The 102209-nt window shown below is 43.0% G+C and overlaps 3 protein-coding genes across 4 annotated transcripts in view; 2 read left to right on the top strand and 1 right to left on the bottom strand.

The window, feature by feature from the left end:
- The window catches only part of PECR (peroxisomal trans-2-enoyl-CoA reductase), a 35755-nt gene extending 33000 nt beyond the window's left edge, over positions 1–2755 (bottom strand). Inside the window, exon 1 of the mRNA XM_029910502.1 lies at positions 2644–2755. Within this exon, the coding sequence (XP_029766362.1) occupies positions 2644–2755 (112 nt within the window). The remainder of the gene's footprint in view (positions 1–2643) is intronic.
- Positions 2756–8114: 5359 nt separating this feature from the next.
- Positions 8115–16735, top strand: TMEM169 (transmembrane protein 169). Its single transcript, XM_024217945.2, has 2 exons — positions 8115–8546; positions 11930–16735. The coding sequence occupies exons 1-2, from the start codon at positions 8243–8245 to the stop codon at positions 12550–12552; spliced, it is 927 nt and encodes a 308-aa protein (XP_024073713.1). The 5' UTR covers positions 8115–8242; the 3' UTR covers positions 12553–16735.
- Positions 16736–26970: 10235 nt separating this feature from the next.
- XRCC5 (X-ray repair cross complementing 5) lies at positions 26971–93686 on the top strand. 2 transcript variants are annotated; one of them, XM_024217943.3, is made up of 21 exons: positions 26971–27033; positions 31872–31985; positions 33609–33792; positions 36207–36255; positions 37716–37838; positions 38815–39003; positions 42545–42659; positions 43918–44056; positions 47531–47643; positions 51976–52038; positions 53071–53208; positions 56119–56209; positions 57437–57570; positions 63394–63590; positions 70007–70100; positions 72062–72131; positions 83465–83574; positions 84095–84191; positions 86344–86411; positions 92475–92546; positions 93427–93686. In XM_024217943.3, exons 1-21 carry the CDS (start codon positions 27013–27015, stop codon positions 93439–93441), a joined length of 2196 nt encoding a protein of 731 aa, XP_024073711.2. In that variant the 5' UTR covers positions 26971–27012; the 3' UTR covers positions 93442–93686. The 2 variants fall into 2 exon arrangements, with proteins under 2 accessions (XP_024073711.2, XP_029766392.1); XM_029910532.1 differs by lacking the exons at positions 26971–27033; positions 31872–31985; positions 33609–33792; positions 92475–92546; positions 93427–93686 and adding an exon at positions 33820–34556 and having other exon boundaries at positions 86344–86596.
- Positions 93687–102209: the final 8523 nt, after the last annotated feature.

The following is a 102209-nucleotide window of genomic DNA, read 5'->3' as shown; positions in this document are numbered from 1 at the left end:
TATTCTTAGCTCCATTTCTCCCCCTTTGAAGCTGGTGGATTCCTGCCCACTCCCTTTGAAGAGGAAATCGTTTTTTAAGAAAGCAAAAGGAGATTATTTTCATATGCATGAATATTCCCTCTTAAACCAAGGGAAGGTTTTTCAGAGGAGAAATCCTGGCAAAACTCTGGGTGGTTTTGGTTTTTTTTGAAATCTTATTAACCAGAAAATCAAATGCATTGCTCTGAAATTGTATTTCTCAGAGCTTTATCCTTAAATGACCTTGTGCTTTTTAACTATTCTTAAGAGTTTTGCAAAGCCTTCATCATAAGATATAAATTGCTCACCAGAAAAATCAGTGCTTGCATTTATGTTAAGTGTGCTTAAGATAATATTTTATCTCAATTTATCTCATAACTCCTCACTTACAGGATCATTCATACACATCCCAACTGAGTTATGCACCTATCAATCTATAGCTTTCTCCAAGCAAATAGCAGCTCCTTAAGTTACATGTTTCTCGAGAGGGAATGATTTTTTAAATTATATTTATCTTTCTATATCTTCTCAGTTATTTTGCATAGAACTAGAGAAAGGCAGCTTCCAGTTTTCTATTATTTTGAATTGATTCTCCATTATTCTTGAATGATTCCCTAATTTTGTGTGTTTTAATACATGTCAAGGATGGTATCAGTTTGTAATACCTGAGCCCCATACTCTGAATGGAAAATTCTCTCTTCAGAAACAGTCATTGGTGTGATGAAATCTAACTATTATTGAAAGTGGTATCATCTGATCCTTTTAAAATGTCTCGAACACAGCCCCTTTTGTGCTAAAGAAAAGGCAGAGCTCTGGCATTTTAAAATAGTTCCCTCAACAAGCCCAATATCAGTCATTCAGTTGCTGCAGGGAACATTCAGCGTTATTTTGAGTTTTGCCCAACAAAAAATAAACGGACAGATCTTTCCCAATCCAGCATAGATCATTTTCATTTTTAACCAGCGTTGGTGTGCCTGGTAGATCCTGTGTGTTGAATAAAGTGCACAGATTGGTTTCTCTAGTCATTCCATTAGATGAGAGCACAAAGATTGAAAACATCATTAACAATTATCTCTGCATATTTTTTCCCAGTAAGAGGTTACTTGGTAGAAGAGGTAGTACTAGCCAGTAATAATAATAATTCTCAGTCATATGTACTAATTAAAGAAGTAAGTCAGCTAACAGCTCAGTGCCTCAGTTTCCCCATCTGTAAAATAAGGATAACAATTATTTTCCTGGTAGGTGTGGTAAAAATTAACCCTTTAATAATAAAAGCACTTATAGTATAGCACCTTTCATCTGAAGATCATAAACTATAATATGAAGGAGTGTATATATTCCCACTTTACATCTAGGGAAACTGAGGTACAGTGTTTGCAACTATGCCATTGTCATTCAGCAGGTCAGAGACAAACAGGCTTGGAATAGAACTCCAGACTTCTGATTCCTAGTCTATGCTGTACCCATCAGACCATGCTGCCTTCCAGATTCATTAATGTTTCTATAGCATTTTGAAGTTCTAAAACGCTGTATTAAAGAGCTGAGTTCAGGCTAAGTATGGATTGTTATGGATGGCACTCTAAGACATTCTTTAATTATCTGCCACATTGCCATGATGTCGAGGCCACACAGAGCCCCATTAATTGCCGGTGGCTGCCGTACATATCCCAAATAGACTATAGCGGACAGATCTTTAATTAATCCCAGGGAGGAACACTCATCTATGTTTGCAAACTCGGTCTTCAGCTTCCAAAGTGCCTGCTTGACTACCAAGCCACAAGCCATTGAGTAAAATCTACACACCGCTTACATGTTAGTTTTATCAGAGTGAAGAATATCAAATGCCTTCACTCTCCCATCAAGAAAAGTTACTTACTTTTTACTGAGATTTGCAATAGTTCTTAATCTAATGTTAGAAATACCATAGTTTAAATGTTTTAAAACATTACAGCAGTGTTTTGTGAGCATTTGCCTTAACTGTGCCCTGCAGGGACCAGTTCTGTGGGGTAGTGGAGAGCTCCACTCCTTATTCTCCCTTAGGAGACTGCCATTTCTGAAATAGAAATCTACCCACTAAGACCTGGACCAAACCCACCAATGTCTGTTCATGTTGCCACCACAGGTAATGACTCGGGTCACTACCAGTCTGCGTTGTGTTTGAACCAGTGCATTAAAGTATGTCTTCACAGCAGAGATAACTCAGGCTCTTACCCAGGTGTTGCCTCTAACCTGACTACCGTCCACACACAAAAACCTCTCATCTGGGTTTAGAGGTGCTTTAAACCCAGCTAGCTGGTACAGTTAGGCGATATGGGTTTGAGCCTCGGTTCTGCTTTAACCCAGGCTGGTAACACATCCACTTTGCAGTGCTGCTAATCTTCCGGTGCCTTCCCACAGTTCCCACTGGGCCATAGTTTCTTCCCCTCTACAAACACCTTCCTTCTGTACCAGAAGTCACCTTCTAGTTTATGTACACCAGTTTGGCATTTAAACCCCACATTGTATTTAGGCTGCTGTATTTCTACAGCACTTCCACAGTATTTGAACAGTCTTTGGGAAGGAGATAGGGGAATGGACCAGGGAGGATGCAGTGGAGGAACCAGCGTGATCTCCTTTGCAACGTACCATGCTGCCAAGATGCCTTCCACCAGGTCTCGTGCCTTGCATCTGCCTCCTGTTGCCAAAATGAAGGTTGCATTAAAGCCAACAGCTGGTCATCATTCACCGTAAACTCCATACCTCATCATGCGTTGCAACAGAGGCGGAGGACCGGAAGTTGTTTACATTAGTGAGCTGGCAGGCTAAGAACACTTCCACATAGGTCCATCCTTCCTGGGCCAAAGTTCTCTCACAATACACTGTGAAAGAATTCAGAGAACTGAGTGCAGTGCTAAGAGCCAGGGGATAGCCCCCCAGAAGTCCTAGCCTACCTCCTCAGGTGGATGAGTGCTGCACCAGCATGGATGCAGTCACACAGGTGTGGGACATTTTAAGCTTTTGCAGTAGGGCCTCTCTACCCAGGCTAATATAACCCAGGTACGCCGACCTGGTGACAGTCACCCAAGCTGACTGCAGTGAAGATGTACTCATATGCTCTGTGTCCTACTGCAGATCCCCTGAGCCATCCAGTTCCTACCTTTAGAGGTTCTCTCTAAATATCCTAGATTATATTTATTGTGTGACGTGTAAGCAGTCCTGGATCACTCCCTGTGAACGCTTGCAGTTCTGTCAGTTTACCCCGTGTGGCTGTTCAGTAACTCTTTGTGGGCCAAATCCTGATGTTCCTACTCAGTGTTTACTCAGGCAGAACTCTGAATTGAAGTCCGTGAGCATATTGGCCTTTTTCAAATAATCCACCTCTACATTTGGTTTTAGACACCGGTCTCCAATGGACCACACAGCAGTGACCTTTTGCTTTATAATTAAACAAGGAACGTCTTCTTCCTCCATGTACCTTTCCCCCACATGGGTTCTCCCACACCTTGCCTTGTTAAGATAAGGACTTGTAAGTCTCCCTTCATTCCAATAACCACATTCCAGTCCTTCCCCCTTTCCAAAGTTTTCTAAGTGGCTACAAATTGTGACTCATCCTCTGGTTGGGTTAGCAGAAGCCATCATCAAAGTCCATGTTGCATTATGGGTCAGCGAACCCTGGGTACAACAACTGGCCATCAGCAGTTCTTTCTCTTACGTATATGTGCGTGCACATGTACACCATTTAGAGGTGGTTTAGCCTTAAAGGTGCGGTGGCTGGGGGAAAAAACAGCTGTTTCCAAATTCTGCTTCCATGTAATCCAGCAAATAGCATTGCCATTGGGTTGGCAAATGAAATCCTTTCAAATGAGCCCTCAGTATCTGCTGGGTAAAACATGCAGGACTCTGAGCCCACTGACTGAAGAAGGAAAATGGGGAAATGTGTGGGTGTAGGGGAATGGGTGGAATTGGGGCGAGGCGAGGAAAACGTGTCTTCACTTCGTTTCCAGAAGAAATGTAAGCCCAGGTATTAGGTTGAGATTTTCAAAGCAGTCTAGCACATCTTCTATTAAAATTATTTGTATTACCATAGCATCTAGGAGCGCTAGTCATAGACCAGAAACCTATTGTGCTAAACATTGTACGGTGAGATGTGAGTCTAAATCTCTTAGATTGCTTTGAAAATCTCAAACTATTTCCCCCCCCAGAAGTTATTCTAATATCAAAACCTCAGGTCTCTTCAAAAGCTCATGTACATGTGTCACTCATTGAAACTTCTGGCACAAGATACTACATGGTAGAAAACCAGTCTCATTCCTGAGGATAAACTTGGAAGCTTTGCATTCTTTGTCTGAAAATGTTTCTTTCTCCTCTCCTACCAAATCTGGACAAAACAATCTTGAGGCTGGGGTTGGTACATACTATCGATGTCCTAAACAGAGGTAGATAAGCGGTGTTCTGGGGATTCTCCATAAGGGAAAGTTTTATGCAAGGGAATTTAACCAGGCATTTTGTTCGGCTTTTTTAAAAAACAGCTTTTCTTGTACAGTGTCTGCCAGAGTTCAATAAGGCTGCTGTGCATTTGGGAAAGTTATGGAATAATGGAGAAAAGAAGAACTAATTCATAAAACAGATATTCTGTAAAGCACCCTCAGTGGAATGACTTAGACAAATCCTTTGAAAATGTCATCCAGAAACAACTGAGTGATACTTTGGAAAACTCCTTTTTAAAACGTTTTGGCTGGAATGTATCCTATAGAATGTTACTAGCAAAGAGTTAAGTCTGTCACAAAAAGGAAGCACAAAAGAGGCCCAGTTTAGTGGCCTGAGTATAGGGCTGAGAGCCGGGAGTCCTGAGCTCTAATCCTAGCACCGTTACTGATTCACTCTGTGGCCTTGAACAAGTCACCTGAGTGTCGTCATCTGCAAAGTGGGGCTAATAACAAGTATCTCTCAGCGGTGTTGGGTGTCTCAATTAAAGAATACCTGTAAAGTGTTCTGTGATTGTCAGCTATCTTACTGCGTTTTCCCCTCTGTTCTGCTCCTTGAACTGATATGTTAAACCACTATGCTCTGCTCTTTGAAATTCTGCTACAAGATCAACCCCTCCTGTGATGCCTGCTGGGCGTGGCCAATTAGCAATGGCCCAACAGAGGGTCGGTGGGATTGCTTGTCACTTTGTTTTGAAAAAAATATTAAGTTTAAGTGATTTGGAACCATCAAGGTATACACAGAGAGGAAGGATGGTCCAGTGGTTAGAACACTAGCCTGTGACTTCAAAGAAATGTGTTCAATTCCCTGCTCCACTACAGAATTCCCATGTGACCTTTGGCAAGTCACTTAGGGCTTGTGTAAATGAATGTGTAATTCACCATAAGCTTGGCTGTAAGTCCATGTTGCACTTGCCTGTTGGGCAGTCAGCAGGGGTGCTGGAACAATTTTTATAGTGGGGGTGCTGAGAGCCATTGAACCAAATTGTAAATCCTGAAACTACTTCAAGCAAGGGGGTGCAGAAGCACCCCTAGTTAGGGTTGCAGGCGTCCAGTTTTCAACCAGAACACCCAATCGAAAATGGACCCTGGTGGCTCCAGCCATTAAAAGTCCGGTCGGCGGCGCAGCAAGGCTAAGGCAGGCTCCCTGCCTGCCCTGGCTCTGCGCAGCTCCCGGGAAGCAGCCAGCATGTCCAGCCCCGAGGCGCAGGGGCGATCAGGGAAGTGCTGTGTGCTGCTCCAACCCTGGCTCCGCAGCTCCCATTGGCCGGAAACCCCTGCTTTACCTGTAAAGGGTTAAAAAAAGCCCATAGGTAAAAAGAAGGGAGTGGGCACCTGACCAAAAGAGCCAATGGGAGGGCTAGAACTTTTTAAAATTGGGGCAGGGGGGAACTTCCCCTTTGTCTGTTGTTGTTGCTCTCCGGAGAGAGGAGACGCAGAGCAGGAACGGGGCTAAACTATGCTGTAGGAAGCTTTAAGCCAGGTATGAAAAACCATCAGATCATACCTAGAGACTACTTATTTGAAGTCCCCAAATATGTAAGTAGATCAGGGAATGTCTAGGAAGACGCAATTAGGTTTCTCTCTTTTTTCTTATTGGCTTGTGGACCCCTCTGTGCTAACCCCCAAATGCTTTTGTTTTGCTTGTAACCTTTAAGCTGAACCTCAAAAGAGCTATCTTGATGCTTAATTTTTGTAATTGTTTTTTTTTCAGACCTAGCAAAAAGCCTAAGTTCCAGATGTATTTTCTTTCTTTTTGTTTTTAATAAAATTTACGTTTTTAAAGAACAGGATTGGGGTTTTTTGTGTGTCCTAAGAGGTTTGTGCATATGTTGTTTAATTAGCTGGTGGCAACAGCTGATTTTCTTTGAGTTTTTTTTTCCACAGCTCTTCCCTGGAAGGGGAGAGAGGGGGAAGAAAGGGCTTGAGGGTACCCCACAGGAAGGAATTCCCAAGTGTTCCTTCCTGGGTTCTCAAAAGGGGTGGTGGTGTTGTTTTTTTGCAGTTGTGTGGTGGTAGGATCTACCCATCCAAGGTCAGAGAGAAGCTGTAGCCTTGGAAGTTTAATACCAGCCTGGAGTGGTCAGTATTAATTTTTTAAATCCTTGTGGGCCCCCACCTTCTGCACTCAAAGTGCCAGAGTGTGGAATCAGCCTTGACATTAGGGGTGGGGTAGGGGGTGGGGCAAGGGTGTTCAGTTTTGTGCAATTAGAAAGTTGGCAACCCTTCCCCTAGCTCCAGCACCTGTGGCACCGCACTACGTGTCTGTGTGGACCCTGCTGCTGTGCACTAAATGATCCTAGCCTGCTTTGAAAGGGGAGTAGGTCAAGGCACGCTAGGGGACATTTTAGTGTGCAGCAGCCAGTGTTGCCATAAGTACTGATGAAAAGGACTTAAGTATAAGTGCCAAGTACACATTGCAGAAGTCCTTATAAGTACAGGTGTGCTGTGAAAATCGTGCTTATGTATTTAGAAGTAAAAGTACAAGCAGAAGCACAAGTACTGTCCACTTCCATGAATTTAAGTCCATTAATGGCTATTAGCCAGGATGGGTAAGGAATGGTGTCCCTAGCCTCTGTTTGTCGGAGGGTGGAGATGGACGGCAGGAGAGAGATCACTTGATCATTACCTGTTAGGTTCACTCCCTCTGGGGCACCTGGCATTGGTCACTGTCGGTAGACAGTATACTAGGCTGGATGGACCTTTGGTCTGACCCAGTCTGGCCGTTCTTATGTTCTTATCCACCAGGATGCAGTTTACACTGCTTGCATGTTGAGGGCCTATTCCTGTGTCCTTTACTCAGGCAAAACTCCCATCAAAGTCAATGGCATTTTTTAATATTAATAGTACAGTAACTTGATTAATAGGCCCTGAGTTTTTGATGTGGATTGGTACTAAAAAAATTTCTACACAACCAAAATACTTCATTGTAATTTTTTATTTTTCATGGCGTCGTCTTGATTCCCCCTCCCCCCACACACACACATAAAAAACTCCCATTTAAAAAAAAATCCTTGCGGCTTATTACTAATAGAAATGCAGATTATTAAATTGCAGGGTTTTTTAAAATCAGGTTGACTTTTCACCGTGTATCACATCATTCAATTACTATTTGCATTAACCTCATCTTGCATAATAAATCTACGGTTTGTCTAGATTAAGGAAATTTGCACTATAGTTTCACTGCTGCAATTGTCCAGTCAAGATCCTACATTAGTCAGTTTCGTGTATGTTCATTGCCAGTTTCACCTTTTTGTTCTACTGCCAATGCTGTTGTTTGGTTTTGCTGGCATTGCAGAGGAATGTTAAAATCTCCCAACAAATCATGCTTATTTAGTCCATTCCTATTAAACACCCACTCCCATCCTGGTGGCTTTTGTTTAAATGTGGAACATACATTTAAGCCTGGTCCATATTAGAAAACTTGTGTCGGTGTAACTAAATCCATTTTAAAATCAATACATGTAGATGCACGTAAGTCAGTTTAAATCGCGCTTAAACCAATTTTGCTTAATGTGGTAAGTTAGCTGGAAGTGCCTCTTTAAAAATCCGCAGGAACTTGCTCTTCTACATGGAGTTAAATGTGATGCTCTATTATTTATTTGTCCTCCTTCTCGCTCTCATTTTAGGTTGGAAATGGAGGATGTCTGTTGGATGCTCTGACCAGGATGCTTTCGCAAGCCAGAGCATCCCTGCTACTCATTGCCTGATCGATGGCTCAGAAGTGCAGGAGCTGATAGATTTTAAACACCTCCTCAGAGATGCCCGATGAGACGCTTCAGAACAGCAGCGGGATGGAGGAAGCGGTGCAGAGGGAGAACAAGGCTGGAGCACGCAGCCCGCACCGAGGCTCCCTGCGGAGAGCGGTGGCTACGGCAGTGACCTTTGATGGAGAAGCCACTATGGACAGAAGGAAAAAGAAAAAGAAAGAGTCCCGTCCAGAGTCTATTATAGTTTATCGGTCGGAGAATGAAAATAAGGTGGAGGAGGAGCAGGCGGATGAGGAAGGAAGGGAGAGAAGTTCAGAAGAAGGCTCCAAGTTCTTGGGAAATTCCGTGGCAGATGGTACGTATCCCCAGATTTGCAACTGGCATCCAGATTCCACTAGCCATTGAGCCACTGACCAGTAAAATATATTGATCCATGTGTAAATAGGGGCACTAACTCTTGCCTGTCTCTCTCTTTTTTTTTTTTTTAAAGATATGGGGAAGGATAAAACTTCTGGAAGTGTATCCTCCTCTCTTGTGGATGAGTACTCTGAACCCCCCAGGGCATCCGTGGGACTTGAGGGCGCAAGCCCTTTTTCAGATGTAGCGTTTATTAGGGTAGATGCTGCGAGTTATTTTTTGGGCTTCCGTACCTTTGCTTTTTTTTTGAAAATTCAGCATTTTCAATTTACAAAGCGAGGGTTGTTTTTTTTTTATGGAGGCAGGATGGTGGGGGAGCACAGGAGGAGAATCCTGGACCTTCTTTCCAGCTCCGCTACTGACTTTTGATGTGACCTTGGGCAAGACACTTCAACTTCTATTCCTCAGTTTTCCCTGTCTCGTAATAGCGGAGAGGGGGTTTGTGAAGCTTCAGACGTGAATGTTTGAAAGTGCTTTGAAATCCCAGATAAAAGGCACCAGGGGTTATTTTTTGGTCTGTTTTCTTAGCCACTTATTTGTTTGAATATGCTCCCCATTGGTCCACCTCTTTTTGAATCTTTTTTTTTTAATGTAGCTGCTAATTTAGGGCCTGATCCAGAGAGATGTTGAGCACCCTCTGCTCCCATTGACTTTGGGATCAGGCTCTCTTCCCTACTTAGAAAGAACTGCATGTAAAGCAAATGGATGGGAAATTGGGCTCCAGGTTGATCAATTCTAGAGGCTCTTTCTGGGATAGTGCCATAGGGGGAGGGTACTGGCTGCAGCCTCCTGTTGGTACAGTCTCAGCATAGCTTCCTCTTTGGAAAGGGACTCCTTGTGACGGTCACCAGTGAGCACTTTCAGAGCTGCTTTCACCCAGAAGGGTGGCTGGAGATCTCTGCACGAGGGCGAGTAGTCCTTGACAGGTCTTCTAGCCCTACTCATCTATTCGGACTCATAGCTGATATGGGAGAAGAGTTGTGTGTGTGTGTGTGTTGGGGGCCAGGGGTTAGTAAATAAGGAAAATTGCTGTTCATGTATATTCCATCCCTTTCCCTGTGTGGAATGCACTACTTGTATTCCCAGCCCAGTTAGATCGCTGCATCTCCAACCTACTGTCCTGCTGTGTTTTCAAGCCTCAAAAGGGTTGCAGACAGTGGACGCTTCTGTTTTTAAAGTATGTCCCATCGTCCCTTCATTGATGTCATAACTGAATTGCTACTTTCCCCAGGGAATATCCATATCCTGTTTTAGGCTTGCAAACTCGTCTATTCCCACCTCTGCCCATGCCTTCCTCTGACTTGAGCCAACCACTCCTCCTCCGCCCAGTGTCCCACTCAGGCAGCAGCTCTGCTTGGGCTGGTCAAGCCAGCTCATGATCCCTGTATTCTTCCAGGACTGGGCTGGAGATGGGACTTTTTCTGTCCCTCACTGTGGAACTCCATCTCAGAGACGGTCTGCCAGACACCCATGTGGGCTGCCTTTAGATTATGCTGCAGGTCCCAGGGACTTCTGTTGTCTCTTTCTTGCCCATATTTGACCCCTTCCTTTGTTTTTTGTTATTTCTGTACAACTTCCTGCCCCTTTCTTCCCCTGCCTTGCACCAGTGTGGACTGGATCCTTTGTGGTGGTGACTGGTTTGCCTGGGTCTGTCCGTGTGCCACGTTGTTTGATATTGGGCCATATTTGGGCTGATTGAGTTTCCCTTTAGTTCTTTTAAAATGTCTCTTGTATGTTTATGGCCCTTGGAAGGAAGCATTTGCAATAGGTGCCTTACAGAGCAATGAAATAAATATCTTTAACCGGGACTCCCTGCTCTGTGGCCTCTACAATCCCAACTCTCCAGCAAGGACAGATTGCTCCCACCTGCCTTTTCATAGGTCCAGAGAATGTAACCATCACCCCTATTCTTCGCCACTGGTTTCCCGTTCGCTTCATGGGCTATGTCGGATTAGCCAGACTTGTTTTAAAAACTCTCTGTGGACTTGCTGCAGCCTAAGTAACAGACGTAGGGCCAAATTCAGAGTTGATGTGTAAGGGCGTATAACTGGGACCCCTGTAGCCACTGTGTAAGGCAGGGGTGGGCAAACTACGGCCCGCAGGACAGATCTGGCCTGCGAGCTCCCGCTGGGCAGCACGATCTGGGGATTGCTCTGCTCCGGCGCTCCAGCTGGGCTGCAGGGTCGGGGGCCGCACCACGTGGCTCCCAGAAGCCGCGGCATTGTCCTGCTCCGGCTCCTATGTGCTCCAATGGCCCCCTCCGGTGCTCCAATGGGAACTGCAGGGGCGGTGCCTGTGGATGGAGCAGCGTACAGAGCCACCTGACCGTGCCTCCATGTAGGAGCCGGAGAAGGGACCATGCTGCTTCCGGGAGCCGCTTGAGGTAAGCACCGCTTGGAGCCTGCACCCCAACCACCTGCCCCAGCCCTGATTCCCCTCCCGCCTTCCAAACCCCTCAATCCCAGCCCGGAGCACCCTCCTGCACCCCAAACATCTCATCCCCAGCCCCACCCCAGATCCCGCACCCCCAGCTGGAACCTTCACCCCTTCCTGCACCCCTGCCCCAGCCCGGAGCCCCCTCCCATACCCTGAACTACTCATTTCTGGCCCCACCCCGGAGCCCTCACCCTCTCCCGCACCCCAACTCCAATTTTGTGAGCATTCATGGCCTGCCATACAATTTCAATTCCAAGATGTGGCCCTCAGGCCAAAATGTTTGCCCACCGCTGCTGTAAGGGGCTCTGAGTTGGTGTAACTTAGAAGGCGTAAGAATGGGGGCTGCTTTAACTTCGTCTTATACCCTTTAGTTAGTTCCTTTTCTTGCTACACTGTATCCCTTGTCATGCAAATTATACCAACTTAGACTTTCCCTCCCCCCACCTCTGAATTTGGCCCACTGTGTATATGGTAGTTGGTGTAGCACACATGTTGAGGGGACCAGAAGAGAGAGTACGTTGCACCATTTTAGAGTCCCCTCTGAATCTGGCCCATTGTCTCTTTCCTCTACCATCTCCCCTCTCTTCCTATAGCAGCTGCCTCCAGTTTTTCCTTTTACACAGCCTCGCCAGTACAGAGCCTTCTCCACTCCTGCCATCTCAACCAGCGTCCCTGGATAGCTCCACATTTTCTTCCATTTTCCTGTGTGATCTCCTGCCTGCATCTCTTAGCTTCCCTTGCCCTGCCTTTTTATTATTATTATTATTATTATTTACCATTATTTGAACTCTAACTGTATTGTCTAATGTCTTTGGGGATTTTCATGAAACGTGCTTCAAAAAAATAGTTCTGTTAATGTTGATGAAATTTATCTCTCATTTGAAGGTGGCTGGAGCATGCCCTTAGACAGCCGATATGTTACTTTAACTGGAACTATCACAAGGGGGAAGAAGAAGGGCCAGATGGTGGACATCCATGTTACGCTAACAGACAAAGAGCTACAGGAGCTGGCTAAGTCAAAGGAGCCTCCAAAAGATGAGACACCGGAAGGGAAGAAGACTTGCGACGTTGGATTGGACAGGGGCCCCCATATCCTGCTCTGGAGCATCATCTGCCTTCCTATCATCTTTGTAGTGTCCTTTGTGGTTTCCTTTTACTACGGAACCATCACTTGGTACAACATCTTCTTGGTGTACAATGAAGAGAGGACCTTCTGGCACAAGATCACCTTCTGCCCCTTACTCATTATCTTCTATCCTGTCATAATCATGGTCATGTCTTTCTTCCTAGGCTTATATACGGCGGTTACCCAGATTGCGTGGTCCTTCGGTGGCTGGTGGCATGCTGTGAGAGATATGGAGAAGGGATTCTGTGGCTGGTTGTGTAGTAAGCTGGGCCTAGAAGACTGTTCCCCATACAGCATTGTTGAGCTGCTAGATTCTGACAATATCTCAGGTAGTCTGTCTGGCAAAAGCTCTGCACAGGGCGTTGAGACTTCAACAGTCTGAGGCTTTGTCCTGCCTGACTCTGACTTTCTTGATCACGTGTATTATGAATGGTGCACCAGACAAAGAACTACACTGACTTTTTTATCTTTGAGCACACACGTAGAGAATTAAAACTTGGGAGTTGGGGGGGAGGAGGGGAGATTAAATGTGCACAGAGCACCAAAATGCCGGATGGGAGTCTGGCATTTGTTGTCAGGTGAACATGCATGGTTATTTCATAGGGCTGCTTAGCTGATCTGTTTAATATTTGGTTTTAGCAAATCACAACTGTGTGTAATTGTGAGAAGATCCAGGTGTGTGGGGTTAAGAATGGAAGCTGTATAGGTATGTTGGGATGAGCGGCAAAAGCCCCACACTTCTGCAAAAGGAAGTTCTAGTTTTAGCATGGAAAGGATGGACCATATAGTGAATATAGACCTAGCTAAAGACGTCTGTTCTCTGGACAGTCCCTGTACCCAACACCTGCTGAAATCAGGAGATCTGTGCTCATGTGGTGCTAGAGGCTAGATTGCAAAGTGCATGGTGTTACTAAAGTTGTCTTAGAAATGAGTATGTTGGGAAAGGTGTTTCACTAGTTCACACCAGTGCCACAAACCTTGCAGGTAGTCTGGCTGCTGCAGTGAAGAATGTATAGTGGCTTGAAAGGCAACCTCGATACTGAATACCTGGTTTGGTGTGCAAGCAAAAGCTCAGGTTGTGCCAAAAGGTTCCTCCTTTCTTAATCCTAATTATATAGCAGCATAAGAAAGAAGCATCTCCACTGAACAAGAACCAGGAGTTTGTACTTGTGAATGCAGTTTGTGTTTGTGTGGAGCAGTAGCACATGTATTTAGAGCTGCACAGATGATGTGTGCAGAGGGAAAGTCTTTCTACATGGATATGAGGCAACAGAATGGCCTATCTTGCTGTCCTGATAGGGCAGTGAATCTGCGCCTTGGGAATGGGAGATCCTGAGCCTGCATCATTTAGCGTTAATGCAAAATGCATTAGTGTCTCCGGCTGGAAATCCCACCCCCATTTCTTGACTCCATGTCTCCATACAGTTAATTATACTGAGCGGTGATGGACTTCAACCTTCATTTTAAGTTTGTCCCCTTCCCCCCCTTTCTTCCTCTGCATCTCCTCCTGGAGGAACATTTTTAAGACATTTAAAGACAGGAATCAGAAGGGACCTTCTGTGCCAAACTTGACTGTCCAGTTTTGGACTGGGAAGGTGGGTGGTAGTTGAGTTACAGGTGTCCAAAAGATAGTTGTAGTTTATAAGTAGCCTGTGCACATATACCTCTACAGCCGTGGTTTTCAACCTTTTTTCATTTCCAGACCTCCTAAAAAATGTTGAATGGAGGTGCAGACCCCTTTGGAAATCTTAGGCATAGTCTGCGGACACCCAGGGGTCCGTGGGCCACAGGTTGAAAACCACTGCTCAACAGCAAAGTTGGTGCCAGTGAAAGATCTGGAGCCTGAACCCTCTACTTCCGCATCCCCAGGGTACAGACGTTAAAGGGAGTAACCGATCAATCTTTTCCTTCACTGCATCACTCCCAGCCTGGAAGGGCCCACCAGTCACATGCCTGGAGATAAGTGATTCATAGTCCGTGTGCAATCTATTCAAACAATGTGGCCTTCATGGGTGTATCTGTATGCACTTTTCTCCCCTACCAGAGGGCTTATCTGCTTTAGTCTTGGGGTTGCTGAAAGCTTGTTTCTCACACAGTGGGTTTAGCTGGGACACTGACCTTCCCAGCATGGGGACTTGGCTTGTTTAAAACTGTGTGTGTATGCTTGACCTCTTTCTTCTGCAGCTCCCTGCTAGGCACTGGCGACAGGCCGGATAGGATGCAAAGCAGCCTGCTTTAGGTACAGCTGTATTTCCACATCTGTGCTTGCTCCAGCTTCACTCTTCCGAATCTGGTGCCCGGAGAAGTAAACAAACGACAGCACATTGGCTGGCGAAACCGCAAAACCAAATGTGTGCCAAAGAGAGAGTGAACAAAATCCCTGGAGCAAAGAGATTAAAGCCAGCCACAAGCAGAGCCTCTTGGCTTCCGTGAATAGCATCATATGTTAAAGAGAATCTTCTTGTCTCTTTTCACATCAGACTAATCTCCGTAGAATGTTACTCCTCCTGACACTGATCCCTTTTTCCAGTTAGAGGGGAACTGGGCATTGGTCAAGCCCCTGCTTACGTCTATAGTTGTTGGGACAAGGAGTGGGATTCCGACTTGGAATTGTCTTGCAGGGTCATGGGAAATGAAGAGAATGCAGTTGGCTCCTTGGACTTTCTGTACAAAAATCTAAATTGCTGGGCACACTTTTGTGCCCAACACCTGGGAAGTCCCTAAACATTTGAGAGATTTCTAAATTTGTAGTGCCAGTGTCTTTTAAACCACGGTGGAATGTTCAGCTCTGAAACGAATGCTCCTTAACTTGGAGAGAGTAGGGGTAATTATGGTAGGGAAGGCAGAAACTCTGGACCAAAGACATTTGAACCAACTCTGGACTGAAGCACAAATTGTCCCAATCTGTTATTCTTTGGCTTTATCCCTTCAGCCAAGGATCTCAAAGCACCGTGAGAACATCTGTGAATCCTTGCATTGCCACTGCCAGGTGGGGGTGCTATGCCTATTTTATAGGTAGGGAACTGTGGTACGTAGGAGGTGAGCGACTTGCTAGAGATCACCCAGCACCTCACTGGTCTAGCCATGAATGGAACACGTGAGTTCTGACTCCTAGTCTCCTCTAACAGATATGGTCCATTTGCAATTGTCTGATTACCCCAGTCTCACTTTTATTAGCAGTTTCTTAAAGACAGAGGGTCCTCTCTGGTAGGAAACAAACCTTTGAGACAATAGGCAATACCTTGCGCTCAGAAAAATCACAAATCTATGCAGCATTGGGGCCAATTCAAGCAAAGGTGATGCCTCCCACAAAGCTATTCTCCTGGAGTCGTTCTCCTAGGGGCCTGACCTGATGCTTTTTCCTGTCTTCTGACGTCAGTAATAAGAAGTGCAAGAGGTAAGTGGCTGAGCCTTGGCAGTCTGTTTCAATTGGCCCAGGGCCACTGATCCATTCTGAAATACCCCACTCAGGAACAGCAGGTGCGCAGAAGTCCGGAAGAGCTTAAGTTGTACAAAGCTGGGAGAGGGTTAGTCATGTGAACTCTCCCTTATGGGACACTGCCAGCCTCCTATCCTCACAAGATGCACCAGGCGGATTCAGAAGACTGTTTTGTTTACTTTGGGTCTGCTGCATATAGTTCGCAGTCGGTGCTGGGGGTAGGAAGGCAGGCAGGCATCATTGCAGGCGGAGAGGGAAGAGCTGAGCCGTTCAGCTACTATTCAAGCCAAACAGTGAATGCTCAGAGCTGAGTCAACAGCATAAAGGGCCCTTTAGCTCCCAGAAGGCTTGGATGGTAAATACTAGACACAACACAGCTTTGTACAGTGTCAGTTCTCTGCTCTTGGATTCACCGCAAAGATTGCAAGCAGCCTGCTGGAGAGGAACGGCCGAAATCAAATGTGTGCCTCCTACTGCCACGTAAACCCAAAAGAGGGTCAGATGAACTGTCCTCCCCATACATACATTACAGCTAGGCTGCTGGACATGCTGAAATTGCCCTTTAATGGATTATATATGAAATCTGTTTTCTACTTGGATACAAATACCAGGTCTGTGCCTAGTCCTGTTGTCCTCAGTGGGCTGGTTCACCACTGACTTCATTGGGAGCAGGTTTGGACCCTGGGAGACTTCTGGTGCTATTTGTAGTAGCTTTAGGACCTTTCTAAAACCAAAACACTCGACTGTTTTTTTTCCTCCCACCTACTTGCCTAATGCTGCAAAGTATCTATAAGCTTAAGAACCTGCTGTGATTGAAAAAAAGCACAACCGCTGGCTTCATTTCTCCCCTCGCTGTTTAAAAGCTCATGAATATTGTTGCTTATGTGCCATTGCCAAACTGCAGGGATCCCCAGGAATCCGTCCCAGTGGCTGAATGCGTCTCCGGCTGCCCCCGTTTGGATGTAGGCTTTAAGGTAATGGAACAGTCTCTGTTGATTTTTGACGGTGCTTTCCCCGTCCCATCCTGGCTGGCCTGGTGGAGAGTAAAGATGCATCTGGCTGTGGGAGAGTGACACGCTCACCTTCTTGCTTGACTTTGTATTTAAAAAAAAAAAATCACACAATGCTGTTGTTTTCTGTGCGGATGAACGATTATAAATTGTCTCTGTCTAGAGTCCAAAATGAATGTTGTGTCTGAAATTATTAACCTGTCTTTGCGTTGATCCATTCCTGTATGGAACCAAGACAGTCTTCGGGCCCTGACTTCCCCTCAGCGTTTACGTTTTATTACACAAAAATGATCACTCTTTGATTTGATTTTCCTTGCTGGTTATCCACTGGGCTCAGAGCCAGCGGAGTGCACCTCTCTCCAATGCTGAGGCTTTCACATTCATGCTGTCGCCTGCAGCTCCTGCAGGGAGGTGGTGTAAAGCGATTTGTTTCAATGACTCAAAGATGAAGGGCAAAGCACAAAGAAAGCGTGTGCCCTTTACCGCTCCTTTGTGGTGTCTAAAGACTGTGTGGGAGTGGGTGATTCCTCCATTTTGGAGATACCAACTCGTGACTTAGTTCTCTTTGCTGGAGGACGTGGCAGGAGCCATCAGGTTAAACCTGAGTGGTTTTACTTGAGGAGAGAGGCAATAAGAAGGCACCGATCCTGGGCTACATCTAAGCTGCAAGGGCAAAGGTGGCTTTATGCTCCCTCATCTTGTGTCCAGTTACTGACCAACATTGGAGTAGCCTCATGGTTGCTCCAACTTACGCCCTTCTGTCCATGGCCATGCCAGGGAGTGTCTGGGCATAGAAATGCCCCAACCAGGCCTCCTTTCCCACAGACACGCCCCTAAGCCTGGGCTGGGTTTGTAGGAGCCTTACACCCGCTGCAGATTTTCCCACTATGGGAGAGTCCTCCATTGGCCTATAAAACCAGCATTATCATTGCTTTGTGTGCCAGGGTGGTGCCTGTGGTCTTCGTCAGGGAGAGCTGTCAGTTGGATTTCAAACCCCATTTCCCATCTCTCTTTCCAGGGACTCAGAGAATGGGTAGATAATACCACCCTCTGTTTGCAGCAGGCCTCGGATTAACCTGTGACCGTGCTGAGGACCATGCCGTTACTGCACAGACACGGGACAGTATTATGCATTTCCTAGAATTCATTAATTGCTGAAATCATTCAGGGGCTCATTTGAGAGTCCCCCTTCCTTCCATGCTAGAGATAGTAGAGGAGAACCCACATCTACCCATAGGATTCAGAGGGAAGACAGGGCTGCATACTGGAAGCCCAATTACCCACAGACTAGGGTGATCAGATGTCCCAATTTTATAGGGACAGTCCCGGTTTTGGGGTCTTTTTCTTATATAGGCTCCTATTACCCCCCACCCCGTCCCGATTTTTCACACTTGCTGTCTGGTCACCCTACCACAGACACAACCGAAGGGTATGTCTACCCCCCCCCCCCACACACACAGAAAACCTCATGGCAGCGACTGTGAGCCTCGGTCCACTGACTCAGGCTTGCAGGGCTCGTGCTCCGGGGCTAAAAATAGCTGTGTAGACGCTAGGGGTCAGGCTGGAGCGAGGGGGGGGGGAGATCTCAGAGCCTTGGCTCCAGCCTAAGTCTGAACATCTGCACTGCTGTTTTTAGCCCCTGTAGCGTTAGGCCTAGTTGGTTGACCTGTGCTCTGAGACTCCCTGCCGTGGGTTGGGGTTGTTGGGTTGTTGGTTTTTTTTGCAGACGTACCCAAAGACTCCTTGTTGCTGTTTACAGCTGTACCAGGGAGATTCCCCAGGAATCCGACATTCTCGACAGTTGTGCCTGCCTGAATCATTTGAAAGTGGAGTTGCCGAGTCTGGTTTCCCCTTGCATCAGCAGAAACGTGAAAGGACGTGCATCCCATGCTGACTTACTCAAGAGGCTCCTCCTGGTAGGGGAGGGCAAACAATTAGATCTTTTGTGTTATCTTCTCTTGGGCAACAGCAGCTACTCCTTGAAAAAACTCATCCCGCCCAGTAAGTTCTCAGTGGAGGACAGAGCAGCAGTATAAAAGCTCATAGATCCACCAGAATGGACGCTGAGAGGAGACCTAGCTTCCTTAAAACCAAGTTCAGGCATCCTTAGCAGTTTGGTGGCACCTTGTTATGTTGTCCTGAAAATGATAATGGGGTGTTCCTGGTGTGACACTTTTTGCCAGGAGGGAATTCCCTTGCTGGAGGAGCAGATATGAAATTCCTCCCTCCAGCCCAGTGTGAAGGTTGAGGCGGCGCAGGATCCTGATGTGATGGGACAGGACCAAGGTGATGGACCTAGGGAACAAGGTCGTCAGCCTATTTGACCCATCACTTCCAGAGTTGTTGGGACGCCATTTTGCAGAGGAGTATAAGAGATAAATAAACAGTTTCTAATAGTTGCACTAGCGCATAGGGCAATGAGTAGACACAGGTATAGGGCCTATGCACCAAGTAAAATGAGTCAGTCTGCCTGTATGCATAATGTTTTCTACCCAGAGAGGGATGAAGGGTACTGGTAGTGCATGCTAGCTAAAATCCTCTCTTTTTGGGGGGCAGCGGGTGGGCGGGGGGGAGTGTCATTGCTACAGGGTTAGCTGCACCTTTGACCGTTTTTAGGCCTCTCCTGACTGCACCCTGTCAAGTAACAGGCCCCAGCCCTTCACTTCTCTCCAGGTGGAATCCCTTGATTCACCCCGCTGGTAGATCAGGCCTCCAGGCTGCAGCACCCCCGTGTAATAACCTTGATTCTTCCTCAGGTCTGACCATGTTTGGCCACCTGCATGGCTTCCCTTTGGGAGCGATGACTAGGAGATGATACAGAGACTCGGAACGGCTTCTTCAAACCAAAATATTTATCTGTACCAGTAGGGATCCCTGGGGTACAATCTGGGACTGCCGTGCCCCTTTAGCTCTCCAGCCTAGACTGGCTCTCATGATGCTTTGCTAGTGACAAGCAGCAAACCCCTCAAGGTGCTGTTATCACTCAGTCACGAGCATACAGAGACGCACCCAGCTAAATTGCATGAATGCTCTGCAAGCCACTCATGAACTATACAGAAGGAGACACCAGCATATGCTCCCAGCCAAGTGTATTAATTGCAGAAAGATAGATTTTAAGTGATTATAAATAAGGCTGCGATTTAGTCATGGAAGTCACAGATTCCATGACTTCCAAAGACTTCCGTAACTTCAGGCAGCACTGGCTGGAAGCTGCAGGGTCCTCTGCTGCCTGTGGAAGCAGAGAGCTGTGGGGCGCCCCAGGCGACGGGAGCACCCGCAGGTCCCGGTCACCGCCCGTGGCAGGTGGACCCCCTGCAACTCCCAGCCATTCAGGTGGCGGGGAGAGCCCCGCAGCTCCCCGCTGGTGGCAGGGGGATTCCTGGAGCTCCCAGACGCTATGGGTAGCAGAGGGACCCCCGCCACTCCCTGCCACCGTGGGCAGCAGGGGAGACCCCCAGAGTTCTCCACAGGAAGCAGGGGGGACCCCTGCAGCTCGGAGCTGCCAGCAGAGGGGGACCCTGGAGCTCCCAGCCCTCCTGCAGTTGCCCAGGCTCCCCATTTTGTCACGGATATTTTTAGTAAAAGTCAGGAACGAGTCATGGGCTTCCGTGAATTTTTCATTATTGCCCATGACCTGTCCCTGCCTTTAAGATTTTGTCACGGATATTTTTAGTAAAAGTCAGGGGCACGTCATGGGCAATAATGAAAAATTCACGGAAGCCCATGACTTGTCCCTGACTTTTACTAAAAATATCCGTGACAAAAGCTTAGACTTAATTATAAGTGGTTAGAGAGGTTTACTTTTTATTTTCTTAGGTCACTATGCATTCTAAATCCTAAATGCATAAGAACGGCCAGACTGGGTCAGACCAGTGGTCCATCTAGCCCAGTATCCTGCCTTCCTGCAGTGGCCAGTGCCAGGTGCCCCAAAGGGAATGAACAGAACAGGTAATCATCAAGTGATCCATCCCCTATCGCCCATTCCCAGCTTCTGGCAAACAGAGGCTAGGGACATCCAGAGCATGGGGTTGCATCCTAGACCATCTTGGCTAATAGCCATTGATGGAGCTATCCTCCATGGGTCATGGAAGTGATCAGTTAGAAAATACAGCTAAGAGGGGATATAGATTAAAAAGGAATAAAGTAAATGTGGTTTGTTTTACTCTAGTCGGGCTGCTTCAGGCACTTGCAGCTGTGGTCTAGCAATTCAAAATATGAAAGGCAAACTGCAGTGCTTCTACCATGCCAGTGCTGGGCATTAAACCAGCAAATCCTGGTTTAGCTGGCACAAGGAGAGCATGCTATTAATGCCTTTCTTCCTTCCACCTGCTGATTCAGTGAATCTCATCAGACGATCAAGGTGGCGGCTTACAATCGGATTAACTGTGGCATTTCTATGGCATATTTATGATGATAAAAAACTATTTGCAGTGAGTTGCCTTTCTTTGTAATTAGATACAATTAGTGAAACCCTGGAGATTTTCCTTAATATTTCATGGTAGAAGAAGTGTGTGCAGTGTCAATAAGTGCCATTCATTTTGATAGCCCCCATAGAGTTTTATTCAGATGAGTACTCCTGTAATTTAAAAATGATCATAATCAGGAACCAGGGTACTAGTGTCTGCATAGAACAAAGAGCAGAGAGAGAGAGAGGGTTGTGCTGTTCCCAAAGAACATCTGTAATAATAAGATACGCTAGTCTGTCTCTCCAACAATGTGTGTAGCATCACTGCCCTCTACCAAATGACGTGTTAGACCTGATCAAATGTCTGTGACTAAGGTTACCTTGTGGTGACCAAATGCAAACTACAGTAATGCTCTCTCTGAAGTGTGGCTGATTATGTTGCCCTCTACTGGTTGCAGTCCACAAAGACTATAAATACTGTTTAGGACTGTGAAATATATTGCATCAAAATGAGACATACAAAGTCTCACCATTCCACTGTGATTTCATAAAAAGCTTGCAAAATATTACTACTTATGCACTAAGGCAGGACCATTTTTGAAAGTCCATTTTCACTCAGAAAATTAACCCCATTTTCAATGATAACCTCAAAGATTTGAAATTTATTTTGAGAATCCAATTTAAAAAATCCCACACGTTTGGCAAAAGTCACAAAAAAAAAAATCCAAATTTTTGCACTTTCCAGCCAGAAGACTTCTTTTCTGCAAACTTATTCACATTTCCCTCCACCATTTTGCACAGCCACAGCTGTGACAGTCTTGTGGGTTAGCACCGGGTTATATACACAAAGAACAGAATCAGGACACACTTTGCTTTTGAATCTGAAGCAATTCTGGCAGCAATTCAAACAATTCTGCATATAGCTCCCCTCAGTTGCATTGCCTAACTCTCTGACTATATAAGGCTTCTTCCAATGCCCAAAACAGAAATAGAAACATATTAGGGTTTATATTGATGAAAGGCTATTTATAATAATTAAAGGCTAAAAAAAAGGCTACTCTGGAAGCTGGCCATCATGTCAAGCTGGATCAGATCCTAAAATATCCTACTTACAGGGTGCACAAACTAGATAGTTGCTCCTATAAAAAGTGCTTCCCCAACCTTCATCCTTCCAGCATAATTCCAATCAACTTCTAGTAGCTGGAAGACAAGTGGGACTTCCAGAGTGGGGTCATCCATTCAGCTAGGAAAGAGATTCACACATGGCCTTTACAATGCAGACGTTCGCTCTCTGCCTGCCTTACAGGCAGATGAAGAATCTCTCTCCCCCCTCCCTCAGCCGTCTCTCTCTCTCCCTCTCTGATTTGATGAATGTGGGACAAATTCTTCCTCTATGAGGATTAATCTGTGGCCCTAGTGAGTGTGTGTGTGCCTGCAGGCGCACTGTTGGTGGGGGTGGGGATGGTGGGACTGAGAGGATTTCATTTATGCTGAACCAAATGCAGAAGCTTGATGGCATTAATTATTTTATCCAGGTTGCACAGAAAACCACAGTGCGTGAAAGCATTTCCTAGGAAAGCAGCAAGTGCATCTGGATTGCTAAAGGGAACAAACAAACAATAACCTACTGCATAAACACAGGAATGCAAGAGAGCTACAACTTACCTGATTGTGAAACTGAGAGCACATGGAGAATAAGAGGTGTAGGATGGTGCTTCTGAGATAATCTAGTTCTGGGTAACATATAGCACACTGGCCAATGCCTCGCCTCTAGGCAGAATGTAGCCCTGCTGTCCAAATTGCAGTGTACATTGGCCCCATATTTATTATCTCTTTCTCACCTATTTACCTTGTCTGTTCTCCTTTATTCCAGATTCCCCCAATCTATTTGCTATTCTTTTGGAAGGTTTCCACTCCTCCGACCAACCTGGAGCCATGACCTTTGATAGACGAGCCCTCTTGACTTATTGTTAAGGCCCCAGTCCTGCATCCCTTATATAAGCAACCCTCTTGAAGCCACAGGGGCTACTCATGAATAAATAAAATCAGGCGCCAAATTGGTGGTAGCAATATAAATCATAGTAATGCAACCATATGTTGGAGCAGATTTAAACATCTAACCCAGCAAAATCTACCTCAGGATGATTTTAATACCAGGGACTGTCAGGCTGCCAGTAGCTTTACAATGAGTAATATTTTGCCTGTTGCAATACTAGAGTGAATGTGTCTTTCATCGTCTCCATTAGAAACATTTTGTTCATCCAAGGATTTAGAACTTCGTCACAACAACAGTACTCTGAGCAGAAACCCTGTGTATCAGGGCTCTGCCGCGGGGAATCTTTTAAGACCAAATTTTTAAGAAGTGGGAAATCAGGGAAGGGCTGTTGGTTTTTTTTTTGTTTTTTTTTAAGTCTTGGGTACTTTTCTGCAGTTGTTGAATTTATAAATCTCTTTGCTAAACTTGGGATTCTACTACAAAAAATGTACTGGCTGGTATGTTACTAATCCACTGCACAGGAGAAAATGCTTGATCTGCTTAAATGTGATCATGTTGCCCTCCACGGGCTGGTCTACAAAGAGGAAAAACAACCTAACATAAGCTACAGTGACATCCAAAAAAATATGTTAAAAGATCTTTAAAAGGTTGCAAATCAAGAATAAAAAATTTAGGAAATGCCAGATTTAAGGTTAGGCTCACATCATTATAACTTAGAGAAGGGTGGGTCAAGATTTTCTCCCCCATGCATCATAGTGCCCTGGGCCTGCCATTAGCTGCGTGATTTACCATGTGAAACCTGGGACAGACTCCCAGTCACGTCTTGTTCTGCAGCCCTTGTTGTTAAAGCTCTGCCCTGTAAGAGGACCCATGCAGGTCTCCTAATATGATCTGATGTAACCTTTCTGTGGAAGGTTATTTATTTCAATAAAATTATTGGGCTCTGTCCCCCCAGACTTTAACACTCCCCACCCCATTCCCCCCGCCTCCCCCTCCCCTGTGGAGTTTTGGCTGCAGGAGTCCTTAGCCAGGATCTACATTATGTTGTATTGCTCCAGCAAGGAGAAAGGCAAAAGAGCTCTCGCTCATCTCACACTGAACCCATTCACACTTGAGGAGGGCTGCCAGGCCCAGCTGGGTCACAGTTGCAGCTCACTGGAGAATGCATTCCTTCTTATAACAAAACAGGGAGGCGATTTTCCTTGCTCCCTTGGAAAGGGGCTGAATGAAGTCAAGCACTGGGCAGCCGCCTCATAACTACTGCCTTAAGCTGTGTTTGTTCAAGCCAGGCCTTGTTTTCCTGGGGTACCAAGAAAGGACCAAAGGCAAAAATGAATGAGAGCAGCTTCTGTTGAGGAAGGTGACAAGAGATTAGGATTCCCAGTCCCTTTGTTGCAGGGAGGATTATCTGGATTGCCCTGGCTTCTTCTTCTGTGTAGATTTCACATGTTTATTATTTATATCTAGAGCCTGGCATTCTGTAAAATGAAAATAACCAATTAATCAAGTCTCTTTGGCAGGCATTATAAGCAAAGACATTCCAGTTTCAATCCAGGCCAGAAATGCTCTGGCATCCCCAGATGGAGCCCATTAATCAGTCCTGATGACTGTCTACAAGGAGGCTCTGTGTAGACTTCGGGGAGATGAGATCAAGAATTGAAGCTTGATTCAGAAGTAGTTAGAGAGGGTTTCTTTCGATGGTGTAAATAGACCCCAGGAAGCGGGCAGTGAGGTGGTTTGGGTTAATTCTCTATGTATTTCATTGAGATATTTATAAAATCACATGTATGCAAGGATGAAGAAACAGTAACAAATGCCTACTGCAGAAGAAAGAAGATTACAAATGGGGGCAAGATGACATGGTTTCAACTTTTAAAATTGAGTCAGTTTCACCAGCCTTTCAGCACATCTGAGCCAGAGCTCTGAGCCAATGCCTAGGACCAGGATTCAATCGGTAATGGATGGAGATGGGTTCTGAGCCAATGTCTGGAAGAAGGGTTTTGGCCCAATGCCTGCAGCTAGATTCCTAGGTCAACTCTAGGGTTCCGGGGAACACCTAGGCCCTGGTTCAGAAAAAACACCAGGATATTGAGCAAATGCTGGAATTTCATCCTTTACTCTGGAATAGACTAACTGAAAATCAGGACCTCATTATCCTCTTTCAGATCCCTCCTTCAAACTCTCCTTTGCTGTGAGGTCTACAAAAAGCTTGACAATGGTTAAGAGGGTGGTGCACTCAGACCCCTGTGGATCATAGGGACCAATATTGTCCCATTGTTTCCTTGTATTTCCCCATCTGTCTGTCTGCCTCCATCCGTTGTCTCTTCTCTTACATTCTCAGGGTGATGAATCTGAGCAGTGAATGAATAAACAAGGCAGTGTGTTGTCCCCCCCCCATGTAGTTGTTCCCTGGGTTTTCTCTGCACCTGCTTTGCTGTAACATTTTCACTACACTGCCTAGCTACCCTGTATCTTTGGACAATGGGAGTGTGCTGGGGTGAGGAAATCCCTTAAGCATCAGCATCCTCAGAGCAGGCTGACATGGGATTGGGGCATTGGTGGGTTTTGGCAGGAACTGTGTGTTCAGAGATCATTGGACAGTAAGACAAGGATGCCATATGTGATGGACATGGAATTGCTATGTATTAATCTATGAATTAGTAACCATTTTATGAAGACTGTGTATGACCAGGCTAGTAAGGGAAGTGATTGTATATTGGGTTATTAGAATTTCCTTTATGGCTTTTTTTTTTTAAATGGAGATATCCTATCTCTTAGAACTGGAAGGGACCTTGAAAGGTCATCAAGTCCAGCCCCGCCGATCAGCGCCTTCCCGCACCTCCCGATCAGCTGTTTTGTGGCATGGAGGAGGCTCTGGGAGCGAGGGCATGGCAGGGGCGGGAAGGAGTGGAGTGGGGGCAGGGCCTGTGGCAGAGCCAGGGGTTAAGCAGTGAGCACCCCCCGGCACATTGGAAAGTTGGCACCTGAAGCTCCAGCCCTGGAGTCGGTGCCTATACAAGGAGCCGCATATTAACTTCTGAAGAGCCGCATGTGGCTGTGGAGCCACAGGTTGGCCACCCCTGATCTACACCTTCCCCCCTCCATCCTCCCCGTCTCCTCTCCTCCTTTCCTTCTACACCTTCCCCCCTCCATCCATCCCCCTTTCCCTCTACTCCTTCCTCCCTCCATCCGCTCCTTCTCCGCTCCTCCTTTCCCTCTACTCCAGGGGTGGGCAAACTACAGCCAGGGGGCTGCATCTGGCCCTTCAGACATTTTAATCTGGCCCTTGAGCTCCTGCTGGGGAGTGGGGTCCGGGGCTCTGCGTGGCTCCCGGAAGCACCAGCATGTCCCCCCTCCGGCTCCTATGCGTAGAGGCAGCCAGGGGGCTGCAGATGCTGCCACCGCCCCAAGCGCTGCCCCTGTAGCTCCTATTGGCCGGCAACCGTGGCCAATGGGAGCTGCAGGGGTGGTGCCTGCGGACAGGGCAGTGCACAGAGTCGCCTGGCCGCACCTCCGTTTAGGAGCCGGAGAGGGGACATTCTGCTTCTTCCGGGAGCTGCTTGAGGTAAGTGCCGCCTGCAGCCTGCACCCCTAGCCCCCTCCCATGCCCCAACCCCGCTCCCCCTCCCACCCTCCGAACCCCTCGATCCCAGCCCGGAGCATCCTCCTGCACCCCAAACCCCTCAACCCCAGCCCCACCCCAGAGCCCACACACGGAGCCAGAGCTCTCACCCCAACCCCCTGCCCCACCCCTGATCTACACCTTCCCCCCCATCCATCCCCTTCTCTCAACTTCTCGCCTCCCCTCCCCCCTCTCTCCGCCGCCCAGCCCGGCTGCAGCCCGCGCGCGGCGCGGCGCGCTCGCTAGGGGGCGCTGTCGCGCGGCGGCCGTGGCTTCCCCTCACGCTCGGGCCGGAACGCGAGCGCGGCGGGGCCGGTTGCCGGCCGGACGCGGAGAGCGCGGGACCCGCCGGTCCGGTCAGTGGCGCGAGATGGCGCGGGGAGGCGGCAAGGTAAGGGCGGCAGCGGGGGGGGTAGGGTCCTCCCCGATCCCACAAGGCTTCGGGCCCCGCTCGGGTGAGGGGGTCTCAGGCGCCGCTGGCCTTGCCGCCCGCAGCGCTTCCTCCTCGCTCCGACGGAGGCGGCCGGTTGGTCCCGCTGCGCTGCCCGTGAGCTGGGCCCGACTCCCTCTCCTGCCCGGCCGGTGACCCCCCGGCCCCGGGTTGTCAGTCTCCGTCCGGCCGGTGACCCCCGGCCCCGGGTTGTCAGCCTCCGCCCGGCCGGTGCCCGCGCCCCCGGCCCCCGCCAGGGGGGTCAGCCTCCGCCCGGCCGGTGACCCCGCCCCCCCGGGGGGGTCAGCCTCCGCCCGGCCGGTGCCCGCGCCCCCGGCCCCCGCCGGGGCGGTCAGCCTGCGCCCGGCCGGTGCCCCGGCCCTCTGGGATGTCAGTCTCTGCCATTGTAAGCACTTTTCAAATGTGGACCGGGTGAGTGATCCATCCAATATAGGAGCCTGTCTCTGGCAGTGGCAGCACTAGATACTGCGGAGGAAGAGTGCCCAAAGCTTAGTAATGGACAATAAAAAGAGACAAGGTGGGTGAGGGCATATCTTTTATTGGACCAATTTCTGTTGATGAAAGAGAACTCTGTGCAAGCTCAAAAGCTGGTATCTTTCACCAGCCGAAGTTGGTCCAATAAAAGATATGACCTTACCCACCTTGTCTCTCTAATATCCTGGGACCAACAAGGTTAGAACAACACTGCAAATGACACACACAAAAAGAGCATTAAAAGAATTGTCCTTATGCATCTCTGGCAGATTAAATTCCTTAAAGACATGCTATCAGCTTGACTTTTTTTAAATAAATTGTTTGAAAACATAGTTGTCACAGACAGCGCCTTTTAAATAGAATGACCTGAATTTAAAAAAAAAATGTCTTTGGACAAGTAATAAAAAGGGGGATGTTTCTTGCTAATACTTAGAGGGGTATTTGGTGTTGCTCTCAGGTCCACCCAAAAGATGTTTAACTCTCCCCCCTCCTCTTTCCCCTTTTTCTTTGTGCATGTGTCTCCTTTTCAGTTTTCTTTCTTGTTACTTGTACTGGCAAACACCCTCATGCAAGTGAGGTTCCCCTGCAGAGCACTGCACAAGAATAATCTCATCATGCTGGTGCATGAGGGAGGAAGTGTAGTTGACTACACACAAAGTGCTGTTAAGTGCACAAATAAACTGAACAAAAAGGGTTTTTCTTTAATCTTTCACTTTCAGTAAAGTTAAATACAACTTATTACAATAGTAGGTACAAAATGTGGTTTTTCAAGTGTCATTTTATACCTTTTCCTTAAAAAAGACAGCAACAGAACATTTTGAAACATTTCTGCTGCTTCTTTCTGCTCCACTGTCTCAGAAGCCCCAAAAAGATGAGGATAAAAACTTATTTTTGGCAAACTTAAAGTGAGATCATTTCTCAGCGATTTTTGGCAGTGTTAGATTTGTTACAATCTTCTCTCATGGAGAAAGTAGATCTAGCTAGTGACAGCTACCAGAGACAGGTGTATAAACCCAGGTACCACTGTTTACCTGGGTATCTTTGTACTCAAGTTGTAACATAGTTTTATATGAAGTAGACATTACCAAACACGATCCATACGTTTCCTCACCCCACCACTTAACAACTGCTGCTACAAACTCTAGAAAGTGAAGTGCTGTTTTGTTCCACAGTCAAGGCTGTCTCTCAATTTAATAAATCTCTCTAAATGTATAGCGTTTGATTATTTTCTTCATTCTTATTGGCTATAACATTTCAGTGTTTCTTAAAATAGTTTTGCAGTATTACCTGGAAATAGAAGCAAAATATGAGTCTAATAAAACTTTTCACTTCCAGTGGTGGATCTCAAAGTGCTCTGAAAATGTTAATGAAGTTTTACAGTATCCCTAAGAGAACCAGGAGTTAAAGTTGATGCAAAGGGATTGACTTATCCAGGTTAACACAGCAAATCATCAGCATGTCAGGGACTACGACCCATATCTGTTGACTCTCATCCTATGCTTTAATACCCAGATCATCCTTCCAATTCTGTTACTTGGCCATTCATTATTATTAATCATGTTTATTACTGTAGTGCCTACGGGTCAACCACGAATAGGGCCCCATTCTGCTAAGCATTGTAAAAACACATAGTCCCTTGCCTGAAGACCTTGCTGTTATGGGTTGGGTTAAGGCTTGTTACGGCCAGGCATGCCGCTGCCTGACATTTGGAATAAATATAAAGAAGCCATTGTAATCAGATGTCTGAAACAATAGCAGTAACACCCCAGGCACGTGGAAAAGCTGAGTAGAAGCTGAATCCAAGAGGGTTCAAATGCCAGGACTAGCGCTTTAACTGGTGGAACTAGTTTGGTCAGCATGTGAGTATCTGTTTGAGAGAGACAGCACAGGGAGAGATACAGAGAGAAGCAGAACGAAAGCCAAGCAGATACAGCCTGGAAGCATGGTGGGTGGCCCTGGGATAACATTAGAGAAAAGTTTTTTGCATCAGAGTGCTGGCTGAAAGAGTTTGATGCTGTGAGCAGGGAAGCTGTTTGCTGATTTTTGGATCCTTCTGTGTTTGGAGAAACAGGACTTACATTATTTGTTAATAAACAAGATTGAATCAAAGGTATCTGAATCCATCTATTTCTCCTCCCAAGTAGAACAGCATGAAGGGCCCCAAACTTAGATTAGCCACTTGGGTCAGAAGGGGTAACATTACTATCTAAATAGAGCAGATGGACACAGGGTGGGGGGAAGCGGTATAACAGAAAAGCAGGGTAAACAATGTGGTGGCAGCAAATGTCAGGTTAGGTGTACATTCAGATGAACATTCTTTTCAGAAAAAAGATGACTGACGCCAAGCTAGAAAAAGTTCTATTTACCAGCAGCCCAGCAAAACCAAACATTTTTGTTCTAGGCTTGTGTAATTTTAATTGTGTGCTGCCCACCAGACAAGCTGTGGATGAACACTTAAAAATCCTTGGTTCAGCCTGTGGCTGACAATGAAAACTGGCCTTTTGTCACTTTCTTTGCAAATGCCACCGAAGGGCATAACAAATGGATGATTTGCCCATCTAGCTCCTTTGCTGAATTAATCTTCTGGCTTTGTTCATCCAGATGACACAATTATTTAGGGTAATCAAGACAAGTGGAGACTGAGGAACTTCAGAGGGACCTAACAAAGCTAGTTGAATGGGCAACACAATGGCAGATTAAATATTAATAGGTCCAAAGTAATATTCCTTCCCAAACTGGGAAGAATAATTTGATTTGTTCATACACATTGTTGGATTCTACATTAACCGTGTTACCACTCAAGAAATGGACCTGGCATCACTCTGAATAGCTCAATTAAAACCGTTGTACATTGTGCAAAGATAATCAGAAGCGCTAACAAGACGAGAAAACCCGTGTGCTTTTGAAAATGGGACCTAGTCCTCCCAAGTCACATAGGTGCTTTTGAAAATGTTACCAAGTATTTTTTAAAAATGTACCCAACATTATTAAAAACCGCTTTCATAAGGGATAATAAACTCATGCTTCATGGTAAGCCAGTTGCTAATTGACCGGGTTAGGAAGAAACTTCTCCTATTGGCAGATTATTCTATTACAGTCTGCTTCGGGATTCCTTATACCTTCCGCTGAAGTATCTGTACTGACCACTCCTTGAGAGTTTGTCTACAGGAACATTTAGTTTGTGGCAAACCTGGGTATGAATCTACCCCACCTCAACATGAGTCAACAATGCGATGCTGTTGCAAAAAAAGTAAATTCAATGTTGGGTTGCATTGACCAGAGGTATAGCATGAAAGTCACGGGAGGTGATAGTACCACTCTACTCAGCACTAGTTAGGCCTCAGCTGGAGTACTGTGTCCGATTTTGGTAACCGCTGTATGGAAAGGATGTAGAGAAACTGGAAAGGATCCAGAGGCGAGCGACAAAGATGATCACAGGGATGGAATGCAAGCCATAGTGGCAAAGGTGGAAGGAACTGGGTATGTTTAGTTTGGGAAAGAGGAGTTTAAGGGGGGACATGATAGCGGTCTTCAAATACTTGAAATGCTGCCATAAGAAAAATGGGAAAGAATTGTTCTCTCTTGCCACAGAGACCAGGACAAGAGGCAATGGGTTCAAACTACAGCACAGCAGATTTAGATTAAATCTCAGGAAAAACTTCCTAACTTTAAGAACAGTAGGACAGTAGAACAAACTGCCTAGGGAAGTCATGAAATCTTCACGAGGTTTTCAAAAAGAGGCTGGATAGCCATCTGTCTTGGATGATTTAGACGCAACAAATCCTAGGTCTTGGCAGGGAGTTAGACTAAATGACCCTTGTGGTCCCTTCTAACCCTGTGGTTCTATGATTTACACTAGCCTGCTGAGGACGAACTGTCTGTGTGGACCCTGCTGACACGTGTTAACAATTTGTTAATGTACTTTGATCTAGTCCCATTTCAAAGAGGATAGATCACAGCGCATTACCCAAGTGTTAATGCATGTCAACAGGGTCCACACACAGTTAGTCGGTGCAAACTAGATTCAGACCCCAACTTGTTGCAAACTAAAGGTTCATGTAGATAAGCCCTGAGACATAATACTGGACTAAATGGACCACTAGTCTGATCCAGTATGGGAAGTCCGATATTCTCATCCTCTGTACATACATGTCAAATTAGGAGTTAAAACAACAATAGGGATTAGTAATGCAGTAAAATGAAATGTAAGTTCTATGTAGATCAAGGCGTGAGGTAACTCCTTTAAATGATTTCACTTAAGCGTGCCCCATCACATTCTAATTCAGTTTGGTTCTTTCTTCCAGGCCGCCATAGTGCTGTGTATGGATGTAGGCTTTGCAATGAGCAATTCTGCTCCTGGAGAAGAGTCTCCGTTTGAACAAGCCAAGAGGATGATGACGATGTTCGTGCAGCGACAGGTACGTGTGATTTCCATTTGAGTATGATACACTTAAAAGGTTAGAAATGAAAGAAGGAAAACAGTGAGGCTTGCTAGACTCTTTTCTTCATCCTTTTTATTTGATTATATTGTGTTTAGCTGGGAAAGTAGTTAGAATTATTCTAATTGACTGTTATATGTGACAGGTTTCAGGGGGGTAGCCGTGTTACTCTGTATCAGTAAAAACAACGAGGAGTCCTTGTGGCATCTTAGAGACTAACAAATTTATTTGGGCATAAGTTTTCGTGGGATAACCCACTTCATCAGATGCATGGAGTAGAAAATACAGTAAGCAGGAATAAATATACAGCACATGAAAAGATGGGAGTTGCCTTACTAAGTGGGGGGGTCAGTGCTAATGAGGCCAATTCAATCAAAGTGGATGTGCCCATTCTCAGCAGTTGACAAGAAAGTGTGAGTATCAACGGAGGGAAAATTATTTTTTGTAGTGACCCATCCACTCCCAGTCTTTATTCAGGCCTAATTTGATGGTGTCAAGTTTGCAAATTAATTCCAGTTCTGCAGTTTCTCTTTGAAGTCTGTTTTTGAAGTTTTTTTGTTGAAGAATGGCGACTTTTAATTCTGTTATTGAGTGTCCAGGGAGATTGAAGTGCTCTCCTACTGGCTTTTGAATGTTACAATTCTTGATGTCTGATCTGGGTCCATTTATTCTTTTGCACAGAGACTGTCCTGTTTGGCCAATGTACATGGCAGAGGGGCATTGCAGGCACATGATGGCATATATCACATTGGTTGATGTGCAGGTGAATGAGCCCTTGATGGTGTGGCTGATGTGGTTGGGTCCTATAATGGTGTCCCTTGAATAGATATGCAGACAGAGTTGGCAACGGGGCTTATTGCAGGGGTTGGTTCCTGGGTTAGTGTTTCTGTTGTGTGGTGTGTAGTTGCTGGTGAGTATTTGCTTCAGATTGGGGGGCTGTCTGTAAGCGAGGACTGGCCTGTCTCCCAAGGTCTGTGAGAGTGAGGGATCATCCTTCAGGATAGGTTTTAGATCCTTGATGATGTGCTGGAGAGGTTTTAGTTGGGGGCTGTAGGTGATGGCTAGTGGCGCTCTATTACTTTCTTTGTTGGGCCTGTCCTGTAGTAGGTGACTTCTGGGTGACCCAAGTGCTAACCCTATTCAATAACAGAATCGTTGTTTTTACTGTTATATGTGAGAGCAACACTGGCCTTTCTCCCAGCAGATTTTTGTGGACGACAAGTGCACCTAGCTTGATCGCTCCCCTTTTTTAAGCTAGAAGAGACTTTCATGGGAAAAAGTGCTGGCGTCTTATAAAATGTTTCAGCATTGTTAAAATTTAGCATCATGCAGAATTACTCTAGGAACTGAGTGATCTGATTTTACTCATTTCCCGCATATGTTGATCAGTAGTACTCATAGCAGCCTGCTAGCTGAATTTAATTCTACGTTAATGAGCTCTGCGTATGCATACATTTTGGAAGGGCTGTGTATGTGGTAGCATGGAGTCTGCTGTAATTGATACCTAGTTGCAAAATTTGTATAATATGCTTTCTATTTAACATATGTATGTACAACACAGTGTATATTTTTGAATTTTTTTTGTACCTTCTCCATCTCCAGGTGTTTGCTGAGAGCAAAGATGAAGTCTCTGTAGTTTTGTTTGGCACAGATGGCACGGAGAATACCCTTGCCAGTGGTGATCAGTATCAGAACATTACTGTACAAAGACACCTGATGCTACCGGATTTTGATTTGCTGGAGGACATACAAAACGCAGTTCAACCAGGCTCTGAACAAGCAGACTGTATCCTCTCTGGCTGTACAAAATCTCTGAACTAGATAAAGTAGCATGGAGGACTGGGAGCTAATGTTGTGAAATTGTCCCAGAAGTGTTGTTGAAGTCATAATTACTATTAAACATGTATTGTTCTTTTGAATTTAGGAGTTGACAGTTTGCACAAGAGCCAGTTTTCCAGATTAACCAATTTTCAAAGTTCTGATGTTAGGTGGAGTCCTGGCCCCAGTGAATTGTTTCTAGTATAAAGTACTGAGTTAATTAAGCTTTGAGCATTTCTGGTATCTTCTTCTGCATGAGACAGAGAGAGAAAAAAATATAGCAAAGAGATAATGTCAGATTAGGCTCAAAATATGTTTGTTTGTTTGTTTTTAAAGGGACTTACAAAGCCTAATGCAAAATAGGTTTTCATCAAATTAAACCTATGAAAACTTAAAAAAAAAAAAAAAAAAAATTAACCCTCCCACCAAAGGGAAGCCCAACACAGCTGCATGTGCTTAGGCATTTCAGATTGATCAGTCCTCATTTTGCTGTGAAATGCATACATTAAGAAAAGTCACTTTTGTTAGTAACGTAGGTGAGAGTTTTTGAAAGTGTTCCTCTGAACATTTCATTTGAAATTTTTCGCCATTTCTCTCTGTTCTCCTTCTCCACCCAAAAAATAATTATTTCATTTGTAGTCAGGTTGGCAGAGCAGCGTCAGAGGAGCCTGCAGCCAGTCAACTGTATGTTGCCACAAACTGAATCATATTCTCGGTTTGATGGGTAAGGAGGTATGTACATGGATGCGATCTATCAAGGGACTTAGGTGCGTAAGTCCTGTTTTTAGGCACCATTGCGATTCACAAAACTCTAGTTCAGCTGCTACCTAACCTGGAGATGCCTTAACTCACTTGGCACCTAATTTTTTTCCTCTGGGTGTGTACACTGCAGCCTCATTCTAGTCGCCTGGTCACCTATCTCCCACCTGAGCATGCACACTACTGCCTTGCAATAGGTCATCTGGACACCTATCTCCCATGTAAGCCCCAGAGTAATTCACAGACTGGGAAATAAAGGCATCTGGCTGCCTAAGTTGCATGTGGGGGCATGATCCGGTAGGTGGCCTCTAAGCATGGCTGCTGGATCCGGGTCCCTCAGGCGAGTTCACACACAACAGCTGGGGATGGAAGGAGAGGGCTCTCTTGTGACCTTTAGCCCAGTGGATAGGGTACTCACCCAGGATGTTAGAGACTCCCATTTAAGTCCCCTGTCCTGCTGAGAGAGAAAACGGATTTGAACAGGGATCTGCCCCTGTCAGGCTAACGCTAGGCTATAGAATATTCTGATATGGGTCTCCATTAGTCTCTCCAGTTGAAGTTGTTCCACTTTTATTAAACAATTGAATAATTAAATATTAATTGAACCAGTGAAAAAGTTAGAGTAACTCTATAGCCTAGTGGTTAGGGCCCTCTCCTGAGAGGTAGCTGATCCCTCAGGAGGAGGTGGAACTTGAACCGGGGGTCTCCCACATCCTGAGTGAATCTCCTATCTCTTAGGCTAAAAGTTATAAAGGAGGTCTGCCACCTCAACCCACCAGGCTGTTTTGTTTCAGGCCCCCACACAAACCTAGGTGGCCTATGCCTGTCTTCCTCGGGTCATGGATTACTAGCAGTGCTAGGCGACTTCTTGCAGCCTGGACTTAGGAGCCTATCTCTGAGAGAGGGGTGGGACTTAATACCCCCCCTCTGGTTGGCATCTCTCACTGGCTAGCTCAGGCGGCTCCCTGCCCAGTGTGCTGGCTTTGTTGTTCGCAGCCTAAGGTGCCTGTCTCTCCCCATTTGTTGTCTGGGTAGCCGAGGTGCCTAACTCGGGCTTTGTGGATGGCAGTGTTGTGCCTGTGATTTTCTAGGTGCCTAAAAGTTAGGTGCCATGATGCAGTGCCTAGGTCCCTCTGTGGATCTGGGCCACAGATCCCTGAGCACAGAGATAAGAGCACATCCTTAATGAAATTACTTGAGAAAAGAAATGTATCAGGAGATGTAAGAAATAGATGTTTATTAAGAAAAGGGGAATTATAGTGAAAAATGATGTCATATTTTGAAACGACATGTAGTTTTCAGTCATGGATACCAAATAAAGAGATGATGATAATACAAAAAGTCTAGGTGATAAATGTTTTCATTGGGCTCGATTCTGCTCCTATCATAGCTTTGCTCTTGATTTCAATAGCAGGATTGGTCCCTGGTAATAGTCTTCCCTTTAAAAGTGCAGGGAAAAGACAGGGTTGTAGGAAAGGCAATAGGTAGTTTTAATAGGTGCTAGTTTGGTTGTCATACACTAAAATGGTTTAACTGTCTCTGCGACCGCTAAAATAAAGAGAAAAACGGGTATGTTTGTGACGCAGTCTTGTTCTAAATGTCTTTTGTCTTTAACTCGCTTAGTCCTGGATGCACTTGTCGTGTGCATGGACTTGCTTCAAAAGGAAACAATGTAAGTACTGCAACCCGGGGACTTGCACAAGAATTCTGAAATGGAGTTTTGAGAGCTGAGCTGACTCCACTTTAATGCTGCAAGGTTGTGTGACTAGGGAAGATGCTGCTTTTTTAAAAACCACCACAATGAAAAGCTGTTCCTAAAAAACCCACTAGAGACACCCAACCTCCCCAAGCAATTTAAGACACTTGAATAAGAGCTTGCCCACTTAGGGAAGTTATACTGGTATAAACTAAGGTGTGAATCTAAACTAATATAATTATACCAATCTAGCTCTTTGAGTTGACGCTCATATTCTGGTTATAAGAAAGCCTTTTGTTGCTTGGGCAGGGTTTAAGATAACTGAATAAAGCCACTCTTATTCTGGCATAAGAGTGTCTACATGGGTGTTTATACCAGCATTACTATACTGGTTAACTATTCCAGTATAACTGGTAAAACTTTCTTGTGTAGACAAACCTTAAATAGGTTTTACAATGTGCTCTTCAGGTCAATAAATTTGGACTTGTTTGGACTAATGAGGGAAGTAAACCCTTGAGAATACCTTGTACAGTATCCAGCTGCCTAGGGATGAAATCCATATACTTAATTGGAGCATCCGAGCTAATCTTCACTGTCAGGAAGGAGCTTAAGTATACAGAAGTAGCCTCTAAGGGTATGTCTAAACTGCTGCTCGGAGCATGCTTCCCAGCACAGGTGGACAGACATGGGCTAGCTCTGATCGAGCTAGTGTGCTAAAAACAGAAATGTGGCTGTGATAGCACGGGCAGCAGCTTGGACTAGCCGCCTGAGTATATACCCAGGAGGTTGGGTAAAATGCATTCTGGTGGCTAGCTTGAGCCACCTCCCCTGCTGCCAGGGCCCCAGTACTATTTTTAGTGCACTAGCTGGAGGAGTATGTCTACGCGTGCTGGGAATTACACCTCCCAGCTGCAGTGTAGACAAACCCTAGAGACCTGCCTAGATAAAGAGAAATGCTTTTTTCAATTGCGTGAGCTTAACAGGATTGGAAAAAAACCCTTAACATCCATGTAGACACAGTTTAACACCTTTATAATCATGGTCTTGTAGCCTGGGAGGAAGTAGCCAGCACCTTAGTAAACACCAAGGACCAGATCTTCATTGGTATAGACTGGCATAGCTCCATTGACTTCAGTGTAGTTAAACTAATTTATGTCAGCTGAGGAGCAGGCTTTCCATTCACTTGGTGGGGAAAAAAAAAATCAGAAAAAAGACACAGACTTCCCCTGAATAATAATAAGAAAGAACAAACCATGCTGATTGGATTTGTTCTTGTTGTACTTAAGGGCAGCATATCTTGATGTTTACAGACTTCTGTTACAAGAAGTTCTAAACTTTATTAGAGATACAGTTTTACATTTTTTAAAATAAGTGTTCAGCAAATGATGCAACAGGATTTTTTTATTTCAACAAATCTTCTGTTTTTATTGTTTAAGAGGAAAGAAATATGAGAAACGACACATTGAGGTGTTTACAGACCTTAGCAGTCCCTTCAGTGAGGATCAGCTGGAAATTATCATCGCTAACTTGAAGAAAACAGGAATCTCACTGCAATTTTTGTAAGTGTGGAAATAGCTCTAAAGCATCTTCACAGCTCTGTGCCATTTTCATTACATAATTACAGCCATCTTAAATTGTCTGCTGTTGTGGTAAGTGCTGTGGTTTGGTGTAAAGGGGCCACTCCCTGTAATATTATTATTATTTGAATTACTGTAGTGCCTAGGAATCACGGAACAGGACCTTGTTGTGCTAGGCGCTGTGCAAATTCAAAAATAAAAAGATGGCCCCTTCCCCAAAGAGCTGGCAATCTCAATATAAAACAAGAGACAATAGAGACAGACAGACAGACAGACGGGGGGAATACAAGGAAACAATAAGACAGTATTGGTCAGTATGATAGGCAGTGGTCTCAGCACGCCAGCAGCCTATTCTCAGGTTTTTTTTGTAGACATCACAGAAAAGGAGGCTAATGAGGTAACTTTGTGGATTTTTATGGGGAGCTCCTCCCAGGCATGGGGGGCAGCATGGAAGAAAGCACAAAGGTGCCTGTTTGAAAATTAAACAAGTAGGAAAATTAACAGTAAAAAATATACAGGTATTGTCAGGGAGATGGAATAGATCACCTCACAGGTCTTTTTCTAGTCGGGCTTCTGTTATTCTTAGATAACTTAATGACATTGTTTGGGGTACAGGAAAATATCATTTCATCTAGAGATGCTAGTTAAACTCTAACCCAGACTTGTAACATATGGGAGAATGGCAATTTTATTCATGAATTCACCAGCTATTACAGGCTATTAAAATCTCAGACAGAATAACAGTTATTACAGGAATGACTAATAGCACAGCTATAATTAAGGGATTGGGAGGGTACTCTTTGCTGGGGTTTAGAACTGACATTTGAAAGGGCATCAGGCTGAAGAAAGAATCAATCCAGATGCAATTTTTGTCTCTCTTTTTTTTAATCATCCAAAATGATTTAGTTGTTTTAGTTAAGTAGCAAAATAAATTAACTGTTTTTAATTGTATTCTTAGCTTGCCGTTTCCAGTGGATGATAATGAGGGAAGTGGGGATACAGGTGATGGTCGACATTCTGATATGTACAGAAAGTCTTTTCCAAGGAAGGGCTTAACCGAGCAGCAGAAAGAAGGCATCTGTATGGTGAGAAAATTGATGTTTGCTTTAGAGGAAGGAGGAGGCCTGGATGAAATTTACACTTTCAGGTAAACTTGAATACTCCCCTTTCAGATGCTGGAAGTTTAGTTTCTTATTTCGTCCACAAAAAGCTTTAATGAATGAGGTGGCACTTTGTAGTTGTGTAACTTATCACACATTTGGGTCCCTTAAATCAACTTCAGTGGCTTTGATTCAAAGAACAGATAAGAGAATTATAAGATACAATAGAAAGTGAATTTTCCTTCATATGGTACTCTGGCTTTATAGAAAGTATCCCTTATTCCTCCTGTGTCTTGTGTTCCTCAGAATGTTTTAAGGAGGGTGAGCCTCTAAATGAGACTTCAAAACCATATTGAATATAAGGTATTTAGAAGATAAATGCTATTTTAGAATGCGTGTGCAGTGCATGTAAAGCATTTGCGCAGAATGGTAGCCCTTTTTTCCTGGTCTCAGATTGGTTGCAGATCAACTAGTTTATCAAACTCCCCCAGACAGATTGTGACGGATGGTTGCTTCTTGAAGCTCATGGCTTATTAGCGAACTGCTGTGCCATTGTGTCTAACAATAGACTGGTTCAGTAGAATTGCTAATGCAAGGATAGAAAGATGATTTTACATTTTGGTGTCTCCACAGTGAAACAATAAAAATGTGTGTGTATCTTAGAAACACTGCAATGGCTGCTATGCCTGAGACTTCTCCCCGACAGGTGGTTTAGACTGGTAACTTCCTCCCCTCATTCTGCCCAAAAATAATAATAATAAATGGAGATATACCTATCTCATAGAACTGGAAGGGACCCCGAAAGGTCATCGAGTCCAGCCCCCTGCCTTCACTAGCAGGACCAAGTACTGATTTTTGCCCCAGATCCCTAAGTGGGCCCCCTCAAGGATTGAACTCACAATCCTGGGTTTAGCAGGCCAATGCCCAAACCCTGAGCTATCCCTTCCCCCCGACTTATCATTTGGTCCCTCTCTCCTTTTGTAGCCATTATATATTTTTCCTCATCTTGGCCTCCATGGCTGGTTAGAGTATGTTATATGAGAAGGGAAATTTAGACCTTTTATTTCTGAGGAAATATATCATCACTGCTACATATTTATTTTCTATTTGCCTACAAAGCAGCCTGAGATTTTTCCATGGCAATAAAAACAGGCTTTGTTGCTGCACCCCAAAGCCAAACAAAACAATATATTTTTGATCATGATTATCCTTTCGGATAATCCACGTGCATGAAACTATCAGATGTTCTAAGTTTCCCCCTCCCCCAGCCTCCTTTCTCAGTCACTGTGGACAATACCACTATCCTGCCTGTCACTCATGCCTGTAACCTGGGCATCAGCTTTGACTTGGACCTTTCTTTAGGTCCTCACCTCAGGCTATATCTAAATCTTGCAGATTCTTTTTGCATAACACCTCTTAGCATGTAGCTTTTCTTAGTCACACAGCTAAAACTTTGATGCAGGCCCTCATCGTCCTGCTTCTTAATTACTGCAGCATCCTTTTTTCTGGCCCTGACAAATGCAGTCTTGCCCCACTCATATCCATTCTGTCTATAGCCATCTGTTGTGTTGTCTCTTGTCTTATATATAGATTATACAGGCTCTTTGGGGCAGGGACCATCTTTCTGGTCTGTGTTTGTACAGCATCTAGCCCAATGGGGTCCTGTTCCTTCACTAGGGCTCCTAGGAGCTATTGTAATACAAATAATAAATGTCTCTTTTATCTTTACCTTTCCTATCCTGGACTATAAATGCAGTACAGCCCTGCTTACTCCGTGGTTTCAGGGGAGGTCTGAAACCTTTGGATAAATGGGGGTTTGGCTAACAGATTAAAGCTTTAGTGCAGTTTAAGTTGTTTAAGAATATATGAGGCTTTAGATCAGTTTATTCAGCTTTTATAAAGCAGCCTTGCAAAACTGTCATGAAAATTTTAGCAACCTCGACACAATATCTCCTTTCCTCTTTTTACTATGCTGCTGATCAAAAATAATTTTACCCCCTATGAAAATAAATAATTTATCCAAGCAGATGAGCAAGTAGAATTTTGTAATATTGTTTTAAGGTCTGATATTGATTTGAACTGCGGGGGGAGGGAAGTCCAGAAACACAATGTGGGACCAAGAATGCTGGCTACAGGGCGAGAGGCATTTATGCTGTCCTTAGGCTTTTTTTAAAATACAAGTTTATCAAAGTCCACATGTGTGTAGATATGGAGATGTGTATTATTCAGTAATCAGTTAACTATTGGCCTATGCTGTCTGCAAGTCTACAAGGGCAAAATTTGCTAATGGACTTGGTCTTCACTGATCGGGGAGAACTGTGAATCTGTTTCTTCTAAAAAACATAGGAAATTAAACCTAAAGAACTCTGTTAATACAGAATTAAGGTAGCACAATTAAGCATTAAAAAGTTAAGAATGTAAAAGTTAAAGTTGAGTGTTTTACTTTAACTTTGCCCCTTGAGTGTATGAATTATAATAGTTTTAATTACATAGACACAGGTTTTTAAATACACATGTAACTTAGGTTGTACAAAATACTGTTGAATTATCTTGCATTATTTGATATGACTGTGGCTATGTCTTTATTGCCAAAAGGATGTATTTTTTACAGTGGGATAACTAACATGTGTTAAGTAGTTAAAACCTAATGGGGACAAGATGCAAGTAGTTTTTACTGCATTGTGGCTAGGTGAGGTCAACATTATACTCCCCAGCTATGGTTGACCTCTCCTAGCTACATTGCTGTAAAAACTACATAGCCTTGTCTCCACTAGGATTTTACAGCAAGATAACTACTATCTCACGGTAAAAACATGCCTTTTTTGGTTGTGAAGACACGTCTTTGTGATCATATAGAAGATGTAATGTAATAAATATTCCCTGAGCTAAAACTGTATTTTCAATCTTAATTTTCACATTTTCTGACTTTGAGCTGTTGAACCTTATGCAATGTTGTGTTAACAGTTTTGTACTTTTAATGTACAGTCATTTAAAAGAATCTTTTTTTGCCTTATAAGGTTTTTTATTTGCTGTTTGGCTTAGAGATATTCGAAGTAGCTGGCTTTATCCTAATTGAGCTGCGAAAAGAATGTGTATTCATTAACAACTTATTAAAAATGTGGGAGTGCTAATTACCAAACAAACAAAATAATGTTAATTGAAACAGGATTCTTTATTTTTTCATCTCCGGCCCAGGCAACATCTTACCAGTGAGAGGTGTCTTTTATAATTTGGGCTGTTCAGCTAGCTAAATTACTTAATTGGGTTAATGTTAGCTAACTGCAAAATGCTTCCTAAACAACTGTGTAATCTCTTCCTCCCCATAAGAACTGACATACTGTCTTTAACCTTAACATCATAGAGCCATAGAGATTTTAGATGGAAAACACCTACTAGGTCACATTCTCTGCCCCTTCTTACTATGATCAGTAACAGGAATGTTCTGTATAGTTTATTTTCTAGTGCTTTGTGCAATCCAAGCCAAACCAGTTGGGCTTCCACCCTTTCCTGAGGAGTTTGCATTTTCTGGATTGTTTTATTTCAGCGTATCAAAGAATTCGTGTCTGTTTTTTTTATTCTTTAATTTAGAGAGAGCCTGGAGCGTCTTTCAATGTTTAAGAAAATCGAAAGAAGACCTATGGCTTGGCCCTGCCAGCTAACGATAGGTTCTAATCTGTCTATAAGGATTGTGGCATACAAATCAGTAAGTTACTAAAATCACATATTTAAGTATATGTTGGCAGGAGCATAGTTAGCTGCATCTTCATTTTTTCCTTAAAGACAAGAAAATGAAATACCTTAAGGTAGATGAAGGAAAACATTATGGCGAGATTTTACATGAGCAAAAACCAATAAATCTAAAGTTATAGTTCTCACAGCAACCCTAACTTTGCCATATTAGACATGCATGTTAAAACATTAAAGATAACAATATTCAGAAAGAGAAGGTAATTCCTATCCACAATGTGACATTTAATTGTATAAAGTTTACAAACCTGATTTAGGGTGCTGCATTCACGTGGAGCTTTCCAATGGCCTGTCTCTGAAATGCCCAGAAATGAGTGAGGCTTAATATTTTCCTTATTTCTTGGAAATTGCACTTTTTTTTTAGAAATAGTAATAAAGATACCCTCAATTTGAAATCACATTTGTGGACATAAATGTTTTACTTACTGTTGTTACAAATCACATGTAAGATTATAATAACTTTAAAAGATTTTCTCTCTTTTTTCAGTGTTTGCTTTGTGCAATTTGACAGGACCTTACATATAGTCAGTTTCACTGTTCAGTCAGTCTGTTTCCCCTATTGTTTGTGTGGGTCTTTCACACAGCAATAAGAGGAAAAACACTTTAAAAATAGGAAAACGTGTAACACCACAGCTGCTTATCATGTAAATAATAGCTAGGCAGCCATGTAGTTCAGTGATACTGACGTGATTTTGGTGAAATAGAGTTTAACTGGTTCATCAACTGAACCTAAAAATAGGATTCTCTTCAATATTCTGTTGCTTCAAGGTGAAATATTCTAATTTAGTAATATGCCTGATGTCTAGAAGGTGGATTTATTAGGCTTGGGTAAGGTCTAATCACTATAGGTTTCCCTTGACAGCTTCCTGTTTCTCCTCATTTATAATAATAATAATTATTATAATTATTTTATTATGGTATTGTGCTAGGCACTATACTAAGGCAGAGTAAGAGACAGTCCCTACCCCAAACAGTTTACAATTTAAATAGGCAAGACAAGCAAGGGTTGGAGGGAAATGAGAGCCATTTGTTTAATCTGAAATGAGAATTGTCAATATGAGTAGAGCACTAGTGGTGATCGGAGTAGCAAATGCTTTTTATGACCCAGCACTTGGTCAAGAGAAATGACTCTAGGAATTGATTCTCATGTTGTGGTTGGAACCCATCCCCAAATGAGATTTAAATATTCCTTTTCTTTCATTGTTGACACAAAGCTCGCCGAAGAGAAGCTGAAAAAGTCCTGGACTCTTGTGGATGCCAAGACCTTAAAAAAAGAAGATGTGCAAAAAGAGACTGTCTACTGCTTGAACGATGATGATGAAACAGAAGTTCCGAAAGATGATCTTGTTCAAGGTATGGGTTATTCTCTCTGTGCCCTCTTAAAACATTTAGGCTTAAATTTTAGGACTTGTTCTCCTAAGACACTTAAATGTATTTGAAAATTCCACCCTTAGGTGCCTAAAGATGGATTTAGAAGTCGAACTGTGGCCTTAGACTGTAAACTCTTGGGGGTAGGGAGCTTGTCATCTTGTATATCTGTAACATTCGTATTGTTGCCACGGTAGCTAGAGCTGCATGTTTTTTACAAAGACAAAATTACACAAAATAAAACAACAACAAAAATGGATAAAGCAAAATAAAACAAAAAAACTCATCCTGCAGTTGTGGCTCCTGGCGCACTAGGTCACAGTGCCACTTCATCATGACCAGCATATGATGGATGGAGGGGTGGCCGAGCCAAATCCGAGCAGTGCTATGACCCCGTGCGCCAGGTCCAAATACCCGGAGCAGGAAGCCAGGCCTATCCCTGCAGGACCAGAGCCACCACTGCAGGGTGAGTGAGAGGTGGGCTCACTCTCCAATCCCCACCTCCTCCAGAATTCCCAACACCCCCTACACTCCCCTTCCCCCACCATCTCCTGTGTGGATAAAATGTGTAACACGAAATAACCCAAAATAACCCTCCCACATCCCAAAATTATAAAAAATAAAAGAATTTCAAAGGACTCTAATTATTGCAATAATAATAATGCCAGATAGGAACTAGAAGGCAGTGTAGCAGTTCCCAAGCTGCGCTCTGTGGAGCACTTGTGCTCCATGGTGGATGGGCTGGTGGATGGTGCTGATTCTTCTTGTTTCCAGCTGTTAAATTGCATCAAAATATATCTAAAAATATATCAAATACTTTCCTACTGTTATAGCAATTGCTTGCATGGAAAAGTATGTGCCACAAGGATATTATACAATTGTGAATGGAAGGTGCTGTGGGAACTGTGATAATGAAAAGAAGGGGGTGTTTAGGGGATAATCTTTCTGTTAGATGTGGTTCTCACCATGAAAAAGTTTGAGAATTAGCTTTACCATTTAGACTAAAAGGAGGTTTGAGGTGCCATGGTGACGGAATGCAGGATAGTACTCACAGCATGTAAATTTCTGTTTTGCATAGTTTAGTTTCTCTTTGGATGCAAATAATTCAATTTCTTAGATGAATAAAGGCACATCATCAACTTGAAATACAGTCCATTTTCAAAAATGTGAGTTAAAAATTGTTTCAAGTGCTATATCTGCTTCTCAGTCTCCCTGGGTATGTCTACACAGCAAAGAAAAACCCGCATCTGGCCTGTGCCAGCTGGCTTGGGCTTGTGGGGCTGTTTCATTGCTGTGTAGACTTCCGAGCTTGGGCTGGACCATGGGCTCTAGGACCCTGTGAGGTGGGAGGGTCCCAGAGCTTGGGCTCCAGCCTGAACCCACACAGCAATGAAACAGAGCCACAAGCCCAAGTCGGCTGGCACTGGCCAGCCGCAGGTGTCTAGTTGCTATGTGGACATGCTATTATCAGTCACATTTTGCTATTTTAAATTTTTTTTTCTGTTTAAAAGTCCTACACAAATGGGGGAAATAGAATAATTATACAGGGGAGACAGTACAAATTACTACTGAAAGTCAAGTGCACAAAGTAAACTGAAAAAAATAGAAATATCATTTTTCTCTTTCAACTTTAACTCTAGTAATCTTAGGTGTTATTTGTAACAGTAGTAGGTTAAAAATGTTCGTACATCTGTGTGATTTTTGAGTTGACTGTGTCTCTTTAAGCAGAGATGAAGTAATTATGAAAAAAGCTAGTAAGTAATGTTAATTTAGTGTTCTATGCATGTTTCATAATTTCAAACTTAAAAAAAATCTGTTTACGTTATAGGGTAGATTTTAGGTAGGGTTCTCTTCGAATTCCACAGCATCTTTTCCTGCTAAATTATTGCCCTCACTCCAGTTAATTTGGGGACACTTTCTCTTTCCTTCAGTATGCTTAAATGTTTCATTTAATTGCCATGACTTCAGTGAGAGCAGGATTGGCCCTTAAATATGGATCTATCCATGTAGACTTAGTAGAGCGGGGGTACATTTATTTGCCTGTTAGTAGTAGTTCTCTAAGATGGCATTGTCCTTGGATCTAAACTAACTCACCTCTTGATAGTTTTTATATTTTGGGGTTTGATTAATAGACTTTAAGGCCAGAACTGACCATTATGATAATCTAATCTGACCTCCATCATAACAATGGGATTTTACCCCGCGATTCCTGCACCAAGCCCACATGTTGTGGTTGAGCTACAGCATATTTTTAAAAAGAGGCTAAAAGTTTAAAATGTTGGTAACAAGGCTATGATGTGTTATAATATATTAAAACTCTCTCGATCCTTCCTCACCCTAAAGCTGCTGCCTGCTTCCTCAAGCAGGGTCAGAACATTCTAGAAAACTTTGAGCATTCCTGACCTCCCTCTGCTGAAGTCCTGATCTGTGAATGCCTGTCAGATACTGTCTTCAGAGAAAAGCAGTAGTAAATAGTTACAATTTACCTTTGATTCCAATATCAAAGTAAACTACAGAGACCAAAGATGTCTTCACCCAGTGGCCTGACATTCAACTGCAGTTAAAGAGCTCCTGATGTTTCATCGAAATTTTTGAAGAACGTTCTGTTTACAGAGTATTCTGCACATTAAGTGTGTTTTTTGAGTTTTGCTTCAATTTGCTTTTTCATTTTCTTTTCAAATTCCTAAGGAAGAGTGCATGCAAAAAAGTTCTTCATTTTGGGATGTTCATCTGCTTCTGGTGTTTATTCCCCACCTGAAGACATCATCCTCAGGCTCTGACAGCATAATCAGCTAAACAGAAGCTAATTGTGGTATTGCAAGCAGAATATTGTAACTTCAGGTTGGGAACTAAGCAGCAGGAACAGGTGATACTCCTAAGAAACAAAGATCCTGATTTCATGCAAATATCCCTAGGAATAACAAACAAAGGAAGCAAAATACAGAAATAAACACTAGATCAACTAGTCTCTGTATAGAAAGGTTTTTCTTTTCCATGAGGCATCAGTAGGTCTTTAATATCCATTTTAATGACAGCTTTGTCTCTGAATTTTTTGTGGATTCCTTTCTTTGAGTCTCCTGCTGATTTGTGTTATGTTTTTTCTATTTTTATTTGCAAGGAGTGCTCATGCTCTTTTTCACTGAGTATTGTTTTGTGAGTATAAGGTGTTGGGCAGTGTGTTAAGTACATTTTTTTTTCTTTTCTGATATCCGCAAAAGTAGGTACATTATGTAAAATGATGCACAAGGAATGTAACTGTTTTTTGTGATTTGCAGATTGTGTCTATGGAGTGTGATTATTTTGTTAACAGGAGAAAGTAATTTGATATAAATTACAAAGTTAATCGTATGGGGTATAGCTGTGGGGCGTGCATGCGTTGTTAAAATATGCAGAGTGCTAATTTCAGTGTAAGAAATGTAGGCCCTCATGCTTACCAGATGCTCATCTCTTGTTCTCCAGGGTTCCGCTATGGGAGCGATATAGTTCCTTTCTCTAAAGTAGATGAGGAGCAAATGAAATACAAAACCGAAGCAAAGTGTTTTTCAGTATTAGGATTCAGCAGATCATCTCAGGTGCAGTATTGAACTTCTTCCCACTCAATTACTGGATAACTGTTGAATATAGGTCAGAGTCACCAGGGGACAATGATGCTGTGTATGCTCCAGTGAACAGGTGCATGTTGTGTGGGCGGATGCTATTAGATGTGCAGGGAGAGTTCACATTTGCCATGTCCAGTGGATCTGGACTCCACATAGGTCACTATAAAGGGGGCATTTGAGCGAGGTTCATCGTTGTGGCCTCTGTCTCACGATTATACAGAGCCAGTGGTCACAAATCCTAATGTAGGGGTGGCGGATGTAGTGCAATCCCTATTTTAGCCCAGGAGCTGAAGTAGTGGATGAAGAAGAAACTTCAGAATTTCCCCACCCTCTGCCAGTGGCAAGGAAGTGGATTCCTCCTTCCCCAGTCCCTGGTTAGTTCCCTGCACAAAATCCTCTGGCTTTGTCCAAGTCTGTGTGTTCATTTCACCGTACTAGCAATAGAAGCTCGCCAATGTTTGAGAACTCTTGGAAACTAAGTGTCTTAATTCTCGTAGGATTAAGTTATGAGCTGTGGTTTTCCTCTTGTTTTCATTAAAGTAACAATAATTAAACGTAGTGATTGGTTCACAAAATTAGGGCTCAGAAGCAGTAAGTATAGGAAGATGATTATATATCTTTTAAAAGTAGATACATACACTATAGAGAGACATTAAAGAGTGTTTGTGGATATATTCTAACTCTTTTTATTGGAAGCATTCATTTTGCCATTCATCGTCATGGCATCTGGGAGCCTTACAAGGCTTAAGATGAGACATTCCCTATCTCAGTAAGAAACCAAACACTTTGCCTTCCTGCTATCTACAACTTCGGCAATCAGCTAGGAAAGCAGGATTTAATCATTTGGGAAGTCCTGGACAACGAGATATCTTGCTCCATAAAAGTGTAATATACACATATGCATACACATGAGAGCAGGAAATTTTAAGCTGGCACTACTCTTCCCTTTCCAGGAGAACCCTGATAGTGGTTATGGGCATCTACGCATCCTCCTGGAGTCCCCCGGGGCTCAGTCAAGTTACTTCTTTTATTCACTATCCATGGTGAAGTCATTGGGGGGGATCATAAGATACTGAGCCTCAGTGCTAGCAGTATGCTGAATGCTCCCAAATCTACTTCTCTGTCTTGTCAAGCTTCCCAGATGTTACAGTGCCTTGGCAAAATAGGAACCTGTATGAAAAGCAGAAGGATCATTAGCCATCACCACTAAAACAGAGGTGATGCTGGTTGGCAGAGGGCAATACATAGAGAGCAGTCAGACGCTGTAACCATCCCTCTGTTGTCCACAGCCTCAATCTTGCTAGAGGTGTCCGTGAACTCTGTTATAACAGCAGTGGGCCAAAACCAGGGGCGGCTCTAGCTTTTTTGCCGCCCCAAGCACAGCAGGCAGGCAGGCTAGCTTCGGCGGCATGCCTGCGGGAGGTCCCCGGTCTCGCGGATTCGGTGGCATGCCTGCGGGAGGTCCCCGGTCCCGCGGATTCGGCGGCATGCCTGCAGGAGGTCCGCCGGTCCTGCAGCTTCAGCGTACCCGCTGCAGAATTGCCGCCAAAGCCGTGGGACCGGCGGACCTCCCGCAGGCATGCCACCGAGGCTGCCTAATTGCCACCCTCGCAGGGACCGGCAGGGCGCCCCCCGCGGCTTGCCGCCCCAGGCACGCGCTTGGAGCACTGGTGCCTGGAGCCGCCGCTGTCCAAAACATCTTTGACTAGACAGGAGTTTGTGCCATTTCCTTTCACATGAGAATCTAGTTACAACATCCCATCCCTTAATCACCTCCAGACTGGATTATTATAACATGGTCTGATCATGTGGGCACCCCGAAAGTAAAGCTGCTACCTTAGGCAGCTGCCTTTCTGCTAAGCAAGACAGACCAGTGAGAACACACTGCGCTAGCTCTTCACATACGTCGTCGCTGGTCCCGTTCTGAGTCCAGTTCAAGATTCTGAATAGCTGAAGTCTCTTATTTGTTATAGAAAGGCATGCTCATCTTCCATCTCCTCCTGATTTAGTGGTCCTGACCATGACACTGCTCCTGTTCCCCCGCTCCTCCTTTTATCTTCACTCAGAAACTTTCAGCTGGTCTGCCTCTCCCCTCCTTCTGGACCTCAGAACAAGTGTATATATTCTTGCTGTATAATGCAAAACAAGCTATACCCATCTATACCAATATTTGAGTCATGAGACTTATCCCACCAAATCTCTGTGATGCCAAATAAGTCATAATTCAGTTTAGGGACTGATACTTCCAGTTCTTCCAGTTTGTTCCCCATACTCCTTGGATTTGTGTATAGACATATAGAGGCATATGCCCCTCTTGTTGCCCCTGTGATCCTCTTGTAATTTTTCATTTCCACCCCCAACATTTAGCCCTCTATTGAAGTTACCTTTATTATACCTACTTGTGGGCTTTTGTCATCTGCCCCTTTTGAACCTAGTTTAAAGCCCTCCTCGTTAAGCTGATGAGTTGTTGTGCAAAGATGCTTTTCCTCTTCTTGGTCAGATGGGTCCCATCTCTTCCCAGCAGTCTTCCTTCCCAGAACAGCATGCTATGATCAAGAAAGCCAAAACCTTCCCATCAACACTGTCTGTGCAGCCATGCATTCATTTCCAGGATACACATATCCCTGCCTGGGGCCCCAGCCAGGAGGATGTACAAGAACACAGCCTGCATTCCCGACTCCTTCACCCCCAGAGCCCTGTAGTCGCTGCTGATCTTCTCATGGTCAGACCTGACAAAATCATTGGTGTCCACACGGATGAGCAGTGTGGGGGTAGCGGTCAGAGGGATAGCTGAGCCTCAGCAACCTTTCTGTAACATCTTAGATGCGGGTTCTAGAAGGCAGCACACCTCCCAGGACATCATGTCCCTCTCAGGAGGGAGTCCCTGGCTTCCACCACCCTACTCTGCCTCCTCTTTGGTGCAGTGGCCGCGAACTTCCCTGCCTTGAGACAGGTGGCTCCTCCTCCTCAGTCATTGGGGTCTGCTCCTCTCCTCCTTTCCCAGTGCAGCATACTGCATACAGCATATTAACCAGAGAAACTGGAGCAGTTCAAAATACAGAATTAAAGAGGGAATAAACCCACCTCATATCATTTTCTCAATGTACTGAAGCAGCTTTTTCAATCATTCGTATCCTGGGCATCTTATTATTGGTTTTTAAACGTTGATTTTTAATTTATAAGCAATACCATGTAAATCAAGAAATCATACAAGACTTTAAAATACACAAAGGAGATGTTAGTTGGCAACCAAAGAAAATGCAGCGACATATATATCTAGGTATATGTGATGCTCGACAGCATAGTATTTCAGCTCCTAAAGACAAATAGGAAGGAATAATAGTGGATACAACAGGTTGACTTCAAGAGCTTCAGGAATGGTGCTGATTTCTGAAGGTCAGATCCCCATCTGGCATAAATTGTCATTGACTTAAATGAGGTTACGACAGTTTACAGCTGCCGAACATCTGCCTCCAAATCTACGTCCAGGAGCCTTATTATCCACACGTTCAAAGATTTTTAACAAAAAGAAGAGAACCAGTACTAGGCATGCTTTAGTCTTGTCTGTAACTTTCTAAATAGTATTAAATAACATGTAGAACTGTTCACCCCAAGACAAATGTACCATGAGTCCAGTATTTAATTTCTGTATTGCCCATTCATAGCTAGCAATGACTGCCACATATCCTGGAATTTGTTAGTCCAAGTCTGATCTCAGATCTGAGAATTTTGCCAGGTCGTAAAAGCAAAATGTGGATGCTGAATCCTATCTGTCCCAGTATAGTGTAATTTTCCCTTTGGCAACCACTGCCACTCTCCATACAGACTAATAAGGCTCGTGCAGCACCTTCCAAACATCATTTAATTTAATTAATGGAGATATCCTATCTCCTAGAACTGGATGGGACCTTGAAAGGTCATTGAGTCCAGCTCCCTGCCTTCACTAGCAGGACCAAGTACTGATTTTGCCCTAGATTCCTAAGTGGCCCCCTCAAGGATTGAACTCACAACCCTGCGTTTAGCAGGCCAATGCTCAAACCACTGAGCTATCCCTCCCCCCATTTGTTAGGGTGGCGGTTCTATATGATGAATACTGCAAAATATTAATAGAGTTTCACATTGTGTGGTAAATGGAAACAGAGCAACGTATAGGTTTTATATCTACCATACATAGTAATTAAATGCTTTGGCCTTACATGTGGGTATTATGTTTGTTTTTTCTAGTGTAGAATTAATTAGTTGGTACAATTAAAATGACATTTGTTTTAGATCAAAACTAATCATTTTAGAAACTTTAATTTATAGATACAGAGGCATCACTACATGGGCACCCAGGTTCTGAAGGTCTTTGCAGCGAAAGATGATGAGGTGAGATAAATGAATTTTAAGTTGAGTGGCGGCTCACCGTGAATTAATGGTAATGAATCTGGCAATAAAGTTGGTGTAGGAGTCCTTTGGTGTTAATAAAACCAATACATTCTTCACTATGCAACTTACAAAGGTCCAGATCCAGCTCTCATAGAGGACAATGGGAGCTGGATTGAGCCCAAAATCAATATCATGTGTCCAATCAGAAATAAGAAATTTGTAAGTTTCACTGTTGTTTAATTATACCTGGGAAGGCTGCAAGTAGGTCATATTTGCCATGTTTGTAAATGGTGGCTTGATTCTGTGTGGATCATTGTATCTCAGACTGTCTCATGGAATGCAAAGCGTGGTTTGTATTTTTTTCAAAGTTTGAAATGTTGCAAGCTGATGTAAAACTCAGCAGAAAAAAATACAGAGGCAGTCAGCAAGGTTTCTTTCCCTTCAAGGCCTAATGATTATAAAGAAAAAGGAAAATAAATTACTATAACCAGAAAAGGAGCCCAAACTCTCCAACTCGGGGTTCAAGCAAGCCTTATGACTTCCTAGCAGCCATTTTATAGTCCTCCCTCTGGACATCTGTGCAACGGGACAGGGAACCTGAACTGAGGTTTAACCTTTTTGTTCACTGGTGACTATGTAATGCCCCTGCACTCATTCTCTCTCTCATTTAAAATGAAATCTGGGTCTACTGTCAACATTCAAGAAAAGAGAAACTTCAAAAACAAAGCCCTGAAAGTACCATTTCTTCCTTCCTTTCTATCCTGCAATTTCACGTAGAACCCTTTCCAGTTTTGTTTTGAAAGGGTGATATGTACAGGATCTAAAGATAGTCCCTACTTTTTAATATATCCACTGTTGTGACCAGATTTGAACTGTGCCTATTGCTGTGTCTTTTGGAGGTAAAAGGTGGTGTTTAAGTCAAGCTGCTGACTAAAGGTGGAGACGTCCTTGTCTTCGCAAGTGCTTTTGGATTCAGTGTGAAAGTTGGTCTGAATAGCTTTTAACCAGGGCTTGTATGAACTTTCTTGACAGGCTGCAGCAGTTGCTCTTTCTGCTCTGATTCATGCTTTGGATGAGTTGGATGTCGTGGCCATAGTACGTTATGCTTATGACAGAAGATCTAATCCTCAGGTTGGCGTAGCCTTTCCATGTATCAAGGATGCATATGAGGTAACATTTTGACCTAATATAATGCCTTTCTTCAGAGAGTCTTTAAATCCTTTGCAAACATTAATTAATGAAGCTTCACAACAAAGCAAATTACGTATGAGTTTGCAGTATGATAAGGCAGGAAAAGAGGCCAGTGTGATTTTGGGTTGTACACGGAGACACCAATCACAGAGCAAGGAGATAATCTCCTCTACTATAAATCTGTGATGAGACCATATCTGGAATATTGCAGTCATTTCTGGACATCTAAATACTAACAAAATACTAAGAAATTTGGAATTCTGAGCAGCCAATTAAAATCGTTAAGATGCTGGAAGAAATAATTGTCACTAGAACCAATAGAACTCTGCTAGAAATGTTGTTAACTTTTGCTGAATTTCCCCTACCCAGAATCTGTGAAATTTGGGGGAGATTTGCAGAGTTTGGGATTTTTTTTTAGAGTGAACTCACTGCAAATGCACATGGTAGAACAAAACAGTATGTTTAAATGTGTGTCTTTATTGTATAGTTTTAATAACGACTTTTATTTTACCCCATTTTATTTTTAAAAATGTCCCCCCTCACCTCTCTGACATCTGTATTCCCCCGCAGATCTTTGAATTCCCTTATATCATTGGTTCTCAACCTTTTCCATACCATGAACCTCTTATAACAGAAAAATATTTTGGGACCTCATTGCCATCCTAGCTGTAAAGAAAGGGAGTTGGCCATGAACCTGCTAGAACTTGTTCGGAGCCCTTGGTTGAAAACCCATGCTCTAGATCTTCAGTCAAACATTTGATTTTCTTCATAGCAAAGCAGTCAAGAAGGGAAGGGACAAGAAAAAACATTCAGTATTTGTAACTTTAAAAGTTGTGGTCAGATTGTTCACTGATTTATACTCCATGTCACCCCATAGGATGCACGTTAGTGCAGAATGTGGGTCCAGTAGCTGTCAAATGGCTTTTCAAACATATCTTGCTGCACTGAATAAAGCACATGAGTGGGAAGTTTGTGCTAAAGTTATCAGCAGTGAAATAGTTGACATTTAATTTTGTTGTCATTAAGTTTTTGATTTGACATCCCATTGAATTGAATGGGGGCTGGACTTGATGACTTGCGTGTCGTAGGTGGTCGATAAATCTATCACCACGGTTCCGGTTTTTAGATTCCACTGGAAGCCAGCCTCAGTGTGACGAGTCATGGCAAGATCCTGGTTGTAGCAACTCCATCCTGATCTGAAACCAGCCTGTTCCTTTGGCAGGATGGCCTCAAAGATGGGGTGAGATGGACCAGTAAGACCCTCTCCATTAACTTGCAAATTGTGGAGAGGAATGCTGTTGGGTAATGGCTGGTGACATCATTTGTTGGTTTCCCATGTTTGAGCAGGGTAATGACTACAGCCTTAAACCAGCTTTTTGGGATCTTTATCTTTAATGTAATGCAGGGACTAGGTCTGTGAACGATGTTTATCCATTTGGTCCCAAATTCTTAAGGAATTTGTGGTAAATGTGGTCCTTGCCAGCAGCTTTTCCACTTCTAATGGCCATGAGGGCCTTGTTTATTTCTTCTTTAATATATGGGAATGATAGCGGTGAAGTGGCAGGGCTTTGTGGGACATTTAGAAAGGGTTCTTTCTGACCCTTCTGTCTAGTCAGCTTGTCAGTTCTGGTCTTCAGAGAACACTTCCCAGAGAGCTCCCAGGGAAGGTGGGAGACAACAGCACTGGCCATCACTTTTGATTACTGGTATTTCACTAGCTCGGCAGCTCCAAGCTTATGGCATGCCCAGGCTTTATGACTGGAATGAGTGAACTCAAGACTCTCCACTGTCTAGTTCCGGGGTCAGCAACCTTCAGCACACCAGCCTGCACTGCTTCCCGTAGCTCCCATTGGCTGGGAACGGCAAACCGCGGCCACTGGGAGCTGCGGGTGGCCATGCAAATGTAAACAAACTGTCTCGCAGCCCACCAGCGGATTACCCTGACGGGCTGGAGGTTGCCCACCACTGGTCTAGATAATACTTAGTCCTGCCATGAGTGCAGGGGACTGGACTAGATGACCTCTCGAGGTCCCTCCCAGCCCTATGATTCTATGACTTCTCAAGGTCCCTCCCAGCCCTACATTTCTATGATTCTACATTTTCTTTATTTCACACCTCTCAGAGATACTGTTTGAGTTAGTCTGTCTCTGGAAGATAGTGCTGGATTGTTTCACGTTGCATTTGGGAAGGTTTCCTTTGTAACCAGAAGGGCTAGAAATGTAGTTTTTTTAAAAAAATGAATGTTTTACATCACATCACATCACCCCACACCCACACCCTAAAAGCTGTACAGCATATGTTTCCAGTGATCTTACTTGTGAGAGATTATTCAGAGAGCTAAATTATGTATAGGTTGGATAAGGGAGTGGACATAAGTCTTTGTATTTTTAAAGGGTATAAACATAAAAGATGGAAAAGAATTATTTAGGGTGCTATACGCTGGAGGAGGTATATGAAAAAAAATTAGGCTGGGAATGTCAAAAACAACTTGCTTGATGGTAAGATGCAGTAGGCTATAGAGCAGTCTCTCACAGGTAGTGATGAAAGCTCCATTGCATGGGATATTTAAAGCTGGTTTGGACAGAGCTCTAGGCAACAATCCTAAACTAGCAGGATGATGGACCAGGTGATCCAATAGGTCTAATAAATGGCTAGAGCATTACTGACACCTTTTTTTTAATCATCCTGATATTTGTGAAAGTAATAATGATGTTAAATATTGTACTTAACATTTGTATTGTACTACAGTTCTTAGTAAATCAAACTATTTCAATTTGTACAGTTTCTAGATTTCTGATTTCCTTATACTCCTGCTGCCTTTACTTCTGGAACTAACTATAAATTTTCACTTCAAGTTCACTTGCTTCTCTTTTGTTTTTCCCCCCTTAGTGTCTGATATATGTGCAGTTACCCTACATGGAAGACTTACGACAATACATGTTTTCCTCTTTGAAAAACAATAAAAAGTGCACTCCTTCAGGTGAGTAGGTCCCTTATTGTCTCACTAATTGGCTGCAGCCTAATACCATAACTTTAAGTCACTCTAAAATACATGGAATGTTTGACTTTCCCTTGAAAACACAATCTGATTTGGAAAAAGTCAGTTTGGTCAGCTCATCAGAACTTTGTCTGGTTAGCTGGAGACTGAGTGGCTCTAAGGATTGCACACAGCCTTTCAACACTATACTGCAGGCTAAAGTCTGGCTCAGATTAAATGATCACAAGCTGTCATCTGAACCTTTATGATTTTAGGGAGAACTGGTTAATCCCCCATGACCCAGTCAGTCTTTGGCCTCTCTTTTGAGACTGTCAGCAAAGGGTTTCTTTGTGATGGGGTTCACACTGTAGACCTCTCTACTTTAGGAACTGCACTGAGAACCAGCAGCTCCTTCAGATAGGCCATCTATCAGCCACCTTCCTATGCATACCGTGATGTAATCTACAAGTGCAAAGCTGGTGTTTAAATTTGTGTGCAAGTATTAGTGCTGAAGAAGCAGGCACACACTGGTGCTGGGATTCAGACAGAAGGCCAAGGTGAAAACCCCACAGTGTTCGGTTCACTGTCCCAAGAGTCTGGAGTAGATTGGATTAGTGGGGTAATGTGTAATCCAGACTGTGTTCTGGATGTTCTCATTTGTTGTAAGGCCCACTCTGAAAAGGAACAAGAATCTGACAGTCAGGACATGAAGCTTTCGATTTCCTGCCTGTAACAGGCAGTTTGAAAGCAGAAATTTAACAACCCATCTTACCAAGGCAATAATTGACTATTGTGAACTGAGTTAATTTACATTTGTAACTTTTAAAAGTTGCATTGCTCCATTTAGTTCTCCAAACCAACTGTTCTCCTCATTTTCCAAGTGGCCTATAAACCTTCTGTTACAAATAAAAACATCTTGGAAAAGAAGAAAAATGGAAGCAGAAAGGCAGCAGTAACTGAGATCTTCACAAAACTGAAAGGCTCTGTAACTTTACATTGTAGTCCTTAAACAATGCAGGGTTTTCATTACTGTGTCCATTATCCATGTTCATTATCAGCCTGTCTGTATCCCCAGGGAATATAAAACATAGTGAATTCTGGGGCATTTGATGCCTTTGTTAAAATCTCATATTCTGAAGTGAATCTTTGTGGGTGAATTATTACAAGCAGATCTGTCTGCAAGTGTATTTAATCTTTTTTGTGCATATTTATTTATATTTGTTGGTTTAGAGGATCAGTTATCTGCAGTTGACTCTCTGATTGATTCTATGAGTTTGGTTTATGAAGATGATGATGGGGAGACAACCGAAGACATATTTAAAACCAGCAAAATACCAAACCCTCAGTTTCAGAGGTTATATCAGGTGAGATGATAAACTTTCAGGTTAAAACTTTTCCTGTTTCTACACACTCCTCCCCCTCTTTTTCAGAGTTGTGTGAAAAGACTTGGATTGTGACAGGTGGAAGTTAAATGAATTAATCGGTAGATCCTGAGAGGCTACTAGCTTGTGCCTTGCCACCAGCATCAGTTTCAGACTGAATATTTCTAGCTCCCTGCATTGTAAGAGTTTGAACAGGCAGTCTAACAAAGCCTTATCCTCTAAGGAAACCCAGGCCAGCCAGGATATGTTGGGCCATTTACAAGTAAGGCATGTGCTTGAGAAACAGCTGCATCTTCTTTCTAGATAAAGAACCGATGTCCCGTGTTCTGTTTGCCACTGTAGACCAACTTATTCAGCACTGCCCACACAAACTCCGTCCTTCACTGCTCTTCCACTTGCCTGGTCCAGTGCAACATAATCAGTGCAGTATCCCTTGTTATTTATTTATTTTACTTGGCAACAAACTGAAAGTGTACGGCCAACATAAAATATGTTTAGTATCAGATTTTTATACTGATAATGCATAACTGTGTGATAGAAATTATTGTTGGGAAACTGGGTAATAGTTGGGTGCTTTGTCCCTCAGGAAGGCAAGTTTGTTTTGTTTTTTGGCAAGGAGGAGGCAGCTGAAGAGGGGATGCCCCCCTCCCCTTCCCCTTCCCCTTTTAGGCAGGGGCAGAGATTGACTTTAAATCTTGAGAGGGTCTTAATTCTTCATTCTCTACCCCAGCAAACCCTGAAAACATCATAGAATATCAGGATTGGAAGGGACCTCAGGAGGTCATGTAGTCCAACCCCCTGCTCAAAGCAGGACCAATCCCCAGACAGATTTTTACCCCAGTTCCCTAAATGGCCCCCTCAAGGATTGAACTCACAACCCTGGGTTTAGCAGGCCAAGCTCACACCACTGAGCTATCCCTCCCCATCCACCTGCACCATCTGCTACTGCATCCAGCAGTTATAGATAAGTGTGTTAGCTTGGTGTTTCTGCTAAAATGATCAGCAGTGAAACAGTTAACAGTGTTGACACTTAAAATATCCTCATTGGGCTTCAGAGTTAACACATTTTAGAGATAAATGGAGCAGTTCACACTTGATTCAGAGCTATTGTTTCAAACTGTCGGCGTTTTGATTTACATTTGTTTCACATCTGAAGGTTTTCTTTGCAACCATGAAGGCGAGAGACTTAATTATGCCCCAGAATTTAAGGGTTCATTTTAAAAAAAGATGTGACAAATTCAAAAAGATGGGCAATTATGATGCAATTTATGCAGCTGCATAAGCATGTTATACACAGGGCCATGGATAGAATATTGTAGAATGTGGGTTTCTGCTCTGAAAAGTGACTAAAATGGCACTATGGGGGTCCATCCTTATTGTGTCTCACTGATTCCAGATGAAATTTGCACATTTTACAAGTTAAAAAATGTTTTTCCTACGTGCCTGCAAATTCAGCCTGGGTTCTGCAAGTTATCCTGGGTTTGTTCTTTTTACTGCATTGTCACCAGAAATAGAAGGTTCTGTGGGCCAAATTTTGTCTTTAGTGACAAAAGTGTAATTCCACTGTCTTGAAATCCTACCCTCAATGACCCCTGCAGAACCCAGCATTCAGGTTCTGCCTACCAGAGAGATTGTACAGAACGCAACTGATTGCAAGATTTTGCAAGCAGAAGCTTTGTTACTTGGTGGTGATATTTGAGATGGAAAGACCCCAGCATGAGGCAAGCCCCAGGGGGAGTTTGCAGAGTTGGGAGTTAGAAAAAAACATCCCAGGGTTTTATTTATAAATGGAACAATGTTTTGATGGAATTTCCTCTGCTTCAGTGGACAGTCATGTATTGGAGATCTCTTTCCTTAGTGTGTCATTGACTTCCAAAACAGAATAATGGCATTATCCCAATGACTGATTTGAGAGTGCTGCTGGAAGGGAACTGTGTAACTGTATTCGATGAAGTGGGTATTCACCCACGAAAGCTTATGCTCCAACACATCTGTTAGTCTTAAAGGTGCCACAGGACTCTCTGTTGCTTTTTACAGATCCAGACTAACACGGCTACCCCTCTGATACTTGTGTAACTGTAAACATTTTGTTTTTAGAGGAAGATAGAGGGAAAATAGGACTCCCTAGGAGAGGCTGCTATTGGTGGGGCATTAATTTTATTATTTACGCTAGTGGCCAGAGGTCCCAGTCAGGATTGGGGCCTCATTGGGTACATCTACACAGAAAAGAAAAACCCAGGGCTGGCCCATGCCAGCTGACTCGGACTCGTAGGGCTCAGGCTGCAGGGCTGTTTCATTGCTGTGTAGACTTCTGGGTTCAGGCTGGAGCCCGGGCTCTGGGACCCTCGCACCCCGCAGAGTCCTAGAGCCTGGATTCCAGCCCGAGCCCGGAAGTCTACACATCAATGAAACAGCCCTGCAGCCCCAACCCCGTGAGCGGAGTCATCTAGCACAGACCAGCTGTGGGTGTCTAGTTGCTGTGTAGATATACCAAGAGTGCTAGACGATGTACTAATATAAAATAAAATATAGTACCTGCCTCAGGAAGCATACAGTCTAACTAGTAAGCCATAATCTATTCATTCTTTTCTGCCATTTCGTTAGTATACGTCTGTTTTACTACGGCACAGTTTCTAGGTAGAATCCTGAGTGTCATATGACTATGCAGCCATATAAATTGCAGCAAAATTACTCTTATTTTTGAATTTGCTGCATAGTTGCACTCCAAAAACTAAACTTATATATATATACATATATATATATATATTTATTTAAAAAAGAGTTGTACCTATTGCTCTTATGGGTTGCCAAGAAAACCTTTAAAATATGCTGTGAATATAACCAGTACAGTGATGTCTGCATGAATCCACACACAGCCTGAGAAAATGCCTCTGAGGGAAACATGAACTGCCCCGTTATCTCACTGAGGTGTTACCTCATGAAGGTACTTGAAATGATTAGCAGTGAATGTTGATATTTAAGCAGAAGCATCTAGATAAATTACGTTTTCATCTCTGGAAGCAGTGGCTTATATGAGAGGGTGCAAAGGGATAGTAAATGGCTGTTGGAGTTAGCTGGAGTGGAGGATGAGGTATTCCATCCTCCCTCCCCAATACAAAAGCCTCAACTTCCTCCTAGGTGACAAAACCAAAACCAACTCCTGTATCTTCCTGGGTGGGAAACCGACTCTCCTATTCAGCTGTCAAAACCTCCAGCTTCCCTTCAACATTTTCTGTGATGCAGTTATTTCTTTTCAGTACAGAAATCTGCAGCATGTTGTAAATTTTGGGGCAGCATACAATAAGATAAATTTAATATCAGAATGAAGTAATAAGTTACACTGGACAGATTGTGCTGTACTGGGACAGGGTGAGCGGGAAATTAATGGGGGGAAGAGCTTGGATGAAAAGGTGCTGCATAATTTAAGGGTTTCTGCTGTACAATCCAGGTCTAATATCCCACATAGGACATTGCCCCTGATTATATGTTACATTTAATTCACCCTGATGTAAGCACTGAGCCTGTAGGTGCTCCTGAACTGAGGTTTTTAGGCTGTACAACCATGGTGGGAGATTTCTCCAAAAAGACAGATGGCAGAAGGGACCCAAGAGAGGTTGAAACAGCGACTGTGGGGCATTCTTATTGGAAATGAGACCAGAATGAATCTTTCAAAAGGTTGTATTAAACCAGTTACAAAAATAGATCTCACCTGAACTTCTAGTTACCTGGAGGTTAGCCAGTGTCCTAACACTTTGAGGACCAACTGGTTCCTAAGCGTTTTGTTGAGGCTGTCTGCCTGCTGCTCGGGAAAGCAAGTCAGGACTCTTCCCTGCAATCAGTCCGAACGGGCCCTGTCCATCTGACCCATCTAGGAGATCTTCATTCTGTGTGCATCACTATGGAATCTGAGTTCCCTAGGGAGCCCTTTCCTTGTGAATTGCCACCTTCTGCTACCAAATCCTGATCCTTCCTTCAGGCTAGGAATGCAAGGCACAACTGGGGTTTAAGCAGAGCAGAGTACGTTGCTGACAGCTTACACAAATGGGAGAGTGAGCCTGGAAGCAGGGTAGCAGCATGAGGCTGCCCGGTTGCCAAGGAAGTGGAAGAGGAATATGAGGCTCGAAGGAAAGGGGAAGCAGAGTGGGAGGGACGGACTGAGATAGAAACTTCAGGATAAATATACAGAGAGTTCTATTTATTTAGCTTAGGTGTTTCCAAGGTGCCTATCACCTCACTGACCTGCTCCCCCACACGGCAGCCAGAAGCCCTCTTCCTTGTGGAACAGTCTCTTATCCTCTTAGTCTACGGGTTAAAATAACATCAAAAGTCTTGTCACACCCACAAAAGCAGCTGAGTGTAAATAAATGTAGGCAGCTCTTGCTTCTCAGTTCACCCTGTTACTGCAGCTGACTCACAGAGGACCTTAGGATACAGTAGCCTACAATACATACTCAAATCAGATTCACAATGTCTTGCTTTTGTGAGTTGAATTCAGTCCCCTAACGCTGTTTTAATATTGTTTTGGTATTACACGAGCCATTGCTACAGCTTCCAGCAACATCTTTATTCTTTTTCAAAATAATTATGCCTTAAATCATTACAAGTGTTTTTCAATCTGTTGCTTTGTGCAACTGCCTCCTTTTGAAAGTGTATGCTAATGTGGATTGCACTCTGAATGGCAGCATGGAAGAGCATCGGTATTGATGTGTAACGTATGATAGGGATTGGTGTTATTGGCACCGCTTCAACATGAATGTGGAGGGTTTTTTGTTTTGTTTTTCTTTCTTAAATTGAGGTCATGCCTGACAGCCAACAAGGGAGCATAACTGTTTGCTTGGCGTTTTGAATACTTACCCACACATTTATACATAATATATATTGTACAGTGCATTTCAGTAGCAAATGTTCCTCAGATATCCAAACATACATCTGCACTGGCTTCCCACTCATTTCATATCAATTCAAAAGTGCCTGCTTTGTTTTTAAAACTCTCCATGGAAATTCTTCAGCCCACCTCATTGACCTGGTCTGTCTCTGTCCTCCCGTTTATCTAGCACTGGCCTCCTCTTTGTCTGCTGTCTTGCCACTGTTGTGAAAGAACCTTCTCTTCTGGAGCGCCTGCCATCTGTTCGAGCCTTCATGTGCCTCTGTCAGCCTCATCCGTTCTCTCGCTCTTTTCAGATCTAATCTGAAAAAATATCTATTCTCTTTTACCTGTGCCTTTTAATTTCTCTCTCTTTCTATTTGCTCATAGGTACATAATGACTTCTGTTGAATATCCAAATATGATTGACCCAAGAGGAAATGTTTTCTTTGAGGGACAATAAAGCTTGATGTTTACTGAAGCAGGAAGTCAATGTGTATATATATTGTTACCTGTATTCAGAATGTCTCCATCAGAAATATCTGAAAATCTCTCTCACTTGACCATGAATTTAAACACTCATTTCCTTTGAAACTAACATTTGAAAGGTAAATTGAAGTTAGGCAGCTGGAAGGAGAAAGCAACTGTTTAGTTCCTGGGAGTTAAGTAATAGTTTTCACAGAATTTATTGCAGCCAGTGAGGATGCTCTCATTTGCTTGTCTGAGCTGTTTGGTTTATATTGTTATTGATCTCTTAGGAGGTCCTCAGGAAGTTGGTCTCATCACATGACTGTTTTCAGCCAATCTTGAGCCAGGATATTTCTCACCTATGTAGTAATATTCATTGTATAAAACTAGAAGGTGTTTTGCCAAATACGGGTGAATTGTAAAATGCAACCTGAAAACCCTTCTCCTCACTAGCCCACCCTTTATCCTGACAGTGCCTGCAGCATAAGGCTTTTCATCCTGACAAGCCACTGCCACCCATTGAACAGCATCTTTTAGAAATGTTGGAGATACCTCAAGAGGTGAGAGAAAGATGCCAGGCTCCTCTTGAAAAAATAAAGGCACTTTTTCCCCTGAAAGATGCTGGCAAGAAGAAAGAACAGAAGACTGCTCAAGATGTCTTCAAAGACAAGTAAGTTGAAGGGGTTTTTATGGATTTTAGTAAGCATTTCAGATCATTTTTGTTGAATATAGCAGGCTTGAAATCTTTTGTACATGAGACCAATCACTTGTGGATAGAATATCTTGTGATGCCAAACAGTCTGTAGATAGAGTACCTTGTTGTAGTGTGCTCTGCATGACTGTGTAGGATTTTTGGTTTTGTTTTTATTTTTTTGGTCCCAGTATCTAGTTCCCAGGGTGCAAGGGATTGTGAACTCTGTGGTCTGTGGAAACAACACACAAAGTTTCATGGGAACATCTGTGGGAAATGGAAAGGAGTCTAAAAAAATCTGGAGAACATGTACAATGTACATTGTTAACGAATGTATGTATTCGTTGTCGTATGAGTAGTAAGCAAATGGTTTGAATAAGGACAACAAAAGGTCTCGTTCAGTTTAAGATCATATGCATTATACCATGGAGATAGATAAATACTTCAGAGCTTTAAACTGGTTGTAAAAGAAGTCTTCCATCTTGGTATGCTGTTTACATTGTTCAGTAGCTTCTATCTGAATGCTAAGTCAAAGGAAAAGCAGCTTGATTTTCATAATATAGTCTGCTATGTTATATGCGTTAATTTCTTGAAAAACCAAGTCATTGTGGGCTCCTCCAACGACTTTTATTCAAATCAACAATTTTTAGAATAGAAATTGTTACTGCTGCTATTATTAACTATAATGTGTTTGCCTCACTTGTATTTGTACAGTTAATCCTTTTTCTCACAGCCCCCTGTGGGCTTTGCAGTCTGTCAGCTCTCTGGTTAGCTCAGATAGTCTTTCATCCGCTGGTGAAGGGTTCTCTGCAGCCATTTCCCTACGTTGTGCAGTAGAGCCCCTTCTGCCTGGCTGTTATGGGAAGACCACATTAAGACTTCTCCTGTCCCTGGTATCTAACCCAGGTTCTTCTTTGACCCTGGTCCTCTGCTTTTTCCTGCCTCTGTCTCAGGGATTCTTATGTCTGGATGCCTTTAGATTACATGCTTGCTCCTAGTCATATGAGTTACAACTATGACTCCCAATTTTCAATGGCCAGAGTCTGTAACAGATGAACGGATCACCCAAGGAGCAGTGCTCTGTTACAGGTATATTTACCTTTAAACTACAGTATACAGAGGTGGCATTAAATTTTGGGGTTCCTAGAGAGGCTGATCTTACGATGTGTGTGAGTCATCCTGCTCTCCTTGTCCCTAGTTCATGGTCTTCAAAGTGTAAACTTTCTGGGACAATGTCCCTAGTTGGAACAACCTCTTTCCTTTCCAGTTGCAATAGCAGGACCTACCTTCTGCCTACTATCACTGCCCTGGGAGAGCTGCTTCTGGTGTTGGAAGCCTTAAGAGCTGGTTCCCACAGCTGACTTATTTTCTCCCCTCCAGGAGATTTGATGGGCAGGTGCCTATTATTGTAAAGCACTGTGAAGATTCTGTCAAAGTGCTAAGTATTATTATTATTCTACCACCGTTATTGGAACCAAATAACTTTATTGATATAATTTAAGCTTCTGACCTAAACCATCTGAAAAGAGGAGATTTGGTCTGAAATCAACAAGATGAAATGCAATAAAGACAAGTGCATAGTACTTCAGTTAGGAAGGAAAAATCAAATGCACAACTGCAATAAATGCTTAGGTTGTAGTACTGCTGAAAAGGATCTGGAGATAATAGTGGATAGCCCATTGAATATGAGTCAGCATATTCAGAGTTGTGAGAGAGGCTGATATTCTGGGTGTATTAACGGGAGTGCCCTATGTAAGACACAGGAGGTAATTGACCTGTTCTGCTCCAGCTGAGGTCTCACTAAGGCCGAATACTGTGTGCAGTTCTGGGCACCACATTTTAGGAAAGATGTGGATAAACTGGAGAGAGTCCAGAGGAGAGCAACAAAAATGATAAAAGCATTAGAAAATCTGACCTATGAGGAAAGATTAAAAAAGTGGGTGCATTTAGTCTTGAGAGAGGAAGGCCGATGAGTGACCTGATAATAGTCTTTAAAGATATTCAGAGCTGTTAGAAAGAAAACGATGATCAGTTGTTCTCAATGTCCACTGAAGGTAGGACAAGAAGTTATGGAGTTAATCTCCAGCAAGGGAGATTTAGGTTAGATATTAGGAAAAACTGTCTAACTATAAGGATAGTTAAATTTTGGAATGGGCTTCCAAATGGAATCACATCATTGGAGGTTTTTAAGAACAGGTTGGACAGACACCTGTCAGGGATGGTCTGGGTTTACTTGGTCCTGCCTCAGTGAAGGGGGCTAGATTTGATGACCTCTCAAGGTCCCTTCCCACCCTACATTTCTGTGATTTGTAATTAGAGCATCACTGTGTTCCTAACTTCTTAGTGTTTATGGTACTGTAGGAGTTCTTAACTGAATCTGTCCTGTTCTGTATCATTGTATTTCAGTGTCTAGGCATAATGGGATGAATTGCACAGTGTGATGACCTTGGTTCTGAATGTCCTTCCTTTTGCCACTTTGAGTTAGTATCTGTAACATTTTTGTTTAGTAATAAATATTGAGAAGTAATTTTCAAAAATTCTCATTTAGTACTTTGTGCCCTTTATTTTATTTACTTATATTGAATATTCAGTTCCACTGGTCAGTAATATTCATCACTTCTTGTCCAAACCCAGATTGTTAAATACCTTGCTTTCTGTTTCATTCACTGCTTTGTTTGTGCCTGCTTGCTTTTGTGTTAGCAGTATGGCAAGGTTTATTAATTCAGGATTAGTGAATGCTGGTTCTTCCTTCCTGTGTCCCAACCAGTAATATAAATACTTGGTACTTTTAACGGGTCAGTTTCACAAAGCTGAAAATTATAAGCCAAATCAACTGGGAGAACAAATTTAAATGGAAAAATGTGAACAATAATGGGAAACTGTTTAAGAACATTTTACTAGATGCCCAAAAAGCCATAATCCCACAGGTGAAAAAGCTGGCCTAGTTTAGAGGGGAATTAAAGCAGCCAAGAAAAAAATCAGTGTTTAACAAATAGAAAAAGGGAACGTTGGCAGCAAAGAAAAATCTATTGCAGCAGATTTAAGGACAACAAGAAAGTTTTTAAAATATATCAGAAACAAAAGACATTCTGCTACTGGTCTATTACTAGATGTGTCCAGTTCCTCTCTACTGCTGAGCCACCAGCGGTGGATCCCCTGCTCATTAATTGTTGGTACAAGAGTTGTGGTGGATTCCACATCACTGGAAATATTTAAATCAGGATTGGATATTTTTCTAAAAGATATGCTCTAGCTCAGCTATTAGATTTGAAGCAGGAATTAATTTAGGGAAGTCCTATGGATTGTGTTACGCAGGAGGTCAGACTATTTGATCACCATTGACCCTTTTAGCCTTAAAATTAATGAAACTGTGAGAGAGATTTCTATTTCAAACTCACTAAAATTCAGAAACCTAAACTCCTGGTATTAAGGAGAAGATGCACAGTGCCATTAAACATTTGGTTTTGATTTGAAAGAAACAGTACATTTTTCTTTGATCTAAATGTAAGTGCTGTTTGTACAGTACTTTGCGTGTTGAGTGAGCTTATATCTGATTGTTTATCACTGTCTTTTAAATAAGGCGTTATGTGATGTCATCAGTACAGTTAGGACATTCCTTGGAGGGAAAAGTCCCAATATTGGCAATATAGTCCAGTGGACTAGATCCTGGACTTGCAGCCAGGAGATTGGGCTCTGTTCCTGTTTGTATCACTGACTCTGTGATATCTTGGCCAAGTCATTTAACCTCTTTGCTTTTTAGTGTCTCCACCTGTAAAACAGGGATAATGACCCTTGTTCAACTTTGTATGACTCTTTGACATCTACAGATGCGCAATGTTGTTGTTGTTGTTATGAATCCCCAATACTATTCATGCAGCTTCTAGGTTTTTTATTCGATGTCTCCCATCCACGTGTTTACCTGATTCACCTCTGCTTAGTTTTTGAGATCTGATGGGATCACAGTATAATGGTGGTATGGACTAGAGGCAAGCTATGTTAATGTAGATTTTAACATTCAGCATTCATTAAGCAGTTTCTCTTTTGTTGAGCCCTAAATGGTAAGAAGTTCAGTAAAACAGAAATTTCCCTTTTTCTTCCGTGGGTTTGCAATGAAGAGGTAGGAGCCACCCCAACCTCAGTTTGGGAAAAGCTGCTATATAAACTTAGAAGTGGGTATAATATTCCAGCCTTTAAATTAATCTTAAATGTGCACTTCATTAATTTTTCTTAAATATTTTTACATTTCTAAAATGCAGTTAGCTAATCAGTATATTACGAGTAACAGATAAAGTTTAAGAGCCACATCTTCAGCTAATGTAAACTGGTATGTGACCATTGGCTTCAGCTGAATTACACTGATTTACACTAGCTGAGGATCTGGCCCTAAGTTTAAATACAACTTTATTTTTTTCATAGCATCTATCATACTCGTAATATCCCAAAACACTTAACAGCATTAAAAATAATGGCAGAGGGACAAAGAAAAAATGAAGCACTCTCAAGGGTGAAAGCATGTTTTCAGAGCAGATTTTAAGAGAACATTGCACTGCTATATTGCCTTTCATTCAAGGATCCAAACACTCTTTAATACATTAATTAACTTACCAGGCCATAACCTATGCTGTATTAGGTGAGTATTACTTTCTCCATTTTACAGACGAGTATATGGAGGCATAGAGTGATTAAGCAGTTTTCCCCAGTGTTGCTTGATATAATGTGCCAAACTTTTACAGTGAGTGAGAAGCAAGGCTATGTCAGATGACAGGAGGTGCAAAGGACGAAGGATTTTATCCCAAGAGTGACAAAATTAAGTGAAGGGACAAAGAAGACCAGTGATAAAATTGAGGGAGAAAAGTAGAGATAGGCATGGTCTGAGATGTAGGTAGGAGCTCACTTTGGAGGGTGGTAAAGATGAGGGTTGGAGTTACCTTTCATATTCACGTGATTTTTAAAGCCAGTTTCCAGTTGCTAAGAATGCAAAACAATGCCTGGCCTAGTGTCTTTTTCTTGTCCTTATCTTTTCAAGAATCTGATTTTCTGTTCTGCGGTTTCAGGATTTTTCAGAATAACACTTTTATTTGATTCTATTTTGGGTTTCTATGAACAACTATTAACAGTAATTGATGTCTAATTCACAATATTTGTAATCATTCAGCAGCTTTGTCATTCTTACCTCAAATTGATTGTCCTGTTTCAATAGCCTCATACATTTATGCTTAAGAGCAAAGAACAGAATTATACACATCTTTGATTTTTCCCGTTATTATTAACTTGATTTTCTTCTCCCATCCCTAAGATGTGCTGTTAAAGTTTGCTGTATTATTTTAGGCGACAAAATTCATTCTTCTGTTTGAGTCTTCACCTTGGAATATGTTATCTGTGAGGACAAAGTTAGAAAATGGCCTAAAACCATAATTAATTTAAAAAAATTAAAACTTGTCTTTTGAAAGTATTTTCAGATATAGTTTAAGGTCGTTCTGAGAGAGAGCTCACTCCCATACCTAATTGCGGTTTGTCTAGTAAGTTTTGACAGCTGTAAGTGGAAGTTGATAAAGCTCTAGAGTACACTGATGGAGAAGATGGGTTATTAGACTCTCAGCTCTCTGTGTACACAGATATCTAATAGCTATCAATTCCATGACAGGAACTAGCAAATAATATTTGAAGGGTAAATGGATTTCTTACTTAAATGTTAAGTTTCCATTACCCGCTCTGGCAATTTCATCTTTAAAAGGAATATGATGTGAATGCTAATGATCACGAATATGCTATAAAATGAAGCGGGGTTGCCTTAGCATGTGGACTTCCACATAATGGGTCTGGCAGTATCCCACATTCCTGGTGGTAGGAAAAAGTCTTTTATCCAAATTCAACCCTAGGATAGTTGGGCACATAATCCATTGACTTCAGTGAGGGTTGCTCTTGCTTACACAAAGGTTGATTTTGATTAATTGTTTCTGCTGGGGCGTGCCCTCTCCTCCTGTCTGCTGTAGGAAGAATAAGGTATGGAGATTTAGGTTAGATATTAGGAAAATCTTTCTAACTATAAGGGTAGTTAAGTTCTGGAATAGGCTTCCAAAGGAGGCTGTGGGATCTCCATCATTGGAGCTTTTTAAGAATAGGTTGGATAAACACCTGCCAGAGATGGTCTAGGTATATTTTGTCATGCCTCAGTACAGGGGGCTGGACTTGATGACCTCTCAACATCCTTTCCTGCCCTACATTTCTATCATTATATGGTTTGTCCATAGGGTGGAGACAATCATACAACAAAAGTGTCACCCTGGTCTTCTCTTTTCATCATATATTGCACAAACACACTCACTTGTTGCTCAGGCAGGAGGTTGATTTGTTTTGATTTGCTGCATTTAGTTTTTTGTCATCTTCACTTCCAGCAATGAAGATGGACCCAGTACTAAAAAGGCAAACGCTGAAAATGAAGAAGGCAGCTTTAGCATCGCAAACCTTGCTGAAGGCAATGTCACCACTGTAAGCACATCTTTACAAATCCTCTCTTTCATGGGAAAGAATCATTCTAGACCTTCCCTTGGGGACTCTTTCTATATTAATGGAGATATAGAAATACATTTGATGGAGAATTACTTTCTGCTGGATGTAAAATGAACTGACTAGCCCTGTTCTTGTATATATCTGAATGTAGTAGCCAGCTAGTTCTGACTGCTTTTAAGGCAAAATTCTTCCTTCCCAACATGCATGAAACTCCCAAGCGCTATTCCATAGGTGTAAGATAAATAGAATTTCAGAACTGAGATTCACTGTTAGATACAAGAGCAGAATTTGCTCTTAGTTTTCTCTTGTATCTGCTGCTTTAAAAAGCAAAATAAAACCCTTCATATTCCGCTTTTTCCAAATGTTGCTATGATTTCAGAGCCTGTTGTCTATATTGTTTGGGGATACAAATCACAAAATTGGTTTAATTCTGCCACCAAAGTTAAACAGTTAAATTAGCTTCCTATCTGTTAAGCTTCATTGGCATGCAAGTATGTGTCGGAGCTATGCATCTTCCTTTGCTTGCCTGATTTTGGAATCAGAGAAAAATAGTTATTTTATATAAATTAAGATAAAAGAATATCTCAGTTCTTTTCAACACTTGAAATGTATGACATGATTTAAAAAGAAAGAGGGCAGTGCTCATTTCACACCCAACATAAAAATCAGATTTTTTAATAGCATAGCATATAATATACTTTTGAAAAATGAGGGGGAAAAAACACCCCACTAACAGATGGGCTTTCAAAGAAGCAATTTATTAGAAGATCTGTGTGAGAAATGTTTGCTTGTAAAGCATTAAAATATAAAATAAATTTAGAAGAATTTTGACTCACTGTTTAGGGAGCAGAATTTAAACACACCTTTTCCCTGAAGCCAAAATGGGTATGGTGATGTAGGGGGAGATTACATATAGAATATAATCAGAAGACACTCAGAGGGAAAGTATTATAGGATGCAGGCAGCAAGTGGATGGGCTACATAGCCTTTTTCTATTCCCAGACCTTTACTGTGAAAGTTACTTGCAACCTAAAAAATTATATACCTTTTCCTTGCATTCTTTTCAGTTTGCTATTAGAATATTTGTTAGAATACTAGGGGCCAAGTACTTCCCTCAGACCCACAAGCCAGTACTTAGCAGAAGGCAGAATTTGGCCTTAAAGACGAATACAATGTTGTGGGTTAGATTGATTAAGTAGAGAACAGAGCCAAGAGCATTTCTCCTCTATCTTCAGAACAGAGGAGCCTTTCTAAGAGAAGAAGACTGACCGTATATTTTGTTGTGACTCAGAGTTAATGTAGTATGCTGGAAAATGGATGCTAAGCAGCGTAGATTCGTATGTCTGTAGCTCTTCTGCCCATTTGCGCAGTGAATCTTTCTTTGTGCCTGACCTGCTTTTAGTTCCCTTAGATGGTGTGAGGTCTCTGCACTTACAGGCTTTCTCAAAGCGTCAGTTCTGAAATGTCAGACTGGACCAGAAAGGGCAGCAGCTAGCTGAATTGAGTATTAGCTTTTCATTGCCAGTGTCTTATTGGAGGGCCAAACCAACTACTCTGTACCCACATTGCTAAGAACTCTCACTCCTAATTAAGCATGGGTTAGGATGAATAAGCTACAAAAAGTCTGAAAGCTGAACTAGCCAGCAGCCTGAATTCCTGTACCTCTGACTTCCAGCGCCTAGAGAATGTGATCAGTTCATAGTAGGGAAGTATAGTAAGTGTAAGTTCATCTTGTATAGCTGTTCATGTCAAAACTAGCCTTTGATCAGGGTTAACATTGCATCCTAAGAATTGTCCTTTATTTGACCCCATAATAGCAAAAAATGTAGCTTCTCCATCCATATTGAAATAAATTGATTGTAAATATTTCTGTTGATATACAGGAGGAAACGGGAGCTATGCATTGGCATGTAGTATAATCATTCCTCGATCTTTTGTAGGTTGGAAGTATTAACCCAGCAGAAAACTTCTGTGTTCTTGTGAGGCAGAAGAATGCTAACTTCAAGGAAGGTAAGTTGCTTTTATCTGCCTTAACTCTATGTAACAGTATCTTCAGTGTTCAGATGTCCATAACAGAAAAACCATCACCACAGTTGGCACTAATTGGCCCTCTTGTTGATAGCCTCAGCTGAGGGCAGGGATTGTGTGAACTGGATAAACTGAACATTCTGCTCATTGATGGAGAAGTGGTTTTTCTGGATCGGGATTGAGGCATGTTGGCAGGACAGCATGTGAGAAGTCTGTCCGGCTACTGCTGATTTATCCTGTGCTGTGAAGAAATAAGAATTTAGTCTCTAATAATCTGCATAAATAAATAGGTTTCAGAGTAGCAGCCGTGTTAGTCTGTAGCCGCAAAAAGAACAGGAGTACTTGCGGCACCTTAGAGACAAATTTATTTGAGCATAAGCTTCCGATGAAGTGAGCTGTAGCCCAGGAAAGCTTATGCTCAAATAAATTTGTTAGTCTCTAAGGTGCCACAAGTACTCCTATAAATAAATAGGTATCCCCTATTACAGTGGGTCTCAAACTTTTTTTACTGGTGACCCCTTTCATATCACAAGCCTCTGAGTGCGACCCCCCTAATAAATTAAACACCCTTTTAAATATATTTAACACCATTATAAATGCTGGAGGCAAGCAGGGTTTGGGATGGAAGTTGACAGCTCGCGACCCCCCCATGTATTGACCTCGTGACCCCCTGAGGGGTCCCAACCCCCAGTTTGAGAACCCCTGCCCTATTACTCTTGTGAGTGAGTGAATGAGGATAGGTGGATTTAGGGGAGAAGTGAAAGTAAGAGTATGAATAACTAGCTAGTATATGAATGATGGAGATAGGAAGGCAGCACTTGTATGTATTAAATGTGCACTCAATCAGCCTCTTATTCAGCACACACAAAAGAAAAGAAGGGGGACATGATATAGAGGCGAGAGGAAGTGCAGACTGCAGTGACCAATCCATTGACTGTGATATTTGCATGTCCCGATCTTGAAAATCCAAGTACAATTTCCTCTGTGTTTACGCCATTTCCCTCCCCTCACCCCCCTGGGATTGGCCGTCATTTTTGCATGATCCCTAGCAATCCTGAAAATATTCATGGACCAGTTACAGTGGAATGAGTAAAAGACTTAGAGCTGCAAACGAGACCCAACCTGGAGTACAATGAGAAGAGTGATCCTGTACCAAGGCGCAGACAGGTGCAGCGGTTTCAGGTGGTGCCTCCCAGAAAATGTGAAAGGGACCCTCTGTCTCTGAAAACCTTGGCTTTCAGGAGTGGGCAGAATGAGTTCAGAATTGGTCTTCTCTTTTTAGCATTTGGGAACCTGCTCTTTCGCATCAAAGCCCCCTTCTGGTGACTGATAGTGATTGCATGTTAGGAACAGTGTAAGTGAGAAAGAAACTGCTTTGAAATACTGGGAAATGAGAGAATCTACTATTTTTAGCAGGAGGGGATTGGGGAAAGATTTTCACTTATTTTGGATCATGAATTCCTTCTATGACACCTTGCTTTCCCTTTCCCCCCCACGATCCATTTGTTGGGACTGGTTGTGCTTTTCTCCTGCCCAGGGAAACACAGGGTTCCTAACTTGGATGCTGCCCCAGTAGGAGGTACTTTATTGGATTTGCAGGTGGCCTCTAGACTGGTGGTGGTCAAAGTGCAGCCCATAGAGTTGTACAAGGAGGCTCATGGTTGACAGCCTTTTTATGGATGTTTGGCTGCTGGAAGCTACATTCTTGGGATGCATTCGTTGTACCATCTTGATCCAAGCAGCCAGGTCTCTTTTCTGACCTGGGCAGTCTCCCACAACCACACCTCCATATTAAGGAAGGCAATTTCAGGCTACTCTGTTTTTTGCGAAATAAATGCAGCAGTCAAGATGAGCAGCGGTAAAGCAGAATAGCTACCAAAATGCACGGAATGTCACAGTTAGATGTGCTGATATAAAAGCATATAAGGTCACTGTTAAGATTTTGCATTATAGTGTAAGTTGGATGAAGTTGGGTATGTATTGCTGCCTCTAGGAGATAGACGTGAAAGCCTTATGGAGGGTGTTAACAATAGTGTTTGAGGCAAAATGAAGATGGAAAGGGCTGCACAAGTTTTTCTGCTTATTATTTTCATTCTTTTAAGGTTTTGAGTAGATGAGGTATGTCCTGCCACAACCTATTGCCACTAAATATAGTGTCTGTTTGCTAATCAAAACAAAAGGTATCTGCACAGTGTAGTTCATGGGTATTTCACTCAGTTCTTTGCACCTTTTAAACATAGATTGTTGTGTATGCTAAGATGTACCGGTATATTAATTTATGAATACTGTCTGTTAAAGCTGATATCGCAGTTTATTGCCCAGAATTTTGATAGTTAAAACTCACTTAAATTATAAACAAATGTCCTGTTTTTTAAAATGGTTTTTAATTCAAGCAAACAGCAGAAATCCCCTCATTAAGAAATTGTATTTGACATCGTACTTCCAAACCTCAGATACATCAAAATGCAGTGGACTATACTGTAGGTCAAAGTGGAATCCAAATAAAAACCATAAATAAAATACTCTGTTGCAGCAATTAAGTAAATCATACAGGAAAGGGATTTAAGCCACAAATACTAAAATCTGCATAATAGACATATTGAAAACTATTTATATTTAAGGTTATATTTAAACTTGTCCGTTATTCAGTAGCTGTCCCCGAAATGGTTGCCATCTGTGTTTGGATGGTTTTTGTCACTTCCAGCAATCTGCCTTCATTTTGTGTATGATATGGCCTATAATTACAGGATATGGTTATATGGAATGTAGTTCAGATACCCATTAAGGAAGAGAGATGGGAGACACTGTAAATAAAAACATTTTCAGCACATTCATTTTTCTTCTTTAAAGCCCTTAATAGTAGCTTGATATATAAAAAAATTACAGACATACTTTTTAATGGCTTGATATATTGCTTTCTTGTGGTGTATAATAGTGGACCCTGCCTTAAACCTGCTGAATAGTTTTGGATTTTTATACTTTTGATATCATACTTCAGGAGGGAAATATTTTTTTCTTGAAGAAAATGTGAAATGTAAAGCCCCCATGCAGAGAAAGATATATTATGTGGCATTCAAATAGTTTATTGAAAAAAGTAACCAGATACCAACCTGCATTTAATTATTTTAAAATTTTACATAAAAATGAGAAGAGAGAGTTTGTGCTCTATTTTGCTTCTTTATGAGGTAGAAAGACTGCCCGAGAGTCTTCCGTGCTAGGCAGAATCTCAATTTCTAATGAAAAATTAAGAAAAAAAATGAGGAATAAAAAAAATCCTGTGATGACTGAAGATCCAGTCAGTCAAATGATGACTTTGCAAGAGCCAAGAGAGTAAAAGTGGAACTATTAAGAGGAGAAAGGATTTTTAATCAGACTGTTTTAATATTTTGGAGAAAGGAAGGTATTTTTTAGACATTGAAGTTATATAGGTGTTAAAAAAGTAGTATTTTAAAGATCAGCCACGCCACCACCTCCTTTCTCCATTATTAAGGTGAGGACACTAATGATACACATCTTATACCATCCCCATCAAGTTCTCCAGTAAAACCGTTGAAGCCTGGACCTGATGTTTCTGGTATTTCCCAGGTTAAAACAACAACAACAAACCCCCAAACATGAAAAAACCCTGCCGAAAGGCTTGACAGGATTTTTTTTTTTAAAGAAGCGAAGAAGGGTACAAGCTGGTCCTGTGCAGTGACTACACTAGCACTTTGAAGCTATTGCACCTTGCAAGAGTGGGCTCTAGCTTTGTGGCATTCATAGAAGAAAGCAGTGTGCATGCTAAGTAAACAGAGGGCCATGTGCCGAGTTTCACAGTATACACAATGTGTAACCCTTTTAGCTAGCAGAAGGCAGCTCATTGAAAGTATATGTATCTATTGGGGATGATTAGAGAATGTCCTGATTTCAGACAGGCACAAGGGTTATCCCAATTTCAAATAGGCAGGGGCAGAAGCGCTTTCTGAGACTGGCACTCCAATTTGTTGTCAAACCATAATCATCTTCACTTTGTAATGGAAGCGTGTGTGGTTTGTCGCTGTACAGTGCCACTAGTGGCTGACATGATCTGCTGTATTTGAGGAGGCCGACTTACTGGTGTGATAATTATTGCGGATGAAGCTGGCATTTTTCATTGTGTTTTTTTCAGATAGCTTCACTCTCTCGTTTACTGTTCGAGACACAAAGATGTCATTTTATGCAGGTCTTGCTCAGAGTAGGTTACAAGTGCTCAGTCATCCACAAAGAGCAGTTCCTCTAATAAGAGCTTCTGACAACTTTGTCAGTGCATGCAAATAAAATAGATTAGTTTGTCTGAGTGAAATCTAATCTTTACTCCAGGGATAGATCACGAGTTGCTTCATCTACCATTGCTTCAAAGAAAAGTCTAAAACACACCAGGGACATTATGCACCCTGCCATCATTATAGTGCCAAAAGGATTGAACATCATTTTACCTGGATAGACTTTTACAAGCATGCTGTCTATTCTCCAATTGTTGGATAATAGCGGACATCTTATCCTGGCAGCCATATTTTCTTATAAGCCCCCAGAGACTAGGGTTGCTGACAGACTTGAGTTAGATTGATAAAAGAATGTGCATAGGTCTTTTGTTTTGTTCTGTGAATTTTCCTTGCAATTGGTTCGCATCAAAAATCTTATCAGACAGCCTGCATTGTGGCCAAAACACACAGTGCTGATTCTGGCACTGTGGTGTCTGATGTCCAGCAATCAGATTAGATTAGAAGTACTTTCAGTATTCTCCTAGTAAAGCGGTGTTGCTGCAATTACAGCTGTGGAATTTATGGTGAAGAGCACTATAGAAATGCCTAGAAAGAATTAGTAATACCACTGTCACTCTTTGAGTCTTTGTGCTTGTTGCAATGTTGTCAATTTTTCTTACTCCCAGACGTTGCAGAGAAATGACATTAGAGAGTCAATCAGTGCATCACATCCACATGTGTAGATCCCAGCAAGTATCCTATCCGGCCTAGGAGACTCATAGTGTTTCCATAGCTTTGCAAATCTCCTCATAAGTAGAAATTATATCCAGGTTGTTTTACATCAGATTGTTTCATGTTGGTAAGTGAATTGCTATGATGATAGATTTGCTTTGGAAATTTAGCAAATGTTCACACCAGGGGTGGTACTTTCTTGATAAGCATCTCTGTATATAGAAGTGCAGCAAAGCTTATTACGTTTTATTATAAGACACTAGTATTTCTTGTTGGTATATATTTGATTTTAGTTCACCTGCTTGCTTACTACCCCAGGTATCTTTCATATATCAGAGATAGTTTGGACTTTGCTGCCAGATACACCAAAATCTATGACTGATTTGATGAAAATACTTAAGCCATTAGAAGATTTGTGTATTAAATTGCTTGGAAGTTCTCTGTAAATCTGCCTCTTATCTGCAGATTATTGGTCATCCAAAGCAGTCACTCAGCTGCTACCAGTTATATCTGTCATTGTATATAGTCCATTTCTCCTCAGTATCTAATCAAGCATTGTTTCTTGTATTGTGTTTTGGCCCAAACACAACACAATACAAGATTATATATGAGTGTTTATTCACTACTGCGTCTTTAAAGCAATGCAGTTCTTACTTCTTGACTACTTGGCTTGAGGACTTTAGAAGTTAAACTTGTATGTATGTTTATCATCTTGGAACAAAGTAGCTACTGCTTGATTGATTTTGCCTGCTAAGGTGACACTTTACTCAGGTATGGTAGTTGCCTTGTGCAAGAAACTACTTGGAGAGCCACAAACAAGAATTGAGAATGCCTTGAAGGACAAGTTTGTGGAACCATTACTAAACTAAATGCCACCTCTTACACCTAAAGGTGTTAGAGGAATACTCCAGACACTCCCATAGAACCATAGTGTAGCAAGTATGCTCTGATAGGAAGAATTTTAAGCTGGTAAAGACTTGACCTTAAGATGACGGAAGTCTCTGAAATGTAGAACAGTTTTCCAATGATAATCTAATTCTTCACGTGCTTGAGTTACAAACTGATGATCGTCGTGGTGTAACAGTTCAATATTTGTTACTAGTTCCTGTAACTGAGGAGCTCTTACTCTGAGTACTGCCATTTCTTACAAATCTTTATGATTGGAGCACTGGATGATTCAGGAGATTGGTTACAGGGAAGGGAGCCTTTCATCTGTGGACCAACTAGCTCTAGGTGATAGTGCCTGATAAGTTTTATCATCTGATGGTAGGTATTTTGATATGGAATCTTATCCCCTAAGAACTGTATTAGGACCACAAAACAACCGTCTCAGTTGATGCCAGTCAACTGGCAAGGAGGACAAGGGCTGAACTGAATAGACATATAGAAATTGACCTGCACTTTCAGCAGTGGGGTAACCCCTCCATGTCAGGGCAGTGTGAGCAAGCTTGCGCTGTTATGCAGTGGATAAAAAGAGGACAGCAGTCTCCAGCGGAGTCAATCTGGCATATTTCACCAAAGGTAGAAGCCCTAGTCTCCAGAGAATGTCTCCTGCATTAACAGAGAGATGGACTAGATAAATTAATTGCTCTTCTCCTTCTGTAATATCTGATTCTGTAGTTTGCCCATCATATAATCACTTAATTCATTATATAACCCAATCAGCTGTAACATGGGAAAGAAGTAGGGAAGACCAAAACTTCCTGGGGGTGAGAGGGAAAATGCTGACAACTGGGACTGCAGGTCAGGGTAACACAGGATTTCCAGCTCCTGCAAAATGTAGTAGTCCTTCTCTTTAGATAGAAAAATTACAGAAGAGTGTATCACACCAATCGTCTGAACTGGGTAAAGTTTCTCAGTTCAGATAAGGTAAGGTGTCCATTCTTAAAGGCCCTCCGGGTTTGGGGCCCTTATATGGTACATCAGAGACCAACTCTCCAATCAAAAGACACCAAGACAGCTATAAAAAGCAACAGAAGGTCCTGTGGCACCTTTAAGACTAACAGAAGTATTGGGAGCATAAGCTTTCGTGGGTAAGAACCTCACTTCTTCAGATGCAGACTAACACAGCTACCCCTCTGATACAAGACAGCTATGCTTCTCTGGGACAGTTCAGCTAATTGTGTCCAGGATGAAGCTTGAGAGGCCAGAGGTAAGGTATTCTTAGCCAAGAGCCCCCATCTGTGGAACGACCTACAGCAGGAGATAAGACTGAAGGGACACCTGACTCTTATCAGAGCATGTTGCAAAACTCACCGTTTGGCAAAAGCACAAAGACCTTCCCATGACAACCAAAACCAAGTAATCGTAGAGTCATAGACTTTAAGGTCAGAAGGGACCATTATGATCGTCTAGTCTGACCTCCTGCACAACGCAGGCCACAGAATCTCACCCACCCACTCCTGTAATAAACCTAACCTATGTCTGAGCTATTGAAGTCCTCAAATCATGGTTTAAAGACTTCAAGGTGCAGAGAATCCTCCAGCAAGTGACCTGTGCCCCACGATGCAGCAGAAGGCAAAAAACCCCCAGGGCCTCTGCCAATCTGCCCTGGAGGAAAATTCCTTCCCAACCCCAAATATGGCGATCAGCTAAACCCTCAGCATGTGGGCAAGACTCACCAGCCAGACACCCAGGGAAGAATTCTCTGTAGTAATTCAGATCCCACCCCATCCAACATCCCATCACAGGCCATTGGGATCACAACAAGAGAGAGAGAGAAATGGCTGGTGGGGAGGAGAAGGAAAAGAAAGAAATAATAAGCTAAACTGTCAAACCTAGCAGAGTCAAAGAGCAGAATTCACTGTGAATGACTTTGTGCGGTCCTTAGTTACTGTATTCAACTCTATCTATCTAATGGCAGCCTAAAATCAGTCGCTAGATAGACTAACCAGAGCAGGGACTGTGGGACACTTGTGTCCTTGCATGTAACATTCATTAATCATTGCTCCGCTATCTGAGGACAGACTTGTTTTTGACCAGGCTTTCCCATGATATTAAAAAGCAACAGAGGGTCCTGTGGCACCTTTGAGACTAACAGAAGTATTGGGAGCATAAGCTTTCGTGGGTAAGAACCTCACTTCTTCAGACTAACACGGCTACCCCTCTGATCCATGATATTAAAAGACTCTCACTTTAAATTATGGTGCGGCCCCCTTCCTCACATTATAAAGTTGCATCATGACACAATTTGGGGTTTTTTTTAAGTCCCCTAGGACAAATCTCACGAAGTAGCAGTCCAAGGTTTCTAGCATGTAAAACTCCATGTTCTGATGCCTGCAAATGCTACAGAAATTAAAGGGAAAAAAATGTAAAAGAATAAACCAAGTGTCTGATAATTCCTAGCAGTGTGCAGGAATCATTCTGACAATAAAGACTTGTATTATACTCTCTTAGGGCCTGGGGTTTTAATTTAACACATCAATGAAAAGCCAGCATTTAAAAGGAGGGAAAAAAACCCAGCAGGACTTGCTTTTATTAGTGCAATTTGTAAGAAATTAGAACATTTAATGAGAAAATCGTTAAGCATGAAAAAATGGACTGACTTAACTTGTGGAGTTCAATTTAGTTTGTTAGTTACTGGTTAAATAAATAAATAAAAGTGTTGTGACCATCCTGTGTGGAGGAGGGGTGAGCTTTTTATGTATTTGAATTCAATTTTTTGTGCCATCAGTGAAGCATTGTACAGAACCATCGTACATTTCCTCCTCTATGGACATCATAGATTCAACAGATACCAGGGAGAGGGTGGGGTGCCTCTTATTTTACAACTGTTGTCATTATAGCTATTGTCCTTTACACTAAGTTCAGGTGAGTGTTTTGCAGAACATGGAACCAGTGGCTAGTTGTATACATGCTTTAGAGTCTGGAGAAGAGTGAAAGAAGAGTAGAATCCAGATTCAACAGTTCTGGAATCTTCTATATTTCTCTGACTCCAAACTTACCAGCGTGTTACCAGTCCTACCCTTCTTGGCTTTTCCCAGTGCTCTAGCTCAGTGGTTCTCAACCAGGGGCCCGGGGCCCCCTGGGGGGAAATGAGCAGGTTTCAGGAGGCCGCCATTATAAACCAGAGAGAAGGGCTGGCATTAGACTTTTGGGGCCCATGGCAGAAAGCTGAAGCCTGAGCCCTGCTGCCCGGGGCTGAAGCCAGGGCCTGAGCCGCCGCCCAGGCTTGAAGCTGAAGCAGCTTAGCTTCATGGGGCTACCTGTGGCATCGGACCCCATGCTGTTGCCCTGCTTGCTGCCCCGGCTTTTAATCTACTGGCTATGCAGAAAAACAGTTGTGGTGGCACAGGTGGGCTGTGGAATTTTTAATAGCATGTTGGGGCGGGTGGAGGGGGGGCGGGCGGGCGGCTCAGAAAGAAAAAGGTTGAGAACCCCTGCTCTAGCTGACCTCAGCACACCTTGGGGTTGGTGTCCACTGCTTTGATGAGATAATCCAATGGAAAATCAGTACCATGTGTTGTCACATAACAAGTTTATGTCTACTGTATGTAGGAGAGTTAGGGGAAAATCCTGTCTTGCCATCAGAGGGACTGGGGTATGCATCATAAGGAACAAGAGAGAATAATTTATTGGTTATTGTGTGTGTCCAGTAGTTCCCATGGTGTGCCGAGTGCTGTCCAAATAAAGAAGGCATGATGCCTGCCCTGAAGAGCTCACAGTCTAAAGATAGACAAGTAATCAGAATGAAGGGGGAGGAGAGAAGGGAAGCAACTACTATATGATTATTCTAACAAATATATATATAAATAGGACATGTTACTTACACTTACTTCTTAAATTCTTTTTTAGCCTGATGGTATGCTTGGACTGTGGTTTCCTGAAAGCACCTGTTAAAATATTTTATGTTCTCAGTTCTAGCAGACTTTTTGAGTAACTGGTTATGGAATTTGTATGTTATAATGACTACTCTAGTGATGATGGTCTTTATTAGCTATTAATGGAAATTATAAAAGCATTATCATTTGCTTTAGTTAGTATCCTGAGTTGCAGTGGGTTGGGACTTGCAAGTATGTACATATAATGTATGCTTCAGCAGACTGAACAGCACTTATGATAAACAAGCCTTAAAATACAACATTGCTGAGTAAGTAAGTCAAAGTAGAATGTTTTTTGTGACTTGTTATATATTGTACTTGGATTTTAGTTTCATTGGTGTTGTAGATGAAATATGAAATGCTTCGGAATTTGAAACCTGAATAACTTCTCTTCATCCATCTCTGGGAATCTTATGTATTTAACAGTATTACAGTAAAATGCAGAAGTTTGCCAAATGAGTATAAACTATGGAGAAGAACTAGAAGAGCAAAACTGTACCTTGATCTGAGCCTTTTCTAAACTTACGCAAAGGGAAATCCTTCATCTGATTACTAGAATTGCTGCTTAGCTGGCAGTGTTATCCTGGGTATGTCCCATTGCCCATGTCTGTAGGTAATGAATAGGCATCCTCACCATGACCTCTTTGGGGTGTATGTACACAGCAGATGAAGATGGGCAAATATTTTTCACTAACCATTAAGCAAGTAAAAGAACAAAATGTGGGAGAATACTCAGGACTTCCATTGTCTTTATTTTTGGCATTTTACTTTTCACATTTTCCAATGTGTTTTACAACTGTCTGTCTTCTGAGTCACTCAACAGCGAGGATACAATTGGTATTCCAGTTCTTACCATTACATGTCTGTCTGTCTCCTTCCCTCTGTCTCTTTCTCTCTCACACAATTTATGTAAATGTTGATATATAGACACACATCTTCCCTGGTATTGTTTACACTATGTTCCACTTTGAAGAATGATTAAGATGATTGTACTGAGGGCTAAAATGTATTCAGAAGGCCCTGGTAATAAGGTATCTCTAGTAACATCCACACGTGAGAGTCTAGCAACTAGAGATTATTCTGTTGCTGCAGCTATGACATTATTCCACTTACTGAAAACCTAACATTTTCATTGAAATGTCTGTCTTTCACAGATGGTTTAGGCATTATACTTAGTGAAGTAAAACAGCCTCTCTCAACTTTCTGATAGTAGGTGCTCCAATTCTACTGTCCACCAAGCAAGCAGGGTCAGTGCTTGTGTTCTTGATCTCAAGTTGTAAATTCTCCTGCCTCAGCCACGTTGGGATTTGTTAGAAATTGTATAGACTAAATGAAGATTATTTTCTGCAGCTTAGAGTAGGGGCTTCATTATTGGGTGAGATGAGCAGGTTGATGCAACATTGACATGATTGACTGTTGTTACCAATAGATGTGCTGTAGTTACAGAAGAACAGGCTGCAGGAGAAACAAGGAAAGTACAGCCAGCTAAAGAGAAGGATTTTCTTCCTTCTGAAAGCATGCATTCCCTCTTTTTGTCTTCCAGTGAGCCAGCAGCTGGTAAACCGCATTGAACAGTTTTTGGAAACTAAAGGTTTACAGTACTATATGAAGAGCATTGACTGTATTCGAGTTTTCAGAGAGGAGGCCATTAAGGTAATGATAATATGTGAAAACTCTACTCTGTGTGAGATGTCAGGGCATAATATGCAGACCTACTATGTTCCTTCAGTGATTATGACAAGCTAGCAACAGGACAAGATCAACAGATCTAAGTCCATTATACCACATTGGAAATTTAAAAGAGATTTTAATGTTGTTTTGGTCCTTTGGCCTCAACAGACTAAGGACCAGATACTGCTGTGGTTTCTTAATACGAAAAGACAATACCTGTGACCTAGTGGTTGAAAAGGAGAAATATGCCATCCTCCAAATATCTTCTTAAACAAAACTAGTCACAAAAGGGTCTGTGCAGCTTTGTGAAATGCAGTCTCTTTTGTGATGCCCTGCACATTAGAAGCTCTGGTTCTAGCGGAGCGAGGTGAATGTGCAGTGGTTTGGAATGTCTTTTTTCTTGTTCCCCACGTTAGATGTTTTTATGATGCATTAAGATGACAGCTCTTTGGTATTAAGCTAACTTTATTTTTCTGTCTTATCTTTGTTGTCATTTTTCTAGCTGTCAGAGGTGCCGTGCTTTAATGATTTCCTGCAGGCCCTAAAAGAAAAGGTGGAAGACCAAACCTTAGCGGATTTCTGGGAGATTCTGATACAAGGTATGACGACAATTGACTCTCCCTCTGCATCTCCCACACAATTTTTCTTCAAATGGTAAATTGTGTGAGAGGAATCTACATGTTAGCAGCTGGAAATGAATGCAGACCAGCATTTCTAGTGTAGAGAGTTGTGGCATGCCATGTAAAACTTGTCTTTCACTGCTATATAGCTTTGTTTTGCCCTGGTTTCATATAAACAGTACACCTCTACCGCGATATAACGCTGTCCTCGGGAGCCAAAAAATCTTACTGCGTTATAGGTGAAACCGCGTTATATCAAACTTGGTTTGATCTGCCCGAGTGTGCAGCCCTGCCACCCAGGAGCGCTGCTTTACCGCATTATATCCGAATTCGTGTTATATTGGGTCACGTTATATTGGGGTAGAGGTGTATTTCAAAATGCTACACCAAGTTAAATACAGTTACAATGGTAAATTGATAGCACAGTGAGAGAGAAATTAAACAGTATAGGGCAAGGAAGAGACAATATTTCAGATACATTTTAAAATAAATGGAGAGCTGATGCACTGGCGAGAGAGAGGAAGGCTCTTCCAGATGGCAGAAGCTGCAAAGAAGACTCTCACACACAGTGATCAGTGACATATTTCAGTGATGTAAGAGTGACCTGCAGGAAGGAATACGTAGTAACACGACACACTGATGATTAAACTGAGGAGGAAGGCAGCATACTTCTAAAAGACTTGGATGGACTAGGAGCAGTAGGCAAATAAGTGAGGATTTTTATGAGCATGAAAAACCTGATGCTCTAAAAATTCTTCCCTTTACTTGGCACGAGTGCTTATGAAAATATACTTTAAATGCACAGTTGCCTCTTTCCATTGTACATATGGTAATATATAATTTGCTTTTGCATAGCACCTTTCAGATAGAAGGACTCCAAACTACATATAGTGGCGACTTCACCCATTGCTGAAATCCAGCTATTGCTAGGATAGAGCACAGCAACAGCTTAGGACATCACACGGAGAATATCATATCCAGTTGAAACTGGGGAGGGAGTGGGGGAGGAAACAGGCTTGAGGAAGTTTAATTAGCCACATAATAAACCTTTGAAAATACTGGGATTTGGACCAACCCAAGTCATGCTGGTATGTTCTGTTGTAATAATTTACAGATGGTACAAACCAGAATTTCCAACAAGATGAACAATTTCAGGAGGAAGAAGAATTTATAAATACAAGCTGCACTATCAGTGATTTGCATATAGGGAATGACTGTTTCACTTTGCTTAGGGGAAGATAAAGTGTTTTATGCATAATCAGTCTAAACATTGGTTTGTGTGGCAGAAGTAAACGTCTCTTGGATGATTAGAAGTTGGAGGGTCTACCGCAGGGGTCGGCAACCTACGGCACGCGTGCCAAATACGGCACGCGAGCCGATTTTGAGTGGCACGCAGCTCCCTGCTGCGGTCCCAGCCCCCCCACCCACTGCTGTCCCCTGCGGGGGCAGGAGGCAGAAGCTTGGTTCTGCAGCAGCCAAGCTTCCCCCCTCCCCCTCTTCTTCCCCCAGCTGTGCTTTCCGGCCCCTCCTCCTCTCCGTCCCTGGCCAATCAGCTGATGGCCCTAGCGAGGGGGCGGGGGAAGAGCGGCAGCGTGCACACAGCTCCGTAGTGGACGCAGAGAGAGGTAGGGACGGAGCCTGGGGGAAGGGGGTGGAACAGGGCATATCCCTTCCAGCCCCCTGCCATGAAGGGAGCACTCCCACGAGCCGAGCACCCCAGCCCTCTGCCCTGCACCCCCACCCCTCTGCCCTGCACCCCCACCCCAACACATACCCATCCCTCGGCCCTGCACCCCCACAGCCCCATCCCTCTGCCCTGAACCCCCCCCCACTCAGCCTTCTGCCCTGCACCCCCCATATCCGCTGCCGTCTGTTCTGAACCCCCCACACACACACAGCCTTCTGCCCTGCACCCCTCACACCCCCCAGCCCTCTGCCCTGAACCCTCCCACACACCCAGCCTTCTGCCCTGCACCCCCCACACCTCCCAGCCCTCTGCCCTGAACCCCCCACACCCCAACACACACCCAGCCTTCTGCCCTACACCCCCCACACACCCCAGTACCTCTGCCCTGATCCCTTTCAGGTAAAGCTTTATAATGATATTTTGATATAATTTGATTTTCCTCAGATGGAATTTCTTTGATCACCAAAGATGAAGCAGAAGGTAGTTCAGTGACTAGTGACGAAGCCAAAAAGGTATTGCTTTTACACTCTTACTTATCTATATAAAGCCTTTGCTATTCCAGAGAAGACATTTTTTTATATGGATGAACCTTTAAGTGAATGAAATAGGGCCTGAATGAATGGAGAATGGAGTCCTTGGACCATAGAAGTTATGGGGCCTCAACTTGGGGACATTTCTCTCTTAATGCGCACCATATCATATTGTTTCAGACTGCCTGCAGACAGGGCATGTTATTGTCTAGACATATTTTCCAGACAAACCACTTCAGGAACTCAGTTTAGTGGAGTGGCAACAGGCTGTCAGTATGCACAGAACCACTGTTGGCTCCTGCTCTTCATTAGAATGATGTCCTCCTTGATCTGGGAGAAGTGTAATCTAGTTATTAGAGCATGCGTGTGGAAATCAGGAACTCCTGAGATCTAATCCCAGCTCTGGCACTGACTTCTGTGGCCTTGACCAAGTCACAACCTTTGTGCCTCAATTTCCCCTTTTGTAAACGTTGCACAATAGCGCACTGGAAACAAAAGTTATTAAATGTTTGAAGGTATTCCTTATGCATAACAATATTGGCAGCAATGAGGGTGCAAAGCACTGCAGTTAGCATAAGGGACAGAATGGGGCATACAGGGCAGACTGTTCCAGTGACGGCAGAAAGGCAGATTGAAGGGAAAGTAGATACAGTGGTGGCTGAATCAAGAACTATTTTTGTATTTGTCTTCAAGAAGATGAACTTAAATCCTTATACCCAGCTGGCAGCCATGTTTTAAAGATAGCTTAAGAGGGAGAGGGCTTTTGTGTATAGATTCTACTGTTGAAATCCCTAAACATTTCAGCTGGAAAGCATCTTTCCAGCTGAAAAAGAACTGCTCGGAACTGCTCAAGCCTCACACTATTAATCAGCAGGGCTTGGTGTAGATTCTTCATGTCTAGCGAATAGATATGAGGCTGTTCTCTGTTGTCCCTTTTCACGTGAAGCAGCTTCAGAGACGTATGGCACCTTAAGGTGACCTTGGCAAGTTCATATCTCACTTAACATGAGGAAAAACACAGAAAAGTTGATAGAAAGGGGGTCAATGAAATGCTGTGGTACTATAACGAAATAGGAAAATCCAATACACTGAAGCTAACACATGTACAGATTAGAATGGTTGGAGCTGTCAAGAAATTGGTTCAGCCAGGAAGGGTCCATGACCTGTTTCTGGTCATACATAACTATGCAAATTATATTTCTCTTCCCAGCAGCATGTACCAAGAGAGGTGGCATTTAATTATTAGTTTTATTAGTTACTTAAACATTTCACTCCGAAGGAACTTCATTGTCTAGAACAAAACCAACCCTAGTGTCCATAATACATGCTACATGAAGTTACCTTTCCGTTCTTAAAGCCCTCTCTATGCTAACAAAGAAAGCACAACAAACCAACCGTTGCCTGAAAAACTGAGCTTGCAATGGCTGTACAATACCATACATCCATTCACACGCAACACAGATGCAAAACCTGGTAATAGGTCTTTGCTTATGGCTTCCCATCTAAACTAGGAAGAAACCTGTGTAGACTAAACTCAGATCTGGCTGACTTGGTGCATTGCAATTTACCGTTATCCTACAGTCAGAGCTCACAGGTACACTGCATTTTGTAGTACATTCTGCCTTGCAAACAATTTGGGCTCCTTGTCTCACTGCGCCACTAAGTGAAACAACATTCTGGAGGATCAAGAAAGAGGGCTTCCCCCATCAAAATAATCTATTGCACTATGGCTAATAGACCGTGAGTTCAGGTCTCACTTCTCCTACTCATTGGTGAATTTCAACCTTTCTAATAAGCCTCATATCCAAGGGCGGCTCCAGGCACCAAAGCAGCAAGCGCGTGCCTGGGGCGGCAAGCCCCGGGGGGCGGCCTGCCGGTCGCCGTGAGGGTGGCAGTCAAGCTGCCTTCGGTGGCATGCCTGCGGGAGGTCCGCCGGTCCCGCGGTTTCGGCGGCAAATTGGCGGCGGGTACGCCGAAGGCGCGGGACTGGCGGACCTCCCACAGGCATGCCGCCGAATCCGCATTACCAGTGGACCTCCCGCAGGCGCGTCGCCGAAGGCTGCCTGACTGCCGTGCTTGGGGCGGCAAAATACATAGAGCCTCTCCTGCTCATATCCCTACCATAGAAGGCAGGCAACTATCATTAATTTCCCCTAATTTTTTAAGATAAGTTAACTGAGATGTTGCACAGTTCTGGCATAGCTAGAAATAGAACAAAGAACAGAGTTTTATAGTATGGCAGACCCAAGTCTCAGCCACTCTCTATTTCAGAACGAATGTGCCAAATCTATTTGCTTGGCTATTTTGTCTGTAACCACTACTGATCACTAGACGACACGCCCTTCCCAAATCCAGGAGGAGAATCCTGATTCCCAACATTTTATTGTTCCTCAGATCCAAAGCATCCTATGCAAGGCCCTTTTCCTTAAATCCCCACCTTTAACAAATTGCAAAAACAGTTCATTAGATTCACACACTGAGAAAATATCCTTTGAAATAGATTTTATAGTTAAAATCCACTAATGTCGGTTATGTCACAACATGCAACAAAATACAGGTGTTCCATGTTTCAGTAATTTGCCACACATTTTGATTGCTTGTGTCTCGCAGTGGTAAGTTTGAAGGTTGAGAGGAATGCTACCAAGGCAGTGCCTTGTTATAGGCAAGAACACAAAAACCTCTGCTCGGGAGTACTCGGTACTATGTGAGTAGCTTCAGAAGTCCCGGAATACATTAGTACAGCATCAGATATAAGGCACATGCTGTATATGAATGCTGCATGAGGGAGAAAATTAGAGTAGGAGGCTATTCAATACAGTGGCAGCACCTTTGAGGTTCTTTTTCTTTTAGATAAACTATATTGCTCTAGTGTATTTCCTTACTTTCCTTCATTGAGAAAAATGGTCTCATTGTCTAGTCTTTCCTGTAATGATGCAGATGGGAAGTTATTCTTTTTAGAGCACAGAGATGATGGGTTAATAGATCAGACTTGCCAAGTGCTTTTTCTGGTTGCGTTGGGAAAGATAATGGATTTCAGCACAACTATTATATGTAATTTGCTTCAGCATAAATGCAAAACAGATCTTGTCAGAAAAAAATCAATTGCAGATGTTTAGTACTTGATGGAAACTTAAAGTTTCAGTTTATTGCTAAGCAAATCTTCATCTCAGATTTCCTTAGATTGTAAAGTGTTATTTATACCTAATTTAGAGTAAAATGTTAATTCTGAGAACTCTGAACAAATGTTTTATTTTCACAGATCCTGTCTGATGTCAATTAACTATGTAAAATGGGATTTGCTCTGGTGAAAAAACCCTTTCAAAGCTGACAGTATTATTAACTTTAGTTTGATTATATGTGTTCTATACTACCAGACTCAAACCAGTAGAAAAAGGTGCATGAATGCATAGTGTATTGGCACTGTGCAGTCCTTCCAGCTCTGTAACCTTTTCCTTTTTGTGTTGCCTCAATTACAAAGGCAATAAGATAAGTTGAGTAGTGTATGTTAAATGTGTTAGGATGTAGAATAAAGTTTCTATACAGTTCTCGGCATCTGCTATTCAAATGTAAAGAAGATCTGACCTTTGGATAGTGAGACAAGTAAGGCGGATATTGTATACAAAAATGATAAAAAGTGACATCAAATTTCTTACTTATTCTGGTGGATGTGATATGGGGTGCTTTCCCTCTAAATTAACTTTCTGTATACATTGAAGCTGGGAGAGTGGGTCAGAGGAAGAGACCTAAAAAAAAATTGGGACTAGTAGATATGCCTCTGGTGTGTGTGTTTTTCCACTCTCCTTGGGGATTTAGAATTAGGGGGTTCAGAGAATGGGGGACTAGATTATCTCCTGGGATGGCAGCAGAGTTCAGCAGATATTAGAAGGCCAGGGTAACTGCTGAAGTGCCTTTTTCCTCCCCTTTCCAGAGCTGTGATTTATGTTATTGATGGAACATTTTGTAAAAAAAAAACATTTTTGTTTCTTCTGAAGGTATGTCTACCCTGCGGAGAGTTTATCGTCATAGCTGTGTTGCCATAGTTACACCAGCAGAACCCTGTAGTGTAGACACAGCAGGGAAGGGGTTTACCTGTTGGTGTAGAAACACCACTGCCCTGTGCAACGGTAGCTTGTTGGGGTTAGGTCAACATAGTTGTTGGTCAGGGATGTGGTTTTTTCACATCCCTGATTGATGTGAAAAAACCACATGGGGCACATGACTTACGAGGAGAGGCTGAGGGAACTGGGGTTATTTAGTCTGCAGAAGAGAAGAGTGAAGGGAGATTTGATAGCAGCCTTCAACTACCTGAAAGGGGGGTTCCAAAAAGGATGGAGCTCGGCTGTTCTTAGTGGTGGCAGATGACAGAACAAGGAGCAATGGTCTCAAGTTGCAGTGGGGGAGGTCTAGGTTGGAGATTAGGAAACACTATTTCACTAGGAGGGTGGTGAAGCACTGGAATGGGTTACCTAGGGAGGTGGTGGAATCTCCATCCTTAGAGGTTTTTAAGGTCTGGCTTGACAAAGCCCTGGCTGGGATGATTTAGTTGGTGTTGGTCCTGCTTTGAACAGGGGATTGGACTAGATGGCCTCCTGAGGTCTCCTCCAACCCTAATTTTCTATGATTCTATGTAGGTATGTCGACCTAGCTTTTAAGTGTAGGCCAGGCTTAAGTGTCAAGTGCTGTCTTAACAGTGATGGATAATGCTCAGATCATATAAAAAAGGGGCATTCTACCACCTCCTCCTACTTTAACTCTCTGATTTGTATCTATTTATTGTTACCTTTATTTACACATCTGATACTGCAGATGAAGGGAGAATGGAGATATTTAGCACCATTAATCCCCTGCTGTATCTATCTCACCTTCCTACTTACATGATCCCCCTTATTGTAGTATCTGAAGTCCTCAGATAATCAGAGATCTGCTTCAGAAGCCAGCTGTGTTTGTGTAATGAAAACCAGTTAAAAATTCAAACAGGTATTTACAACCCTATTGTTTTAAGTTTAATTCCTTTCAGACAAAGATTTTCCTTTTGCTTCTCACCTAGAGCCACTGCTGCAGCACCCTTAAATTACAGAAGACAATGCTGGAAAAAGATCTGTAATATTAGATGGTTTAGTCCATCCCCATTGCCACTTTCTCATCTAGGGCAGGGTAGTTCCCAGCTACATATTCTCAAGTGTTATATACAGTCTTCTTTTAAGTGACCCAGCTGTGGGAAAGGAGGGGATTTCCACTTTTTCCATTGGGATAATTGCTAAAATAATATTAACTAATAGTAAGTTCTTAAGGCTGTGGAGCACAATTCACATAAGTCATGTTCTGTTTTTGTGTTATTGCTATTATAACTTCTAGCCCTTATAAAGTAATAGAACAAATAGTAAGAGAGAGAAATAACTTAGAGATAGTTACACTTTAGGTGCTATCTATATATGGACCTCATTATCATAGTGTCTGAGCTAGTTATCTTTACTCTTTTTTATGATATGTTACGCTAAGTGGAGGGCATCCAATGAGTTGCACATTCATTATGTAAAAATCTATTTGATAAAAGAATATCAATCTAACCACCTACACGTTTGAGGTTTTGTGGATCCAGGTCATTAATTGAGTTTAGTGGAACCAGGATTTGGTCCTTAGATTTTATTTAGCAAAAATTTCTAATCTGGAGACTTGCATATGTGTAAATTATGAAGGGGAAAAGTACCTTTTTTGGCTGTTTTTAAGCATTCATAGCTGCAAACATTATTGGTGATAAAATTATCTTAACTCCCTGTATAGCTGCATCCTTCACCCTTAGTTCTGAGGACATTTTCTAAGACTTGACTTTAAAGTGCTACAGGTTGGTGATGAGGATGGAAACGCGAACAAAACTTCAGTTGTAATTATTGGAGCCTTTCTATATGGAATTCTCAGCTCATGTGGTTTTTTTGTTTGTTTTCTTTTGTTTTTTTACACCTCTCAAAATACTTTCCATTCATTTAATGGAAAGTGGCTGACTTTTGTCTCCAGCACTCAAATGATTTTTTTTTTTTTTTTTTTTTTTTTTTTGCCCCCAAAGAAAAACCAGCTGAAGCTCCGTCAGTGACCGGGGAAGGTGGTGATGTGGATGATTTGGTAAGTATCGTGAAGACATGATATGGCTTTATGATTAAAGTAGTTGGATTGTTTCAGTGAGAGGGAGAAGCTTTTAAAAGCAACAGGGGCGAGGACTTGCCATGGACTTATGCCCTAGAAAGCACCTAAGGAATTAAGGCACAAAGGAAACCCCCATGAAATACTTAGTTGCTATTGTAAATGTAACCAGACACGTAGTTTCATAATGGCAGGCACTGGGTTGTGTTGTTACACTTTTGCGCTGTTTACATAGATTAATCCTCTCCTTGCCAGTGTTTTTTTTTAAAAAAGCGCCAATTAGGCGACTCTTTGGATACATTAAATTATAACAATTTGTAACAACGCTTCGGAAAGCCTGAGCTGCAGAGCAGCTCTTTGTGTGGGTTGAAAAATAAAAACCATGAAGAAAAACGTATTTTAATCGGCTCAATTAACCTAGTACAGACAGGCTTGCGGAAATTCAAGCATTTAATGGGTTTATTATGTATAAACAATTTAGTCTCTTTTATTTTCTTTCTTTTTCATGCTGAGTCATTACAAATAAAACATATCTGCAAGGCTTCAGCCACTAGTCCATCTAGTCTTAGAACTTTCATGGCTGGAAGCTTTCTTCATTTGTGCTGTGCCGGGTAGCTTAAAAAATCTAAAAATTACGTTTGTGACTTTGTGGTAATACAGTTTTGGCTGATTCGCTGCTCAGTCATGAAGACATATAGAGTACAAGTATTCCACAGGCCTTTCCTATTTTGTCATAAAGTGTGTATCCAAGTTCGTTAGGACATACATACTTCGTTTTCTGATTGCCATCCCTACCCACCCAGTGAGAGCGATAACTTGAAGCCAGTGCCTCTTATTCCAAATTTATCATTTTCTTTTGCAGCTGGACATGATGTAAGTGGCTGGACAATATATGAGGACTTCTGAAGAACTCTGTGGCAGGGAGCATAAAATAGCCATTGAAGAGAAGATAGATCATCCATTCTTCTATTGGTAGAAGTTTCTTGAGAGAGAACAGCGGTTTCAAAGGCACTTCTATTTGGTATAAACCTCAGAGCTGAATCAACTGCAGTTAGTACGAGACTTAATGTAGATTATTTCAATCTTCTGTACATTTTCTGTAGTAAATCTTTTTTCTAAAAAGAAGTTGTTTCACACTCAGTATTGTAACGTTGCTATGATATTTCAGATTCCAGCTGAACACCACTAATTTAGTGAGGGCCAGTGTTAGTGTCTTACATCATTGGTGTATTGTTTGGAGAGAATGAAGTATGGAGGTCAGCGTGAGATCGCAAGATAATATAGAGAAACTTTTAGTAAGAGTAAATCAGTAGCTTCCTAACTATAAAGGAAGAAAGACATCACTTTTCATGGTCTCCGTCAAATCAGGAAAGGGAAAACAAGTAGGTATTTTGGGCTAAAAAGAGTAACTTAAAAAATTTCCAGTCCACGGATTCATAATGTATTCACTCAAAATATAAAACTGAATCTACAGTACACAGCAAAACATTTCCATCATGTTGATTTGTCACAGTATATCCAAATCAGTGATTATTCTTTTGTTTGGATCCTCTTTCCCAGCACGAGACAGTAACAGTGTTGTTTAGAAGTTATCTTTCATTTTATTCTTCAATCTCTGCCCTTTTCAGTGAGTACCATCACCATCGATCTGTTATGTTCTCTCTTGTTCTAATGTACTTAAAGGCCTCATTCTCTGCTTGATGCACCTTCAGGTCCTCCACAGATTTTAACTGCTGCATTTATCTTAGCTATCTCAATGTTAACACAATGAATGAGGCAGTTGTTCCCCTCTTGTGCATTGCAGCTAATTGCTAACAAGCTGCAGAGGAATCTTTTAGGGTTAAAAAATTAAAAGTACTCAGTATGGATGATTATGGTTCTCCAAAAGGCATATTACTACACACAGTGCTTGCCACAAGCAACCAGAGGGAAGTAAGTGGTTCAGTTAGGATTGAGAAGACACCTGAATTCTGCTTGGAACCAGTTACTTGGTCATAATGTCCTGTGATAGACTTATACTGCAAACACTTTTTCTGGGATTAGTTTGTTAACGCCTTATTCCGTGTTAAAACTGGGTCATCTTGTTATTGTTAACATAAGCTTACTATATGGAAGGGGGCTGAGACGACGGTAATCTGTAAGACCTGGGCTATGCTTAAAATGAGCTTTGGTTTGGAATGTCTGCCCTTCTTATGGAGTGATTCCTGGTTCAGGTAACACAAGTGTCTCCTCTCCCTTCCTGGCCACACAGGAATACTCTCATTGCCCCATGTTTGGGTCACGTGTGGAAGATGGCCACCCACACTGAGTTCAGAATGAGTTCTGTGAGCATCCTTTGGAGTTGGCTCTCCTGGGGCTGATTGGCAGCAAATAGATGTTGGCCAAATCACCAGAGCCGTAGTGTCCCCCAGAATATTTTTTCATATTTTTAAATGATATATAACTGGCTACAAATCCATTCTCTTGAGTGTCTTTTGATGTCAAATTTCCATGTTGTCCACTGGTTGGTTTTTAGTTTTCTTATTAAAAAAATTGGTTAATACAATATTTCAAGGGCTTTTTTTTCCCCCCGACCCATTTTGGCATTCTTTGGAGCCATATTGACTAAAATCAGTTCATGATAGACTGTTTCCTACCTTTTTGGAAGAGATATAAATGAATGTTGGGGTGGCCTCTTAAGACTGGAGGTTGCCCAATAAAGGTGGTTTCTTACACAGTTTTCATTGTAAAGAAAGCTAGCTCTGAACATGAAAAGCCCTGTATAAATGTCAAGTGTGATTCTGTTGTCTGTGTTTTGCAAACATTAATCCCCACAACACCCCCATGAGGTAGGTATCCCCATTTTACAGAGATATTTAAGGGTCTTGGCCAGGCCCACAGGGGGATTTAGAAGTCATTCTCTGAGCCAGGATTAAAAACAAACAGTGAACATACATAAGTCAATATGGTGATATCCCACGGGCTATCCTGCTGCTTACACAGTACATTTATACTCAGAGTTGCTAGATCTGAAGAAGGTGAACAAGGATTTAAAGGATTTAAGGCAGGCATTAAATGAAACAAAATGGACTCCTAGGAAGTACCTGAGACTCTCATTCATTCTAACCCTCCCATCGTTATCAAACCTGAAAGCTTCAGCGGCCTAGGTTGCCTCATGCTAAAGAAAACGACCTTGGCTTTTCTAGTTCTTTCATGCAACAACAAAAGCGAAGAGCAACTACATTAAATATGAAGCAAAATTGGAATCAAAACTGTAGAGGAAAAACATTAGGCTGAAAGATTGTACAGCCTAACAGAAACTAGAGTTCTCAAAACCTGAAATGCTGGATGTTAAAATTAGCTTTTGAGCATGTTCTGGTTTAATCCTGTAGGTTTGAGTGGTTATATTTTTCTATGCGGCAAATTCTGATGGGTTTTGTGGTTGTTACAGTTTTGAAATACTATTTGCATTTATGAAAATAAAAGATTAGGTAGGTATTGGAAAATATCTTCATTCAGATGGTTTTCTCAGGCCAAGTGAAATCTTAGTCACGTTTCAGCACAGAAGTACATTCTATGAAGAAATGGCTCCTCCTTCATCCGTCAAACCTGCTCCCTGTGCATAGTCACGGTTATATCTGTTCACTTGCGTCAATAAGGTAAGTTCTATTGTTTTTTACCCCCCGCTAGCCCTGCTGAGCCAACACAGCTAAAAGAGTTTGGAACAGAACATATAGTTCTCTCGATACACAAGATGGAGTAGAATCCAGTCCAATCCCAATTACCAACCACATGCTGAGATCATACTCTGATGACATTGTGGTTGCCCAGGTATCACTGAGAGCTTCCTTTGTCCTGTAGAACCTTTATTATTTTTATAATGCACAAGAAAGAAAGGAACCCAGCTTGACTCTGAGCTCACAGGGAATCGGGAGGGCTGCAGGAGGTGGCTCCTCTTCCTCAGCCATTGAGGTCTGTTCCTCATCTCGTGCTGCCACTACAGCATACCAGTTCTTCACCATGATGGACGGGGCGGGGGGGAGTCCTGGGCGAGAGGTGGAGCACTGTCTTCTGCTCAAGGTGGGCTGCAGCCAGTCTCCTCCCCATAGAGCAGCAGTGCTGCTGTAGTCAGTTAGCATCCTCCATCCCAGATTTTTCCACATGTCCTGTTGATTAAGTCCTTGTGCTCCTGGAGGCTATGCAGACGAGCCACCTCCTGCAGCTCTCCTGCCTGCTTTCTGAGGGACTCCACCAACAGGCACCTCTCACACTGGGTGGTTTCCCCCTGCCTAGCTTTCATCGGCAGGGACATGCAGGGAGCAATCCCAGCAAGTCAAGACCAGGTCCAGAGTCAGGATACCTGTTTGGCAGGGGGACCCCAGTGGTGCAGGCAGAGGAAGAACTAGCAGTAGTGCTGGTGACATGCCATTTTCCTTCCATTGTGTCTTCTTATTTTTAGAGCACTTCCTGTACTAGAGAGAGAAGGAGCCTGGAACACTGGGCCTGGTGCAAGATTTGAGGCCTGAACCAAAGGCTGTGAACCAGAGTAGACCTGGCCTTGGCAAAATAACAACAAACTAGATATTTATGTAAATACATTTCAGAAGTCTAGTACAGATACACCCCAGTCTAGTACAAGATAAGATGGTTTGACAGAACAATGAATAGGGATGTTGTGTCAGAGAGATCAGGAACAAGGGGAGGTAGCAAACAGATGTCATGAAACACATAAGGTGGTACGTAAGTTGTTTATCCCAGTAGTTTGTCTCAGTCAATAAATGACGGAGTACCTTGCCTTAATCCTCTGTGCGGCCCAGGGGACAGCAGAAATTCCTGCTCCTGACTGAGCCGTTCCTTGCCACTTGTGTTAGTGTACCTGTAGCTCCTATGGGATGATAGTACTGTGCCTTGAGGGCAATAAACCTGGCCAAGTGCCTTTGTCTCCGAACTGTGCCTGTGGTCTTTATCACTAACATCGAGGTCTGCTGAATTAGCAGGCTGCATTATCTGCTGTTCGTACTGATAACACTGGAGCTCCAAGGACAGAAGCACTGAGCAGCCTGAATGGCGTTACCAAGACAACGACATTCCAACCTTCGACACTTAACAACACCTGCAAGTTAAGGAAAGGAAAAAACACAACCCACCGCCCCCAGCAAAACACACAACCCAACCTTCCTGCCTTCTGCTGGGGACCTCAGTTGCTAATTCTCTTAGTCTCCCAGCTGCCTTCATCTCACCAGCCACATGTCTAACCAGCCACTGGGAGCCTTGCATGCTTTTGACAGCCTGGGCCCCACACACAGCTGGAAAGGACAGTACAACCCCTCAGCCACTTTTAATCACTGGCTTATCCAATCAAAACCGATGCTGCTCTCACTTCAAAGAGCCCTGCTAGAAAACCGGTGCTAACTCAACCTAGTCCAGACAGCAACCAAGCTTCATTTCAAAACACAGCATCCTGCAACGAGCCTAGAGTCCTATCAAACTCAAAGGCAAATTCTCAGCAGATACTCACCAGATGGCTAACTGAAAGTCAATGCAGTTGCACTAGGGATGAATTTTGGCCTGTCTTTACCTAAAAACCTACATATATGGCATGCAAGCGTCTACAATGGTAGTGTGAGGATGGAGCTCGGGTGGAGAGGGAAATACTCTATGTCAATAGCAAGATGTCAGGAGCAACTGTCCACACTTCTGGAGATGCACATTAGCCTTTCCCCGGCTCTCTTTCCATGCTAACATCCTGGTCTCTGGTAAGTGACTATCTTAATATTAGATCTGGATGGATTTTATAAAGGTGCCCAGCTCTGAGAAATCCATCCTTTTGATATTTGCCTCCTACCTTCTGACCTGTAAGTATTGGAGACAGCATGGTCCAATGGATGGGACATTAGACTAAGAGTCAGCAGTAGGGCAAGTCACTTGACTAATGCTCCTAAGTGCTTCAGTAATACAAATAAGAAATATTAATTCACCTCTCCGAGCTTCAGTTTTCCCATCTGTCAAACAGGGACAGTAATACTTACTGTCTTTTATAAACACTGAGATTAAGGATTAAAAGCTCCGTATCATTGAGCCAGCAGAACTTCACAAAACCTTTTCACTGCAAGGCAACACACAAAGAAATGACAAACACGGTTTCCAAATTCTGAGAAGCACTGAGCACAAGAGGCTTCTGAAATACAAAAAGTTTTACTAGCTTTCATTAGTTTTACCTTTTGGCTTGGGGAGCTTTTGTTTTCCTCCTTGGGGAGTTTAACAAAATACATAGTTCAGAGCACAGAAAAATACACTTTTGATCATTTAATTTTTTTTTGGGGGGGTGGGGAGATATAATTCTTAGATCCCCTCTTTGTGTCAATGCAGTCAGCACTCCCTGTTTTCACAGCAGAATGTTGCATTCCTCTTTTTAACCTACTGATTCCACTGCAGCTTTCTGCATCTAAAATTACTTTGTGTGCCAAGTCAAAGGGTTTTTCTTGTTTACCCTCCTCCCCTTTCACTTTCTTCTTATTACCAGCTATTATTTCCATCAAATAACTGTCATTTCTCTCTCCTCTGAGAGGGAGTGGATGCTGCAGCTTTCAAGACGTCTCAGAGAATAAGCAGAAATTTCTCCAGCGTGGAGCATAACAAGAAAACGTTTTCTATCGGATGCTGTCTATGGCCAGGAATAAAGAGATCCCAAATCCTTGGGAAGGCGACTGTGCTGCATTCTTCAAGCCCTAGTCAAGTAATATCTTTGCTTGCAGCATATGGATCAGAAATATCTCAGGTAACATGTCTGTCGAAGTTGAGCTCTGGGTTTTTTTACAGCTCTGTGCGTGGTTCTTCCTTCTCCAGCTTAATAAAAACATGTAGCCAAATGATCAGTGTTAGATTCTAATAGGGTGAGATATATCCCTGGTGCAGAGGACCAGCGTAAGGCCCTCTGCTGCACCTAAGCTTTGTGGCTGTGGGCAAAGCAGCCAGACCGGGGCAGCCAACCATCCTCTATGGACAGAACAAGGAGCAATGGTCTCAAGTTGCAGTGGGGGAGGTCTAGGTTGGATATTAGGAAACACTATTTCACTAGGAGGGTGGTAACACATTCCAGTGCTTCACCTAGGGAGGTGGTGGAATCTCCTTCCTTGGAGGTTTTGAAGGCCCGGCTTGACAAAGCCCTGGCTGGGATTATTTAGTTGGGAATTGGTCCTGCTTTGAGCAGGGGGGTTGGACTAGATGACCTCCTGAGGTCCCTTCCAACCCTGATATTCTATGACAAAAAAAGGGCCTTTCAACTGGCCCGTTTGGCCAGCATGGAAGGCCATGAGATGGGTGGGTTAGGGAAAGGCCAAATGATTCATGTAGTGGCCCCAACACCTCAGGCCAAAGGCCAAGTCCATAGGGATTTCATCTTCTTCTGCACTCCCGAGCATTCAGACTGATGGGAGGGGAGCAGTTTCACCATTAAGGGATAAGAGATTGCGTAGCACAGGTAAGATAAAGAATAACAAAGTCTTATTGTCAGCAGTTTTGGATATAATTCCTTCATGCTGGAGGCCTCCAGCATTGCTTGTGTCCTTTTAAAGGGTATTCCCAGTGATAGTTGTTTGTACAGTGCCTAATACAATGGGACCCTGAGCCCTGGTTTGGGTTTTTAGGAAATATAACTGCAATAGAAATAAGAGGGATTTGGAGTCTCTCCGTTTTTGGGTGCCCAACTTGAGCCACCTTGAACCTAGTTTTCAGCGGTGGGTGCACAGCAGCTAACAAAATCACATCTCATCCTGGGCACCAAGCATCAGTGCATGATGTGCTCTTTGAAGCGGGGACCTGGCCCTTCTGTTTGAGCTGAGACGACATAGCTTTCCCTGACTGTGAAAACGGGGTCTGTATTATTTGTGATGCGTTCGAGCTTGGGGCCTCAAAGATGCGACAAAGAGACAGTCCCTGGCTCAAGCAGCTTGCAATCTAGGTGTAAGCGAAGCGGGAAGTGGAGACAGACAGACGCGGGGGAGCACAAGGTAACAATGGGAAGATACTGATATGATAAGCAGCGGCCTCGGTATCCCACTGCCTCTTAAAGATCCCATTTTTAAGGCACATTGTTGTCCTCAGTAACAGCCCTTGTCAGTTCCTTCTGCAGGACACAGGCATCGCTAGCTCACCCTGTTCTAGTCTTTCTTGTGCAAAGCTCCAGGCCCTTATCTTTGAGCAGTAGCAGCCCCCCTTGGGTAAGGCTCTGGTTGCCTGTTTTTCCTCGCTTAGCAGAGGCAGCATTTTTCAGGAGAGGGCACAGATCCTGGGACCCTTCTCAGTCAGTCTGGGAGCAGTTGAGTTCTCTGCTGTCCATGGGTTAGAAGGAGAGAGAGGGGCTGATTCTGCTCTCCTCCTGAGGCATAAGGACCAGCCTCCCTACACACTGGAAGACAATGAAGCCAGCTCCTCTCAGGGTGGGTGAAGGTCAGGAAGATAAAAGGTCTGGCACTCCTGCATTTTTTCTTGTTATCCCCAGTTTTCTTTTACCACTTCCCCCTTATGGCAAACTGACCACTTCCATGGTCACAGGGACATAGGTATGGCCAGGCTGGATCAGACCCCAGGTTTATCTAGCCCAGCAACCTGTCTCTTGAAGTATCCAGTGCAGATTTTCAGAGTTTCATAGGGTCCCCGGCCAGAAGGGACCATTGTGATCATCTAGTCTGACCTTCTGCATAACACAGACTGTAGAACTCCCTGAAAATAATTCCTAGAGCAGATCATTTAGAAAAACCTCCAGTCCCGATTTAAAAATTACCTGTCATGGAGAATCTACCACGACCCTTGGTCAGTTGTTCCACATTTGCTGCTGCTGGGTTTTTATACCTTCTTCTGCAGCATCTGGAATCCTGGGAAGCATAAATAAGGGAGCCCCGAGTAAGACCAGAGAGGTTATTTTACCTCTGTGTTTGGCACTGGTGAGGCCGCTACTGGAATATTGTGTCCAGTTCTGGCACCTGCAATTCGAGAAGGGTGTTGATAAATGGAGAGGATTCAGAGAAGAGCCATGAGAATGATTAAAGGATTAAAAATCCTGCCTTTTAGTGGTAGACGCACAGTGCTCAATCTCTTTAGTTTAACAAAGAGAAAGCTCAGGGATGACTTGATTACAGTCACTCACATAGGAAACAAATATTTAATAATGGGCTCTTCAATCTAGCAGACAAAGGTCTAACCCAGTGGTTTTCAAACTTTTTTTCTGGAAACCCAGTTGAAGAAAATTGTTGATGCCCACAACCTAATGGAACTGGGGATAAGGGGGTTGGGGTGTGGGAGGGGCTCAGGGCTGGGGCAGAGGGTTGGGGTGGGGGGTGAGGGCTGTGGGGTGGGGCCAGGAATGAGGGGCTTGGGGTGCAGGAAGGGGTTCCGGGTTTGGGGGGACTCAGGGCTGGGGCAAGGAGTTGGAGTGCAGGAGGGGGTCAGGGCTCTGGGCTGGGGATGAGGGGTTTGTGGTGCAGGAGTGGCTCTGGGTTGGGGGGGCTCAGGGCTGGGGCAAGGAGTTGGGGTGCAGGAGGGGGTCAGGGCTCTGGGCTGGGGATGAGGGGTTTGGGGTGCAGGGGGAGCTCAGGGCTAGGGCAGGGGTCAGGGCTCTGGGCTGGGGATGAAGGGTTTGGGGTGCAGGAGGGGCTCTGGGTTGGGGGG

The sequence above is a fragment of the Terrapene carolina genome, unplaced genomic scaffold, assembly GCF_002925995.2.
Source record: "Terrapene carolina triunguis isolate 2854851 unplaced genomic scaffold, T_m_triunguis-2.0 Scaffold62, whole genome shotgun sequence".
In the NCBI taxonomy this organism is placed as follows: domain Eukaryota; kingdom Metazoa; phylum Chordata; order Testudines; family Emydidae; genus Terrapene; species Terrapene triunguis.
The sequence above is the reverse complement of the archived record's forward strand: the minus strand, read 5'-3'. Positions and strand labels throughout refer to the sequence as shown.

What these genes read in the sequence shown, in the direction of transcription:
- TMEM169 (XM_024217945.2), top strand. Translation starts at nt 8,243, where the DNA reads ATGCCCGATGAGACGCTTCAGAACAGCAGCGGGATGGAGGAAGCGGTG. An exon ending in GGGAAATTCCGTGGCAGATG is followed by an intron (nt 8,547 to 11,929) that starts GTACGTATCCCC and finishes TCTCATTTGAAG; the next exon opens with GTGGCTGGAGCATGCCCTTA.
- XRCC5 (XM_024217943.3), top strand. Translation starts at nt 27,013, where the DNA reads ATGGCGCGGGGAGGCGGCAAG. An exon ending in GGATTGTGGCATACAAATCA is followed by an intron (nt 42,660 to 43,917) that starts GTAAGTTACTAA and finishes GTTGACACAAAG; the next exon opens with CTCGCCGAAGAGAAGCTGAA. An exon ending in AGTTTCAGAGGTTATATCAG is followed by an intron (nt 57,571 to 63,393) that starts GTGAGATGATAA and finishes TTATCCTGACAG; the next exon opens with TGCCTGCAGCATAAGGCTTT.